This window comes from Sciurus vulgaris (assembly GCF_902686455.1).
Source record: "Sciurus vulgaris genome assembly, chromosome: 12".
In the NCBI taxonomy this organism is placed as follows: Eukaryota; Metazoa; Chordata; class Mammalia; order Rodentia; family Sciuridae; genus Sciurus; species Sciurus vulgaris.
Genome location: NC_136473.1, coordinates 37,498,015 through 37,642,193, shown reverse-complemented (window position 1 = coordinate 37,642,193; position 144,179 = coordinate 37,498,015). Strand labels below are relative to the sequence as shown.

The 144,179-nt window shown below is 34.8% G+C and overlaps 1 long non-coding RNA gene across 1 annotated transcript; it reads left to right on the top strand.

Annotated features, from left to right (window-relative positions):
• Positions 1-35,726: 35,726 nt before the first annotated feature.
• On the top strand, positions 35,727-114,117 carry LOC306642164. The gene is made up of 3 exons (XR_013758412.1): positions 35,727-35,836; positions 36,042-36,142; positions 111,992-114,117. It is a non-coding gene; the product is annotated as an uncharacterized lncRNA (long non-coding RNA).
• The last annotated feature ends 30,062 nt before the right edge of the window (positions 114,118-144,179 follow it).

Genomic DNA, 144,179 nt, shown 5'->3' with positions numbered 1-144,179 from the left:
GTGTGTGTTCAGTTCCTTTGTCTGTTTATTGGATTATTTGCTTTTTTGGTGTTAAGTTTTTTTCTAGTTAGTTATGTGTTCTTGCTCTATCTGGAGTGCAGGTGGCAAATTCTGTAGGCTCTCTCTTCACATTACTGATTGTTTCCTTTGCTGTGAAGAAGCTTTTTAGTTTGATACCATCACATTTATTGATTCTTGATTTTACTTCTTGTGCTTTAGGAGTCTTGTTGAAGAATTCAGTTCCTAAATCGATGTGATGGAGAGTTGGGCTAACTTCTTCTTCTTGTTGGTGCAGAATCTCTGGTGTAATGCCTATGTCTTAGATCCATTTTGAGTTGAGTTTTTTGCAGGGTCTAATTTCATTCTGGATTTCCAGTTTTCTCAGCACCATTTGTTGAAGAGGTTATCTTTTCTCCAGTGTATGTTTATGGTACATTTTCTAGTATGAGATAACTATATTTATGTAGGTTTGGCCTTCTATTCTGTATCATTGATCCTCATGTCTGTTTTGGTGCCAATAACATGCTGTTTTTGTTACTATAATTCTATAGTATAATTTAAGATCTGGTGTTGTGATGTCTCTTGCTTCACTTTTCTCACTGAGAATTGCTTTGGCTACTCTGGGCCTCTTATTTTTCCAAAAGAATTTCATGACTGCTTTTTCTATTTCTACAAATAATAGAAATTGCATTAAATCTGGATAGTTCTTTTGGTAGTATGACCATATTAACAACACTAATTCTGCCTATGCAAGAATTTGGTAGATATTTTTATCTTCTAATGTTTTCTTCAATTTCTTTCTTCAGAATGCAGAGGTCTTTCACTTCTTCTGTTAGATTGATCCCCAAATATTTTATTTTATTTTGAGGTTATTGTGAATGGTTTAGTTTTCTAATTTCTCTTTCAGTTTATTCATCACTAAGGTATAGGAATGCACTTGACTTATGGGTATTAATTTTACATCCTGCTACTTTGCTGAATTCATTTATGAGTTATAGCCATTTTCTAGTGGATATTTTTGGGTCTTCTAAATATAGAATCATGTCATTGGCAAATAGGGATAGTTTGAGTTTCTTTTTTTCTATTCTTATCCCTTTAATTTCTTACTTCTGTCTAATTGCTGTGACTAGAGTTTCCAGGACTATAATGAATAGAAGTGGTAAAGGAGGGCATCCCTGTCTTGTTCCAGTTTGCAGAGGGAATGCTTTCAACTTTTTCTCCATTTAAAATGATGAGGTATGTTCCTACTATCCCTAGTTTCCCTAGTGTTTTGAACATGAATACAGTCTGTATTTTGTCAAAAGCTTTTTTTGTATCTATTGAGATAATCATGTGATTCTTGTCTTTAAGTCTATTGATGTGGTGAATTACATGTTTTGATTTCTGTATATTGAACCAACCTTGCAGCCTCACTTTATCATGGTGCACTATCTTTTTATTATGTTTTTATATGTGATTTACCAGTATTTTATTATGAATTTTTGCATCTATGTTCGTTAGAGTTATTGGTCTGAAATTTTCTTTCCTTTTTGTGTCTTTGTCTGGTTTTAGTATCAGGTTGATATAAGCTTTACAGGATGAGTTTGGAAGAGTACCCTCCATTTGTATTTCATGGAATAATTTGAGGAGCATTGGTGTTAATTCTTCTTGGAAGGTCTGGTAGAAGATGGCTGAGAATACATTTGGTCCTGACTTTTCTTTCTTTTTAGGCTTTTGATGGTCTCTTCAATTTCATTGCTTGAAATTAATCTGTTTAAATTTTCTGTGTCCTCTTGATACAGTTTGGGTAGATCATATGTCTCCAGAAATTTGATGATGTCCTCAAGATTTTCTATTTTATTAGAGTATAAAATTTCAAAATAGTTTCTGACTATTATCTATATTTTGGTAGTGTTCATTTTGAGATTTCTTTTTTCAGTGCAAATTGTATTCAGTTTTCTCTCTCTTTTTTTAGTTGGCTAAGGGTTTATTAATTTTATTTATTTTTTTCAATGAACCAACTTTTTGTTTTGTTGATTTTTTTGGATTGTTTCTTTTGTTTAAATTTCATTGATTTCAGTTCTGATATTAGTTATTTCCTGTGTTCTGCTTTTGTTGTTGATTTGTACTTCTTTTTCTAGGGATTTGAGATGTAACCTTATTTATTTGTTGACAGTCTATTCTTTTTTTTTTTTTTTTTGAGCTTCTTTTTTATTTATTTATTTTTTTTTGATTTTTAATTTTAATTAAAAATCATAAATTTACATAGGGCAATGTTGTTTGATTCATTTTGTTATTTTTTTACCCTTCCCCCCTCCCCTCCCACCCCTCTTTTCTCTCTATACATTCCTTTCTTCCTCATTCTTACCACCCTCCTTATCCCTAACCCTAAACCTAACCCTAACCCTAACACTAACCCCTCCTACCCCCCCACCCCCGTATGTCCTCATCCACTTATCAGCGAGATCATTCGTCCTTTAGTTTTTTGAGATTGGCTTATCTCACTTAGCATGATACCCTCCAATTTCATCCATTTGCCTGCAAATGCCATAATTTTGTCATTCCTCATGGCGGAGTAATATTCCATTGTATATACATGCCACAGTTTCTTTATCCATTCATCAACTGAAGGGCATCTAGGTTGGTTCCACAATCTGGCTATAGTGAATTGAGCAGCTATGAACATTGATGTGGCTGTATCTCTGTAGTATGCTGATGTTAAGTCCTTTGGGTATAGGCCAAGGAGTGGGATAGCTGGGTCAAATGGTGGGTCCATTCCAAGTTTTCTGAGGAATCTTCATACTGCTTTCCAGAGTGGCTGCACTAATTTGCAAACCCACCAGCATGTATGAGTGTACCTTTTTCCCCACATCCTCGCCAACACCTATTGTTGCTTATGTTCTTGATAATCGCCATTCAAATTGGGGTGAGATGAAATCTTAGTGTAGTTTTGATTTGCATTTCTCTTATTACTAGAGATGTTGAACATTTTTTCATATATCTGTTGATTGCTTGTCCATCGTCTTCTGTGAAGTGTCTGTTCATTTCCTTAGCCCATTTGTTGATTGGATTATTTGTATTCTTGGTGTAGAGTTTTTTGAGTTCTTTATAGATTCGGGATATTAGCGCTCTATCTGAAGTATGAGTGGAAAAGATATTCTCCCACTCTGTAGGCTCTCTCTTTACATTACTGATTGTTTCCTTTGCTGAGAGAAAGCTTTTTAGTTTGAATCTATCCCAGTTGTTAATTCTTGCTTTTATTTCTTGTGCTATGGGAGTCCTGTTAAGGAAGTCTGCTCCTAAGCCATCAAATTGAAGGTTTGGGCCTACTTTTTCTTCTATAAGATGCAGGGTCTCTGGTCTGATTCCGAGTTCCTTGATCCATTTTGAGTTGAGTTTTGTGCAGGGTGAGAGATAAGGGTTTAATTTCATTCTGTTGCATATGGTTTTCCAGTTTTCCCAGCACCATTTGTTGAAGAGGCTATCTCTTCTCCATTGCATATTTTTAGCCCCTTTGTCTAGTATGAGAAAATTGTATTTATTTGGGTTTGTGTCTGTGTCCTCTATTCTGTACCATTGATCTACCTGTCTATTTTGGTACCAATACCATGCCGTTTTTGTTACTATTGCTTTGTAATAGAGTTGAAGATCTGGTATTGCAATACCACCAGCTTCGCTCTTTCTACTAAGGATTGCTTTAGCTATTCTGGGTTTCTTATTCTTCCAGATGAATTTCATAATTGCTTGCTCTATTTCTGTAAGGTACATCATTGGGATTTTAATTGGAATTGCATTGAATCTATTTAGCACTTTTGGTAGTATGGCCATTTTGACAATATTAATTCTTCCTATCCATGAACATGGGAGAGCTTTCCATCTTCTAAGGTTTTCTTTAATTTCTTTCTTTAGTGTTCTGTAGTTCTCATTGTAGAGGTCTTTCACCTCTTTTGTGAGATTGATTCCCAAGTATTTTATTTTTTTCAATGCTATTGTGAATGGGGTAGTTTTCCTAATTTTTCTTTCTGAAGATTCATCACTTATGAATAAAAATGCATTGGATTTATGAACATTGATCTTGTAGCCTGCTACTTTACTGAATTCACTTATGAGTTCTAAGAGTTTTCTGGTGGAATTTCCAGGCTCCTCTAAATATATAATCATGTCATCAGCAAACAGGGAAAGTTTGAGTTCCTCTTTTCCAATTCGTATCCCTTTAATTTCTTTGGTTTGTCTAATTGCTCTGGCTAGAGTCTCAAGAAGAATGTTGAATAGAAGTGGTGAAAGAGGGCATCCCTGCCTTGTTCCAGTTTTTAGGGGGAATGCTTTCAGTTTTTCACCATTTAGAATGATATTGGCCATGGGCTTAGCATAGATGGCCTTCACAATGTTAAGGAATGATCCCACTACCCCAATTTTTCTAGTGTTTTGAGCATGAAGGGATGCTGTATTTTATCAAATGCTTTTTCTGCATCTATTGAAATAATCAAGTGATTCTTAACTTTTAGTCTGTTGATTTGGTGAATGACATTTATTGATTTCCGGATGTTGAACCAACCTTGCATCCCTGGGATAAAACGCACTTGATCGTGATGCACTATCTTTTTAATATATTTTTGTATGTGATTTGCTAAAATTTTGTTGAGAATTTTTGCGTCAATGTTCATTAAGGATATTGGTCTGAAATTTTCTTTCCTCGATGTATCTCTGTCTGGTTTAGGTATCAGGGTGATATTGGCTTCATAGAATGAGTTTGGGAGGGTTCCCTCCTCTTCTATTTTATGGAATACTTTGAGAAGTATTGTAATGAGCTCTTCTTTAAAGGTTTTGTAGAACTCGTCTGAGAACCCATCTGGTCCCGGACTTTTCTACGTTGGTAGGCTTTTGATGACCTCTTCTATTTCATTGCTTGAAATTGATTTATTTAAGTTGTGTATATCTTCCTCGTTCAGTTTAGGCAATTCATATGTCTCTAGAAACTTGTTGATGTCTTCGAGGTTTTCTATTTTGTTGGAGTATAGATTTTCAAAATAGCTTCTAATTATGTTTTGTATTTCACTCGTGTCTGTTGTGATATTTCCTTGTTCATTCCGAATTTTAGTAATTTGAGTTTTCTCCCTCTTTCTCTTTGTTAGCGTGACTAAGGGTTTATCAATTTTGTTTATTTTTTCAAAGAACCAACTATTTTGTTAATTTTTCCGATTGTTTCTTTTGTTTCAATTTCGTTGATTTCAGGTCTGATTTTAACTATTTCCTGTCTTCTACTACTTTTGGTGTTGGTCTGCTCTTCTTTTTCTAGGTCTTTGAGCTGTAGTGTTAAGTCGTTTATTTGTTGATTTCTACTTCTTTTGTTGAATGCGCCCCATGAAATAAATCTTCCTCTCAGTACTGCTTTCATAGTGTCCCAGAGATTTTGATATGATGTGTCTTTGTTCTCATTTACTTCTAAGAATTTTTAAATTTCCCTCCTGATGTCTTCTGTTATCCATTCATCGTATAATAGTGTATTATTTAATCTCCAAGTTTTGGAGAAGTTTCTGTTTTTTATTCTGTCATTTATTTCTAGTTTCAGTCCATTATGATCTGATAGAGTACAAGGTAGAATCTCTATCTTCTTGTATTTGCTAACAGTAGCTTTGTGGCATAAAACATGGTCTATTTTAGAGAAGGATCCATGTGCTGCTGAGAAGAAAGTGTATTCGTTCTTTGTTGGATGGTATATTCTATATAAGCCGGTTAAGTCTAAATTGTTGATTGTGTTATTGAGATCTATGGTTTCTTTATTCAATTTTTGTTTGGACGATCTATCCAGTGGTGAGAGAGGTGTTAAAATCACCTAGTATTATTGTGTTGTGTTCTATTTGATTTCTGGATTTGAGAAGGATTTGTTTGACGTACATGGATGAGCCAATGTTCGGGGCATAGATATTTATGATTGTTATGTCTTGCTGATTTATACTTCCCTTAAGCAGTATGTAATGTCCTTCTTTATCCCTTCTGACTAGTTTTGGCTTAAAGTCCACATTATCTGAAATGAGGATGGATACTCCAGCTTTTTTGCTGTGTCCGTGTGCATGGTATGTTTTTTCCCATCCTTTCACCTTCAGTCTATGGGTATCTCTTTCTATGAGATGGGTCTCTTGCAGGCAGCATATTGTTGGATTTTTCTTTTTAATCCAATCTGCCAGTCTATGTCTTTTGATTGATGAGTTCAGGCCATTAACATTCACAGTTATTATTGTGATATGATTTGTATTCCTGTTCATTGGACTCATTTTTGTTTTTTGACATGATTTGGTTTCTTCTTTATTTGGCTATTCCTTTAGGCTCGTTCCTCCCGTTGCTGATTTACATCGTTGTTTCTCATCTCTTCCTCATGGAATATTTTGCTGAGAATGTTCTGTAATGCTGGCTTTCTTTTAGTAAATTCCTTCAGCTTTTGTTTATCGTGGAAGGATTTTATCTGATCGTCAAATCTGAAAGTAAGTTTTGCTGGGTATAAAATTCTTGGTTGGCATCCATTTTCTTTCAGGGCTTGGTAAATGTTTTTCCAGGCCCTTCTAGCTTTTAGGGTCTGGACTGAAAAATCTGCTGATATTCTTATTGGTTTCCCCCTGAATGTAATCTTATTCTTTTCTCTCGCGGCCTTTAAAATTCTGTCTATATTTTGAATGTTAGGTATTTTCATAATAATGTGCCTTGGTGTAGGTCAGTTGTAATTTTGCATATTTGGAGTCCTATAAGCCTCTTGTACTTGGTTTTCCATTTCATTCTTGAGATGTGGGAAATTTTCTGATATTATTTCATTGAATAGATTATTCATTCCTTTGGTTTGTTTCTGTAAGGCTTCCTCAATCCCAATTATTCTTAATAATTCATGATATCCCATAATTCTTGTAGATTCTGTTCATGATTTCTTACCATCTTCTCTGTTTGGTCAACCTTGTTTTCAAGATTAAATATTTTGTCTTCAATATCTGAAGTTCTGTCTTCCAGGTGATCTATCCTATTGTTTATGCTTTCTATGGCGTTTTTAACTTGGTTTATTGTTTCCTTCATTTCAAGGATTTCCATTTTGGTTTTTTTTCAGTATCTCTAACTCTTTATTGAAATGCTCTTTTGCTTCTGTTATTTGCTCTTTTAACTGTTGATTAGTGCGTTCATTTAATGCCTGCATTTGTTCTTTCATCTCCTCGTTTGCTTCCCTGATTGTTTTAATTATGTACATTCTGAACTCCCTTTCGGACATTTCTTCTGCTGTGCTGTCATTGGGTTTTATTGATATAGTATCTAGGTTTGTTTCGGACATTTTCTTCCCTTGTTTTCTCATATTGGTCAGATGTCAATGGGACTCTGTGATATTGTAGATTTCTTCTATTGGCTTATAGTGACCCTGTAGATTTCCAGTGTATCACCTACCAGCCTTCAGTAACCAGAAGTCTTGGATTAATTTGATAATGCAGTGCTTCCGAAGAATGCTGCCCCTAGCCCGCTACCGGTTCCAGGGAGAGAGACCTGGAGAGGTCTCTTGTTGCACAGCCCTGGTTCCAGAGGCTGGTTGTAGGTTGGAGGTCTCCACTGGCTTGGGGACTTGTGGCTGGCTCTGTGTAGACAGGCTCTCACTGGGTGATTTGCCCCGAGAAGCTAGCCTAGAGAGGCGCTTCCTGCTGGAGGGGGGCTGGGCTGTTTGGGGAAGTCCCTGGCGCCCTGTGCTGTTCACTGAAGCAACCTGTGGGTGTGCTGTAGCTGGCTGTGGGGCGGGCTGGAGCTGGCTGGGGCGGGCCGGAGCTGGTCGTGCTTCTTCTGTGCAGAAGGGCTCTCACTGGGAGGCCTGTTCCTAGAGGCTGGAGGATCTGTCCCTGTGGGCGGAGCCCACCGCCAGACTGCACCGAGCTGCCTAGGGGAGACGCTATCTGCCCTGCCCCACTCTACTAAGCCACTCGAATCCGGGCCTGCCACCCAGCTGAGCTTCCCTGGGTGGGGGAGACTCACCCCATGGTTCTATCTTAGTCCGAGTCTCTCAATGCCTCCCCTTCTTGAATCCTGAGTTCTGGGGCAACTGGAGATGCAGTCACCCTCTAGTCCGCCATCTTGGACGCTCCGTGGAAAAAAGCCTGCAGCTGGAGGGGGACAATGCTGCCTGGAGAGGTCTCTGGCTGCCCAGCCCTGGTCCCAGAAGCCACTTGTGTGTCGAATATCTCCACTGGCTTGGGGACTTGTGGCTGGCTCTGCGTCGAGAGGCTCTCACTGGGCGGTCTGCCCCGGGAAGCTAGCCTAGATAGGCGCTTCCCGCCGAAGGGGGCTGGGCTGCTTGGGGGAGTCCCTGCGCCCTGTTCTGGTCACTGAAGCAACCTGCGGGTAATGAATGAGCTCAATGCAATGAACTTCTTTTTAGCACTGCTTTCACAGTCATAAAGATTTGCTATGTTGTTATACCTATTTTCATTTACCTCTAAGTATTTTTTTTTTGTTTTATCCTGATTTCTTCTGCTATCCATTTGTCATTCAATAGTGTATTATTTAGTCTCCAGAGGTGTGAGCAGCTTCTATTTTTTATTTTATCATTGATTTCTAATTTCTTTCCATTATGAGCTGATAACATGCAAGATTTTTCTCTATTTTTTATATTTGCCAAGTGTTGCATTGTGGCCAATGATATGGTCTATTTTAGAGATGGATCTATGTGCTGCTGAGAAGAAACTGTGTCCAGTCATTGATAGGTGAAATATTCTATATATGTTTGCTGAGTCTTAATTATTAATAGTATTTTGGAGTTCTATATCTTCTTCATTTAGTTTTTGTTTGGAGGATCTATCCAGCAGTGAGAGAGTTGTGTTAAAGTCACCCAGTATTATTGTGTTGTTGTCTATTTGATTCTTGACATTGAGAAGGTTTGTTTGATGTTCATAGATGACCATTGCTTAGGGCATAAACATTTATGATTATTATATCTTCTTGATGTATAATTCCCTTAAGGAGTACAAAATGTCTTTTTTTGTTTCCTCTGATTAACTTTGGCTTGAAGTCCACTTTATCTGATATGAGGATCGTAACACTGGCTTGTTTATTAGATCCTTGTGAATGATATTTTTTTTCCCATTCTTTTACCTTCAGTCTGTGGATATCTTCATCTATGAGGTGAGTCTCTTGGAGACAGCATATTGTTGGGTCTTGCTTTTTAATCTAATCTGCCAATCTATGTCTTCTGATTAATGAATTTAGGCTATTTACATTCAATGTTGTTATTGAGACATGATTTTTATTTGCTGTCATTTTGGTTTATTTCTGGTTTTTAATTTAAATTAGCTTTTCCACTGATTCACTGTTCTTTTAGTGTAGTTCCTACCTTTGCTGTTTTTTAGTTTTATTCTTTATTTGTTCTTCATGAATTATCATATTGAGTATGTTTTGTAGTACAAGCTATCAAGTTGTGAATTCTTTTAACTTTTGTTTATCATGAAATGTTTTTATTTCATCATCAATTCTGAAGCTTAATTTTGCTGGCTATAGTATTCTTGGCTGGTGTCTATTTTCTTTCAGAGCTTGATGTGTTTTGTTACAAGACTTCCTACCTTTGAGTGTCTGGGTTGAGAAATCAGCTGCAATCTGGATTGGTTTTCTGCTAAACATGACCTGTTGTATTTCTTTGACAACCTTTAAAACTCTCCTTACTCCAGATGTTAGGCATTTTCATAATAATGTACCTTGGTGTGGCTGTGTTGTAATTATGTATATTTGGGGTCCTGTAAGCCTCTGTATTTGATTTTCCATTTCATTTTTTAGGCTTAGAAAATTTCCTGATATTATTTCAATGAAAAGATAATGCATTCCTTTGGTTTGTATCTCTGAGTCTTCCTCTATCCCAATAAATGTTAAATTTAGTCTTTTCTGGTTATCCCATATTTCTTGGAACTTCTGTTCATGGTCTCTTAGCATCTTTTCTCCATGGTCAACTTTGTTTTCGAGATTATATAGTTTGTCTTCATTGCCTGAAATTTTGTCTTCCAAGAGTCTGTTGGTGATACTTTCCACTGAATTTTAAATTTGATTTATTGATTCCTTCATTTTGAGGATTTCTACCTTTTTTTTTTTTCAGAATCTCTGTCTCTTTATTGGGATGATCTTTCACTTCCTGTATTTTCTCTCCAATTTCACTCCTTACACCATCCTTTGTCTTGCAGATCAGTTTAACTATGTACATTCTAAACTCCTTCTTGGATAATTCTTTCACTGTGCTGTCCATGAATTCTGTTATTGGAGTATTTTGGTTTGTATGGAGTACTTTTTTCACTTGCTTTCTCATGTTGTTTGTGTGTCTACCCATCTAACTGTATGTATGTGAAGCAGTAGACATTCTGCCGGTAGACTTAGAGTGTCCCTGAAGGTTCCTAGTACCTCACTATTCAGGGGGAGACAAATAATAACAACAACCAATGCAAACAATATACAACTTTAACCAAATAGTTCCTACTATGATATCAATAATGTTAATTATCACAACAGAAATGATATGATCAGTTAGTGCCTACAATAAATACTGTAAGTTTGCAAAATGGTTTACGAAATTGGATGGAGGACAGGAAGAAAGCAGAAGTGATATAGGATGTGATGGTTATGAGAGAAGAAGAGAGAGAGTTGAAGTAAAGAAAGTTAAAGGACTAGAGACCTGCTCTATTCTACCATCTTGGAACCTCCCTCTCACCATTTTATTTAAAAAATCAGTGTTCCTATTTAATAAATTTAAAAGTTTTATAACCTCTTTAAGTGTTAAAGTTACAAGATTAATCAAATTATTTTTTAAACTGATAAAATTTACATAAATAAAATTTTTATTATAGGCACTATCCACTTTGACATGACAAGCAATGGTTTGTGGCAGGACACAAGTTGAAAAACCTCAGCTACATATCTGAATAGTACAGTCAATTAAATTAATAAACATGAAGAGAAACTACTCCACTGAGAAAACACATATTATTGTCAAATATTTATGAGACTTTTATAAAAAATGCTAATAACGGAAAAAAAGACATTTTCCAATGTATAATTTGAAACATACAAACTGCAGCTTACACAGACAACCAGCAACTGAATATTGGCAACTCTGCACTGCCCAACTCAATGTGGCATATGTATAAACTGGATGCATAACAGAGCTGCAATCCACAACTTGAATCAGCCAGAACATCTTCATATGGAATATAATTTTTAAAACCTCTTCAATTATTTAGGGGTCCAATAATCAAATAAAACTAACATTTCAAATCATTTAGAAGTTTTGAGAAACAGGAGCTGAGTGTACCATAAATGGGGCATTTGTTATCAGTCTGTGTCCTCTGTGTGGTTATAGATCACTCCATTCTGTTTTTACTAGTACATCTTTGGCAGGCATTTTTGTATATTGAAGTTCTTGTAACAATTCATTGAAATAAAGAGCCTGCCTGGTAAGAATCATGTCCAGAATCCAGAAGTGAAAATTTATTAATTTTTTAAAAAACTCAGTCAGTTGAGGTTAAATAATTAAAAAGAACAAATGTGGAATGATAACTAAAGTCTACAGCTAGAAATTTTAGCTAAGAAACACTAAAAATTCATTTCAAACAAGAAATTACACAGACATTATTAATAAACGGCAGCCATTAGTTTAAATTTTGGGCTAATGTATTTGTGGGTATTGTATATATATGAGATTTTATTATAAATGTTAAGTAATAGAGTTTAAAAGAAAAGAAAACTCCCAGATAAAGCAAAATATAATAAAAATAAAGCACTCCTGTATAGTATAAAAACTAAAAAGAATTACCCCAAAGCCTTGGTTTTAAAAATGTGTTCTATCAAACCTTCAAGGAACACATAAGTCCTGTGATATTAAGATACTATTGAAAGATTTTCAATTTCCTCAGGCCTGATACTTCTAAACATGGCAAAAAAAAAAAAACAACCAACATTAAAAACTACAAACTATTCTCACATAGGAATGACATAAACATTTTTAAAACACATTAGCATGTTCAATAAGACGGGTTGCTTAAGACATAATATATAATGAAATTTTATTTAAAAAGACTCCTAAAGCACAATAAGTAAAATCAAGAATCAATAAGTGTGATGGTATCAAACTAAAAAGCTTCTTCACAGCAAAGGAAACAATCAGTAATGTGAAGAGAGAGCCTACAGAATTGGAGAAAATCTTTGCCACCTGCACTCCAGATAGAGCAAGAATACATAACTAACTAGAAAAAAATTTAACACCAAAAAAGCAAATAACCCAATAAATGGACAAAGGAACTGAACACACACTTTACAGATGAAGAAATAGGATAGGCCAACAAATACATGAAAAAATGTTCATCATTTCTAGCAATTAGAGAAATGCAAATGAAACTACACTGAGATTTCATCTCACTCCAATCAGAATGTCAATAATCAAGAATAAAAGTAACAATAAATGTGGACAAGGATGTGGGGAAAAGGGTACACTTGTACTTTGCTGGTGGGACTGCATATTGGTGCAACTACTCTGGAGAGCAGTATTCCTTAGAAAACTTGGAATGGAACGGTGGTTTGATCCCGTTATCCCACTCCTCAGGTGTATATCCAAAGGACTTAAAATCAGGAAACTACAGTGACTCAGCCACATCAATGTTTATAGCAGCTCAAGTCACAATAGATAAGCTAAGGAACCAACCTAGGTGACCTTTCAACAGATGAATGGCAAAAGAAAATGTGGCACATATTCACATTGGAGTGTTACTCATCCATAAAGAGGAGTGAAATTATTCCACTTACCCATAAATGGATGTATCTGAAGACTATCATGCTAAGTGAACTAAACCAATCCCAAAAAAAACACAGTTGAATGTTCTCTCTGATATGTGGATGTTAACACACAACAAGAGGGTGGGGAGGGAAGAATAGCAGTTCCTTGGATAAGACAAAGGGGATGAAGGGTAGGGAGGGGATATGAGAATAGAATGAATTGAACATAACTTCCTATATTTATATATGAATACATGACCCATGTTAGTGCTACATCAAGTACAACCACAAGAAGAGATCCTAATTAAAATATCACATACTCAATGTATTTATAATATGTCAAAACACACTCTACTGTCATGTATGTTTAAGAGTCTACTCTCATGTATGTTTAAGAGAACAAATTAAAAAGAAGAAAAAGAAAAAAAGAATTCCCTCTCCTGCCAGCCTGCCCATGCCAACAATATATAATGAAATTCAGGACAGAGGTTAATTTGGTGGGGGATAAGCAGAAGATTGATATTAGAAAGAGACACATAAATAGATGCCAGTTAATCAAAATGCTCTTGTTCTTAGACTGGGTAGAGATTTCTTTTTGATAATATGTTTTTATAACATCATATAATATTTACGTTCTTTTATATGTATCGAATATATGTTTATTGAAAATAAGAGTAAAAACAAAAGAAGATTCACCCAGCAGAGTTTACTTAGTCTAAGAATATAAAATTGATTAAAAACTGGAAAATATAGTATTGTGTTGCCTCATATTAGTGAGAGAAAAAATGCAGTGCCATTGCGAAGAATTAAAAACAAAGCAAGTGTACTGACATTTATAAAAGAATCAAATCCATGGTAAACCAGGAGCAGTTAGAGGATAAGATGTTTTATCAGAGCCAGGAGCAGATTTCATACCCAAGGACATCCAATTAATGACAAAAACAAAACACTTATGTCAGGATGTCTTTGGTGGAGCAATAGTGTTTTGAAAGTACTAATAACAGAATGAAAAGAATTGAAGGTATTCCCTTGGGGATGGGATTGCCATTAGTTATTAGCTTTGTAATATTCCAGTACACATAATAAATTGCAAAATCCTTTGAACTAGTAAAAATATAAAGAAGTGTCCATTTATTTAGTAAACATCACAAAATCAGTAGCATTCTTGTATCCCAGTTAGAAAAAACTATAGAAAAACAACATTATTTTCATATTAGAAATCTGTAAATTTTTCAGGAATAACCTTAATTAAAGATATATAAGAGCTATGTAATTATATAATTATACTGAATATAGAATGAGAACTCAATACCTTCCACCCTTAGGCAAAAGGTGAGGGGCTGCTCTACATGATTTTTTTCTTCCTTTTAAAGAAGAAAAATAAAGTTGAATTGATTTTGTATATAAATGTAAATAAAATTGAGAGAGAGAAAGATGAGAAGGAAAAGAGACTAGAAGGCCCAATAATGTATTTTCCTAAATGATAAAATAAATAAAAGTAAAAGTAAACCTCCAAAATTAATCTTTAAATGTAAAGTAACACTAATAAACAATCTGAAAGAAAATTTTTGAGAAAATTATTCTTACATCATCTTGAAGAATAAATATGGGTGAATGGTGGTGAAAATTTCGAAAATGAAATAAGAATTTGTCCTATTGTCTATTAAAACATATTATGAAGTTCCAATAATTAAACAACATGGTCCTACAACCAGATTAGACTAATTGAAGAAACAGATTACAATATTAAGATAGATTAGAAAGTGAATAGATAACATTATACTATGGTCTTTTAAGCCATTAAATAAAAGCTGGGGTTTTCAATTTAATATGATTAGGAAAGCAAGTCAATCATATTTTATGAACAATATTAGATTATGTTATACTATATACTTAAAATAACCATAGTTAGGTTAAAAAAAGAAAATAATATTAAAAACTGAGGAAAATAATCCCTAAAACACTAGATGCAAATTGGTGAATATTTAATGTTTTTCTGTGTGGCAGACTTTTCTATACACAGTCAACTGTAAAACCACAGGGAAATGTTCATAGGTTGGTAACAGCCAAAACAACCCAAAGCCTCAAATAAAATCTGGAGGAGGCAAAGTAAAGATTTCAGAATGGCAGATAGCAATTACAAACAATATTGGAAAGTGAACCACAAATCTGAAAAATCTCCAGTGTGATAGACAAATGGCTCAATCTGATATGTATAAAATATACTTTTAAATCAAGAAGTAAAAGATAAATATCTCAATAGAAAATTAAGCAAAAATCATAGCATGGAATTTAAAAAATGAATAAAAATGAACAACAAACTAATAAACTGATATAAAAAGCTGTGCAGACTCACTAGTGAGCAAAGAAAAACAAATAAAAAAATTGAGATGCCATTTTTCATCTATGAGATTTTCAAAGACTAAAATAAATACTAATAGAGTAATAGGATTTTAGGAAGCAGACAAACTTCCTTTGTAAATTAAGCAAATATTTTTTCAAGAGTAATTTAAGGTATCATGGCCAAATCCTTTAATCCAGGAATTTCACTTGTAGGAATTTATTCTTAGGAAAAATAACTCAAAAGTCCCCTAATATGATTGTGGTTAGTGGGATGTTTATTACCGAGTTTATATGCATGAATGGATAGGTAGGTCGATAGATAGATGTTGAGTAATTATAAAATATCTAAAGGTCCATCATTGTATTTTGGTAAGTTTATTATTTTACATTTATGCAATGATAGAGTACATAGTCAATAGGTAAATTTTAATAAGATTATAAAGCAGAATTTCAATATGATTCTATGGTTTACATGAAATAGAAATGCCTCATACATAGAATATATATGTAATAATGTATAATGCTACCTGTACATTATGAACTGTGTCCCTATTCATATCTCTAAATCTCAGTATTTCAGAATGTGACTATTAAGTGATAGAGCTTTTAAAGAGGTAACTAAGTTAAAATGAGGTCATTAGGGTACATGCTGACTAGTGTTCTTATAAATTTGGACAAAGTCACATCCAAAGTGCTTGCACACAGGGAAAGACCATTTGAGGACACAGTAAAAGTCAGCCAACTATAAATCAAGAAGAAAGTTCTCAGAGGAAACCCAATGTGCTAGATCTTGACACTACAGATACCTTGATCTTGGATTTCAAGTCTTTGAGTATCCAAAACTGCTGCTTATTAAGTCACCAGTTATGGTATTTTGTTTTAGCAGCCCTAGCAAACTGATATTGTGTGTGTGTGTATGTGTGTGTGTATGTGTAAATATATGAGAGAGAGAGAGAGAGTTTCATACATATTTGACAGTTGAAATAATATATTCTACAATTTCAACACTGGTTATTTTTAGATACTAGTTTTTATTGTATTTTTAATACATATTTATAATTACCATGCTTTTATAATAATGAATATAAAGCTGTTTTAATTTGCAGAAGAATAAGCTCAGTAATCACTGGAATCCTGTTTCTCTACTGTAACATTTAGGATAGTACCTTAAACACAGAAAAGGCACAATAAAAATTTAATTAGAAAAACTAAAAACCACATTGTATTAATTGACAGACTTTTGTGAAATGACTCTTAAAACAACACAGACTTTCACATAGCTTCACATAGCAGAATCTCCAGGTTTTTTTGAATAATTTTCAGGCCTATAATTTTAGGGTGCAGTCTCCTTTATTCTATGCAGTAGATACACATACAGGAAACACTTCTGATTCTTAGGTATGTTTCCTTCTGGTCTTTTCAGCAGTTTCCGTTCTCTACTGTTTATAGATTGTGGTTTTGTTCTTGTTGTCATGATTTGTGTTTTTCTGATTCTGCATTTTAGTCATGCCAGGCATAGGCTTGACTAAATGTTCTCCAACCTTTGGTTTTCCTTTGGGTGGCCCCTCATATTCTCATTTTTAGCTCTTGAGCTCCCCTGGCATATCGACAAGTAAGGATGGTGAGAGCCCCAGTGTCTGACACAGATAAAGCTATCAAAAACACCCTGCAGGGTTAAGCCCCAAGTCCAAATAGGTCTTGTTAGATCTGTAGAGACACTTTAGAGTTCCTCTCTCTGAACATACATTTAATCATTGTACAGATGCAAGCCATTTTCCCTTCGCCCCTAAACTCTGGATCCTGAGATCTCAAAACTGTACCTCCTGCAGACATATATCTTTTATTAATGGAAACATCAAAATTCTGGTGCAGCTTTGGCAACTCAGTTTGCAGAAAATTATTAGACTTTTTGAGTGCTCCAGAAAAGTAAGATGCATTTGGTTGTGCAAATATGGAAACAATCAATGCACTTTATATGTAGGAATAAATGACCTTTGCATCGTATGTTATTGAAATAGTTAATAGAGGCAGTCTAGGTCTATGTGGGATAGTCAGAGACATGATCAACTAATAGCTCCTGAGTTTTCAGTAACTTCAATCTATAAAATAATAAAATAAAATTCCTTGTCTGTGTTCCTAGAATTCAAGAGTCACCAGGCAGTATTTTGCCCCTTCATTTTAGAACTTAATCATTTAAGTTCTCTCAGAAATACATAAGATGAGGTAATGAAAGCAAGACTGTTCAAGGAAAGAGGAAAAATCTTTAGTTCAGTTTCAGTGGAAATTATAAAGTAACCAATGCCACTCATCTCATAATGTCAATCATTAAAATGTGTGGATTCAGGATTGTTTGATACAACTGGAAAAGTGAAATGTGAAGGACTCATATTGGAGATATGCTTTGCTTTTCATGACCAGTACTCTTGGGATTTGAGCTCTGTACTTGTATCAAAAGTTCATATCTTTGCAGGTAAATATATGTGATTGTGGGCACTAGTATTCTGGAAAAGATATAGTCCCCAAAACCTTAAATTGTCTAATTTTCTGCAGCCTGTTTGGAGGATGGTTTTGCTGAGAACATAGAGTAGTTTTCTCTGTACGTTCATGGTACCCATTCGTGGGACTTGGCTCAATTGCTTCACTTCCTTATGTGGGTTGCGTTGCAATGGTTTTGTCTACCACATTAGCCATGATTATGGAAAAATAGATATTTCCAATTTTCTGTAATAAGAGGGAGAAAGATGATGAAGATTAAAAATTAAACTATTTTTATTGAGGAGCTGGAAAATATGAAATAGAATATTTTAGTTTGAAGTAAAGAGGAGTTTTCTAAATGGGAACCACATTAACGAATAGATTTCCATTAGAAATAGCCTAGGAATGACATGGTTAGGAAATTTAAAATGGATCCTTTGTTCAATCTGGTTAATACTAAGGGTTAATGGTGAAACCCTTGAAGTAGCTCACCGTAAGTGCTCATTATGTGACTAAGACTGGTCCCAGTAGTACTTAGAGATAGACTGGTCTTTGTTAGTTACCAAATGGTTTGACTCCTTTTTACAATAAACTGGTGGAGACAGAAAGTTACTCAGGGCAGTGAGATACCTCCTCTGTCCAATGGACTATCTTTTAAATTTCACAGATTGTTTTAATCAGCTTTTCCACTGCTGTGATCAAAAGACCTGACAAAAGCAATATAGAGGAGAAAACGATTATTTTGGGACTCAAGGTTTCAAAAATCTTAGTATATAGATATCTGATTCTATTCTTTGAGCTGCAGGGTGAGGCAGAACATCATGGCAGAAGTGTGTGGCAGAAGAAGGCAGCTGGGAATGTGGTACCCAAAATGGAGGGGGTGGGGAGAGATCAGAGAGATTGATTCACCTGGGACAAAATATATACCCCAAAGGCATTACCCCAGGGACCCACCTCCTCCAGTCACACCCCAACTGCCTACAGTTGCCACCCAGTTAATTCTTATCAGGGAATTTATGTACTGATTAGGTTAAAACTTTCACAACCCAATCATTTCACCTCTAAACTCTCTTGCATTGTTTCACACACGAGCTTTTGGGGGAAACTTAATATCTAAACCATAACAGAGGCCTTCACCATATAATTTGTGTCATAAACACTAGTAATTTTAAATACATATAGAGATATCATGGTGAAATTAGTGTAAGGGAACAATTTTTAGAAATTAAAAGGTAACCACATCTCTTCCTTTCTTTATTTCATTACTGTCTTATATTTGGCATTAACTTACTTCCTGTGTAGAAATCACCTGTAGCTCTCATTTTCTTATTTTACATAATTAGACTTTATTATTTATGGCAGTCTTAGGTTTACAGCAAAAAAATTGGGCAAAAAGTACAGAGAATTCCCACATTTCCTCCCCTCTCATCTAATTTCCCCTGTTTTTAACTTCTTGCATTAGTGTGGAACATTTGATAAAATTGATAAACTAGTATTAATGCATTAACTACATTCAGTAGTTTGCATTAGTTTGCTCTTTGCATTATACTTTCTATGGAATTTGACAAATGCATGGCATGCACTCATCATGGCAGCAATATGGAATAGATTCACTGCCTTAAAAGTGTTCTATGATCCACCCACTATCCCTCTCTCTCACCCCAACCTACCAAATCCTTGTTTTTCTGTTTTACTGTCACTATAGTTTTGTCTTTTCCAGGATAATTTAATTATAATTAAACTGTATGTAGCCTTTACAGGTTGGCTTCTTTCATTTAGCAATATACTTCTAACATTCTTCTGTATTTTTGTGACTTGATGGCTCACTTTTTTATCATTGAAAAATATTTCATTATTTGGATGTACCAACGTTTATCTATTCATGCATCAAATGACATCTTTGTGGTTTCCCAGTTTGGGTGATTATAATAAAGCTGCTATGATAATTGGTGTGCAGTTTTTTTGAGACATGAGTTTTTTCAACTCATTTGCATAAGTACTAAGGCTCACAGTTGCTGAATCACATGATAGAATATGTTCAGTTTTGTAACAACTACCAAATGGTCCTCCAAAGTGGCTATATCGTTTTGCATTCCCACCAGCAATGATAAGAGTTACCATTCTCATCAGCATGTAGTTGTTGTCAGTGTTCCAGATGTGTATCCCACAGTTAATTATTTACAGTGTATATCTTCTTTGGTGAAGTATCTGTTCAACTCTTTTACACATTTTTCAGTTGGTTGTTTAGTTATTGTTAAGTGTTAAGAGATCTTTGTATGTTTTAGTTACCAATCCTTTATCAGATAATGCATTTCACCAAGGTTTTTTCCCAGTACATGGCTTTTCATTTTCTTAATTTTTTAAATTCTATTAAGTTGATTCATGTATTTTACAGAAAAATAGAAAATTCAGATTAAAGGAAATAATTAATATTAAACTAAATACTACCACTCAGAAGAAGCCATTGGTAATATCATGATATGATGTATTCTCTTAATATGTATACATATGTATACATATGTATATTTATGTACACATACATACACACATATATACATTGTAGGCATTCTAATCTCCATGTTTGTGTATATATAGTATTACATGGCAAGGAGGAATTAAGGTTTCAGAAGAAATTAAGATTGTTAATCAACTGACAAAGAGATAGGGAGATTTTCCAGGATTATATGATGGGTTGAAAGTAGTCACAACTGATCTTAGCAGTGGGAAAATGAGATGGAAAAGTCTGTCTCAGAAAGAGAAGGAGTAGAAGAGATGGTGTTGGTGAGATGAAAGAAGGGACCACAAATCAAAGAATATGGACAACTTCTAGATTGGAAAAGACAAGGAAAATAATTCTTCCCTAGAGGCTCCAAAAGGAATGGAGTCCCACCAATGCCTTGTATTTAGCAGTGAGACCCATTTTGGAATTATGACCTCCGGAAATGTAAGATAATAAACTTGTGTTGCTGTAAGTCACTGATTTGTGTTCATTTGTTAGAGCAACCATAGGATATTAGCAAACATGTGTCCAAATGTACATAGATACATAAACATGTATTTGTGAAAATAAAATCACACTAAACACAGTATTTTATGATCTGCCTTTTTAAGTTAATATAACATGAATCTCTTTCCATGTCAATACTACAATATTGTTTTTAGAATTGATATACACTATATTCATACATAACTTTTATATTTAACCACTCAATAGGGGTCATTTTCTAAATCATTTGTCCTTTTCCTCCAACACAAAAACAAAGGAAAGAAAAACAGCATGATACTAGTTGAATAACTAAATCAAGACAGGTCAAATACTTCATGTAATGGTTAATTCGAATTGTCAACTTGATTGGATTAAGAGATGCCAATGATTAAGAGGCTTCTGGATGTGTCAGTTAGGGCATGTATAGGAATGATTGGAATGTGGGATAGTTAACTGAAGTGGAGACCTTCCCTAAGCTTGGGCAGCACCACCCAATAGGATGATGGCTTGAATGGAATAAAAGTTGGGAGAATAAGGTAGCAGATGCAGATGCAAGCTCCACCATTTTTGAAAGAGTTCTTGATTGCTGCTTCAATTGTCTGAGGTTATTGGACTCTTGTTTCTTCACTTTTCCAAATCAGACTCTGCCAGTTATTCTCCAGGGTTTCCAGAAGCCTTGGTCTCAGATGAGGGTAGCACTGTTGATCCCTCTTGTTCTGGGGCTTCTGAATCTTGGACTGCACAGCTACTGGTTCTTCCAGCTCTTCAGGTACAGACAGACATTGCGGACTATCCAGCTTCTGGTCATATAAGCCAATCTAATAAATCCCCTTTTTATAATCATACTTCCTGTTGATTCTGTTCCTCTATAGAACCCTGACTAATACACTTTACATGTACTATCTCATTTAATTTTTATAATAATCATTCCAAAATAGTTTTTCCAACATTTTGAACATACAAGTCACAAAGCTGATAAGTATGAGGGCTGGTAATTAACCCATTCATTCTGTTTCCCAAACCTGTGACAGTTTTAGGATGCCCTATTGTATAAATGGGTAACAGCATATTATAAAATATTTCAACTTTGTGTTGTGCTCATGACATGTAAAGAAAACTTTCACTGCAATGATACTCATTTAATTATTACTCTAATTACAAAGAATTGCTTTTAATGAATGAGTTCATAGAATTAAAATACTTATTTTCAAGTTGTGGTAGTTTTTAAAAAGTCCACAGGTTTTTGATAATTCCCCTTCCCCTTGTGTGTTGACTGGATATGGTGAGTCATTTCTAAGGCACAGAATGTGATGGAAATGATACTGTACAACTTTCAAAACTGGGATGTAAAAGGCATTGTAGCTTTTTCCACCATGCTCACTCTTTTGGATCACTTGCTTTGCAGAAAAAACCAAGTCCCGAGAACACCATGTTGAGCATCAATATGGAAAGACTCACATGGCAAGAAATCTAGGCCTCCTGCCAACAGCCATGTGAGTGAGTCATCTTAGAAGTGGATCCTGCAACCCTAGGTAAGCCTTCAGATGATGGCAGCCCTGGCTAACATGTTGACGGCAGCCTCATGAGAGAACCTGAATCCCAACCACTTAGCAAAGATGCTACCAAACTTATGAATCACAGAAACTACTTGAGATAATAAGTGTTCATTGTTTGGTGAATTTCTAGTTTCAGGATAATTTGTTTTAGCAGAGATGTTTTATCAGAACAGTTCCTTACAATCCCAATATTACATGGGTTCTATGAAATATATTTTAATAAAAGGGAAAAGAGTGGAAGAAAAAGAAGCAAAGTGTACAACATATTGAAACATGGAAAGAGAGTGAGTGATGGAAATAGGAGCCTGGATTCCAATTTGAATGATGTGAAAGCTCTTGAGAAGTTGTTTCATTGAAGTCTACTATCTTTAGTACATAATATTTAAAAACTTTAAGAATATATTTCCTTGCAAATTCTATTGATATCTATGTTATGTAGGGTGTTCATTCATCTATTCAATTTCCCAAGTCAGGAAACTGGGAGGCAGATAGGCTCTGTCATTTAACTTGTCCTCCTTAGATAACTGGCCACCAAATGCTGTTGATTTCACAGAATAATTATTTCAAATGTGTTTCTTTTTCTTCATATATCTTCCAGTAGTTACAGCTTCATCACTTGCAGCATAGAATTTACACCACCTTAGTGATATCCGAGTAGTCTTCTTAGAATGCAAACCTAATCTGGTTACTCATTTTTTCAGGATGAAGTTCACACTCATTAAGAGATAAAGAGTCTTCATGATGAGATTTCAGATTACTCTTGAATTTTATTTCCTGATCTCTCACATTCTCTCTTGTGCCACCAGACTAAAAATCTAGCAGTTCTTTTAACGCAATGTCATTTCATACCTCTCTCCCTCCCCACAGGTGCAAACCCCTCATCTGCTGTTTACCTGTGTGTGTCTGTGAGTTTGTTCTCTACCTTCTCTAAGTCTTGGTAGTCTCATCTATAACATAAGGACAGAGGACACAGCTTACAGGTTGTTCTGACAATGAGATGATACACGTAAAGCACATGAATGGTTACCTGAAATGCTTAATAAATTCTCATTTTCTGCATATGCTCTTCAGTCTGCCTCACTTCCCCCTTCTTTGCCTGGCTAATTCTTGGTCTCTCTCAAGATCATTAAGATGTTCACTCTTTGGGAAGCCTCCATTTAAACACTTGATTGATTTTGATGCATCCTTTTTTGTGTTTCTATCCAGAGCCATTGTACTGATTCAATGTTTTTTTCTTTTCTGCTATTGCTTTACCTGTCAAACTCTCTCTCTCTCTCTTTCTCTCTCTCTCTCTCTCTCTCTCTCTCTCTCTCTCTCTCTCTCTCTCTCTCTCTCTCTCTCTCCCCCTTTCTCTCAGCTTAATTTTTATTGCATATTCAGCCTACAGAATTAAGATGGCTAATAAATATACTTAGAGAAAATGCTATTAAATAAATGAATGCACTAAGGGTAACCAAATAAAACTGAACACTGAAAACTGTCTTCCCCTGTACTAATTAATCCAATTATACATTTGTTTTCCAAAAGTACATGAAAATCAGAGAGTACTCAATAAAATTACATAAAACTTAGTTTTGAAAACAAATTTAACATAGATTATAAGACTTCATAGTAATAGCTATTAATCTACCTTTTATGAAATATGTAATTTAATAAATCAAACAATCAAAAAGACAAACAGGATACCACCAGTAAAAAGCCTGAAGAAAATTAACTAATAGCCAAACAAGTGTGTTTTTCTGTTAACTATATACCATAATATTAGATAATGTGGTATATTAATGGATCCATAATATAAATTACATTATTAATATATTGTCATGCATATAAACTGTTGCATATAACCTTGTTTGATTTTATGTAGTATGGTTTCATCTCTTATATTTACTGATATGAACATTTAAAATTAACAAAATCAAGTAATTACTATAGTCTTATGAGTAAGTTCATATTCAAATGCTTGTATATTAGTATTCTCATTTGTTATAATGGATGTGATAATGTGTCCCCCAGATCCCCTTCAGAACTGAGACACCACTTTCCCTGTCTCATTTCTTGAGAAATTGCATTTGGTGGAAGAAAACCACTTCTCCCAAGGTCAGATCTAGTAGGAGGTCTGTATTCAATAACTGGTCAAGTCTAAAATCTGTTTCCTCCTTCCAATTCAAGACAACCTGAAGCCCTCAGAGTGCTTAGAGGGTTCCATGGAGCCTTTCCTTGAGTCTGCAAGGCAGTCGGGTTCTGCTCAATCCCATGTGGTGTCCTTCCCTTTCTCACAAGTGTTAATCCCAAACACTCTTCCTAATACATGCTAATCCCTTGGTGTTTTCATGAGTAGACTTTTGTATAGTGTGTATTGTCTACAAATCATTATTATGATTGAATTTCCATATTAACAGCATATTTGCTTTTTATAATATGCTTGTATTCCTTTGAACACATTCTGTCACTGATGCAGTTATTTATTCGCTAATTCATCTGATTTGTTAATTCGCTAATTCGCCTCTTTGTTGTGAATATATCTGGTATTTTCCAAAACTGTGTACTATAGTATTTTCAAAAACTTGGCTATAGTCAAAATTTTCCATTTCATTTTTATTCACATTATGTCATCTCTGCATTAAAGATGCATCTTATAGTTGATGACATCTTCTCATTCATATAGCCAAACAAATTTATATGCTGTTTGTTATTACCTGTGAAAGTATAAATTTGGTTTTTGTTCTTGGTGGTCAACTGGAAAATTGAAAAGCACCAACAATTTGGTTGGGTTACTATTTAGAGGCTATTCTTAGGAAAGTGATTCTTGACTCTTCATTAAATATCTTGAGGGTATTTTTGATAAGATCAAGAAAGCAACTGCATCAGCACTTTCAGAATAGTTTGTATCTTCTAACTGAATAATTTGTTAATATTTATTTACAGAAGTCATTAGTCAATTTGAAACCATTGAGTAATAGTTTGTTGGGGGAATAGGACATTGACAAGGTTTTGGAGTATTTCTTAATTGATTTATTAATTTTAAGTAAACTATTGTATCTACAGAGGAAATGTAGTGGTCATATGATTAACTAGGTAATTAAGCTTGCAATACCAATAGAGGAACAAACACTATTAGCCATCAGATGTGATGCAATTAGACATATACAATATCACTTATGCAGCATTTTACCAAGTGTTTAACTTGAATATAATACAAGAAAACTTCAAACAAATCCACAATGTGAAACATTCCATAAGAAAAAAGAGTTGGGCTTCCCAAAAAGTCGATGTCTCTCACACACACGAACATAAGAACAAACATGAACACAAACACAATGTGGAAAATTGTCCTAAATATGAGATTCAGAGATATAATAACCAACTTGATTAGAACTTGGATCACAGAATTGGAAAACTACAAAAACCATTTTAGGACAGTTGGGAAAGCTTAATATGGACTGCATATATTATTGATTTAAAGTAAATATTCTTCAGTAGGATAATGGCATTGTGTTTATGTTGCATATCATAGGAGATGCATATTAAAATATTTAGGAGTTATGTGTTATTATGTCTATAATATATTTTCAAATGGCTCATTAAAATCCAAATGGAGGGAGAACAATGAAGCAATTGTGCAATATATTCATCAATCAGAGTTTATGGCTATTCATTGTATAATTTTTTTTAACTTTTCTGTATGCTTCATAATTTACAATGTAAAAAACTAGAAAAGTGATAATATATATGTACAACATACACAGGTATATAAACACAGACTTGAAAAATGTGTGTCAACAGCTTGGGAAAAAAAATTCCTGTAGACAATCATGGAGCACTCTAGTGTTATTGATGTTTTTAATAGATGGAGATTGATACAGTGTGGAGAACAGTCATTCTGTTCTTCAGAGGCAGGGGTCTCACAGTATTGCCCAGGCTGGCATCAAACTCTTGGGCTAAGAGACCCTTCTACCCTAGCCTTCTGAATAGCTGAGATGAGAGGTGCACCAACTTATTAACAAATCTTAATCAGACTGGGAGGCAAAAAATTTGTAGGAATAGTTTAACAAATTAATTTTGCTTATGCTTCATGTTTATGCATGCTTTAGAGTGTTATGTGGAAACAAAATATTTCAACAATTCTAAAAGAGCTTATAATAAAATAAAAGTTAAAATAAAATATAAAAGGCTGAGTGCATTTTCAGTAGCTTAATTGGCAGAGTTAATTTTTCTTAGGGATGTACAAAATAATGGTCTATCTTATAGACATCCAAGATTGGATATGATTTGGTCAAATAATTGCAATAGCAGTTCTTTTTTAATAATTGTATGGTATCATGTATGGTGTAGAATGCATAGTAGTTGTAAAATAGCAAAGAATAATTTACTTTAAAGAATGAAATGATGATATTAGCATAAATATATCATCAATAGCCAATGTCCACCAACCTTTTTTGAAATTGCTTAAGAAAGTGACCTATTTATAGGCATGGAATAGGATCAGAAGACTTTTTAATATTTTTTCTGGATCTGACATTTTACTATTTGTTGCTTTGATGTGTGATGTATTTACACACAGGTACAGATGTTTATGGATGTATTTAAACAAATACACACTTATGTGTATATATATATGTTTATGTTTATATTCTGTGAATCTTATTTTATTGTGGGAAACTGAAGAATAGAGATTATTTTCTCCAGGGGACAGCAGGAGCTAACCCAGATTTAAAATTATGATCATTCTAAGCTTTTGTCATTGAAGCTCCTGAAATCAAAGGCAAAGAAAGTAGTTCTATTTTTAAATTTTTTGATGAACTTCTGTATTATTTTCCATCATGGCTATGCATTCCCACCAATAATGTACAGGTGTTCTCTTTCTCCACATCCTTGCCAAAAAAAGGTATTTTGTATTTTGATAATAGCCATTATAACAGGTATGACAGTGTGGGTTTTGATTTACATTTTCCTAATAATTAGTGAAGTTGAGTACCTTTTAATATACCCATTGGCAAAGTAAAACATTTTCAAAATTGTTTTTGCTTTGTTTTGTTCTGTTTGGTATTGAGTTGTTTGAGTTTCTTATGTATGATGGATATTAACCTCTTTTCAGATTTATATTTTCCAGTTTATCCCATTCCATATATGACCTGGCAATCTCAATTCTAGATGTATAGCCAAAGGATATGAAACCAGTATAAAGAGGTGTCTATACCCCTCACCCTGTTCATGGCAGTATTATTCACAATAGCCAATATACACAAATATCTTAAGTGTCAATAAAGAGATGATTGGATAAAAAAAGTTTGGAATACATATTGTTAGTCAACCTTAAAAAAAGAAAAAAAATCCTGCCTTTTGGAATATTGTGCATGAACCTGGAGGACATTAAGCTAATTAAAATAAGTCAGCCATAGAAAGATAAATACTACACAATCTTACATAAACATGAAATTTTAAAAAGTCAGTCATAAAAGCAGAGTATAGGATGATGGTTGCCAAGGACTGAAGAGATTTTGATTAGAGGTTCCAAAGGTTCAGTTATGCAGGATCAATAAATTATGGAATTCTAATATGGAGTACAATGACCATTGTTAACAATACTGAATGGGATGAATAAATTCTGGAGTTCTAATGTATATCATTAACAATATTGTATGCTACCAGATATACACATGAAATTGCAATCATTGTGATGTAATGGATATTTTAATTAGCTTGATTGTGGTATTTTTTTCACAATGTATAAAGATATCAAAATATCATTTTGTATACCTTAAATTTTTACTTACCAATTTTACCTCAATAAAACAGACAACAAAACAATGAAGATAATTCAAAGAAAATCTCACAGTGAATAAGAAAATTTAAAGTAAATATATGTGAAAAATGGAAATTTTTGTTCATATGCATTATGATAATATGAAATAAGCACAAGCCATGATTTTTTGCTCAAAAATATAAAACTGCTAAATAAACTCATGATATGGTTATAGACATTTTACTCTGAATTGATTTATTAGGTTTCAGATATTACCCCATTCCTAACTTATTACTGTATTTTTATTACTCCAATTGTAAAGATTTTATAAATTCAGTTCTGGGTATTTGAACATATCAATCTCTATATATCTATGTATAATTATAAATACACATACTGCCCCAACTCTCTCTGTATACTATTTTTTATTTGGTCTCTAAGGAATTATTGATTTGGATGTAGCTGGACTTCTCCAATGTGAGTCAGTTTGAAAATGCTATTTTTATTCAGATTAAAGTATCTAGGATTCAACAAGTCAATAGCATATGGAGGATGTCAGACTGATTCACTCCTGGCATAGTTTTTCAGATACCCTGGGGTGTGGGATAAACTACGTATAGATTATTCAGGTCTGACTGCACAGCACTCTATTTTAATACCATTTTACGTTAATAGCTATGCAGAATGTCTAAGAGCAGAAAGTCAATTGAACTACAAGGGATGCATTGAATCATTGATTTTGAACACAGCCTTCATAGTGCTTAGCTAGAAATAAAATATTGATTAAAACAAACTAAACCGATTTTCTCTTACTTTTTTCATTTAGGGTTATTTTATTTAACATTTTTATTTTACTAGTTAGATGGAGGTATGCAAAAATTAAGAGAATATTTGAGGTTATTTAGTGACTCATTCAATGGCCATCAGTAAGAACCCGAGACTTTTATTATTGTTTCAGAAATGACTTTTTCTAAGTGTTCAGATTTTTATTGATGGGCTATACAGAAATAATTTCTCTATTGATACTAATTTGGCTCTGAGTCTTGGCATAGAGGGTGTTCTGTTAAGGATACATTAATAACAATTTTAAAAAACTCACATAGAAGCATGTATAAATGACAATATTCTTGACAGCTTCACAATGTAATGAAAGAGACTGATCATTAACAATGTTCACACAATAACAGAGATGCACATCTATAAAATGCACAGCTTTAAAATTAAACTGAAATGTTGAAAATAAGCAGACACTACAAAAATATTTCCAAATATTTCAGAGAAGTTGAACAAAGGTTAAGGCCTCCAAATCATTTCAGAAATGATAGTTTCCTCTTGGCCCAATTAGGGAACCTGAATGTGGTTATGTTGTGGTTCTCAGGACCCTAATTGCACATAAAATCTCCTTCCAAATCATAACATATGTGCTATTTCTAAGTTTCTTTCCACTCTAAACAAAAGGCGAATTATTAAAATGTGGTGAGATTTCATGCAGAATTGGCAGTCAGCTTAGAGGGCAATAATTTAACACTTGCACCATGAAATTAAAATTTACCTCCGCTCATTGTAATTCCACTGACCAGCAGCAGGCAGTTGTATTTTTATTTTATTTTATTTTTATGAGAGCAGAGAGATTTAATTACTTCAGTTTAAATGGAATGGACTACCATTGCCTGTTGACAAGGCTCTGGTGCAGGCAAATTATGGCAGATAATGTTACGGTTGCAATGAGCTTCCTGGAGGGCACTGTGGTCTCTGCTCTGAATTGCTGAGCTGAGCTGAACTGCCTGAAGGCAGTAGTTCTGGGTCTTTTGGAAAATATCCATCCTTTTTTATAAAAAGAAGGCACTTGAAGGATTGTACTTGCTGCTTAATTCTGCTTCCTCTCTAATCTCTTATTCTTCATTCTAAATTCTTACTTTTTATTGAAGACAAGTTTTTTGTGTCTTTTGTTTTTACAGAATACAAACAAAGTATAATTTTCTCTTAAATGAGAAATATGGATTACTAAACTATTTTTTGTTGTTATTGTAAATAAATCAAGGCTTATCTTTCCTTAGGGTAGGAAAGGAAACAAAAACAAGAAAAAAGAAAAAAAAAACAATGGAACAAATTTACAGTGCTATAATTTAGGTATTCCTTTCTCCCCAGTGACTGATTTTGGAGAAGCTAATGCTGTCAAGGTTCTTGCTAAACAATGAGTACAGATTTTATTGATGTTGGGTTGCTGCATAATTCAGATTACTGTGTCTGAGCAGAAAAGTGTGGAAAAAATCATACTGACCATACCTTTGTTATATAATCACATATTAAAAGCAACCCTAAAATGTAAAAATGAATATCTTTATGTATTCAAGATTAAATGCACAATGTTGTTAAAAAATAATACAGACGAAGGATGTTATTTCTAGGTGAGGCAATGACATTTCACTTCTTCCTCACTCCTGAGTTGTTTAAAAGGTACCTTCAGGGCCAGCTTCATGGGTGTGCAACCTGGGCAGTCACAAGGGCCTCACACTTAGAAGGTCCCTACCTTGGCTTAATGCCCTGTGTCACTGTCTTGAAATTCTTAATGATCTTTGAATAAGAGTTCCTTCATTTTCTTTTTGCACTGTGACTTATAGTCTTGGGTATCCCTAATTATACATAAGCTAGCCCTTTAGTTTGCAGGCTTAAATTTTCCCTTTTCTTTCCTCCAAGCGTGTTGTATGGTTTTTGTCTGGGTTATGGGGTTTAGCCTATTTTTACCTTTCTGCACTGCTTCTTATGTTCCATTTTCACGGTGTTTAGATTATAGCAGACATGAACTTCCTGTGTCTCAGCGCCGGCCATGAATCAGACTGGGAGCTGGGACCACAGGGCTGTCAAGGGAGCTGCCTTGGTTCCAGCTTTAAAATAACAAATGCTTGACAGCTTAGTTTACATAACTGCAAAATTGTGGCTATATGTTACAACGCAGCTACATGTGACATAATAACTAGGGACTTAATTTATTTAGACTTTTTCCTTGCAATATAATTTCCAATAAATAAATCTCCCATGGTCAAAAAGACGTGGCATTTCACAATGCTCACATTTTCCTCTCTGAATTTGGATCTGCTTTCTTTTTTTGATAGTTAACAAAATGAATACTTCACCTCGTAATTTTACTTTTACTCCATTTGCCACAGTCTATGTGCAGGGCTTATGAGAATGAATGGGGTGCTCATGGAATGTGTAAGAAGTTGCATTTCATTTTTCATCTTTTCTTCCCTAACAATTTTTTCTAAGTATGCCAAGCACCATGGACAATGGTATGCCAGGATGCAATAGACATCAGAATTTTTTTTCAAGGTACTTTAACGATGTGTAGAAAATTCATTCAATTCAAATATGCATGTCTTTGAATTATTTTTTTTTAATTTCAGGTTTCAATTGAAATGTGTAAATGAAAAGAGAGGAAGGTGAAAGTAAACAGTGGAAAACATCCCCTTCCCTCTGAAGGAAAGAACAGTCATTGTCTTGTTATTATTTGATATTTATGTAAGGGAAGAGACATCTAGGGCCAAGCACAATGGATGAAATTGTGCCAAAGACAAACACAATCCCTGCCTTGAGGTGCTTTCTGCCCAGGCCTGGGTCAAGAGTGCATTCCAGGGAAGGAAGTGAGCTGAAGAGTCTAGAATTCCACTGAGTGGTGAGTGCCAAGCCACCTGTGGGCTTTGAACAATGGGTTTGGATGGGAAATGTTGGAGAAATGTTTTTTTCTAAAATATTGGAAAGCATATGGTAGGACTTGAAGATTAGTAAGAATTATAAGTATGTGTGCCTAGAACAAGTAGACTAGGATGAAGTTATTGTTAATATTTGATGAGTGCTGATTATATATAGATAAGAAATTCTTAGAAAACTGAGAGAAGGATCCTATGAATAATGATGAAGCTCTTAAGCACAAACCTAACCAGGAGTTGGCTTCAATTAATCAAACTGCAGTTCCCAATCTAGGTGATTGGTGATACAGGACATCAGTGAATACTCTAATGCTAAGAATTTCTCTACAACTAAAATTCTGAGAAATTCAGTTCTTTTCTCAAATTGTAGCCTTAGGATGTGAAATAAGCTGCCTTAGACTGAACAAAATCTGTCCTTTGTCATAATCTTATCACAACTGCTTAAGATATTTAAAGGATAAAAAATTTGATAGTTACAAGAATAAAGAAAGACATCAACAGATAGTTTATCTTTGGTGTCACTCCATCCATGTATCTTATTTTCATTGGAATTACTCAAAAACAGTTGGTATGAGATTTCTTATGATACATAAAAATATACTATGCAAACAGCAGAAAAAGAGTAGAAGAACAATTTGTGGTCAGATAATTGTCCATGACAGAATATGAAATATTAGCATAGGAAGAGTAGTTCAGATCCAAGGACTGGATACTTGGCAACTATCAGTAGTTTCTTACAGAGTTATTTCTGAAGTGTTTTAGTCAGCTTTTTCACTGCTGTGACTAAAAGACCTGACAAGAATAATTTCAGGAGGGAAAGATTATTTTGGGGCTCATGGTTTCAGAGGTCTCAGTCTATAGATAGCTGGCTCCATTCCTCAGAGCTTGAGGTAACATGACCACCAAGAAGCAGAGTGAGAAAGCTAGAGTGAGAGAGAGTGAATGAGAGAAGAGAGAAAGACTCCACTCACCAGAAACAAAATATATACCCCAAAGGGATGCCCCTAATGATCCACCTCTTCCAGTCACACCTTACCTGCCTTCAGTTAGCACTCGGTTAATGCCTGTCAGGGGATTAATTCACTCATTGGGTTAAGGCTTTCATAACCCAATCAATTCACCTCTGAATATTCTTGCATTGTCTCACACATAAGCTTTTGGGGGACACCTAATATCTACACCATAACATTAAGTGAGAGTTACTTCTCTATTGCTTTTAGTCCAAAAGTAGTTGCTGATCTTATTCTGGGTATCTTACCTAGATTGAAGTAATAGCCACCCACTTCTCACTATTTTACTAAGTCTACATCTTTCAAAGGTTCTAATTTTCCTCTGATTTTCTCTTTTGCATCATGCATGTTACCAGCACATGCAGTTTCTGGTGCATGAAAAGTAGTCAAAAAAGATACAAGTAAAACAGCTCAGAAATAAACCTTCACATATAGAGTCAAATAGTTTTTGATGATGTGTCAAAACCCTTCGATGAGGGAAATACAGTCTCTTCAACAAATGATACTGAGAAAACCAGATAACTGCATTCAAAGGAATGAATTTGGACCTTTACCTTACATTAATCCACATTATGGATCAAAAATCTAAATATAAAAACTAAAATTACAAAACTCAGAAGAAAATATAGGAGAGAATCTTTATGACATTGGATTTGGTAATAAGTAAAGGTGCTGATGAGGATGAGGAAAAGTTGAAACTCTCTTATATCAATGTTAAGAATGTAAAATGGTTCAATAATTACAAAAACATATCAAGTTACTTCCTCAAAATGTTAAACATATTATTATTATAGGGACCAATGAGTCCATGCTTAGGGACTCAAGCAGATACTTGTACACCAATGATTATAGAAGCATTATTTACAATAACTCAGAGTTACAAACAACCCAAGTGTCCATCCAGGGAAGAAACAAAATGTATATATATTCAATCTCAAAAAAGTCCAGAATGTTGGCAATGAACCTTTAAGACATTATGTTAAGTGAAATCAGCTAGATATAAAAGCACAAACATTGTATGGTTCCAGGTATACAAAATACCTACAATAGGCAAATTCTCGGAGACAAAATAGAATGGTGCTTGTCAGGACCCAGAAGAGAAGGGAATCAGAATTTTTTTTTTTTTTTAATGGTACTGAAGATTGAACCCAGGGGTTCTCTACTACTGAGTTACATCCCCAACCATTATTTATTTATTTATATTTATTTATTTATTTTGAGTTAGAGACAGGGTCTCTCTAAGTTGCTCAGGCTGACCTTGATCTTGTGATTCTCCTATTTCAGCCTTCCCAGTAGCTAGGATTACAGGCATAAACCCTGACGCCTGGCAGGAATTTTTCCTCCCTTTTTTTGGTACCAGGGATTGAATTTAGGGGGCTTAACCACTGAATCACATCCCCAGCCCTTTTTATTTCTTATTTTGAGACAGGGTTTTGAACCTGCAATCCTGCTTCAGCCTCCCAAGCTGCTGGGATTATAGGCATGCACCACTGTGCCCAGCTTCTTATATTTTTCATTGGTGCATTATAGTTATACATAAGAGTGAAATTTGCTGTTACATATTTGTACATGCACACAATGTAACAATATAATCTGACTGAAATCAGTCCCTGGCACTTTCCCCTCTTTCTCCTCCTGCCACCCCTTGGTTCCTCTCTTCTATTCTACTCATCTCCCTTTGATTTTCGTGAGACCCCTCCCCGACCTCTCTTTTCCTTTTTTCTCTCTGGCTTCCACATATTAGAGAAAACATATGACTTTGTGAGTTTGGCTTATTTTGCTTAACATAATGATCTCATGTTCTATCAATTTTCCTTCAATGGACATAATTTTAATTTTTTTTATGACTGAATGAAACTCCATCAGGTGTATCTACCATTCGTCTATTCATCCATTGGTTCCATAGTTGGGCTATTATGAATTGTGCTTCTATAAACATGGGTATGCAGGTATCACTGTAGTATGCTCTTTTAATTCTTTAGGACAAATGCTAAAGAGTGGTGTACCTGGGTCACATGGTGGTACCATGCCTAGTCTTTTGAGGAAACTCCACAATGATTTCTACAGTGGTTGTACTAATTTACAATCCTACCAACAATGTAGAAGAGTTCCTTTTTATCCACATCCTTTCCAACATTTATTGTCTATTTGTATTCTTGTTGACCTGGCAGGAATTTTTAAATATATGAACAATTTCAGTTTAATATGATGGAAAAGTTCCAGAGATATTTAATGACGATGACTGTACAACATTGTGAATGTACTTAGTGACAAGATTGTATAGTTAAAATCTTATCAACATTAATATATATATACTATATGTGTGTATATGTATATATGTGTATATAGTATATATATATATTTTACATATAAAATAAACAAAGGAAAATTTTGGAGACATAGTACTTTTTCTCTTTTACTTTGGCAGATAATGCTTATCTATCCACTTTTTACTGTTGTATGTTGAAAATTAGAGTTGCATATTGACCAGGAGACTATGTCACCTGCTATAATAATATTGATTTTATTGATTAACTTGCTAGTCAATAACCTACATTAAAAATAAAGTGAGTGCAGTTAAATAATTAATCTGTACATTTGAACAAAGACTGCAGATCTTGACTACAGTTTTAGGGCCAATTAAGTCAAAATATCTTCTAAAACTGTGTAGGATGCAACTATTATCATTTATCACAATTGGTTTAAAACAATAATATCCTAGGCAATACAGCAAGTAAACATCAAGAGAGGGAAGAGAGAGGCATGAATGAAGTAATATGATATTCTGGATGTGCTTCTCATTTCTTCCCAAGTGGACTGTAACATTCCCCAGGGGGCAGATAGGAACAGCTTTAGGTCCCTCATACTGCTTATTATAATGCCTCAATTTAGGAAATATTCCTCACTCACTCATTTCCCCAGCATTTACTGAATTATTTTTCTGCTTGGGATGTGAGATGAAGGATACAGAAACAAAAATGGCAAAAATGAACAAACCCCCAACTCTCTTGCTTGGGAAAGCAAGACAAAGACAATTACAGCTCTATTGAAACTTTAGTAGGGGCAAGTAAAGGGTGCTCCAGGGCAGGCTTGTTCAATCCAGAATAGTTGGGTAATAGTTTTCTTGGCGGATATAAAACCCAGACAGATCCCGAAGGATAAGTAAGAGTAGCTAGACTAGTGAATGTAATGAAATGAAACCACAGAAAAGTTATGGTTACCCAGGCCCTTGGGAGAAGAGACCCTGAGATGAGAGGTGGAACTATACTCCTTGCCTCCAGGTTTCTTACTTTCTATCTTACTCATGTTTCACTAAAAATGTATTTTGAATAATAGTGATGAAATGTAATTATTGAGTACATATTACATATAGAAGTTGCTGTAAAATTTACCTTCAAAAGTCACTGATCAAAACTGACAATAGAAAATGCCCTCCTCTCCTCCTTATTTAATTCCTGCTTTAAATGTGTTTTCTTTGTTCCACAGTGCCCCCAGTTGCATGTGACAATGGTAGAATGGAGGAAGAAGGGAAGTGAAGGCACAGAATCATGGATGGAATGACAAGTCAGAAGATTCATGAGCTGTATGTGATATGTAATTATAATATTTTCTCCCAGGGCCTTAATGTCCTAGGGCATATTTCTTTTTCACTAATTTTTATCTCTAAATATTTGCCAAATGAACAAGTCATCTCTTTTCCAGAGAGCAGAGGGTCAGATATAACTGTAAATATACCAGTATTTTCCTTGGCATGAGTGGTCAATTTCATTTAACAAAACACAAACATGTTGTTAGCACTGCCCCATGAATGCCTTCAACTTTGAATGTTGGGTATTCTGGCATTAATCTGATAGAAAAGTAACTTAAAGCAATTTAAGGTCTGAATAGACTCTAACGAAGAGTTTAGATAAGCTGTGATGTTTGTATAAAATCAGAATTCTAAGAATAGATGTGAAATTTACATGGTGTGATTTTGAAGAAATAAATAGAAATGAGCCAAGTACAGTGATATCTGATATGAACAGAACAAGTACACCAAAACAAATGTGGTCTTTGAGCTCCTGGCACAAAATGTAATAGGTCTTTAATTTTTATCCATTCAGTCAATAAATATTAACTAAGTACCATGCTACTGCTGAAGTCACAAAGGCTAATGAGAAACATTCTGGATTCTTAAGGTGTAGTGCTGGAAAGAACACTACTACAAATATGTATATCATAGTATGTTATGAGCAAAATGAACAAAGTACTTAGGGCAGTGTTACGCTGGTGGGTAATCCAAAGGTTTCTCCAAGATATGACATTTGAACTGAAACATGAAATATTCTAAGGGAGGAAAAAACAATGAGTAAACAATACCTTCAGGGAGGAAGTTGATCTTAGAGTCACCATTTAGAAGCGACAGCAGTTTATACCTTCATGATAATAATGATTGACATGATGAGGACTGGGAAAGTTTATGCTTACAAGTTCTTATGTGGCACAAGAACAGTTCAAGGCATTTTATAGGTATTATAAAATTCTCACAGCACTGCTGTGAAGTAGATACTTGTATCAGTTTTTTATAGATATGTACCCCAAGACTTGCTGACTTCAGACAACCACTATTTATTTAGCTCATGATTCTGTGCGTTGGTAAGCTGAGCAGGATTCAACTGTGTGCTTTGTCTGGGCTCCCTGGTGAGGTGTGACCAGTGGCTGGTTGTGCTGGGTGCTGGCCAGGCTGAAATGGCCTTGGCTGTGTTGGTTCTCTTGGCTGTGTGTGGTATCTTATCTGCAGCATTCCAGCCTGTTTCTTCACTGGGTAGTTTTTAAAAGAAGAAGTGGAAACACTCAAGACTCTCGCAGTTTGGGTTTGGAACTGGCACATGATTGTGTCTGTTTTCTATTGCTTTTCAAATCATAAGTTACAGGGCAATTCAAATTCATGGGAGTGGAAATAGATTCCACCCTGTAATGGGAAGAACTCTAAAGTCTCATGATAACAGAGTGCAGATCCAGAAAGAGTGTTGTGCTCTTACTTGCACATAATCTTCCATTATACAATATTTCTACTTTGTAGATGAGGAAACTGAGGCTAAGACTAAGAGAGTATAAAGTTAGTGGGTCCTGGTTTATGCTTTGAGCTGCCTTGCACTGGAATGTGAGTCCTTAATATGTATATATAATCTTCTCCTTAATAACACTAACAATACTTTCTCACTCATTGTTATTTAATTTCTGCTACACTCAGGTGAACTCTTCTAACTTAAGATAAACAATTTCTACACTGAGTTTTTAGGTTTATATGAAATATAGTTTCAAGGTTTCTGTTTGTGATAACATATTAATTATCCCCTGTGTCAACTAGAATGTTAAATTATTACCTAGTATTTTAGAGAGTCACAGGGTTTAAGAGAATCGGCACAAGAAGATGTTAAATGCTCAGTATCTCAACAGGGGAATGTGTTCCACAGAGCATGTGTTTGTTGGTAGTCTTCAGTTTTTTTTCATTTCATTGTTTGCAAATTTTACCTAGAATGAAGAAAAAATTGTAAACAACTACTGAACTCTAATGTTATACAGATTAATAAGTTTGAGAATATGCTTATAACTCACTTTGAAATAAATTTTAAAATATTAAAAAAATTATGAGGTTAGTGAAGGATAGAGGGATTGGTAAATGGATAGATAAGCAATAAACAAACTGTAATAATTGTAGAATATAGGTGGTTACAATCTTTCAACCTCTATATATATTAGAAATGCTATGTGTTCTCCAACATTCTTTCAATGTTTATATATGTTAGGAAATTTTCATAGTAATCTAGGAGAACAAAAAGTTTAAGCTTAGGTTGTAAAATGGGGGTTAGAAATTAGGTTCTTCTACTTGCTGGTTATATAATCAGGAGAAACATACAGAATGCTCTTAAACCTTAGTCCCTCATCTATAAACTGACAGAGATAGTGACTTCTAATCTACAAATTGTGAATTAGATAAACATGAAGGTTTACATAAACATGAGTATGTAAAGAGCTTTCAATTGTCTGGCAGACACATTGCTAAGTGTTACAGTAAGTGTTCATTAAACACTAATTAACATATAAGGACATAAAACATTCTCGGAATCCTTTTGGTTTTGTTTTCTCCCAGAATATATATAATAAATCTTTCCTGATAAATTATTCTTGACAAATAGTCCTATATACTTTAAGCACTCAAATTTTTGTTAATTGATTTTAGAATGACAAGATATCTTATTTGACTACAGTATCATTTTTTAAAGAAAAATTAGCAAGATACAGAATAATTTAAAATTTTAAGAATTTAAAATCCATGTATTTTTAGGAGAGTTTACTGGTATACCAAGATGAAAAGATTCTTTCAGAATTTCATTTTCAGTCATTTAAAACGTATTTAAATCCAGATAACCAAGTCTTTTATTCAGCCATAAAAAGGAATGAAATACATGTTGCAACACTGAAGGAATTTGAAAACATTATGATGTGTGAAAAAGTCAGTTATAAAAGACCACATATTGCTGAAATACATTTATACAAAATATAAATATAAAAAATATATACCAAAATCTATAGAGACAATGATAGACTAGTGGTTACCTAGGGCTGCCAATGAGGGGAGGGGAGATAGCAAAAAGATATTGGGTTTCTCTTTGAGGTGTTAGAAATGTCTTCAATTTGGCTTTGGTGAGAGCTGATCATGCCTGGACGTATGTGCAGATAAAGTAAAAGCCATAGAATTACACACTTCAAATGATTGAATAATGCGATATGTGACTATCTTAGTAAGGGTGTTACAAATAAGTCTTCGATTAAAAATAGCAAACGCTGTAATGTGCACATCTTGTGATTCTCTTTTTATAGTTTGCAAATTTTTCTTAAAATATATTTTTATAAATAGAGCATTTCTCTGTGAGAATCACATTTAAAATAATATTTTTGTCAGGTCCTAGTGAATGCCTATAATCCTAGCATTTTGGAAGGCTGAGGCAGAAAGATGGCAAGTTCCAAGCCAGCTTCAGTAACTTAGGGAGACCCTAAGAAACTTAGCAGAGACTCTATCTCAAAAAAAAAAAAAAAATGTAAAATGGACTGGGGATGTGGCTCAGTACTTAAGTGCCCCTGTGGTTCAATACCTCCTACCAAAAATAATAATAATAATAATAATAATAGTAGTAGTAGTAGTAAAATTTAAAGGGGATAATTCTTTTCCTCTATATTTTCTCTTTTCTCTCAAAAGTGTATTTTCTTAATTTTTTCTCTACTATTTTAATATTTTATCATTTTGGATTAATCTATCTGATTATTATAAAATTTGAAAGTGCACCTGTGAAATATAGCATTAATCTATAGTGGTTAAAATGGAAATGTAGGAGGGGAAAAAACATCCAATTAAAAAGACAATTTGAAATAATTTTGTTTTTCAAGTAAAATAGACCATACCTCTAAATCACATTTATTTTAAATAAGAAAAATGATCCACAGTATTTTGTGTTGATTAATAACACATTTTTTTAAAAGTCAAATGAACCCCAAATTTAGTTTATTTTTCTATATCCTAACTATTGTTTATTTTAGCAAAGATTTATTTTACTAAAAATAAACAAAGAAACTCTGAGAAGGGAAAAACCCAGAGCAAATGTAAAATGAAATACATGTAGGCTGTTAAAATATTCCTCAGTTGAATGACTCTAAATGCAAAGGGTAAAGATAGATTTCTGCAAAATTCATCAGCATTAAGTGAGCCTACAAATATCCCAAGACTAGTACCCCAGACAGTCAGCTCAGGCTCCAGTCTTTCCCCTGGTAAAGCTTTTCCAAGGTTTTCTGAGTGATGTCAATGCAAAGTTTTCCCAAACTTCCTGGAAATTTTACAAAGCAATTCACAAGAGATATGAAAAATATCTGGGGCCTCAGCCAACAACATTCCTCTATGAAAACTGATTCTTGATTTGCTTTTTATTTTTCTTAATTAGAATTGTGCAATTTTAATGATTTACAGTTAAGGAGACAAGCAAAATATAAACGTTTAAAGGACAAGTATTGAATAGGAAAATGATTACCATTTTTAACCCCATGGTGGACATGATTTTTTTTTCTTATAAAGAAACAGGCTGGATTTTCCACATAAGCATCTTTTTAATTAGTGCTGGTATAGAATGTATTCCTCAGTTAAATCTCATTTGCAGCTTATTAATGAATATTTTAATCAAATGAGTTAGTGAGCAACGTGGGTACACTGGTGTCATGTAGGAAAACCTGGGAGGGAAAAAGGCAAAAGAATATCTCATGTCTTCTTTTTCTCCAAAATTCAGTTCTTTTTTTATGATCAGCATTTTATTCATTGATTTTTCTTTTTGTGTCCTTTAATTCTGTTATCTAGACATAGCTCAGTGTGAGAACTAAATATGAGATCAGCTAGGCATTTGCTGCACCTCAGACAAAATCTTATTCTGGGTTATTTGAGTGTCTGATGCTGCCGACTTCTTCTCACTGGCTCAGGAAGCACAGCCTCCAGGAGAGGCTTTTTTTGGGGAAAGATCGCTTAGGAAAAATACGTGTCCTTCTTGACGAGACATTCTAGGTTGGGTGTCCCTGAAAGTATATGGGGGTGGTGTCCCTTTAAGCACAAGGAAAGGGCAGGTCCTGCTGTTATCCTTGACCCTCTGACAAAATAGTCAGACGCTGTTTGTAAAAGAGCCAAGTAATTAAAAGTATCCCAGGGTTATGGTGAAATAGGGCAAGTAAAATACGCTCCTGGATACCAGCTCTCTTTCAGGACCAGCTCTTTTGTATTTTCTCTCTATTTTGTTTTCTTCTTTATTTCAATTTTTCATGGCACAGTTTCCCCTCTCCTACATTGTTCTTCTCTGCCTGTCAGTTGGTGAAATGATAAGTACCCTTATTACTGCTTATCAAGCTTGAGGTCTCTTAGAGCTATTTGCTTCCAACCCCCCAAATTCCCCCCAAACTCCTGAGCTCTCTTTGTTCCTCTTAATTTCAGAACAAATGTAACGTGGCAGGGTGCAGAAATAGATTCTGTTACAAAGGGAAAAGATGCAATAATTTTCAGCATTCATATGTATTTTCCTTTTGCTTCAGGACAGCAGAGGAGAGAGACCTGGGGTGTGCTCCTTGGCAGCCTCCAAGTTGGCCATGTTTCCCATTTAACCTATAACAGTAGGGGTTTATGCCTCTTGTCCAGGCTTACTTATTAGTGGCATGTATTTTCACTCTCAAAAGTGTTCTGAATTAATGGCTGATTTTGAAGTCATCCTAGCTCTCTCTCTCTCATTGGACTATTGGGTAACTGCTCTATAAGTAGAAAAATGAGTTCCTATTTTGTTTTGAGAGTTCACAAAGACCTCTGTATAGTCACCCTTGCTTCTGCAATTATATTACTGTTTGTACTGTCAGAATGAGGATGATTCATGACTGGAATAGAAACAATTCATTACTGTTCAGACATCCCCCACATCTCTAAGTGGTATTAGGAAGCAAAAGAATATATGGACTTTGTGCTAGGTAAGATGGGTTTGATTCTGTTATAACATTCGACAGCTATGTAACCTTGAATAAATCTTTTAATTTCTCTGAGCCTAAGTTTCCTCATCTGTAATTTGCATATAATAATTTTTGCTCTGGATAGTCATAAGGAATAAATAATAGATGATTATTGTTATAAACGTACACTAATCTACATATCTACCTATTCATCCATACACCCAACTCTCTAGATATTTTATCCACTATTGTTTTTTAAGCATAATGACTGGCACTGCAATTGAATGTGTTTTGAAATAATAAGACTGTATTATTTTGCTTAGACAAACCACAAAGTTTAAATGCTGTGAGGCTAATTAATTCATTTTCTCCAAACTGTGTTTATTGTAAGGTAGGTGTCTTAGGGTTACGATATGGCGACAGCAGTGCAAACATCACATTCATATCCAACAACATTTGGAGGCAGAAGAAAGTGCTTCTTTTATCTTCTATCTTTCATCATTGTAAGGAAATATCATCTAGAAGTCCTTTACCACATCTCCCTTATCCTTGGCCTCATTTATATCACATACCAATGTAATTGTTCCTTATTAATAAGGGAATGGGATCCTGCAGAGGAGGTGACCAACCAACCCTCCCTGTTAGAGAAAATTGAGTGTCTGTTTAAATTAGGATTCATTTCCTACCAGAAGGGTGCATAAGTACCATGGGTAGATATAACGTGGGCATCTGGATAGCTAAGTTCCAGTCAAAGATATATCAGACTGCTTCATACATCTGAGATCAGATTTCCTTCCATTTACCTGTGTATAAAATACGATACTGGTTTCTTAGTACTGTAAGGTTCTTTCAACTTTTATCATTGAGTTTGATTAGGTTTTCTTCAAAATAGCATAGTCTTAAACTCACATGGACAACCTTCTTATTTTCATAGTCTATTTGATATTCACCACACAATTTTTAGATAATGATGAACTGATAGAGGTCACTGGAATAAGGGTTCCAAGACCTATGTTCAAACCCAAACTGAATGCTTAACGATTCTATGTCTGCCATTCATTCTGGAAAAGCACCTTATAAACTATGAAGTACTGTACAAGCCCAAATGATGATTAGAATGCACTTGACAAACCAATGGAATTTAAAAAAAATATATTTAAAAAACACCTTGGGTCCCTTTTATAGGTCAGTTTGCTCAGGATGCATGACATTGAGGACTATAACTTGAACTTATTTCCACGTTTATACCTTGGTCTTTTGGGGAAGGGACTGTATATGAAAAGAATAGAGGAACCTTTGTCTAATGCCCTGTTCCCAACTACTTACAACATGGTCACTGTTTGCAAATTATTTTCACATACCAAGTTTAACCATAGAACATGAGGGTGTTTATGACTTGCATAAAATTATAAGATTGATAAGTAGAAATGACATAACTTGCTCTTGCCAAATACTATGATCTTTCTACTCCTGCTTTGTCATTGTATTTTTGGGCCCAAGTTCAGACATGGCCCTGGCAAAGTGACCCAATAGTAACTTTTCTCTGGAAGACTTATTATGACAAGTCAAAGGTGTTTTTTCTCTCCAGTGGGATAAGAGTGAAGGGGAGAGTGAGGTGTGGCACCCTGTATACGTGTCTTTTCTACTGCAGCTCCTTTAATTAACATCCTCGGGAGACACATATGAGGGAAAGAACACAGGGGCCATGTTCTCGTTCATCAATAAGCTCTGAGTGAAGGTATTTCATATCTTCCTCTGGTGTGTGTGTGTGTGTGTGTGTGTGTGTGTGTGTGTCTGTGTGTGTCTGTGTGTGTCTGTATGAGTGTGAGGCACGTTGGGGCTGGTAATGGAGAAGGCAGGATAAGAGGAGCAAGTAGATCTCTAGATCTCTAGCTTCTTTCTGGAGCTAGTGTTCTGAAATCCTTGGTTAATTGAAAGAGCTGCCCTGTAGAAGTGGTGCTGATATAGAGGGTGACCATGCAGTGCAGAAACACAGCTTCAGTGTGGGTTGTAGTGACAGTGTGAAGGACATGTGCTGGGAGAGCCGGTAACCACTGTGGTCACCTTGGAGGTGAGTGGCAGCTACTGAGAGCTGTTGCATCAGGGAGGTTCCATCTAGGACCATGGCTAAGAGGGTATGTTAGACAGCATTCTGTTATTACAATAAAATACCCGAGATGATCAACTTACAAAGAGAAAAGGTTTATTTGGTTCACAGCTATGGAGGATTCAGTCCATGGTTGGTTGGACCACTGCACTTGGGCTTGTGGTGGGGCAACATGTTATTGCAAGAGTGCATGAAGGAACAGAGAGCATGTGGGCAGAGAGCAAAAGTGAGAAAGAGAAAGGGACTGGGGCCATTTATTCAGACTCTAACACCTCCTGCTAGGCCCTACCTCTTAAAAGTAAATTGTGCCACAGGCTGAGGACAAAGCCTTTAGCACTTGGTATTTTTGGGGAACACTTACCCACACCATAGAGGAGTGGCTGCTGGGTGCGACCAACAGGAGCCATCGTAGGGGCTGTAACTGGGGCTGTCCCAGGGCGGTGGTTTGTGCTCTGCCTAGGGAGGCCTTATAACTTTGGGATTTTCAATCCCTCACTATTCATTGTCTGCATAGAAAGTGTCCGAATTTTTCTTTATGTTTCACCCTTCTTTCTTCTGATTTTGAATCCTTGACATTATTTTCATAAAATAATGATTTACCCCCACCCTGTCTCCTGGTGGGGAAGGGTCTTGGAAAATAACCCTTGTTAAAAAATTAAGCCACATCTATTTATTCAGGAAGCTCTTTGGGAAGTCAACAAGTCACAGTCGGTTCTCAGCTGTCACATTCTTTGTTATCATCCAAGTAGTTTCCTTTTTATCCTCTTTCTCGTCTCTGGTCATTTTTCTGCTCATTAGCTACTTGAGCTTGGGGTGGGCAGGAAATGAGATGGAATTTTAAACCTGTCAAGTTGAAGTCTGGTTAACAGCTATGTGGAGGTAAAATGGGCAGAGAGGAGAAAATGAATTCTATATTTGGTAGGGATAGTAGCTGCAGTAGAAAAATTAGCCTTCTTTTACGTTTCTTTCCTTCATATCTGTGATGGACCATGACATAGTCTCCAATTTTTGCTATGACTGAATCTTACTTTTCAAAATACAGGTTCAAAGAATTACAGATACCAAAGCTACAAGAGTCCCTTCCTCTTGACCTAACTTCTCAACTTATAGATGAAAGAACTATGATCAAGACACAGGAAATAACTTACTTTTTGTCATTAGGATGATCACTACTTCATGCACACTAGTGAAGTTTGAAGTCAGGGTCTAAACTCCGTCCCCTGGCTCAACAGCCTTTCCACCTTGCTACCTTAATTTGCCCAGGGTAATAGAACTTGTGACAACTAAGACCAGACATTTATTAATGACAATTTAAACCATTTTCTTGTGAGGTCTTTTGTAAGTTATAATTTCCTTAGGAGTGGGAAGGATATCTTCAATCTCTGTATTTTCAGATATATGCACTATAGTTCATATCAGATAGTTCCTGATATGAAGCAGATGATCATGACATATTTTAAATGAATATTTTACGTCATTTTCAATTAAAGACTTAAAAATCATCGATCAAGATTTTGTTATTGGGTGCATCTAGATTTATGGATATATATTTATATTTATGAATGTATATTCATCTTTTTAGTATCCAAAAAATTCAAACTGTTGATTTGATTAGTGTGTGTGTGTGTGTGTGTGTGTGTGTGTGTGTGTTGCTGAGGACTGAACCCAGGGTCTCTTGCAGGCAATTTGAGTGCTCTGCCATTGAACTACATCCCCAGACCTTTTTAAAATTTTTATTTTGATAATAGGTGTTATGAGTGACATACCTTGCTTTACCTTGCTTCACTATACTTTATGGAATATTAAATGAACAATGCAGTGTTATGTGTGACTGTGCAAAAATCCAATGATGTAACCCTAAAAAGGGTGTAACCAATGAGAGACCCCCCAAAAGAGTTGTAACCAATTAGAGACACCTGACACCCCCCAGTGCCATCCACCTTATTAAGCCACGACAGATACAAGAAAAACTATAAGAAGACCCGCCAGAGAGCAGGAGATGGGACGATGGGGAGCTGAGACAAAGGCCTGACCGAACATCAGAGAGCTGAGGATATCAGAGAGCTGAGATCCCGAACGAACGGAGCAGAGAGACCGAGGAGATGCAGGAGAAGATCACCGCCAGCCTCCACTTCCCGCTGCGGAGGAATCCTCCACACATCCTCCAGGTCAGACTCCCAGCAAAGCCGGCCTTAAGATATGTCACATGGTGAGCACTGGGAGGTCGGTGTGAGACTAGAGTTAGGCTAAAGCTAAAGTTAGATAAGGAAGTGTCTGATTGTGTGCAGTGAATAAACCAACATTGAGAAATTAACTCTCATGTTTCAAACTTTAACCACTCGTGGCAATAGGGTCTTGTTAAGATGCCCAGGCTGGTCTCCAGTTTGCCATTCTCTTGTCTCAGTCTCCTAAGTGCTGGGATTATAGGAGTGTACCATTGCATTGATTGTAATTTTTAATGAATTGATTTTGTTTTTATGTGTGAGGCTCTGTGTCCTTCCTAGTTCATTGTTTCGGTAAGGGCATACTGCTCAAAGCAGCGCTCTTACTGCACAGAGCAGATTCACAGTAAATATTATTGATGCCATTTTCTTTTCTTTCTTACTTGTATAGCAATACCAAAAAGCCATTGTTGAAGACATAACTGACTGTATTTCTAACACTGAGCTTTTCTTTGGATTATTTTACCATCATGATCTTAGTATTTAATTGACATTTCAATGCAGTGAAATAATAAACAATTATTCTACATCATTTCTTATGGTATTAAAAGAGGATCAGAGTGAGTTAGAAATTGCGCAGAACTTGCTGAAGTCATAACACATCCGACTTCAGATTCTCTGGCACAAATTGGCTAGGTGGCCTAGAAGAGCTTCAGTTTCCTTATCTATGGAAATGGAGACTACCATTGACTCATGAGAAGAAGATAGGGCAATTTTGAACATTAAATGAAATAATCATATTGAGTCTTTGAAACCTACCAGAAGCAAACATACCTCTTAGTATATGGTACATACCTAACAAGTGTTTAACTAATAAATATTTGGTGCTCAACAAATGCTATTTCTCTAATCTTACCTTCCTTACTTTCCTGACATTCCTAAAGTAGGTCATTAATTGGGCTGCAGTGGAACCTATCAGATAAAATACCACCTTTTCTTTCTTTTTTATTCTGCCTTTGTGCAGGTGGAGGAGTGATCTCTCCCCTGACAGAGATATTAGGGGAGAATACCAATGGGAAAGACATTCTCCATTTAGCCCTCAATCCACATGAACACATTCATTTATTTGAGCGGGGCTGGGTGAAAATGTAGCCAGGCTGCTGAGATTTTCACTGTTTTGTCAGACCCGTGAGGAAAGAGATGAGTTTTACATCTGTGACTGAATGTGGTTGCCTTTGACAGAAGCGTTTCTCCACTGGAAGACACTGAGGTCTTTTGGCTCTCAAACACAAGTGCTCTTCCTGGATGTTCAGTTTTACTCCGGAGACTCCTTGATGCAATGCTGGTTATCACAGATGTGAGAGTGAAAGGAGTTGATAGAAGAAACAGAATGCAGAACTCAAGAATTTAAATCCCAAACATGCTCTAATTGCATGACTTACAAAAGTGCTGAGGGTAATAGAAAGTAACGTAGTAACTTCTCAGGGCTTGGCAGGGGCTCCCTCACCAGCTGGGCAATACCAAGCCCAGAAGAGAACAGAAATCCAGTTCTTCAAGAAGACACAACGGCAGTCCTTCTGGTGTCTTCCCCAAAGCCTGCTCGGTTTTTAATTGGAATTGCCTGGAATTTTCCTTGAATGTAGTTAAGAGTGGTTAAACGTTGAAGTCTGCCTTTCAGAAACAGTATCTCACATGTAATGGAAGGAAAGAAAGTAAAAATAAGGACTCCAGATTCCAAATAAAAAAAAAATTTAAAAAAGTTTCCATTGTAGGAGAGTGTTCAGTGGCCTGCCAGCTTTGGGGTGCTGCCTGGGTCGGGAGAGAGGTGATTTGAAGAGCAGGGCTGAGCTGTTGCTGACAGTACCTTTAGTTGTATAAATCCCAGCCCCTGCTGACGGAAAGTCCCTTAACAGAGGAAAAATGATGAGAACTGTTCACGAAGACCCTGGACAGTTGGGAGTTTGGCCGTCTGTGGAATTGCTCCACTGTTACTGACGGCTCCAAATTTTCCAGCGAGCTGTGGTTGGATTCGACATTCTGATCCAAGCCAAGATTGCTTCCAACAGCTGGAGTAGGATCCCCTCCCCTTCTCCCCTCCTCCCCTCCAGCTCTCACTGGAGACCATCTGAAAGGGGAGTTTAAAATTACTAAATGCCTTTTGGGTAAAAAGCTTTTACTTTTCCAGACTGATCTGCCAAAGACCTTATGGAAATTAAAGAAAGAGTGAGTTGCTATGTCTGCTAAATAGCATTTCTCTAATTTGGTGGCTGTGCGGTTATTAAGCTGGAGCTTTTGGATATTCTGAAGTATTATTTATTTACCTTGGCACTCAGAGTTAGAATGCTGAGCAACCCAGTGAAAATATGGTGACAGGATAAGGGTAATGAGAGGAAGCAAATCCATTGTAAGATAGCTGGGCTCTGAAAATCTTACAGAATTTGTTTCCCCAGAGGAGGGAAACAGGAATATTACCTCATTGCAAAACAGTCATTAAAACATAATTGAGCACTGCACAGATGACAAAAGTGCAGAGTTAACAACGTCTAAGTTCACTCTCAGTGAAAGTTAAAGTCAATATCCTGATGCAAAGCAATGACACACAGTAGAAAGCGATGTAAGAAAAGTTTTCTAGGAGAACTCAGAATATCTTTTAGTGAAAGAAGAAATGAAGGAAGGAAGGAAGAAAAGAAGGAAGGGGAAAGGAGGGAGGAAGAAAATTATCTTTGATTCACAGAAGAGTCTTGGGAAAAAAGAGCTGGAAGGTGGAAGGGGGACTTTAACAGAAGGTTCTCTTAAAGATGTATGTTTGGAATATTTGTGAGTCAAGAACTTTGGGCCTTTGCCCCCTCCTTCCTGTAATTCCTCATGTGGTCCCAATTCACCTGTACTACAGTAACATGGAAGCTGCAGGGTTGTGTCCCACTGAGGCACAGGTCATCAGTTTTCCTTTCAAAATGTGTATTAAAGGAATAAATATTCAAAATAGTATTTTAGTTGGAAAGCACCACATTGTACACAAAGTTATCTTTCTTGAATATAGTTATGGGAGGGGAATGAATTGACAAAGCAATTATTACACTACCAGTCATATAGGAAAAGTTAACTTTCCATACTATTATATTTTTTGACTAGGTCATCTTTTCAGTTATTCATTTAAGCATTTAGCACATATGTATCAAATTCCTTCAGCATGTCAGTTTCTGTCCTGGAGGAAAGTCCATGTCATACAGGAGTCTGTAGCCAACTGGGGAGGGAGAGAACTATAACACTGTGTGCCACAGGAGATGAAACAAGCTATACAGGACACTGTGGGAGAAGAGGGGAGGCACCTAACACAACGACAGGGAGGTCCACTTGAGAGAGCATCCCTGGGACTGTATCTTAAAGGCTGAGACCTGGGGAGAGGCCAGAGAGCACAGCTTCATCAGAGGGAGCAAAGTTTACAGATAGAGCATGTTACAAATCCAAACTTTTTATTGCAAGTGATGGGCAGATATTGCTATGTTTTGAGAAACATGCAGTCATAACCAGATTTAGCCCTTAAAGAAGAGTATTCTGTCTCTTTGGCAATGTGCTTTGTTGAACTTCAGATGACCTGTGAGTCTCATTCAAATGTAGATTCTGATTAAGCAGGTGTGTGGTGGGGCCCCAGGTCCTGCAGGTTGAGCAAGCATCTCAGAGATGTTGCTCATCTGAAGATAGCTCTTCAAGGACTGAATTACACAAACACCTCCTGCTAAAAAACTTAGAAACTCTGGATAAGGTGTGTTTTTAAAAAGTCAATTGAAATACACAGCTGAATTCCTAAGGAAATAAACAGAATGTTCATAAGGCATAAGGAGACAGGGAAAGAATGAAATACCAGAACAAAAGCAACCACTGCTGTTAGTTTGTTAATCACTGGGATTTAGGAGACACACAGACCAGAGAGGAAACCTTGGGACCACCTGGGTTGAAAGAGTTAGAAAGAATCAGTACTGTCACATAAGGCCAGGACTTATGAACAGTACACACACACTCACACACACACACACACACACATACACACACACACACTCACAGTGTGTGTGTGTGTATGTACTGGGAAAAAATCTGTACTTATTTATTTATTTATTAATTTATTTATATTTACTATATTTTACATTCATTAATATTGGCAACATCATTATTATCCAAAGTCCGTAGTTTGCATTAGGATTCATTCTTGGTATCTTACATTCTATGGGCTTGCCTAACTCTATAATGACCTGTCTATACCATTGTAGTATCTCATGGAGTATTCTCACTGCCCTAAAATATCCTCCGTGTTTCCCCTGATCATCCCTTCCTCCCCACAAACCCCGAACAGCCCTGATCTTTATGCTGTCTCCATAGTTTAACCTCTTTCAGAATGTCAAATATTTGAATTCAATAGCATGTAGCATTTTCTTATTGGCTTCTTTCATTAATAATATATATTTAAGATTGTTCCATGTCCTTTTATGGCTTAGTGGCTCATTTTTTAATGTTCTGGGTAATATTCCATTGTCTGGATATGAAGCCAGAATTGAGGGCAGCTGTTAGGGTGGAAATAGGGGACGGGTCAAATCAAGGAAGTGGAGGACATGAGAGCCACCTGCATCTGGAAGTTGGAGACTGCCCCTGGGAAAATGAAATGTCAAAAACCTTGGAGCCCATTGATTACCAAATCTACCTGTCCTTATCCAGGACTACAGGCAGAGAGTTGCTAATTAATGCACCCTGGGCCCCTACCAGCCTGTATCCTCCCTGTGGCCTTTCCCCTGCCATCTGCTGCTCACCTTTTTTTTGCTATGTCAATGGCAACTCCTGAGCCTAGTCACTTAGGTAGGAAGGAGAAATAAGCCGGGGTGTGTGTGGGGGGGGGCGGGCGGTGGCAAAAGGACCCTAAACTATAAAAGATATAGAATGTGCTCACTTCTTGGGACTCTAAGACATCATCCGTGGCCCCCTTCTCCCTCCCAGGAGAAGTCTGTGTTACGACTTTTAAATAAAATCTGCTTAATATATGCTTGCCTTGGCGTGCTTCTCTAAGCAGAACTCATCACCAGTCAACAGCGTATCAGTTATACTAGTTTGTCTACTTACCTACTGAAGGATATCTTGTTTGCTTCCAAGTTTTGACCCTTTTGAATAAAACTGCTTATGAATATCCATGTGCAGGTTTTTGTATGGACTTGAGTTTTCAACTCATGTGTGTAAATACAGAACCATAGAGTGTGATTGCTGGATTGCATGGTAAGAGTATGTTTAGTTCAAACTGCCTTACAAAGTGGCTGTGCCATTTTGTATTTCCAGCATGAATGAGAGCTATTGGTAATCCACATCCTCACTGGCCTTTGTTTGTTGCCAGAGTTCTATATTTTTGCTATTCCAATAGGTATGTAATGGTATTCCATTGTTGCAGTTTGCATTTTCTGATAGCACATGATATGGAACATCTTTACCTGTGCTTATTTGCCAAGTGACATGTCTCTTTTTAATTGGGTTTTTGGAGTGAACTTTTTAGAACACAAACTAGATCATGACATTCTCTTGCTTAAAGCTCTCCAGTAAATTCGTATTACATGTAAAATAAAATACAAACTCTTTTTCTCTGATTTACAAGCCTATATTCAATCTAGCTCTTGCCTAGCCTTCAGCAACAACTTATTTTTCTCAAGGCACATTCGCTTTTGTTCTGTTCCTAAAACTCACAATCTGATTCTTACCCATGGCTGGGACTGGAGAAAGGAAGCCAAGGCCTCAGACCACAAAATTTAAGGAGGCAAGGTGTTCAAGTTTTGGGACTGTCCCTGCACTGTCAAGCCTGGGAATAGGTGCTCCTTCACAGTGAGGTGTGTGGGGTGCAGAATATCACAGAGGCGCTTACTCTCAGTCACATGCAAACACAGGGTCAGGTCTTGGGAGTGGATACTTCCTTACTTTTCAAATCCTTGGCACCTTGTCTCCTTTACTCTAGACCCGGCTCAGATCCTACCCAGTATCCTTGTACCCTGTGTATTTGCTACTGTGGATCCATCTCTCCTTCCTTGTGGCCCCTTCTCTGCCCATTTTCTTATGATTGGATCTGTAAGTTTCACATCTCAGTTCAGGTGCTAAGTCTCTTATCCCCCATAGGTCTCCCCAGACACACTCATATTGTGTGCCATCGTGGTATCCTCCTTACTTTTAATTTTTTCTCGGCTTCAAATGCCTATCACCACTAGAAATGAGCCTTTTTAAAATTATCACTTGTTTAGTTGTTCTTCTAGTTTATTGTTCTTTTGTTTGTTGGTCTCCTGAATAAAGGTTAGAAAGGTGAGATGGGTAAGCTTAGGACACCAAATTGGAATACTGATTTCCCTGAAGTGATGGTTTCACATTCTGCCCTTGTGAAGAGTGTGATATTCTATAAGCTAATTTGGGGCCTGGGGACATTCTGTTCCATATCTGACTCAGCTGCATTTAGATATAATGAATATCACCTGGATCTGGACTGGAGCCACTAAAGAAGCAGAAATGGGACCTGCTTTGAAAAGGGCAGGGTAAGAGCAATGGAGGGAATCTTTGCCTTGTTCTAGAGAAATCTAATGGGTGAGGAGCAGGAAGAAGAAACTAAATTAAGGGAACAGACAGAAATAAAGAAATCAAAATAAGAACAGCATATAGCCAAGTTATGAAACCAGCCTAGATGTCATTCAACAGATGAGTGGATAAAGAAAATGTGGCATATATACACAATGGAGTTTTATTCAACCATAAAGAAGAATTAAATTATGTTATTTGCAAGAAAATGGATGGAACAGGAGACCATAATTTTGAGTAAAATAATTCATACTTGGAGAGTATCATGTTTTCTCATATATGGAAGCTAGAAGGAAAAAAATGAAATAACATAAAGAATTCCATGAAATTAGAAGGGAGTCCAGTAAGGTAGAGAAAGAGGATCTGGGGAGGAGGATGGACAATGGGGGAGGTATTAAGGAGTGAAATTGATCAAATTGTTTTTACTTATGAACACATACGCCACAATGAAACCCACCATTCTGTATAATTAATATGCACAAATGAAAAAATGTTGATGGAAAGAATTATGGGTAAAAGTATCTTGAATAAAAGCATCTCAGATAAAAATTTGATAAATGCAGAAAAAAAAACAAAAAACAAAAAAACAGAAAATAGTGGTTGGATATTTGAGTCTCCTCAAAGCAAAGAAGTGAAAACTGTAACCTGTGCCCAAGAGAGGCACCTGAGGCTTAAGAGGCAGAAGTGCATCTATTTCACTGTCTATGCTGCAGTTCAGGGAGGATATACGTATTCCTCCCAGAATTAAGTGTCTAGATAAACTACCTCTCTATTTGAACCTTCAGAGAGCCCTAAGTCTTAAAAGAATTGTAGTGCTGCCAAAATAGGTACCTATAATTAAAATAAGAATAGACTTTAAGAAGTACTCCAAAAATTTCCTCATGATGATTTTTAAGGTGAAAGTCTTCTTTTGCTACAACTAGAAATTTGTGTGCACTTATGAGAAATGATGTGGGGAAATCCTGTGTCTTTATGTAATTTCCTCCAATGACAATATCTTGTAAAACTTTGGTTCAATATCACAACCAAGAAATCTGATTCAGCTTTCTCCAGTTTTACTTGAATTCATTTTGTGTGTAAACTCAGGGTTAAGATCACATGTTGTTTTGCACTTTCCCCACTACAATCAAGAACAAGAACAGTTTTATTATTACAATGATTCCTCATGTTGCCTTTTTATCCTGACCACATTGTAGCGGGTTTGAGCAATCTGGGGACTGATTAAGGATAAGGATATGACCACAAGGCAATTGACAACACAAAGTTTATTAAACATTGCTTTGACAGGTTTGGATGGTGGGCAAGTCCTTCACTGAAAAAGACCATCTAGCGACTAGGGTATGGGGGTAGCTACCAGAGGGGAGGACAGCAAGAGAACTCTCAGGAAAACGTGAAATTGTAAAGGGCTTAATGTGTCTAGGTCATGTCCCTTAGCAGCAGAGAGAGGAGTCTCTGGTTCCCTGAGCTCTGAAAGACAGAGGTGGCTTGTAATCATTATAGCACAAGGGCTTATCTTATCTATGACCAACAGATGTTGGATACAGTATGACAAGCAGGCAGGCTCTAAATGGCTGAAAATCTGCTTATTCAAGTTACATTTAAAACCATGGGATGTGTAAAATTTTGAATTTGGTGCTGGTGAGCTTTTGAGCCAGTGAGTCTCATTCTATTTTGAAGATGTAAATAACTTATCAATATACAGAGGCCATTTTGTTTGGTTCATTTATAGCACACATGTGCTCTTTCTTCTTATCACCACATCCCCCACCTCTGACCTTGGCAACCACTAATCTACCAATCTAATCTTGTCTCTATTTCTATTTTGTCATTTCACAAAATTTCTCTAAGTAGAATTTTCTTATACCTAAAACTTTGAAATGGACCCAGCAGTGAAATCAGTGGTGATTCATTCAAGTTCTGTGTTGTGTGTGTAGTTTTTATTCCTTTTTATTTAATATTTTTTGATAAGATTTATTATCAAAAAATAATATTTTTTGATAAGAATGGATCACATTTTATTAAACCATTCATCAATTGAAGGATGGATTATTTCCAGATTTTGCTTATTATGACTAAAGCTAATGAGAACATTAATGTATTGGATTCTGTGTAAATATAAACTATTCATCTGGGATAGCAAAGAATGTAATTAGTGGGTCATAGAGCAACTGAATGTTTGGTTTTTCTCCTAAAGAAACTGCAATGCCATTTTCCCAGAGTGGCTATACCAGTTTATATTTCCAGTGCAATGTATGAATGACTGTTTTCTGCATCTTTTCTGGTATTTGATGGTGCCACTCATTTTAGCCATTTTAACAGTCATGTAATGATGTTCTTCGTATTGCTAATAAACTTTATTTTTAGAGCTGTTTTAAATTCACAGCAAAATGGAGCAGAAATGACAGAGAGTTTCCACATACCTCTGCCACCACACACGCACAATGTCTTGCACCATCAACATCTTGTACCAAAGTGGTAGATTTGTTACAATTGACAAGCCTACATTAACATCTCATCATCATCCCAAGTCCAGAGTTTACATTAGATTTCACTGTCGGTGGTATATATTATATGGGTTTCAACAAATGTGTCATGACACGCATCCACCAATGTAATATACAGAATCATTTACCTGTCATAAAGATTCTCTGTGATCTTCCTCTTCATTTCTTCTTCTCTCCTAACCTCTGGTAACACTGATCTTTTTTAATGTCTCCTTAGCTGTGTCTTTTTCAGAATATCATAAAGTTGTATATCACATAGTTTTATATCATATAGATGATGGAATCATCCAGTATGTAATCTTTTAACATTGGCTTCAGTCATTGAGTAATATGGTTCTGCAAGTAATTAAGGTTCTTCCATGTCTTTTCATGGCTTGATAGCTAATTTCTTTCATCAATGAATAATCCATTGTTTGTATATACCGTAGTTTATTTATCCATTTACCGACCAAAACACCTCTAGGTTGTTTCCAAGCATGGCAATTAAGAATAGAGCTACTATAAGCATCCACTTGCAGGTTTTGTATAGACTTGTTTTCAATTCATTTGTGTAAATGCCAAGTAGTGTGATTGTAGAATCCTATGATAATAGTATTTTTAGTTTTGTAAGAAACTGCCAAACTGTCTTCCAATGTGGCTGTACCACTTTGCATTTCCACCAGCAGTGAATGAGAATTCCTGTTATCCCAGTCCTCATCAGATTTTGCTGTTATCAGTATCCTCAATTTTGGCCATTCTAATAGGAACATGCTGGTATCTCATTGTAGTTTTCTTGTAGTTTTAATTTTCATTTCCCTGATAATATGTAATGTAGAGCATATTTCAGATGCATACTTGTGATCTGAATATCTTTTTTGATGGTACGTCTGTTCAGATCTTTTGTCCACTTTTCCAAATAGTACTGTTCATTTTATTTTTTTTTCTGTATTTTATTAGTGCATTATAATTATACATATAGTGGAGTTCACTGTGACATATTCACATATGCACATAACATTATTTGCTTTATTTCATTTCCCAGTACTTTCCTCTCCCTCATCTTCTCCCTCTCCTCAATCCCCTTCCTCTATTTTACAGGTCTTTCTTCAATTTATTTATTTTTTAAATTGGTGCATTACACTTATATATATATATGTGGGATACATTGTGACATATTCTCACATGAACTTAGCATAATTTGGTTGATTTCAATGTATAGTTCTTTCCCTTCCTTTCTCCTCCTCCCTTTCTCTTCATCCTCCTCCTACCCTACTGTTCTCTCTTCTATTTTCATGAGATCCTTTTAAAAAGAATTCCTTCTATCTTTATAGCTTTCATATATGAGAGAAAATGTTCTACAGGTTTGTTCATTTTTTTATCATTGAGATTTAATTGTTCTTTGCATATTTTAAGTGTAGTCCTTTATCAAATATGTCTTTTGAGAATTTTTTTTCCATTAAATGTTTTGTATCCTCATTCTCTGGACAGTGTCTTTTGCTGTGCAGAAGATTTTAATTTTAATGAGGTCCAGTTCATCAATTTTTTTCTTTCATGAATGTTCCTTTGTTTTGTACCTATGAAGTGTCATCATACTTAATGCCACCTAGATTTCCCCCTGTATTATTATCTTTCAAGAGTTTAATACTTCTGCATTTTATGTTTAACTCCACAATCCAATGTGAACTGAACTTTTGAAAGGTGTAAGGTCTGTGTCACTATTCATGCTTTTCATTTGGATGTCCACTTCTACTGAAAATGCTATCATTTCTCTATGTAGTGCCTTTCTCTTTTGTCAAAGATCAGTTGATTATAGTTATGTGAGTTTACTTCTAAACTCTATATTCTGTTAGGTTGATGTATTTGTCTCCTTTCAACAATATTACACTGTCTTAACTACTGTAGTGTTATAGTGTGTCTTAAAGCTGGGAGGTATCAATTCTCTTACTTGTTCTTCAATATTGAGTTGTCTGCTTCTATATAAACTTAAGAATCAGGTTGTCAATATCCATGAAATCACTTGCTGGGATTTTGATTAGGATTGTTTTACATCTAAAGATCAAGTGAGGAAACACTGATACTTAACATAGAGTCTTTCTGTTCATGAACACAGATTCTTCGTTTTTTAGACCCTGAATTTTTTCATCAGTTTTTTCCTTATGTAGATCCTTTACATATTTAATTAGATTTTAAACCTAAGGATTTCATTTTTGTGGGTACTAATATAAATAGCAATATTTTGAATTCAAATTTTATTTATTCATTGGTGGTATGTAAGAAAATTATGTTTACATATTAACCTTATATCCTGAAACTTCGCTATAATCACTTTCTAGATTAGGAGTTTTTTTTTTTTTTTTTTTTACTGTTATTTTGAATTTTGTACAGGAGAATTAAAGCCATCTGCAAACAAAGATACTTTTATTACTTCCTTCTCAATTAGTATACTTTTAATTTCCATTTTCTTAACTTATTGCATTAAGTAAGCCTCTAGTACAATATAGAAAATGAGTGGTGAGGGAGACATCCTGGTCTTAGTGAGAAAGCTGCTAGTTTCTCCAGTTATTATGATATTAACATTTTTTAAAAGATATTCTTTGTCATGAAGTTCTCCTCTCTTCCTAGTTTGATCAGAGTTTTTCTTTTTTAATAGTCATGTATAAGTGTTGGATTTTGTCCGTTCTTTTTGATATCTATTGATATGATCATATGATTTTTTTTTTCTTTTTTAGCCTATTGGTGAGATGGATTATGTTGTTTTTTCAAATGTTGACTCAACCTAGCATACCTGAGATAAGTACCACTTGATCATATATAATTCCTTATATGTCATGTTAGATTCAATTTGCTAATATTTTTGGAGGATTTTTGCATACATGTTAATGAGAGATATTAGGGGTCTGTGATTTTCTTTTCCTGTAATGTTTTTGTCTAAATTTGGTAACACTGGCCTTAAAAATCTAGTTGGCACATTTTTACTCCTGTAAGAGATTGTGCAAATTAGTGTTGACATTTCTTTAAATGTGTGATAGAATTTCTCAGTGTTTAGAAATTTCTTTTTTTTTCCAGAGGAAATTTTATTTATGAAAAAATAAACATGTAATATTTTAATATAGGGCTATTTATTATGTGGCCCACCAGGTAATTTTTGAAGACTTGAAATTAATATTTTCTCTAGTCATTCTGAGTATACATAAGCAAATTTGACTCGTTGAGTCAATTTGAAGCTTATTTTACTATATCAGTGTAACTTTATGTTCATTTTTTTTTTTTTTTTTTAGTTATGTATAACACCAGGATATCCCCTGACATTATTACAAAGGTGTGGAACTCAGTGGGCTCCAGTTCAATCTCCAGCTCCCTTTCTTCCACTCCTCTTATCCTTCTTCAATCCATTTACAGTTTACTTTTTTGTTATTTTAATTAGTGTCCTGTGGGTACACCCGACGTTGGGACCCACATGCCTCATTTATGCATGTATGTACGAAAGTTCAGTCAGATACATTCTACTGTTCTTCCCTTTCCCCTGTCTTTCTTTGTCTTCCACAATCCCCTCTGTGGACTCTACTAATCTTTCCTCTGTTTTGATGAAATTCCCTCTCCTTTTTTTCCCTTTTTCTCTCTCTCCCTTTTTTAAATCCCTACTTCCCTTATTTTGGATTAACTTCCAAATATCAGAGAAAACATTCCATTTTTTTGACTCTTTGAGACAGGCTTATTTCATTTAACTTGATCATCTCCATTTCCATCCATTTACCAGCCAATGTTGTAATGTTAGACTTCTTTATGGCTGAGTAATACTCCATTGTGTATAGATATCATATTTGGTTATAGGGCTATTCAGGTTGTTTATTTCATTTGATTGAGTTGGTTGCATTATAATTTTCAAAGAAATGATCATTTCTTCTAAGTTGCCTAATTTATGACTGTAAAGTTTTACAGTATTTTTTATTATTTATTCAATAAATGGAGAACCTATATTGATATTCCCTATTTCATTCATGATATCGGTGATTGGTGTCTCCTGATTCTTTTTCTTTTATTTTTGTATGACTTACCAGATTATCTATCAATTTTATTGATATTTTTCAATGAACCAAATTTTTTCCTCATTTTTCTTTATTGCTTAAAAATTAGCATGTGTAAACCAAAATTAAAAACACAGTGTCATTTATAATTAAATTTCAGCCTCATTGATTTATGCTCTTTGTTGTTTCTTTCCTTCTGCTTGCTTGATTCTTCTTTTTATTGTTTCTTGCAAAAGAAACATAATATTTATTTAAATTGAAATTTTACCCATTTCTAATGTAAATTTTTAAATGCTTTAAATTTCCCTCCTGGTGCTATTTTAGCAGTGTCCCACAAATTTTAATATATTGTATTTTCATTTTTGTTATATTTATTTTTATATTTCCTTTGAAATTTATTTTTTGATCCATGAATTGTTTAAAACTACATTGTTCAATGTCCAAGTATTTTGAGATTTTCCTCTTTTCTCTCTCTCTCTCTCTCTCTCTCTCTCTTTTTATTTTTTTTTTATTTTATTTTTTGTGCTGAAGATTGAGCTCAGGGCACTCTACATCCCCAACCCTTTAAAATATTTTATTTTGAGATAAGGTCTCACTAAGTTCCCAAGGTTGGCTTCAAACTTGTGATCATCTTACCTCAGCCTCTTGATTCACTGGGTTTACAGGCATAAACCTCTATGCCCAGCAAAATTTCCCCGTTTTATTTTGTTATTGATTTCTAGTTGATTTCATTATGGTTATGGAACATATTCCATAAGATTTCAATTCTTTTATGTTTGTTGAGTTTGTTTTATTGATGGTGGTTTCTCTTTTCTTGGGAACTTCAAAAAAATGTAGTCAGTTATTATTGAGTGAAGTGTCCTATAAATGCTAATTATCTTAATTATCTTTTATTGGTAGATAAGATTGCTCAGTTCTATAGCTGCTAATTTTTTGTCTGGTAGTTCTATAAATTGCTTAGACTACAGTGTTGATGTTCACAATAATGATGACTGAAAAATAGGTATTTCGTATAAATACTAAATTTGTTTTGTTTATCACTGTTTTAGGGTACATTATGCCCATCCATAATTAGTCTATTGGATTATCAGTCACTGATTGTGCTCACAAAAACATACTTCAGATTTCTAATTTAGATTATAGGCTAATGACCATAGTAGAATTCTGTTTTTTAACATAATTTATTTTTTAAAAATTCTTGGTTTGATTAGTAAGAAATATTATTTCTTGATTATTTCTAGTTATTTGTAGGATTTTTAAAATTTTAAGGGTTTTCAACTAAAAATATTTTGTCATACTGAACATTGCCTCAAGAAATAAAGTAAAATTTGAAAGTTTTTACTGAAATTGCACAGCTCATAATCATTTAGAAATAATCTGGCATCTTGTATGCCATGTAAGACTTCATACATACCTATATGTCTAAACTTCTCCATCAGTATTCACATCCACAGTCAAATTTTGTTTGTATCCAATTGGTATTCACAATTCTTTGCCATTTGGTAAAATGTTTGACTTTCATTCAAATAATACATAACTAAATTTGACATGGTTTTATATTTTACAGAGAATTATGTTTTAAATATCAATATAGTAAACTTTTATTTGACCAAGGAAAATATATGGTTATTAATTTTGAAAACGGGGGCTTATTAGATATAATGCTTCAAAATGGTATTCTTGAGACAGCAGATGTAACTCAGTGATGAAGTACTTGCCTAGTATGTACCAGGCCCTGGTTTTAATACCTTGCACTGTAATAAATAAATAAGTAAATAAATAAGCAAAATAAAGTGGCATTCTTCATCATAATGATTTATCGCTAAGCTTAGCACACCTTAATTAATGATTATTCTGTTGAGTCTAATATTTATCACCCAATGAATAGTACATCACTAGCGCATGCCATTGTGTAATAAATGTCTTTTGATAGTACTCAACTACAATAAAATTCAGTATGTACTAGTATATGGTTCATTACTATTTTACTTTGACATAGTTACATAATTAATGTTTCAAATTTGGGCTTCCTGATGATTATTGGCATAATATTTGAAAATTCACACACTACAGTTAGGATTATTATTTTGGCCAAAGAAAATTGCAATGACAACTTTCATTTATCTTATACTCTGCATGTCACCTTCATTCTCCAAACTTAATTTAAGTAGAATTGTTCCCTCATGGGGATCATTTCCATTGTCATTAGTAGAATGTCCTGTAACCAACAAAACCAGAGAGTCATGTACTCTTACCACCAAACTACCGAGGTTATATTAAAACTGTCCTAAACTAGACCAAACATATAGAACCCATTCATTTTGCTGTATTTTTATGTATCCTTCTTTTACTCTTTATAGTTGTCATAAATCAGGTTGGAAAAAAATTATTACGATTATATCATGCTCTAATTACTTGGTTAGTTTGGTAAAAAGAGAGATATTGTTCCTGACTTAGTAATTTATTGCTTTGATGGAAGATCATATAAGATATTTTATCAAAAACTAGCTAATCACAGAATTACAGAATTACACATACAAAGAGGCTCCAGAAGAATGAAAAGATGGTGCACCATAAGATTATTGAGGAAATCCTCCCTGACCCAAATGACAGTGAAATTGATGAAAAATGAGGAGGGATGAACAAAGAAAGGAAAATGAAATAGAAAATCTAGGACCTAAGCAAGAAAACATGGCATGTTCAAGGAATTTAATTCATTAAAACTGGCAGTGACAAAAATGAAGGAAATACATGTTTGAAAGAGAAATAGGGAGAAGTTAGTGCTTTGTGTTAAAAGGTTTTTCTCTTAATTTCCAACCAAAGCAAAATCCCTGAAAGTTTCAATTTGGGACTTTCATTATAAGATTTCCATTAACAACCAACAAAATCACTTTGGCAGGAGATGAGGACTGAGGAGGAAGAACATTGCACAGAATTGCATTTGAGGTTATGCTGATACGTGGGTCAGAGGAAACACTGTTCCATATTGCATCATGGTGAATGCTGGTTGGGTGGGGAGAAGATGGCATATTCAAGAAGGTGCAACTGATATTAAGTGTCAGGTGGGAGGAGGAGATGTACCAGGTCTGAGTAAATTAGTGAATGATAGTGCCATTGCTATGACCAAGAACATTGAGGAAGAAACAGTTTTGGGGAGGTGAGAGGGGAGGAGTTCTGCTATGAAAGGTCATTGAGAACTCTCATGATTTGGAAATGGATGATAAAGATAAAAGTATTTCGAGTTTATTTCCATTAAATGAATGATAAATAATTGTTCCTAAATTGTACAAAATCAAGAAATATGGATTCCCAGGGTGTTGAAAGGATGTATGAATTTTGGCAGCAGGAGTTGGTCTTATTCGTAGTAATCTATTCTCTGGAATTCCAGAAACAAGGTGGTTACATTCAAAGCTGCTTTTTGTGTAGTGGTAGAACCCATTCTTTTCTTACCTGTCCCCCTCCAACTGTGTATATAGACTCCTACCCCCACATTTTCCTGTGTCTTTACTTATTTATCTTAATTTCTTTCTCTCTCCTTTTCTCTGTCCTCCTTTATTTTAGAAATTGAACATTTTCTCAGCTTAAATGATCCTAAAATCATAAATAATCTTTTGTTTCTGATTAATTATTACCCAAACCCAGATGTACAAATAACTGACCTAGTCCTTTCTTCATCTACTTTTCGGCCTAATTGATTTTAGCAAACATCTGTTTTGTAATATGTGTTTAAAAATTAACTTTATAAAAAATAATAGACTAGTCAAAGGAAAGTAACTTCTGTTGCATAAAAACCTTTATATTGGTGATTAGCCAGACATTGTAAAATTGCCATGTTACAGGGTCAGTCTTTCTTAACTCTGTTCTAAGAGTTGTCCAGCACACACATGAATGGAATCATCAGGAGATTTCCTCCCCTAGTGTTCCTCTTTACTTTGTAGTGCAACCTGTTGACCTTCATGCCCTTTAGTACCAAGAGAAAGAGTCCGGATAATATGCAGCACTTCTTTTCAGGGCTGACACAATCAGAGTAAACAGTTGCATGTATAAGGCATAATAAGAGGGAGACAACTCTCTCACTGCTTTAAAGTAGTTCTTCTGGAGAGGCCTGAAAGTGCCTCATAAATGAATCATTTGATTATATTTCTTTTTAGAAGATCCTTTTTTATACTGGGTATAAGGGCCATGGTGTCACACTGCCTATGTTCAAACCCTGGCTTCATCCTTCACTAATTGTACAAACCTGGGTAAGTACCAAACTTTCTAAGCATTAGCTACTTTATAATCTACAAATGTGGATGATAATTGTTTCAAAATTTGCAGAAATATTGTGGGATTCAAGTAAGTTAAAAGAACACTGAATTATTCCTTAGTATCTGGCACATAGTCTTTATTTGACGAATTTCAGCTCTCATTTATGGAGAACATTTTTATTTCCCAAATATATTAAATTTTAATATTTTAACTCTCACTGTACTCTCTTAGATAGGTTTGTTATTATTTTAACAGGTCAGAAAACTGAGTTGAAGTGATTTAAGTAACTTATCCATAGTCAGACAATAAAAAGTAGGTCCAACAATTGAACCCAGTTCAGCCCTATTCCTTTAGGAATATTAATATTTTCCTTTATCCTCCCAAATATCCCAGGGACATAGAATGTTAAGTCCTAAATATTTTGTAAATAATTGCATTTGATGACTTGGAAAATAAGTACACATAATAAATTTTGTCTTCTTCAAATGATCTATTATATTACTCATAATTAATAGTAACTAAATCTACCTGGTGGTCAACGACAAGTAGCTTCTTCCCATTTTCATGTTATTTTTTTAAATCAAGTATTTTGGATGCCTCAAATATGGAAAGAAAAGATACTTTTTGTTTCCCTCTATCATAGATAGCCAAATCATGTCACGTTCAATGTTGCATTTAATATTGTTGGAATATATTTGTGCAGTGAACAACTGCTCAATTTATTTTGTTGATGTAGTCATACACCAGCCATCTTTTCTTTAGAGTCTACTCATCTACTTCATTCAAAGTTTAATCCATTTCTGCTAATAACTATGTGTGTAAACATTCAGACAAAGAACAAAATTAGAAGTTTCCATGTTCCACCTAGCTGAAGCTGAAAATTGGGATATTTAAATGCATCTGGGAAGTTTGAATATCTATAAAGTGCTTTTATTTCTTTTTAGTGATGCAGAGAGAACTTAAGAAGCATTTCTGAGAACTTATTAAATAGATTTGCACATTGTAACTATAGGTCCTTTCTCAAAAAGTGCATTGGATAACCTCAAAAAAAAAAAAAAATACTTGGGAATCAATCTTACAAAAGAGTTGAAAAACCTCTATAATGAAAGCTGCAGAATACTAAAGAAAGAAACTGAAGATGACCTTAGAAGATGGAAAGATCGCCCATGTTCTTGGACAGGCAGACTTAATATTGTCAAAATGGTCAAAAATGCTATACAGATTTAATACAATTCCTATTAAAATTCCAATGTCACTCTTCATAGAAATAGAAAAATCAATCATGAAATTCATTTGTAAAAAGAGACCTAGAATAGTCAAAGCAATCTTCAGCAAGAAAAGTGAAGCAGGAGGCATCATAATACCAGATCTTAAACTATAGTACAGAGCCATAGTAACAAAAGCAGCATAATATTGGCACCAAAATAGACACGTAGACCAATGGTACAGGATAGAAGACACAGAGACAAATCCACATAAATACAGTTATCTCATACTAGACAAAGGTGCCAAAAATATACAATGGAGAAAATATAGGCTCTTCAACAAATGGGGCTGGGATAACTGAAAATCCATATGTAGCAAAATGAAATTAAACCTCTAACTCTCACTCTGCTCAAAACCCAACTCAAAGTGGTTCCAGGAACTAGGAATTAGACCAGAGACCCTGTGCCTAATAGAATAAAAGGTAACCTCAAATCTTCATCATGTCAGCTTAGGAACTGACTTCCTTAAGACTCCTAAAACATAAGAAAATCAAGAATCAATAAATGGAATGACTTCAAACTAAAAAGTCTCTTCTCAGCAAAGGAAACAATCAATAACATGAAGAGAGAGTTTGAAGAATGGGAGAAAATCTTTATCTCATTCACATCAGACAGAGCACTAATCTGCAGGATATATAAAGAACTCAAAAGACTTAACACCAAAAAACAAATTATCCAATCAATAAATGGACTACGGAACTGAACAGACACTTCATAGAAGATATACAATTGACCAACAAATATATGAAAAAAATGTTCAATATCTCTAGTAATTAGAGAAATGCAAATCAAAACTATTCTAAGATTTTATTTCATTCTACTCAGAATGGTAATTATCAAAATTATAAGCAATAATAACTGTTGGCAAGGATGTGGGGGAAAAGGTGCACTCATACTTTGCTGGTGGGACTACAGACAGTTGAAATCACTCTGGAAAGCAGCATGGAGATGCCTCAGAAAACTTGGAATGGAACCCATTTGACCCAGCTATCCTGCTCCTCAGTTATACCCAAAGGACTTAAAATCAGCCACATCAAAGTTTACAGCAGCTCAATTCACAATAGCTAAACTACGGAACCAACCTAGATGCCCTTCAACAGATAAATGGGTAAAGAAACTGTGGTTTATATACCCAATGGAATATTACTCAGTCTTAAAGAAGAATAAAGTTATGGCATTTGCAGGTAAATGGATGGAACTGGAGAATAGCATGCTAAGTGAAATAAGCAACCTCCCCTCCCCCAAATCTAAAGGCTGGATGTTTTCTCTGTAAGTGGATGCTGATCCATAATGGGGGTGGGTAAGGAAAAATGAAGGAACTTTGGATTGGGCACAGGGGTGTGAGCGGGTGGGAAGGATGGTGGAACCAGATGGACACTACTACCCTCTATGCGTGTATGCTTACACAACTGGTGTGACTGTGCATCGTGTGCAGTCAGAGAAGTTGTGCTCCATTTGTGCACAATGTGTCAAGATGCATTCTACTTGTCATGTATAACTAATTAGAACAATTTTAAAAAAATAAATTTTAAAAAAGCAAGGCAAAAAAAGGGCATTGGAAAGGAAGATTTGTATGGATGACTTGATGATAATGAAGACAATGACAGCTGGTTATGGTGTGTTCCTAAGGTCACTGTGAAGTGGAATGCAGAGGGTAACCCCGAGTGTGACCCAGTATCACTCAGAGCAAACCTGAAAGGTCTACATGCATAACTCCTCAGGTTTGCCCAAAACCCATCCTCAGGGAACACATGAGGAGTGTACTCTACTCTGTCCAGCCCTTTCCTGTCCCCCACTGGGAATCTAAAATTATACCACTCATTCCACTCATAACTTTATAACCTTTGCCAAGTCATTTAGTCTCTGCATGTGCTAACTTTTTCATTTTTACCTGTAAGTATTCCTATGCGAATTTGCAGATAAGGGTTCAGGTAAATAATCATTAAGAACAGTTTTTTGGTTGTTATTTTTTTAAATTAATTTTTAAAATTTGTTCTAATTAATTATACATGACAGTAGAATGCATTTATGCATTTTGATAAATCATGCATAAATGGAGTATAATTTCTCACTTTTCTGATTGTACATATTGTAGGATCACATCAGTCATGCAGTCATATATGCACATGAGGTAACAATGTCTCTTTCACTCTATTATACACAAGAACAGTTTAAATCTATAGTTTATGTAGTTCTACAGCATATGTCATAAATCAATTATTTCTACGCATAATTACTTCTGGGAATGACTGTAAATTCTAGAGACTCTTATGTGAGAGTCTTATCTGCTATTTCTATAAGGGAAGGTCCAAAAAAACAGACCAGAAAAATATTCATGCCCACCACTGGAGAGCCCCAGCTTCTCCTCGTGGGACAGAAGTGTCCACTTCTCAATTTTTCCAAAATTGAAGATGAAAGTCATGGTTGCAGAGGATAGGATAATTAAAGCAACTTTGCATTCTTTGCATTTTAATTTTACTGAAAGAAATTATATTATTTGGCAGTTGGTTTTTCTTTTAAATACTAAGAATATTTAAAAAATTGTGCTTACTGATGTTTCTGAGTGATCAAAATAGTTGATAAGATTACAATTGCTGGTTAAAAATGTTTATCATTTTAATACAAAAAAGATATGTGAATAAAGTTCACTCACATATATTTAATAAAATTCAACAGTTCTGATACGCACATTTATATGCCTGACTTTTTTTTTTTTTTTAGCACTTTAGTGATCTTTATTATCCTTGTTTCTAATGTGGTAGAATTTTATATATTTGAAGACGTTGATGTCTGTGGTAAACAATGGCCCACAGGCCAAATCCAGCCCATCTCCTGTTTTGATCAGTTTATAAACTAAGAGAATTTTTTTTTTTACCTCCTAACACTTTTAATGCCTAAAAAAATCAAGGCATGATATTTCTTTGCATATAAAATTTATGAAATTCCAATTTCAGTGACCATAGATAAAATTTTATTGGAACACACTTCAGTCATTTCCAGAAGAGCTGGTTCATTGCAATAGAGACTCATTGTTTGCAATAATTCTAACTGGCTCTTTACAAAGTAAATATTCTTGATCTCCTGATCTATGACATCGTTTTCACATCTGAAATTTCCTATCTCTGCTTTTTGTCTTACATCTTATTTTCTCTTCTACAAATTGTTAACTTAAAAATGCTAATGTTCCTTTATATAATAATTTGCTTTAATTTACTACCTTTAAGACTAGTGGAAAATGTCAAGGTGATAGTGCTGTTTAATATTTAGCATATGAGAGAAGCCTATGGAAACTGTGGTGTGGAACCCATTCTGTCATGCTATTTCCATAAAACATTCTATGTCCCTTTAAAATATCAGGTAGACACTACTTTGTTACTCAATTTAAAATATAGCATGCAATTGAAAGAACTAGTACTATATATTTTTAAAAGTATTTCAGAATTCATATTCTTTAGTCATTAAAACTGGGCATTCTTCCTTATAGTGTGACTATTTAGGCTTCATTGTATTGGTTTTCTCTTGTTTTCTGCTGCCTTTTTAAAAAAATAAATGCAGACTAATCATTTTTTATTTGTTTTGGCTCTGAAGAAAAAAATAAAAAATCATGATACTAAAAATTTTTATGAGATTACAATTAATAGAGAAAAAAATACTGAGAAGGTAGATAACATAGTTTAGTGCTTGAAAATTAAAACCTACTTTGAGGACAGAGGAAAAACTAAAGATGGATCAAAGAAAGCAACCCAGAAATAATACAAGGGTACTTGTTTTGCAAGTTGACCAGAGTAATACAACATTCCTAAGATTTTATACTCTTTGCTTATTATCTTATGGTCATAGTGAAAAATATCGTACCATTTGGTTGATCTAAATAGAGATCAAATTTGTGTAGGGTTTAGGAATATTGAGTAGATGGTGCATAGAAAGGGAACTTAATTTTTGTGGGCTTGGGGGTTTGAGAATATGATGGTTCATTTCCAAATATTTTCTGATAAGAGATGCAGATGCATTAACTTTAGTTCCTTTAGGTGTGTACCCCAAAATGGGACAGCCACATCAAATGGTAGTTCTATTTTTAGTTATTTTTGAGGATCTTCCATAGAGTTTTTTATGCCTGTACTAATTTACACTCCCACCAACAGTGTGAAAGTGTTCCCTTTTCTTCACACTCTCCCCAGTTTTGATAATAGTTATTTTAAAAATTAATGGATTTGTTAGCCTGATTTAATTATTTTATATTTTAAACATATATCGAAACATTATATCATACCCCACTAATTTATGCAATTATGTTTGTCAAAAAATGGAATACAGAGAGAGAGAGAGAGAGAGAGAGAGAGAGAGAGAGAGAGAAAGACATTACTTACCTCATTTGTTTCAAGATTAAAAACTCCATAGATCAGAGTTCTTAGTTTCCACATTCACGATTTGGTTGCAATAAACAGGGATTATCAACATTTTTGAATAATCTTCAGTTTAATGGCAGCTTTCTAAGTTCTTATGGTTGTCAGGGAACTATTTGATTATTAACAAACACTCATTTCAAGGTTTACATGAAGCAAAGTCATAACCACGCTTTTCCAAAACATAATTTTAAATAAGTGTTAGGACAACACAATCTGTCTTCCTATTTTTAAAAAGTTACTACTGCTTTCAGTTGATTTAAGCTAGAAAACCTGGAGGTATAAACCTTTTATCTCAAATTCCCTGAGATACTCAACTCCAATAAAATAATAACTTTGGACTTCTACTTCCTAAGGCTCCTGATAGATTTGCACTTGTAGCTGATGCTATATAGCTCATTCCTTGGGTGCTATTTTATTTTACTGAGTACAATCACAGCCCTGTTTGTTCTGTAGCAGAGATTTGACAAGTCTGTGGACTGTGTGTGCTATTTATTTGTAGCACAGTAAGATATATTGTCAGCCTCTGGGTGAAAGTTATTAGATTAGCACCAGAGCTTATGTGTTTGACTGCACTGGGAACAAGATATGAAAAATTAGGACTTTACCCTCTTTCGCTTAGTATTTCTGTTTTGTCCATTAATGAATCAGATTTGTATTACCTAATGTTTTAAGTGGAGAACTCTTATTTTTCCAGAGTTTAGAGTACTAACCTGCTCTCTTAGTCTGAAGTAATGTCCTTGAGGGAGAATCTATTGGATTAGGCTGAGCCCACAAGTCATGAAGGGTAAGAGATGTTGACTGACTGTGAATGTTCGCCCACAGTGGCATGATTTACATCTTGTGATTATTGGCTGTGCAGCAGGTAGACAAAACTGTGTGAAAAGGCCAAGGCATAAATTCTGGTGAGTGATAAGCTGTTTAGATTGAAGGTGCCTATTCAACATAATGCAATTATGAACTCTAGAAGGAGCTCTGTAAGACATGTAAAACTGCTCAGTATTCTTCCTTGAATTACCATTTGATGCAGTCTGGATTTCATTTTTCCTCCCCATCCCCCTTCAAGTGAAAATTTATTTTCCTAATAAAGACATTGACTATCTGTGGTTTTAAAAAAGGTCCTTTTTCCACTGGTTACTTGGTTTTATGATTGATAAACAGTGCAAATTCATCTCTAAATTTTGTCAATTTTAGCCAGGCACAATGGTGACACCTGTAATTCCACTCCACAGGAGGAAGAGGCAACAGGATTGGAAGTTCAAGGCCAGGCTGAGCAAAATATGCTAATTCACAATAATGGTGGGGACAGTGCTAGGGAAGAATAGTGTTACTTTAGATTAGGTAGAGGGAAGGGAAGGGGTATGGGGATAGGAAGGATAGTAGAATGAATCAGATATTATTACCTCATGTACATATATGGCTGCATGACCAATGTGATCCTACAACATGTACAATCAGAAAAATGAAAAATTATACTCCATTTATATATGATTTATCAAAATGCATAAATGCATTTTACTGTCAGGTATAAATAATTAGAACAAATAAAAAATTAATAAAAAAGAATAAATTCCTGTCCATTTGCGACAGAAGAATTCGAATATAAAAACTGCTGGAAGTGTAGCGCAGTGGTAAAGCGCCAAGGTTCAATCCCCAGTACTGCAAAAATAAATAAACTCCATGAATTTTATCTGTGAGTATCTTCACATCAGTTCTTCTTTCCACTCTATTATACTTCCTGGCCCCACCACCTTGGTGTTTATCTGAACTTGGGCAGAGCCTCTGGGAGACTCAAGATTAATGCATTCAAGCCCCTTTCCATATTGTTCTTCAGACTATACCAGCATAAATGTTGAAGAAAGCAAATCTGGTCACACACCTCCCAGACTAAAATCCCCTCCAATTGCTATTAGAATGAAGGGTAAATCCTGTATTAATCAAGTGTGCAGAGTTTAATGTGGCTCTTCCCTTATAGGATGAAGATTTATGGGAGCCTGTTTGTGCCAGACACTCTTCTGGGCAAGGTCTCAGTATTCTTGAATGACGCAGCATTCACTGTCCATGTCTCCAGCATGATTGTGCCCTCTTTTTGCTTAGCACACAGCACTCTCTTTCAGTCCCTTGCCCTTGTCCTGATCCCTCTTTGTCACATGCAGCCACTTCATCTTTCTGTTCTTTCATTAGACTTCAGTTCCAGGGTCCCTACTAAAGGAAAGTCTACCTGCACTTTTGTAAGTACCTTGCAATGCTATGAGGTCTTAACTGATTGTACCTCTGTAACATTTTTACATGTGAATATGATTGTTTAACTAATGTCTTACTCCTCTACTTGAAGGGGACCTTCTCAAGGCCAGACACTGCCATTTTCTGTTCATTTTATCTCCAGTGTTTATCACAGGGACTGATGTATGGAAAGCATCAATAAACATTAGTAAAATGGCAGATTCTTACCCCTTTGTCCAAAAATCCATAAAAATCCAAAAATCTGTCTGACTTAGATATGCTACATTTTGATTTATGACACATTTTTTTTTTCTAATGATGTAATATTCTCTCAAGTAAGTGTACTGAAAAACTGCAAGGAAAGATGACCATGTAAAGTGGATACAAATAAATACACACAAATTAATGCCTTCATCTTCACATTTCTAATTCATTTTCTCCCCTCTTATTGATTCTGTTTTCAAAGTTATTAGTTATTTACTTAGTTGCCTTTAAAATGTATGATTACATATCATCAGTAGAGACTCTGTCTCCCCCTCCCCTCTCTCTCTCTCTTTCTTTCTCTCTCCCTTTCTTTCTCCCTCTCTCTCTCTCTCTCTCTCTCTCTCTCTCTCTCTCTCTCTCTCTCTCTCTCTCTCTCTCTCTCTCTTTCTCTCTCTTTCTTTCTGAATCTTGTTAAATTTCCCATACTGGCATGAAATTTGTAATCCTCCTGTCTCACCTTCCTGAGTGGCTGGGATTACGGGTGAGCACCACTGTGTATGTTTTCCTTACTCCATTTTTTTTCCATACCACTGACCACCATCTGACATCTTACTTATTGTTTTGTGTCTCACCCACCCCAGAATGTTGAATCCCTACTATATTTAGGACATAGTACATGTGTAATAAATATGTAGGAAATCAATGAACTTGTGATCATTACCTTAATTTTTATGCAATTAGCTTTAAAATTACACCTAATATGGGAAGTTTTTATATTTTTCTTATTTAGTATGTAATATAGGATACATATAAAATAACATGAAATACAGTAAGGAAAGTAGAATCTATAAGTACATCACCCAATTTCAGTAATGGATTACTAAAACTGGGAATCCTTTTGTATCCTGATCCAAATTCTTGACCCCCATTTTTATGTATACTCCTGAATTCATATTTGAAAAATATTGTCTGGGCCTGGCATAGTGGTGCATGCCTGTAATCCCAGTGACTTGGAAGGCTGAGCAGGGGGATCATGAGTTGAAAGCTAGCCTCAGCAAAAGCGAGTCACTAAGCAACTCAGTGAGACCCTGTCTCTAAGTAAAATACAAACTAGGGTTGGGGATGTGGCTCAGTGGTCAATACCTCTGAGTTCAATCTCCAGTGCCAAAAAACAAAACAAACAAACAAAAATTGGCTGAATTTTATCTCTTATGTACCTAAACAATGTTATTTAGATTTTTGTTTTTTAAATTTGTGAAAATATTACCATACTCTAAGTATTCTTTGCCCAATTCGTTTTTAAGTGTCATTCATGTTGAAATATTTTATCAGTTGGTGTTCTGGAAAAAAATGAAATTTTTCGTTTAAATTTCGTTTAAGTGAATAGATTTGAATGAAGACGTGTGCTGTTATGTGATCAAGGAGAAGGGAACAGACAAGGTATTAGGGCAGCATACCAAATTGAGTAAGAGCAAGGAGAGGCAGACAGCTGGTGTTTAGACTGGTTCCACCCTTGCCCTCTGAAGTTAGGCACCTCACGCACTCCTGAGTGTTTCTGTATTCTCATTGGTAAAGTCAAGAGATAATAGTCTTGACCTCATAGGACTTCTTGATTACATGAACTAATCTATGCAAATTACACAGTATAGTTGCCAGCCTAGGGTGAGTGTACCTAAATCTTAGCCAATTTTCTTGTGATCACTTTTGTCATTATCATTATGTAATGTATTAATCTCTTCTTATGTATAAAGTGTTTTAGATTCATACCTATTTCATATTATGATGCAGTTGTTCATGGTACTTTAAAAATTGTTGATTCTAATTGTTTTTTTGCTATTATTATTCAATATTTTTACCTTGTATCCTGTGACTTTGCTAAACTCAATTATTGTTTTAGGAGTTTTCTTATAGATTCTTTGAGGCTTTCCCCTTTGACAATCATATCCATTGTGAATGGTTAAAGTTTTATTTCTTCTTTTCAAATCTGTATATCTTTTATTTACTTTAGTTGCCCTTTACACTTGTTAGGATGTCTAGGGTGATGCTGAATAAGCGTGTGACCGTTGATATCTTTGCCTTGTTTTTGATCTTATGATGTTAGGTGTATGCGGGGGCACCTGGCTCTCCTTGCAGTGCTTGACAGAGTTCCACTCAAGGATGATTGCAAAGACTGATCCTAAAAGGATTGTAGCCAGATGTATGCCTCCCTAGCTTGGATGTTATTCTGTGGAGTTTTCCTAATAATATATTACTCACTTCAGTCTGAGGTTGTTGCTAGAGGTGATGGGAATAATTCTACAAATTTCCAGAAAAACATCACGGAGACAAAACACATGTTGAAACCCTGTGATGTTAACCTCACTACAGAAGAATGTTTTTATTATGTTAAAAATCAAACACTGCATTTACTGGCACAGCCAGAACCTGTTGGGGCACAGAAATTTATATATAACAATGTTTCCCCAAGTTCTAAGCACAAAGCACCTCCCACAGTAGCTACTAGATATGGACTAGCTTATTTTATCTATGGCAAGCCCTGGTACCCCCCTAAAGGCAAGCCCTTAGAGAAGGTAGATATAGATCTTCCCCTGTCTCCCACAGGGTGGTTTAATCCAGATGATGGTTGTGTTTATGTGTGGTGGTAAGGTAAAAGAATAAGGTTTCACAACATTCCTTCCTTCCTACAAAGAATATGTCACCCCTATAATAAACGTTGGTACATAATAACCATTGGGACCGCTGCTCTCCTGTAACCCTTAATTCAGCAATTTAGATATTAACCAGATGGACCTAGTAGAGATGGTCACATGACATTATTTGTCTATCGCTTTACCTCAAAAAATAATAAAAATAGTCTTAGGTCATATAGAGTTTAGATATTAAGGAAATAAACATTGTATTAGCTCATTGACGTAGTTAGATATGCTTAAAATAATTGTGATTAAGTAAGGATAATCTGTAAGGTTACTATTTTCTCATAATCTTTCGATAAAAACAATTTCTGCCTATGCTTTGGAAACTTCTTTGATTTTATTAATCGTAAGCCTGTCATCAAAGCCTGAAGAAAAATGTATATAAACCCAGCCTTCCCCAGAATAAAGTGGGATTGATTGCACCAGAACTAGAGTCTGTCTTTCATTCTCCATCCATCGCCGACACTGTCTCCCGCATCCCGTTTACCAGTGTGGAACCCATGAACTCCTGCTAGGGCTGGACCCCGGCAGGTGTAGGTTCTATAGAGAAACCTTTTAGTGATGTTAAGAATGGTCTCTAATTCTTACTCTGCTGAAAATATCATATATTGATGTTGAGTTTGGCAAATTTTTAAAAATCCATGGTCATTTAGTTTTTCTACTAGTGTGCTAATATCTCAAATCACAGAGATTTTCAAATGTTCTACCAGCCATGGATTCTGAACATAAATCCAATTTAATCATGATGTGTAGTGCTAGTTATATGTTGTTGAATTTCAATTCCTAAGGTTTCATTGAAGAGTTTTATATTTGTATAGATCAGCAAAATTTGTCTGAGGTTTTCTTGTGCCATCATTGATGGATTTTGTTTTTATTGGCCTTATAAAATCAGTTGGGGAGTTTTGCCTTTTTGTCTAAATTCTGAAATTGATTGTGTAGAATTTCTATTTCTTCCTTAAATGGTTTTTTGTTTTTGTTTTGTTTTGTTTTTGTTTTTGTTCTTTTTGGTACTGTGGATTGAACCCAGAGGCACTTAACTACTGAGCCACATCCTCAGCTCTTTTTAAAAATATTTTATTTAGAGACGGGGGTCTCTCTGAGTTGCTTAGGGCCTTGCTAAGTTGCTTAGGGCCTGCTAAGTTACTGAGGCTGGCTTTGAACTCCTGATCCTCCTGCCTCAACCTCCCCAGCCACTGGTACAGGAGTGCACCACCATACCTGGCTCTTCCTTAAATGTTTTTAACAATTCACCAATGACACCACCTAACCATGGAAGGACTTTTTTAAATTGGGAAGAATTTTAACTACAGTTTCAATTTATGTAACAGGGATAGGTGTATTCAGATTACCCGTTTATTTTTAAGTGAGGTTTTTCTGTTTTGTTTTGTTTTGTTTGATTTGGTTTGGTTAGTTTTTACATAATTTATGTCTTTGATAGAACTGGCTCATTGCATCTAAGTTATCTAATTTCTGAGCATGGAATTATCCTAAGTATTCTCTTAATATTCTATTAATGTCCTTAGTTCCTGTAGTGGTATCCTTGCTTTTCTTGACATTGATAATTTTTATCTCCTCTATTTTTTTGGACTCTTTTTGAGTAGCCAGATTTTTGTTTGATGATGATGATGATGATGATAATTTTATATTTCATTGTTTTATGATCTTTTATTATTTTCTTACCTCTGCTTCATTTGGTCTTTCTTTCTTTCTTTCTTTCTTTCTTTCTTTCTTTCTTTCTTTCTTTCTTTCTTTCTTTCTTTCTTTCCTTTCTAATTTCCTAAAATAGAAACATATATTGTTTTTTGATACATTTTTTCTCATATAATAATTTAATGCTGTAGTTCTTCCTCTATGAGCTCCCTTAAATTAATCTTTCAGACTTTATTTTTTGAGATATTCATTCTTTATCTTGAAAAGTAGGCAGGGTGTAGCCCCAATTTGGGAGGGTTACAACTTTTCAGTTTTCTAAGAATAATTTTTAAAGGAAATGTCACATAAGATCTTTTATTTACATCATATCATTCTTTGTAGTTAGAGCCCTTAATCTAGCTTAGAATCTTAAGTTTTCCAGTAGAGATACACATTTGCCTAATTTTAATGCATTTAGAACAAACCTGCACAACTTTACTACAAAGGTATCTTGCCGTTTTCTCTTTCATGATGACACTGTAGTATGATCCAGCAGAATCTTGCCTTGTGCTAAGATACTTGATGATTTCTGACAGTTTCCTGACACATAACTCAGAAAGACAAGGAAGAGTGGCTATTACATGTCAATACCATTTACAGCAATTTTTTCAAAGATAAATCCAATGGATTATTTTAATAGTAGAAACAAACTCATCCTCACATGACAACTCTTTTGCCATATTTAAAGATGTTTCTAGAAACACTTTCTTTATGCAACTCTCTCAGTCTCTTTTAAACTCTGGGACCATTTCCAATGCTCTTCTGACACCCTCCCTAGTTGCTACAGTTGTTTATAGCTATAAAATGTTTTCCTGATTATATTCAGGCTGGCTCTATAGAGCTGAGGAAATGAGAAGTCTGAAATCAAGGACTTGGTAGGATCGATATTTTCTACAGACTCTGAGGGAGAAACAATCCATATGTCTGTCTTAAATTCCTAGTTGGTGGAAATTACTGGGATTCCTGATATATAAGAGCGTAACTCCAATCTCTGCCTTCATTTTTATATCACCTTCTCTCTGTGAATCTCTTCTGTGTTTCTATGGCCATCCTATAAATTTTACTATTTTGTATTTTCATTTTCATTTGATTTAAAATATTTTCTAAATTTCACATACTAAGGAGATTTATCTGACACTGTTTTGCCATTGATATCTAGTTTAATTCTGTTGATAATTTTATATTTACTATATTCAATATTTATTCTACCTATTTATTTTTTGCTTATGAATTTTAGGCTTATTTTCTTTTACTCTTGCTTAGAGTTATCATTTTTCTCTTATTCTATTTTTACAATTCCATGAAGATGTTTACTTTTCAAATTCTTTTATTCTTTGTTAAGAGAAGACCTGAAAATTTTTTGATTAAGGTCACTATTCCCTGTCTAATCTTGGACATTAATGTCATCTAGATTTAACCTCTATGGAGATTTCCAAAAATTTCAACCAATTAAGCATTATTGTAACTGTGCTAGGCAGTCAATTTTTGTTTATTCTTACTTATATTTTTGATCACTTAATTTATTCCCAATTCATTCCAAAATCCAAGAGTTTGCTTCAGGGGTCATTTTTCTTCCTTTTTATCCTTTACTATTCTAGTGAGGATGGATATTTCATTATGGGAGTTTTCAAAGGTACCTCTGTAAGTTGCCCACATTCTGAAAATTGAGAAAGAATTGCTGGATAAATATAAGGGTAACAACATTTCCATTGCTAGTGAGACAGGCTATGTAATGGTGGGTAGTGGTGCTGTCTTTAGAATGGTTAAATAGAACATACACTTTCTGTGAGCCGCTTACCCCCAAGGATAGATGAAGAGGGATCGCCTGTAAAGTTGTTTTTCACAGTTTGTCTGAATTTTCTTGAATTAAGAGGAAACGGGAGGACTAGAGTTACACTAATTCATTTCCCTTAAGATGAAGCTGTCATGTCTGATATATGGCAAGTGAGGAAGTAGTATCTCTCTTTAATAGTAATAAGCCCTTTCTGTTTTTATTTAGTTAAATTGCCTTTTCTTCCTTATGGTTTTAGGACATTTATCTTGAGAATGGAATTTCGATTGATGGCTCTTTTCTCTCAGTATGTGGAAGATAATTTTGTCACTGTCTCATCTACAACCCAGTTTTGCCAGGACAGTGGGATAGGTTGTAGACAGGCCAAAGCAAGTGCCAGGAGACAGCATGGGAGCCATAGGATTTATTGCAAAACTTTATAAGAGATCAGTGACTGCTCTAAGAGTTCGGTGGTGACGGGCTGACATATAGTCCTCTGTCCCTCAAGGTGCTTTGCCCAGCAGAGCCTCCTTTCCCTCCTGGTGCTTTGTTCACTGGAGGCCTGCTAGATGAGTGACACATATTCTTTCCTCAGGACCCTCATTTCCACACCCACCCTGTCGTGGGACTTGAGACTTGCCTGGAAGCTGAGGCAGAAAGGTAGTCCTTTTTCACTGGTTCTTGTAAACATGCCCCCAAAATTTCAGACATGTCTTCAGAGTATCAGCCTTTTATTGGAAGGGATAGGAAAGAGGAAAAGGGGACACTTTAAGGGCGAGAGTGAGTCCTCTCAGAGAGAAGGATGGCATGCCCTTCCTGCCCTCCAGTTTTATTGGGGGTCCCAGGAAAGTTTTCAGAGTCCCACCCAGGGGGGTGGGCTTAGACTTTCGACTGACAACGTAGGAAGTACATGGACTGCCTTCAAGAGAGGATGGAGTGCTGCTCATAGAGTAGGGGTTTTTAAGGAAATTGAGTCCCTCTGTTTTTGTCTCAACGTCCTGCCCCCTTAAATGGTTTATCACTATTTGAATAACCCTCAGCAACTTTCTTTGTGAGGGTCTTGATGTTTTTGTTGCCAGGGTGATGTTTGGTTGAGGTTTGTGATAAGGGAGGGTCTAGGCCACCTGGTAGGGTGTGACATGATCTTGAAACAGTACCTTTTCTTATTGAGAGGTAATTGTGGCTGCTGGAGGCTTTAACATTTCAAGCCCCCATCTTCCAGGTTCTGGTAAGTTGGCAAATTATTGTTGTATATATTTATAGGGTACAAAGTAATGTTATGATTTGTGAATACCATGTAGGGTAATCCAATCAAGATAATTAACATATCCATCATCTCAAGTATGTATCATTTTTTTGTAGGGAGAACATTTAAAATACACAGCAATTTAGAAATGTATAATACCCTACCGTTTATTCACTACACTATGCAATAGGGCTACAAAAAGGAAAAAGAAAAGAAAAAAAATCCATTTGTGTGAGAATTTGTATCTTTTGACCATTATCTTGTATGGAGAGCAGGCTGTTCTCTGCTCTGAATTACTCCATAGTGCATAAAAAGCAGTTTTCAGGCTGTGCCAATACCTTAGTAACTCCATTTTGTAAAGCAGTAGTTTGCCATAAACTACTCCATTTTGAGCTGAAGTGCTGGGGTGGAATGTCTCTACACTTCATTTGTACAAGTAAATGATGACCATCTGCCTGGCATAACCATAAGACACAAACTAACAAGGAAGTTAATCCTGCTCAGAAAACTAACTACTTATCAAATTAATCAGAAGCACATGGATTTGTGGTGTATCAAACTCATATGGGAAAAATCGACCCATGAGCTTATCAAACATATCAGATCACCAAATGATGCATCTCCCTCACTTGAGACCCATAAAAACATGGGCACTCTAAGACTGGACATAGTGGCACCCTGACTCCATCACCTGAGTCTTGCCCAGGAATATCACCACAGGACAAACCTCCATATTGCTGTCCTTGGACTTTGTCAGACATAGTTTCTTCTGCCTGTCCCAGTCCAAGCTGACATCTCAGACTGACCCTCCAAGATGACACTGCCATCCCTTTAGATCTTGGCCCAGAATAAGCGCTGACACTTTGACAGCTCTGTGTCCTGAACAAGTTCTTTGGCTGTTTAGTAATCTCATCTGACCAGCTACAGTGACTCTTTGCATCTCACATCTGCTCTCTGCCCCTGCTCACAGTTCAGTCTCCTGAATCCCTGTGACTGCCTTGACCTTTCTTAGTCTTTCTGTAATGTGTATGTGTGTGTGCGTGTGTGTGTGTGTGTGTGTATAATTGTGAAGTTTGATAGGTGACTTGAATGTTATAAATATTCAAAATTAAAATTGAAATAAAAGAAACTGTGATTGCTGTGATTGCCTGGCTTATGCCAACCAGGTGACCCACAATATTCAGTGAATTGCCACTGATATAAGTGGTGTAGCCTGTGAATTTATTCAATAAATTCTGATACTGTGGAAAGACACAAGTGTGTTTGGTCTATGTTAATGACATAGCACGCTCACAACATCTCGTTTTCCTTGTGCCCCCAGCCTATGATTCCATCATACTACTTTCTACTTCTTTGAGTTCCACTGCCTTCGATTCCACGTGTGAGAATATGAAAAATTTGTCTTTCTGTGACTGGCCTATTTCATTCCCCATAATGTTCTCAAATTACACCCATGTACTTGCAAATGACAGAATTCCCTTCATTTTTAAAGTATAAATAGTATTCTATTGTATATACAAACCACATTTTCTTTATCCATTTCTTTATCCATTAGGCTGATTCCATGGCTTGGCTATTACAAATAGTACTGCAATGAAAATGGGAGTCTAGGCATCTTTTTGACAATATGTCATCAAATCTTTCAGACAAATACCCAGAAATGAGATTGTTGAGTCATATGGTAATTCTATTTTTAGTTTTTTGAGGAACATTAATGCAGATTTCTCTAGTGACTGAATTAATTTAAAATATCTTTTGTTACATCCTTGCTGACATTTGTCATCTTTCATCTTTTTAATAATAGCCATTCTAACAGGGGTGAAATAAGGTATTATTTTATTTTAATTTGCATTTCTTTGATTATTAGTGATGCTGGGCATTTCAAAAATATATATGTGGGCCCTTTGAGTGTCTTCTTTTGAGAAGTATCTATTCATGTCCCTAACCCTTTTTTAAGTTTTCTTATTTTTCTTGCTGTCGTTGTATTAATTCCTCATGCATTTTAGATATTGACACCTTATCAGATGTATAGCTTGTGAATACTCTACCAATCCATAGATTGTCCTTTCATACTGTTAATTATTTTCTTTGATTTGAAGAAACTGTTTAGTTGGATGCAATCCCATATGTCTACCTTTGCTTTTGTTTCCTGTGCTTTTGGGTTCATAACCAAAAACTCACCACCAAGACAATGTCAGATTTTCTTCTTATACTTTTACATTTTCTGGTGTTACATTTAAATATTTAATAGTTAATCCTTCTTTTTTTTTTTTTTTTGGTATATGAGATGAGACGAAGGTTTAATTTCAGACTATCCTTTTTCTGTGGTGTATTCTTGCCATTTTTGTTGAACTCCAATTCACCAGTGAGTATTTTTCTAACCTCTCTTTTATTTCATTGACTGATATGTTTATTATTATTATATATGTTTGCTAGTAACAGGCTGTTTTAATTTGCATAGCTTTGTGGTGTAATTTGAAATCAGGTAGAAAAATTTTTTTGTTTTTGTTTTTGTTTTGTTTGTCCTCAAGATTACCTTGCCAATTTGTTGTTGTTGTTGTATGTTGGGGTGGGGTGGTCCAAGTAAATATTAAGATTTTTTTTCTTTTTATATGAAAAATAACATTGGAAGTTTGAAAAGAATTGTGTAAAGTTTATAGATCACTTTGGTATAGGTTATTAAATTTTCCATTCCAAGAAAATGGGATATCTTTTGATTTATTTGCATCTTATTAAATTTTTTTTGTTGATGTTTTATAGTTGGTAATTTTTATCATGGAAGGATTTTGAATTTTTTAAATATCCTTTCTGCATCTAATGAGGTGAATATGTTTTTTTCTTCATTCTGTTAATGTGATGTGTCACATTTATTGATTTGTGTATATTGAACCATCTTGCATCTCCAAGGTAAATCCCACTTGACTTGATGGTGGGATTTGATACTTTTAATTTGCTGTTAAATTTAGTTTTCTAATATTTTCTTAAGAATTTTTGCATTTATGATATTAAAGAATATTGCCTGTAATTTTATTTTCTTGTATTGTCCTGGTATGGCTTTGGTATTAGGATAGTGCTAGATTTGTAAAAAAGAGTTTGGAAGTATTTCCTCATCTTCAATTTGTTGAAGGAGTTTGAAAAGGATTGATATCAGTTCTTCTTAAAATGTTTTATAAAATTCAGTCAGAATGCCATAAAGATGCTCTTTGATGTTGGACGTCTTCTTATTGATTTGATCTTCTTACTCATTATTAGTCTGTTCAGAATTTTTGTTTCTTCCTGATTCGGTTTTGGTAGATCATATTTATTTAAGAATTTCTCCATTTCTTCTATATCATCCAATGTGATGGACATAAGTATTCATAGTAATCTTTTATGATCCTTCATATTACTGTTATAAGTTGTCATCTCTTTTATTTTTTATTACATTATGAGTCTTCTCTCTTATTTTCTTAGTCTAGCTAGAGTTTTTTTTTTCAAGTTTTAAAATCTTTTAAAAACCAAAGTCTTACTTTTGTCAATCTTTGCATTATTTTTCCAGTTACTATTTTATTTATTTCTATTTTGATCTTATTATTTCCTTCCTTCTGCTAACATAGGTTGAATTTCTTCTTCATGTTTTAGTTCCTTGAATAGCAATATCAAGTTAAGATACTTCTTTATTGATGTGGATGTTTATTGCTACAAATTTTCCTCTAGAACTGCTTTTACTTTATCCCATAAGTTTTGGTATGCTATGCTTCCATTTTAATTTTCTTAAGATATTAGTTAATATCTATTTTCATTTCTTCTTTGATCCATTGGTTAGTTGTTCTGAGTTTGTTTTAATTTTTATGGATTTGTGAGCTTGTAGAAATTCCTCTTATTATTGATTTCAAGCTGAATAATATTGTACTTGATGTGCTTTCAATCTCTTATTTTTCTAGACTTTTTTCTGTGCCTCAACACATGATCTATCCCAGAGAATACTCCATGTGTGCTTAAGAAGAATGTGCATTCTGTTGCTGTTAGATGGAATGTTCTGTAGGTATCTGCTAGGTTCATTTGGTCTGTAGGATTGTTCAAGTCCAATGTTTCTTTATTAATTTACTGTTTTTAATATCTATCCATAGTTGAAAGTGGAGTAGTGAGGTTTCCTACTATTATTGCTGCAATCTGTCCTCTTCAGATCCTTAAATATTTGTTTTATATATCTGTGTGTTTATTGGAGAAATTTTTCCATTTACATTCATGGAAGTTATTTAGAGGTAAGTACTAATTAGTGTCATTATGTTAACTTTTCTGGTTGTTTTGTTGTTACTTTCTCTTTTACCATCTTTCTTTGTGGCCTGATGTTTTTCTATAGTGGTATGCTTTGGCTTTTTTCTATTTTTTTTTTTTTTTTTGTGGTTACCTTTAGGGTTACTTAGAATGTTTTATATTTATAACAGTTTATTTCAAGCTGGTAGCAACTTAAGTTGGATTGCATAAAACAATGCTACAGTCTTTCCCTCCGGATTTCATAATTTTAAATGTCAGAATTTATAACATTTTATAATGTGTATCCCTTGACAATTCATTTCTAGATATAGTTATTAATAGTTTGTCTTTTAATTTTTATGTTAGGAATGAAATTTCTTTACACACATCATTACAGTCCTAAAATATTCTGAATATAGCTCTGTTTTACTAACACCATTAGATTTTTTGTGTTTGCATGTGTCATGTTTAGTAATTAGTGTCCCTTTGTTTCTATAACTCCCTTTAGCAATTCCTAGGACAAGTCTACTGGTAATGAACTCCCTTACCTGTTATTTATTAGGAAAAGTTTTTATTTCTCCCTCATTTCTACAAGGCAGTTTTGCTGGATAAATAATTTTTGGTTCGCAGTTTTTCTTCAGCACTCAGAATATATCACCCCATTGTCTCCTGGACTGTATGGTTTCTGCTAAAAAATCCTCTGATAAACATATTGGAGATTTTCACTATTTAGTATATGCTAGTGGTGACCCTGGACAGAAAGAATTTATTGTGCATTCTCTAATTATCTGGGATATTGCCTTTGCTCTGATGAAAGGTGTAGCTGTTGGTGGGCTATGTTGTCTGGAAAGACCACTGTCTGTGTTCTGCTGTCAAGGGAGCTGTTGGTTAGGTTTAGATGATGGCTTCTGGTCAGGCTGTGATGGCTTCTCTGTCTGGGATCACTATTTGGGATCTGCAGTTAGTCAAGGTTATATCCTGAGTTCTTATGTTAATCAGTGGCTTAAAAGGGTTGAACTTCCTAGTGCATTTCTGAAGACAACCAGTTCAGCTTTACAGGTGAGCTATGAAGTTGGCCTGTATCTCTGCTCAGATGCAACAGCTGGCAGGAACACAGAGGTTTCACCAAGATTTGTTCACTGGTTAATATGACCTTTCACAACTTTCTTGTTTCCATTTGATCCTGGGCTGTCTACAATGCCATTTCCCAAAACATTCCCCATAAAGTGATACCAGACTGTACTTCCTGAGAAGCATCTTAGAATGCTAAGGAGTCTGTATAGCCATCTGTTCCCCTGAAGAAACAACTATGCTCCCAGGGAAATCCTTTGTGTCTGGCATTGTGTTGACTCAAGAAAGGATTGCATAGTGAAGGTAAGACAATTTTTCTTATGCTTCTAATTTGGTTTATATTTAGTTCTTTGGTCTTCCCATGTGTCCCAGTCTTATCTTTCAAGGACTGAGGTTTTCAAAGAGATGCTTCTGTCCCTTGTGGGGTGTGAGGTCTTAGAGTACCTATTCCTCCATTTTGCTGATTTGGAAAAGTTTACTCCTCATTTCTCATAGCAAATCTTCATTTCTCTTTACCTTTCTTTCATAGTTCCTATACCTTTTTGCTTCTGTGTTGAATTTGATGCAATTTTCACATTTAATTTCCTAGTTATTAAACTTACCTTCATTTGTATCTAATCACCTATAAACTTCTTCAAGTGTGTTTAAATTTCACTGTATATGATGCATACTTATGGGATGCTTCACATATATAACAATTTATAATACATAACACAAAATATAAGATATATATATAAATTCTAGATATTTTATTTGTTTTGATGATTATGTTCATTTTGGCATTTTGATTGCCTTTTTTTGTGAATCTTTGGTTTGAGAAGAACTCATTGGAAATGACTCATCTTTATTCCACTTGACATTGGCTGGCTGTAGCTTTTTGCTCTACATATCCATCTCCTAGGAGCAACTTTACTTATTCATAGCATATGACTCTGAGAGAATATGTGAAGAGAATGTGGAAGTTTCCAGTTTTATAAGGCCTAGATTCTGAAACTGGTAAAGCATTTCCTCTACTGAGACTGCATTGGTCAGGCAATCAGAGCTTGAATTCTAAGACAGGACTTTTTACCTATCTCTCAAAGAGAGCAGTGATAAAAAAAATTTGGGGACATGTTTCAAGCCTCACAGATGCACTGACATGATACACATTCTAGACTTTGAAAATCAGAGAAATATAGAATAAAAGAAGTTATTTTTAGAAACTTTAAATGGATAATTAGAATTGTTAAAAAAAATACTAGTTATTGGTCATATTGATCTTTGGGGAATCACTTTGGGTCAGGTATATAAGTAGTGATATTCATAATTCATCTTTGCCAGAATGCCCCCACCTTTGTCTTTGACACATTCTCTAAATTCTTTTTTTCTAATATTTTGTTTTAGTTGTAGGTGGACACAATACCTTTATTTTATTATCATTTTTATGTGGTGCTGATGATTGAACCCAGGGCCTCACACATGCTAAATGAACGCTGTACCACTGAGCCACAACCCCAACCCCTCTATAAATTCTTGAAACACAAATGTTTAGATATGTTATAAAAATATTTTACTTTCATTTTATCAAGAACATTTCAGCATCTCTACAAACTCAGTGAATGCTGATTACTTGGAGAAACATCAATATGAATGGTACAATATGAATTTTCAAAAAAAGGTCTATCATTGATTTAGTGGGAAATGGTAATAAATATACTTTGACAATAAAGTCCAGTTTTGTAATGAAATACATGTAATATTTTACATAAACTTTCCACTGGCACTGTTTGATATTTAAGAGATATCCCCTATTGAAACTTTTAGGGGCATAATTTCTCATAGGCAAACATTTTAAGGTCTAAGAATGAATTACTTTTATATCCAGATGAATTTTTCAAATTTAATTCTTGTCTGCCTTCTACATCCAAGTCTTTTTCAGTTAAGAGTTAAGTACTAAATTTCATCTTGGGCTTCATATTTTCAGTAGATTTAAAGATGGTTTTAGAGTTGTCCTGCTGACAGGGGCTTCAGAGACACAATTACAGAAAGTCAGTCAATCTGTTATATGATCCGGGAAAGCAAAACAGGGCTTTGGTGCAATTCAAAGCTGAGCATCCTGAAAAGAGCTTTCTAGAAATGACTCATAAATAGTTTCCAACAGGGCTCCAGTCAAATGATGACAAAAATCTTTTAAGTCCCAAATATGTGCAAATGAATCCGAATTTGGCTTTGCATTATGATTTTTCCTTCTATTTGATTCATTTTCAAAGTCAGTATAGTGTCATCATTGTTTCTTTCAGAAGTAGTAAATACATCCAAACTTGGACATATGGAATTATTGTGCTTCTGGTGGACGAATTAATCCCCCCAAAGCCTCAAAACTTAAAAGGCAAACTTTTGGCATCTTTTCAGCTAGACTCTGAGGCATCAGACTAAGTGGATCTTAATTTAAATGCATGGATATAAATCTAATCGAGAAGGCTGCTTGTGCATATTATAAATTATTGGTGACTGGTACATGGAAAGCAGTCTGAATTGTCCATTGAAATCCCCATTCAGGTATTCAGAATGAAGTACTATGACTTGTTATGTGTTCAATGTCTAAGCGCTTGTTTTCCGTGGGAAAGAAATATGCTAACCTAACAGGTAGAACATTATTTCCCAGACACACTGATAGATGACTATTTCCTTGTACAATGACACCACTCTTCCAGTATTGTCCTGTTTGAAGTTTAATCTAGCCTCTTTCACTCTAATCCCCTTGCATAATTTTTTGCTAATCTAATACCTAAAATTGATCATGTTCAAAATGAAACTTGTCTCTCTCATTTTTCAATCCCTTACTTAAGCTGGAACACTAGGAGACTGGTTTTGGCACTTTTTTCCTCTCTTTCCACGTATACATCCCAAATTCTTTCTATTTTGCATTGGAAGTTTTCTAAATTCTGTCATCCAGTCTTTTTTCTGCTTCTGAGCTAGTTTAGCTTGATCCTATCTTTTGCTTGGAGCAAATAAATAGTTTTTTTGCATATCTTCTAGCTTCTGGATTTTTTTGTATCGTTTCTCTTTTTTTTTTTTTTGAATATTTTTTTTAGTTGTCAATGGACCTTTATTTTATTTATTTATGTGTGATGCTGAGGATCGAACCCAGGGCCTCACACTTGCCAGGCAAGCCCTTTATCGTTGAGCCACAACCCCAGCCCCATTTTGTACCTTTTTAATATACCCTTGCCATTGTGGTTAGTTGTTAGATTTTAAAAAATTAAGTTCTGATGATGTCATTCCTTTATTTACAAAAGCATAATAATCTTAAATTGCATACTTCAGAGTAAAATCCAAGTTTTGCATTGGCAAGTCCAGTCTATCCATCCCTACCTCCTGTTACTTTTGTCTAGAGACCATCCCAAGCAGATTATTTGCAGTTTTTTATGTATTTATGAGTTGGTTCACTCTAATATTTCATCTGTTTCCTGCTTGACATTGTCTTAATCATCTTCCAAGTTCAAACTTCATTACCACCTCTTTTCAAAGTCTTAGGTAAAACAAAGCTTTTCTACTTTTATCTTTTTTCTTTCAATATTCTTAGTATTGTATTTCCGTATAGAGTGAACAATATTATCTAACACTATTAGGTACTTCCTATTTAACTACCAGGGCAATCTAATTCTACAGATGAAGAAAATGAGGTGAAAGGAGTTTAAAGTCACACAGATAATACATGTCAAGGCTGATTTCAGAATTAAGAGATTAGATATTTGGGAGGCAGGACTTGACAGAGCAAGAAATTGAACTGTGATACATTTGAAGCAAAAACTGTAGCTCATCCCATGGGGAGCTCTGGAACTAACATGGCTCTGAAGATCCATATCATCTTGCCACAGTGGAACTGGGCACTTGCAAGTGCACTGACGAGTCAGTTAATGAATGCTGTCAACAGAGAAAAGGAGTAAACCAGAACAAGCTATCTCCCATCAACGATGGGCCACCAGTAGCTAACACTCCTGGTCCCTGGGGAAATGAAGATCTCAGACACGGAAAGAACATGCCCAGGGGTCATCATGACCTTCATTACACTTATTCTTTCTATCTGTGTCTTCTCCTTTTATGCCATCTGGTGGATTGATCAAGTTCCAATTACTTTCCTACTACTTGTCTAGAAATTATACATTCAATATTTTTGTGGTCGCCATTACATTTTTGATATGCATACTTGATTTATTGTGTTTGAAGTTAGTCACTACTCCTTTCATCCTCCCAGTTGACATAGGAATCTTAGTATACTTTAAATCAGATCACCTCTATCAACTCTTGTAATATTATTTTTCAGCACTTTTACTATGTTTCTCTATACTTAGGTCATTACAATTACTGTTGTGTTGTACAGATTTTCTAACATGCTTATCATTCTTTAGTTCCTGCATTTCACTCCCTTCTTTGGGTTCAAATTCCTTAAATGTTTCCTTTTATAGTTCTTTCAGCAATTAAGTGCAAATTCTCTGTATCTTCTCTTATCTCAGATTCTTTTGTTTGTCCCACCCTTAAATGTTCACTTAGTAGGTTGTTGAATTCTAGGTTGTCTGTTATTTATTTTCAGCACTTCGACCACATCCTTCAATTTTTCTGGACTTCTACTGTCACCTTGAAGGAGTTTTTAGCTGAGATCAGTTCCTGATGAGGGACCCAGCAGATAGCCTTCAGTTCCAACATTCAAACAAGCTGGGAAAATGAATGCCTCAGTTCAGAAGGAGGAATCTGAGGTGCTAACTCCACTAGAATTAACTAATCTGTTTTAAAAAGGAGAAAAGTAGGGAAGGAAACAGAGATAAAGAAAATTTGTTAATTATTTCATATTAAAGGTAGACCTTTAGTGATTTGGAAAAAGCTTTCTGCCAGGATTCTTTAGCTTAGTGGCCAAATATACCAATTTTTTAATATTCTTTTTGTGTTTTAGAATGTAAAATATCATTTTCTGCCTTGTTTCTAGTCCCTCAACCAGCTACCACAGCAGCAATGTAATTACTTATTTATTTACTTTGTGGTTTAGCAGAGGATATATTTTATTTTCATATGAACTCAAGATGGGAAGTCTAATGATAACATTTGTAACCTCATTAAACTGAGACAGGTTTAGATTTAAAAAAAAAAAAAAGCAGACACACTAGTAATCTGTGAAAACTGGATAACTTTAGCAAACTCAGTTAATGAAATTTCTTTGGAAATACTGGAATCTCATTTCTACTGTGAAGCAGAGGGAGGAAGTTCTTCCTATATAGAGTCAAATTTATACTCCTTGTTTTAAAAATAAGATTTGAGCTCACTTGCATGAACATGGGAATGTTTTTCTGAAAATAGGAATTAACTTGAGTGACTGAAAATGATCAATTAATGTAAAATTAATTTACACAAATGTCTACTTCACAGCTTGACACAGTTAATGAGTTAAAGGTGGACTGCATAACTGCTCTAAACTTTCTGATTGCTGACGACAAGAGAAGATTTAACAAATGCAAAACTTTCATTCTTCATATAATGACATTTAGTTATAGTCTCAGTTAAGAGGTTTTGAAGAAAGACCTTGATTAGTTTTCCATGCCTGCTCCCTCCAAAAAATAAAGACTTAAATATTTTACATTAGCTAGGATGCTATGCTAGAAACATAGTTTTTTAATATTGTTCTAGCTAGTTATACATGATAGTAGAATGTATTTTGACATATTATACATACATGGAACATAAGTTCTTATTCTTCTGGTTGTACATGATGTAGAATCACATTGTTAGTGTAATCATATATGCATATAGGTTAGTAATGTCCAATTCATTCTACTATCTTTTCTACTCCCATTCACCCTCCCTTCCCTCATTCCCCTTTGTCTAATCCAAAGTATTTCTATTTTTCCCTAAGCTCCATCTTATTGTGAATTAGCATCCGCATATCAGATAATAGATTTGGTCTTTTTTTTTTTTTTTTGGATTGGCTTCACTTAGCATGATAGTCTCCAGCTCCATTCATTTACCCACAAATGCCATAATTTCATTCTTCTTTATGACTGAGTAATATTCCATTATGTATATGTACTGCATTTTCTTTATTCATTCATCTGCTGATGGAACCAAATTGGTTCCATAGTTTATTATGAATTGAGTTGCTATTAACATTGATGTGTCTGCATCACTGCAGTATGTGAAAATAAAAATTTACTTTATATTTGTGTCTATAGAATAAGAATTTAAAATCAGTTTTAGTAAGTATGTGAAAAGTTAAGAAATTGTGGAAGAGAATAAACAATGATGTTCACATCAAAATGGCAGTGGAACACAACAAAAACTTCATATTCCATGACTTTTCTTTAAACACTTTACAAAGGTATTAAAATGCAAAGTTTCAAAAGTGCTGCGAACTTTGAAATATCATAAGGTCTTAGATGTGACTGGACTGAGATAATTATAATGACTGAACAAATCCTCTGGTTCTAGAACTCAAAGTAGAACATGAAGGATAAACAGAAAGTTTTTTTTCATTCACTGTCCCTGTGTTTGTTCCACTTTAGAAATGTATTGCCTGTAAGAAGAAAATCTGAATGACAATCAGATTTTTCTTTGTCCTATACCTTTCTCCAATCTCTTCATTTCTTCTAACCAAGCTTTCCTGGCAGCTTTGGGTCTATATTAATAATGTCTCACTTTACATTGTTGGTTTTTGAAAAGCTGTCTTTGTACTTGTTTTACTTTGCCTTTCACATGACCACGGAATGACTGCTTTAAAAGTCCATCGTCAACATTCAAATCAAGTTGAAATTCAGCATGGTATTCAAAGCTCTCTATATTATGTGTCTGCTTCAATCATAGGCTGGATTTGCAGTTTTTCAACTTTGAGATGGTGTGAAACTCATGCCCCTTTAATAGTAATTTTTTTTTTTTTAATTTTGAATTTGAATCTTTTCCTGGGCTAACAGTATGTATTAGAGTACTCATAATGCTGGGCAGAAGCAGTGAGCTGCAACTACTGATCAACCCTGTAATCACAAGGGGAAATAGGGAAACTGCAGTGTTTGGTGAGGCAAAACCATCATGTTTGGTAGTTTAGTGTATCAATTTTATTTTAAACTCCATCAGGTCTGGATATTCTTCTCTCCGATCTACATGGCTATCTCCTACTTTTTCCTTCAAATGCATTCAAGTGTCCCATAATGGGTCTTTCTTCACTGCCTTGAAAGATCACTCCACTTCGACCTCTAAAAGTTCCCATTCCTCTGCCCACTGTACCCAAGTGCTTTTGGTGTTTTGAAACTGTTATATATTCTGAGTGTTTGCTAGGTCCATTTAGGAAAGAAAGAGAGTGAATTTAGGTAAGCATTTTGGCTCTGATAAATGGTTGGTAGGAAAGGGAATCAAGTGACCCAGGCAAGATTTAGAATTGGTTCTATATTATTTCAAGATTTCCATGATCACTTTTATTTTAAGTAGTTCAAGATGAATATATTCTCTAGTGCATATCCTTTTATTCACTTCATTGCAGCTTCCATGGGAGAGATAGGACCCAGGTCCTTTTCTTGAATATCATATTAACTTCTTGCATCAATTTAGGGAAGTCAGCAAAACTTAATGCTTTCTCTTCAATAAACGAAATGGCTATTAGAGATTTCCTCTGTAGGTTTTTTATTTTCTCCCCAGCTCTAACATCATGCAGGTCGGATTCTATACTCTTACCATTCAGGTTGTATCCATTTGTACAAGTATTTTAATATGTTCCCCTCAGCCTGAACATGTCTTAAGCATAAGTGTAGTTGGAACTTTTAGTTTTAGGGGGTCCCAAAGGAGCTTTCAAGTTTGATTAAAAGCTTTGTGTATTTACTGGGGTTTGTCTACCTACATTCCAGGAAAGCATTCTATGGACTTGCTCCTGAGGAATTCATGCTGCCTTTAACAATGACTCCCTTGTTGCCATGAGGTACAGTGGACAGCAGACACATGGCAGCATGGTCAGTGTCTATAAAGTCTAAATCTTTTCTTTGAACACTTTAGAATAACTTGATGCTAGACCACATTTGGTTTTCAATGGTTGCCATACAAATACACTGAAATTAGGCAATTTATACTGTGATTTTTGACAGGTGAACAAAACCAGACTAAATAATTTAAAATACCAAGGAAAATACCTTCTAGAGTAGAAAGGCAATAATTCAGGTATAGCAAGAGTTCATGCAGACAAGATGGATCATACTTTCTAACACACTTCTGATTTCTGTTCTGTCCTATGTCAAGCTGGCCTCCCAAGAAGAAAGGGTTTTTCCATTCTCCTTCTCTTCTCTTCTTCTATTTTCTTCTCTTTTGTGTGATTTTGGTGAAGATATCCTTATTTTTTATTAACTGGGATGTTAGAAAGTAAGCTTTGTCAGATAGTATTAGAATCATTGGTAGCAATTTTGTTTCTACCTAAAGAAATTATAATCAGTGAGACTATTTTTTTAAATTCCTGCTTTATATATATATATGCTCAAATTTAAACTGGAAGATACTTTAAGAGAAAAACCTTTAAATACTTTTTTTTTTTAACTTCGAATCAATCTAGAAAATAAAACAATACATTGTATACTGAAGAGGTATAAACTCTATACATACAAATTAAAAACAGAATAACAATATAGATTGTCATGCATCAAATTTCACACATTTTCTAAATAGGAAGAAAAAATTTTAAAAAAAGATGTAGAGGAGTTTTGTATTAATTATGTGACAAGACAAAGTAAAAAGAATGGGCACTTGTTGAATGTCTGCTAATTCCCAAACCCTGCTGTAAATTCAGACCTAAAATTCACAGATGTGTATATTGGGTATATATATTAGGCACATAGTATGATAGAAGCAGTAAATGAAAAGATGAAGTGATCTCATCTCACAATCATTTTCAAACAATATTATCATAAGTAATGATTTTATATGCATCCTTAGGCAAAATGAAAATAATGTTTGTATCAATCTGTATGTATGTGCAATGTCCTTTTATATTAAATGCACTTGAACTATTTACCTCACACAGCACATGGAATTTGGACTATTAATTAATAAATCAGAAAATTTTCAATATCAGCCTATATAATCCTATCTTGTGACAACATAGTGCTTTATGACAACAATATATTTAGTTTAACAATTTCCCTACTGATGTACATATTCATTGTTCCATATTTTTCCTACTATAAGTCATATGGTAATATATGTTACTCTTCATGTACCTTAAGTATTTTGATTAGTATTGTTTTAGTCTGCTTTTTCACCACTGTGGCAAAAAGACCCAACCAGCACAATCTTAGAGGAGGAAAAGTTTATTTGGAAGCTCATGGTTTCAGAGGTCTCAGTCCACAGGCAACCAGGACCATTCCTCAGGACTCAAGGTGAGGCTGAACATCATTGAGGAAGAGTATGGCAGAGGGAAGCAGCTCACATGGTGATCAGAGAGCAGAGAGACTTCACTCACCAGATACAAATATATACCCCAAAACCACACCCCCAATGCCCTACCTCCTCCAGCCACACCCTGCCTTCCTTCAGTTACCACTCAATTAATCTCATCAGGTGATTAATCCACTGATTGGCTTAAGGCTCTTGTAACCCACTCATTTCTTCTTTGAACCTTCTTGCATTGTCTCACACATGAGCTTTTAGGGGACACCTCACATCCAAACCATAACAAATGTGTACATGGAAACAAATAATACAAGTACAACTGATAAATCAAAATATGTCTGCATTTAAAAATTATAATGGAATATCAGGAAGATTGCAGAATATGAAACCCTGAACCTTCCTTCCCCCTTGAGCACACCAGTCAATAGAAATAGAAAAATTTCTTTCACAAGAAATCTGAAAAGTAGTTCCTGCACTCTTTGTATGTATGAAACTATATACTTCCAAGCTGGTAAGGAAATTTGAAACACTTTCTTGCATAATCCCCATCCACCCCTAGTATTGTTCCACATAATTGGCAGATAAACACTAGCTACCAGCATCTATTTAGAGAGGGAAAGCCATAGACTATGTTTCTAAGGCCTCAGACTTTCTGAGGGCTACCACAAAGACTAGCTTGTTTTTCAGCCATTTCAGAGTGCTTATGTAACCTGGCACAGTCTAGTTGCCTGGGGCCAGAGATAATAGTATAAGTTAGTAGGTGCAATAGCCTCGCATCCTGTCCCACAGATCAATGCAGAGATGGTGAATGTTCGATTTCCAAGTTTCTTCTGGGAGGTGGGGAAGAGTTATACCACATGTCCAATGATCCAGCTTTCCCTGGGACTAGCAAGGAAATCTGCCTCTAGCACTATCAGGATCACCAGCTGGAGGTCAGCGAGAAAAAAAGATGGTTATTTGAATTAACATGCATCTAGTGTCCATGACTCTTTCCCCTGACTCAGCAAAGCATGAAGAGGCAAAACACAAAACAAACAAACAAAGAAAACTCCCAGATCTCAACTTCTCCCTGGGGAGAGAAAGATGTGGACAGACTGTCCAAAGACCCAAGTTTTCTGAGGGCTTCCTGAGAAAACACTGGGCTTCAGTATCATTTGATACTAAAGAATCCAGTAACTCTAAATAGGATCCAGTGTACCCTAGATATCTTGGGACCACAGAGAACAAAAAAATATGGGTTGGACTTCAGAAAGTTTGGGTAGGCACCTAGAATCTCTGGCCAAACTGACTGATGAGTGTTCTCTCCTATATGAGGCTAATCCATGAAGACTGATAGAGATGGCTGTTTTGTCTAATGTGTAGGACATCATCAAGGAATCAAGGTAAATGACGAAATAAGGAATATATTCCCCAAAAGGGAACAAGTAAATTTCTAGAGACTGACCCAAAAGAAATAGGATTTGCATGATAGAGAATTCAAAATAACTGTTAAAAATAAGCACATGAAAGTAAGCAGAAAAATTCATGAGCAAAATGAGAATCGCAACAAAGATGAAGAAAATATTTAAAAGTACCAAGATTCTTGAACTTAAGAATATAGTAACTGAACTAAAAACATTCACTAGAGATCTTCATTAGCAGACTATGTTAAGCAAAATAAAAGTTCAATGAACCTCAGGACTAGTTAAGAGAAATTATTCAGTCAGAGGAGTGAAGAGTAATTTATAAAATAACAAAAATAAGAATGAAGAAAGCTGCAGGCATTTATTAGATACCATCAACTTCATATACATTGTGAAAGGATCAGAAGAAGGGAAAGGACCAGAAAGTGTACACTGAAAATTTCCCAAATCTGTGGAACAAAAGGGGCATCCCATTCCATGAATGAATTCTATTAAAATGTATACAAATAAATCAACAGTGAGACATATTATACTAAAATTTTCAAAATTAAAGACAAAAGAGAATTTTGAAAGCAGAAAGAAAAGCAACTTGTTTTGTAAATGGGAACTTCCATGAACATAGAAGATTTTTCTTTGTACATAAGAGAGTGGAAAGATATATCTCAAATTCTGAAAGGAAAAAAATCTTCTAATTAAGAATACTATTACTGATAAAATTTTCCTTCAAAAATGGAGATGAGATAAAGACATTGTCAGACAAATAAAAACTGAAGTTTTTTTTATCATCAGTAGACCTGCATTATAAGAAATTCTAAAAGGGAGTTACTTAACTTAAGAATAAAGGATGCTGAATAAAGACAAGATAGTATAAGAAAATATAAAACTTTTTAGTAAACTCTGTGTTTATATAGATAACACAGAAGACTGAATTATTTTATTATACAAATTCAAAAGATACAAGAAATAAAAATAATTATAATCGACATGTTAGTGGGGTGGCAGTTATAAAAATGTAGCATTTTCATATGATTGAAGCTAATATCAATCTCAAAGTGGAGTGTTATAACAAGATCTTGTATACAAGTCTGATGGTAGTAACAAAGGAAATACCTATAGAATGTACGCACACACACGTACATACACAAAGGAATCAAAGCACATCAATATAAAACATCAATGAAACATAACCATTAATAAAATGGCAATAGTCCTTCAAAGTAAGTAGATTAAACTCCCTAATCATAAAAAGAGTAGCTGAATGGATACAATTAAAACTGTATGTTGTTCATAAGAAACTCACTTTAGATATAATGACACATATAGACTGATAGTGAAGGAATGGAAAAAGATATTCCATACAAATGGCAACTAAAAGAGAGAGGTGAGTTGGCTATAGTTACATCCAACAAAATAGGTTCAAATCAAAACTCTTAAAAGAGTTTTGCAATGAAAAAAGTGTTGATTTACCAGGAAGACATACAAACAACAAATACATATGTACCCAACATCAGAGCACCTAATTATATGAAACAAATTATCAGAACTGATAGAAGTAGATAGCAATACAATAATATTATGAGACTTTAAAAATCCCATTTTCAATAATAGAACAACTATATTGAAATAATTATCAGCAGAAATGATAACAGCAAAGCAGGCTTGAACTGCACTGTAGGACAAAAGGATCTCACAGCCATAAACAGAAGGTTCCACCCAATAGCAGCAGAATACACATTTTTCTAAAGAATATAAATGGAACACTCTAAAGAGCAGATCATGTATTAGGACACAAAACAAGTCAACTAATTTGAGAAGATTGAAATCACAACAGGTACCTTTTCTTTTATTTATTTATTTATTTATTTGTTTTTTTAATTGTAAACAAATGGGATACACGTTGTTTCTCTGTACATGGCGTAAAGGCATACCATTTGTGTAATCATAAATTTACATAGAGTAATGTTGTTTGATTCATTCTGTTATTTTTTCCCTTCCCCCCACCCCTCCCACCCCTCTTTACCCTCTATACAGTAGTTCCTTCCTCCATACTTGCCCCCCTCCCTAACCCTAACTCTAACCCTAACACTAACCCTTCCCTCCCCCCCATTAGGTACCTTTTCTGAACATAATGTAATGAAACTAGATATCAATATTTGAAGGAAAACTGGAAAATTTACAATATGTGGAAATTGACACGTTTGAACAAAGGATCAAAAATGAAATCAATAGGAAAATTAGAAAATATTTGAGACTAAAAAAAACAAGAATTCAGCATACTATAACTAATGTAGCAAGCACGGTATGGAAGAATTTTATAGTGAAAATTGCTATTTAAAAGAGAAATAAGATCTAAATAAACTCATCTTATATGACAAGGAAATAGAAAGAGAAGAAACTAAGGTTAGAGTTGCAGAAGGAAAGAAAGATTAGCCCAGAAATAAAATAGAGAATAAAATAAAAAACCCAGAAACAGTCAATGAAACTTAAGAATTGGTTTTTGAAAAGATAAGTAAAATTAACAGATCTTTAGCTCGGCTAAGGAACAAATGAGAGAGAGAAAAATCTCAAAATCAGAATGATAGAGGAGATAATTTAACTGATGTTGCTTCAGTAAAAAGGATCATAAGTGAATGTGAATACTATGGACAATTGCACACCCAAGAGCTGGATAATCTAGAACAAATGGATACATTCCTAGAAACTCAGCCTACCAAGATTGAATCATGAAGAAACAGAAAATCTGAACAGATCCGTAAATAATGAGGTTGAACCAGTTATCAAAAATATTTCAATGAAGAAAAACTCAGGACCAGGTGACTTCGCTGATAAACTCTATCAAATATTTTAAAAAGAATTAAATCTAATCCTGCTCAAAGTGCTTTTCTAAGAAACTGAAGAGGAGGAACCACTTCCAAAGTTATATGATGTGACCAGCATTACCCTAATACCAAAGTCAAAGTCACTACAAACAGAGAACTCAGGCCAATAAACCTGATGAAATACATTTAAAAATTCACAAGAAGCCCTAATAAACTAAATTCAATAGCATATTTAAGGATCATACACATGGCCAAGTGAGATTTATTTCTGGAATACAAGGAAGGTTAAAATATATCATCAATTAATAAGATACACTCCTTGAACAAAATAAAGGATAAAAATTACATGATTGTCTCAACAGATACAGAAAAAGCAGTTAACAAAATCTGACAAACTTTCATGAGTGAAACTCTAAACAAACTAGGAATAGAGGACATGGAAACAAACCCAAATAAATACAATTTTCTCATACTAGACAAAGGTGCCAAAAATATGCAATGGAGAAAAGATAGCCTCTTCAACAAATGGTGCTAGGAAAACTGGAAATCCATATGCAACAGAATGAAATTAAATCCCTATCTCTCGCCCTGCACAAAACTCAACTCAAAATGGATCAAGGACCTTGGAATCAGACCAGAGACCCTGCATCTTAGAGAAGAAAAAGAAGGTCCAAACCTTCAACTTGTTAGCTTAGGATCAGACTTCCTCAACAGTACTCCCATAGCACAAGAAATAAAAGCAAGAATCAACCACTGGGATAGATTCAAACTAAAAAGCTTTCTCTCAGCAAAGGAAACTATCAGTAATGTGAAGAGAGAGCCTACAGAGTGGGAGAATATCTTTGCCACTCATACTTGAGATAGAGCACTAATTTCTAGAATATATAAAGAACTCAAAAAACTCTACACCAAGAATACAAATAGTCCAATCAACAAATGGGCTAAGGAAATGAACAGACACTTCACAGAAGAAGTTGTACAAGCAATCAACAGATATATGAAAAAATGTTCAACATCTCTAGAAATAAGAGAAATGCAAATCAAAACTACCCTAAGATTTCATCTCACCCCAATTAGAATGGCGATTATCAAGAACACAAGTAACAATAGGTGTTGGTGAGGATGTGGGGAAAAAGGTACACTCATCCATTGCTGATGGGGTTGCAAATTAGTGCAGCCACTCTGGAAAGCAGTGTGGAGATTCCTCAGAAAGCTTGGAATGGAACCACCATCTGACCCAGCTATCCCACTCCTTGGCCTATACCCAAAGGACTTAAAATCAGCATACTACAGAGATACAGCCACATCAATGTTCATAGCTGCTCAATTCACTATAGCCAGATTGTGGAACCAACCTAGATGCCCTTCAGTTGATGAATGGATAAAGAAACTGTGGCATATATATACAATGGAATATTACTCCGCCATGAAGAATGATAAAATTATGGCACTTGCAGGCAAATGGATGAAATTGGAGGATATCATGCTAAGTGAGATAAGCCAATCTCAAAAAACTAAAGGACGAATGATCTCACTGATAAGCAGATGAGGACATATAAGGGGGGGTATGAGGGGTTAGCGTTAGGGTTAGGGTTAGGTTTAGGGTTAGGGATAAGGAGGGTGGTAAGAATGGAGGAAGGAAGGACTGTATAGTGGGAAAAGAGGGGTGGGAAGGGAAAAAATAACAGAAAGAATCAAACAATATTGCCCTATGTAAATTTATGATTTTTAATTAAAATAAATAAAAAAAGTGATCTATAGGTTTAATGCTATCCCTATGATATTCTTTACAAAAATAGAAAAACAACACTAAAATTCCTGTAGATACTCTAAGGATCCTAAAAGGATAAAATAGTCTCAAACAAGAAGAATAAAGCTGGAGACACCACATTTCCTAACTTCAGCATTTATTACAAGGGTATAATAATTAAACAGCATGATAGTGGCATTAAAATAGACATATCAACCAATAGTCTGGAATAGAAAGCCCAGAAATCAATCTCCATCTTTATATTCAACTTATTTTTGATAAGGGTTCCAAAAACAGTCAATGGATAAAGGATAGTGTCTTCAACGAATGATACTGGAAAAACTAGATAATTATGTACAAAAGTGTTCTACTGTCTTATGCCATATACAAAATCAATTGAAGACCTAAAAGACCAGAAATCTCAAGCATCTAGAAGAACGCATGTGAAAGAGCTTTGTGATATTATTCTCACAATAATTTCATAGGTGCGACCCTAGAAATACAGATAACAAAAACAAAATAAGTAAGTGGGACTATATTAAACCAAAAATCTTTCTTACAACAAAGGAAAGAATACACAAAGTAGAAAAGCAATGGAGGTTTTGGAAGAAAATACTTGCAAACCATTTATCAAGCAAGGAGTTAAAATTTCCAAAATATATAAGGAATTCTCACACTTCACTGGTATGAAAACAAAACAAAATAAACAAAAATTGATTCTTAAAAAATAAGAACCTGAATAGATATTTCTCCAAAGAAGACATACACATGGACAATAGCTATAGAAAAGATGATGAACACCAGTAATAATCAGGAAAATGCAAATTAAAGGCAAAATGAGAAATTACTTCACACTGTTAGAATGACCATTATCAAAAAACAAAAGACTAACATGTTGGTAAGGATCTGGAAAAATTGAAACCTCTTGTGCATTGCAGGTTGGAGTGCTAAATGGTGTAGTAGTCACTGTGGAAAGCAGTATGGAGGTTCTTCTAAACATTAAAAACAGAGCGACCATATGATTCAGAATTCCCACTTTTGGTTATAAATTCAAAGAATGAAATCAGGATCTCAAGTGATATTAGTATTCTAGGGTTCCCTGTAAGCACTATTAATAATAGCCAAGACCTGGAAAACATCTGATGTCCATTGTAAGATGAATGAATAAAGAAAATATGCTGTGTAAATGCTGCAGAATATTAGCCTTGAAAAAGGAAGGTATACTAAAATATGTGATGATGTGTATGAACCTTGAGGACAAGTGAAATTACCCAGTCCCAGGACCAAGATTACTTGAGTCCATTTACCTGAAGTATCTGATGTAGTCAAACACACAGAATCAGAAAGTGGAGTGGTACTTGCTAGTGACTGGGGCAGGAGGAGATGGGGTTTGCTGATCATTAGCCATAAGATCTCAATTATGCAAGATGAATTTGTTCTAGAGATCTGCTATACAATATTATCTCTGCAGTTAATACTGTATTATACACTTAAAGATTTAAGTGTATATCTCATGTCTCTTCCAACTCAGATTGAACAAGAATCCATGTATTTAGCCAACTTAGACATGGAAAGAAGATACTTTTTTTTTTTTAACCTAACTAGTAAAATTCTTCTAACTAAAGAAATGACTACATTGGAAGGAGATGGAATTGAATGACCTGACACTGTGAAATAATACACTTAAGAAGTAAAGTCTTCCAAATCCAGCTTTTCAACTCCACTTCTACATCACATGATCATTTATCAAAACCCAGCAGTGAAATGAATTTTATCTGCTTAATATCCATAAGAAAATAAGTAAGATAAACTTGTGATGGATATTGTTGATTTGCTTATTCCAACTCTATACCCATTTTACAGATGCATCTTCAGAAGTCTTTTGAAGTTCAGGGCTCTAATTAACCTGATCCATGGTAAGAATCCAACTCAGAATGATGGAAAATATCAGTATACATCATTACAATACCACAGCATAGTTTAGAATAATAGAATTTGCAAAAAGAATGGAAAGCAATTGTAACTAAATAAACAAAATAGTTGCATTTGTAAAGAACATGAAAGAAAATTGGGGTGCTACCATGATTATTTGTTTGACTTTAGTAATGCTATTTAACTCTGGTTTTATTCTTTGAGTGTTAAGCTAATGAGCCATTTTTTTCCTATTACATCATATGAAGATCTAATCAGAAAATAGAGAAGTTTAAAACATGAATACTACTTGGTGTGTGTGTGTGCGTGCGTGTGTGCTTGCATGCGTGCGTGCGTGCGTGCGTGTGTGTGTGTGTGTGTGTGTGAGAGAGAGAGAGAGAGAGAGAGAGAGAGAAATGGAATGGAATTTTTACAGGGAAACACATTGTTAAAAGTTTTTCCTGGATTTGATTCTTAGATCACCATGTTAATTTCAGCAGAATGCTGGATCGTTCATACTTTCAGTCAAAGGTTATCAATGGTCATGTAGAAAAGTTAAGTAGTTCTTAAATTCCAAGTCAGAAAAAAAATTCTTAAGTATATTTCAAAAATCTAAATCAAGATGAATGCTGATGGTGAAATTTTCCTTCTAGGACACTGGAGAAATTGAATAGAGAAGTCATGAAGAAAAATAGGCCAAAAAATGTATCTTTCACTTGCATTTGCTTTTAACCAGGGACTTAGAGTCACTCTTACTATGAATGAGATAATATGAAAAGGGACCTAGAAAACACAAGAAACTACAAGGGGATTGTGGTTCTCAAGGAATTCATAGTTACATATTCAAGAGGAAAAAACAGTCTAAGAAAACATCAGAAAAAAACCTATAAAATAGCATATAATTGTCGAATAAATTTTACTGTAAGTGAATGCCCAGGTTCCAAATATGAGAGAATATTTAGACAAGGGAGGGTTTATAAAGAATATAAAATTTAAAATGGAGCTAAACTCTGAAGAGGTAGTGGAAGGAAATTCCTGTGGTAAAGCAAATCCTGTTAATTAATATGAGGTTTAATAACAGCATTGTCTTTTAGGTTGGGTCCTTCAGAACTGAGTTGTTTAGAGAAACTGAAATTTCTCCTTTCCTTTCTTCTTTAAAAATTTTGCCTAGGTACAAATGCAGAGGGGAGTTTGTTTTGTTGAATTTCATTTTTGGTACAAATACCATTTTGTGGAAAAACTATAGATGAGAACTGACAGAATTTAAAACAATTTCGCCTGTCTTGTTATCATACTATATTATGGGGTATGTGCTAGCTGTGTTGTATATGCTGTTTCATGATCTTTCTTTTGTCACAAGACCTTTGACCTTTATTAACAGTGTTATACAATGTGACACAGAAGGTACCGGGCTGCCTGAATCAGCATGAAGGCAACTAGAAATAACGGTATAAATGGAAGAGTCTTAAAAGATCTTATTTATCCATTCATCAATTGAAGGACATCTAGGTTGGTTCCACAATCTGGCTATGGTGAATTGAGCAGCTATGAACATTGATGTGGCTGTATCTCTGTAGTATGCTGATTTTAAGTCCTTTGGGTATAGGCCAAGGAGTGGGATAGCTGGATCAAATGGTGGTTCCATTCCAAGCTTTCTGAGGAATCTCCACACTGCTTTCCAGAGTGGCTGCACTAATTTGCAACCCCACCAGCAATGGATAAGTGTACCTTTTTCCCCACATCCTCACCAACACCTATTGTTACTTGTGTTCTTGATAATCGCCATTCTAATTGGGGTGAGATGGAATCTTAGGGTAGTTTTGATTTGCATTTCTCTTATTTCTAGAGATGTTGAACATTTTTTCATATATCTGTTGATTGCTTGTAGATCTTCTTCTGTGAAGTGTCTGTTCATTTCCTTACCCATTTGTTGATTGGACTATTTGTATTCTTGGTGTAGAGTTTTTTGAGTTCTTTATATATTCTGGAAATTAGCGCTCTATCTGAAGTATGAGTGGCAAAGATTTTCTCCCTCTCTGTAGGCTCTCTCTTCACATTACTGATAGTTTCCTTTGCTGAGAGAAAGCTTTTTAGTTTGAATCTATCCCAGTGGTTGATTCTAGCTTTTATTTCTTGTGCTATGGGAGTCCTGTTGAGGAAGTCTGATCCTAAGCTGACATGTTGAAGATTTGGACCTACGTTTTCTTCTATAAGATGAAAGGTCTCCTTTAATTGATGAATGAAACTGTGGTATATATATATATACAATGGAATATTACTCAGCCATAAAGAATGATAAAATTACGGCATTTGCAGGCAAATGGATGAAATTGGAGAATATCATGCTAAGTGAGATAAGCCAATCTCAAAAAACCAAAGGATGAATGATCTCATTGGTAAGTGGATGATGACACATAATGGGGGGTGGGAGGGGTTAGCATTAGGGTTAGGGTTAAGGAGGGGGGCAAGAATGGAGGAAGGAAGGACTGTATAGAGGGAAAAGAGGGGTGGGAGGGGTGGGGGGGAAGGGAAAATATAACAGAATGAATCGAACAACATTACCCTGTGTAAATGTATGATTATACAAATGGTATGCCTTTATGCCATGTACAAACAGAGAAACAACATGTATCCCATTTATTTACAATTAAAAAAAAGAAAGAAAGAAATTGAATGGAAACAGATATAGATGGTGTGGAGGTGGGGGCAAGAATAAATTTTTCAATAACAACAACAAGAACAAGAACAAAAGGGTCTTATTTATCCAAGTTATGGTGCCCTCAAATTTTGCCATTAGATTCTCTCCTCTCAGTTAGAGCAGAGGTCTGCTAGTTATAACCCATGGTATAAATCCAGCCCATTCCACTTTCATACAGCCTGTAAATTCAAGAGTACTTTAAGTATTTTTTAAAATCTCTGATTAAAATAGAAGACTATTTTTGTGACAAATGAATATTTTATAAAATCCAAATATTATGACCCATACAACACCGGGCAGGGGGAGCTTGGATGTCACAACGATAGACTTGAGTAGGTGCAAAAGAAACTGTAACATCCACAAAATATAAAATACTGACTATTGTATTTCTATTTTACTGAAAATTTTGTCAACCTCCAGGTAAGAGGATTTTTTTGAAGGACAATATTTTAATGTGTGATCAAGATAGGTACCAAGATAAGGAAGTTATTAACATATTAACACCCACACTAAGTTATTCCTGAATTTGTATAAGAAAGAAGAAGACTCTGATAGGCTCCATAGCTTTCTCCCTCTTTTCCTTCAGTCTCAGTGTCGTCACAATAGTGTAAATGTGGGTTAAAAGTTAAGAGTATTAGAACCAATTTCTAATACACTAATACAATTTCTAGCATTCTATTACTATAAAAAAAAAATGAGACAATCAACTTAAAAAAAGAAAAGGTATATTTTGACTCCCGATTTGGATGTTTCCATTCATGTTTGATTGGCTCCATTACTTTTGGACCTGTGGTGGGTAGCACTTCATGGTGGGAATGTTGGGTGGAATGAGCTACTTTCTTTATGGTGGCTGTGATGCAAAGAGTAAAGGAAGAGGAAGAGTTCCACAGTCCCTTTGAGGGCATGTCCCCACTTTCTCCCACTATCTGCCACCTGTTAAGTGTTTGAGGCTGGAAGATAGGTCTCCCACAGGCAGCCAGGGAAAGGGCCCTGGAGAAGGAAAGGAGGGGAGGGGGACATCAAAACAACCTGAAAGGAGGCATCATCCTGGGAGAACATCCGGTGGCTTTCTACTCACTGACAGATGTAACCACAGTGACTCCACCTTATTTAGAACACCTATTTCTTCAGACATAGCCACCCTTCCTTAGTTACCCTTGCCCCTACCCTAGCAACAGCCAACCACAGAGTAGACCCTTACCTGAAGTGCCTCCTCTCCCCAACAGAGGAGTCAGACCACAAGGATGGACCTGTCCTTTTAGTTATGTAAATAAGGGACTTAAATTATGCACTTCTGATTGGTTTATTAAACTCAGAGCTTGAAGAACTCAGTTGGTCCTTGATGGTATCCCTCACACCACCAACCAACTGTGCTGGGCCATTAGCTCTGCCTTTAAAAATCCCTAGACAATGGACACCCTTTGGCATCCCTTTCTTGGAGCCCCTCCCCTTTGGAAGCTCTGCTTTCTTTTGTTTTTCTAATAAATCCTGTTACTTTGCTCTCACTCTTGTGCCTGTGGATTTCATTCCTTGAGTTTGTAAGACAAAGAACCCAACTGCCTACATTAGAGTCTCCCAATAGTACCATGGGCTGACATCCTACATTAAAAACATGGACCTTTTTGAGGAGACTTACCCAAACCATAGCATGGCTTAAACTTTCTCATCTCTCCTGCCACAGGACTGGAATCCCAGGAGTCATTTGATCAAAGATTTTCAACTTCCCAGATTTCTTCTGGGACCTTCCTTACCTGTTTTGCTTTCCCAGAAAGGTCTCTCTTTTCCATTTCTTCGTCCTAAGAAAAGTTGAGGCATGAAAACCCTTGATCAATGCTTCTCAAATCCTGGTCTGTGGACCTCTGGAATCGCTGAGATCCTTTGAAGGGATCCAGTATGTCAAACTATTTTTGCATAGTAATACTAAAATGCTACTTGCTTTTTTCCATGTGCATGTTTGCACTGATGATACAGAGTAGATGTGGGCAAAAAATACAGGTGCTTGAATCAAGAACCAAAGTGTAATAGTCATCTTCGCTTTTTACTATCATGCATTCTCAATAAGGAAAATAAAAATAAAAATATTTTTTCTGGGTAAAGAATAACCTGCATGAGTTGTTAATTTTACCAAACACCAACTCTTGAGTTTCTATATTTTTAATATCCAGTGTGATGAAATGGGCTGTACACATAAAGTACTTGTGCTGTGTCGTAGTGTAGGGTGGATGTGCCCAGAAAAACAAACTTGTGTGGTTTTTGAATTGTGAATTGACTAACTGCTTTGGGCATGCAGTACCTTTTTTTCTTGAAAGTATGTTTGACAGACTAAAAACACATGTTAGTCATACATGGATATTTGGCAGACATTTTCTTGAAAGTAAATAAATAAGCCTGTCACTTCAAGGAAAACAGCTGATGGCATTTGTTGCTGTGATAGAGTTTTGAGCTTTTCAAGTTAAAACTGGAAGTTTGAAAAACTTGTATCTACCCCCATGGTCTTAACAGCTTTCTAAGACACTTCAAGACTATTCTGATGAGATAAATGGTGATATTAATGAATGAAGTTTTAAAATATTACATAGTAAATGTGTTAGCATTTGGAAGAGTTGCATAATTTAATAAACTGATAATTCCATAATGTACCAATGCTGCAAATTTTACATGGGTAAAATAAATGAATTAAATAGTGAATTAAAAATTCATTGTTATATTTCAGAATTCATATTTGCCACCAACCTCAAGATCTATTATTTGTCAATTTTTGCTTTATTATGAAAGAATAGTCACAACTAGCTGAATGACTGCTTGAATTTTCTAGTTATGTATCTGTAGGACAGGTTTTAGTATACTTCAACTCAAACTGCATATCAAAACAGAGTGCAAAAGCAGATATGAGATTTCAGTTGTTTCCTGATTAGCCCAACATTAAAGAGAGTTGCAGGTCTATAAAACTGTGTCACTTTTTCACTTATTTTGGTTTTAGAAAATGTAGTTATTAAAAAATGCTACTTATATTAATGTATTTATTATTGAGGATTTATTAGTGCTGTTTCTAAATAAATATATATTTAGAACACTTTCAGTATTAATTTCTAACTTGGTAAATAGGGACTGTTGTAATTCACATTAACAAAAAGTTTTTGGGGTCTTGCAGTCGTATTTAAGATTGTAAACAGATCCTGAAACTACAGGATCTCAGAGTTTGAGAACCACTGCCCTGGAAGTCAGACAGAGGGACTAGAGAAGGAGAAAGTGATATTCACCTTGCTTACATCTGAGGGAATGTTACTCAGGTAGGGTAGGAGAAATTGGGTTGAGACTAAGTTCAGCTTAAGACAAGAGGAGTCAGTGGAGCCAACTCCATAAGAACTTGGGTTTTAAAAGAAAGGGGAAGAGGAAAGCAGGGAGGGGAGGACTTAGGAAATTTGTGCATGGAAGCTGCTGGAGGGCTCTGGACCTGGTTTGGGCAATGTAGGCTTCAGGTCTTTCTCCTACTGCTAGAAAAAGCTGAGAAATGTTAAGCCTGAAACACACATGCATGCATGCACTTGCGCACACACACACACACACAAACACATTATCTCTACCCAGCCTGCTACAACCTCCCCACACCCCTCTTATTAGGGGAATCAAGTTTGCATAAAAGGTTGAGAGCCTCCTTTCTCCCCACCTCCTACCCACCATAATCTAAAAACTAGATTTGACTTCATGTAAATTTCAGGAGGATATTGCTCTGTCTCAAATTGAATTTTAAAACCGTGCTCATATGTATGACACATAACTTCATTTTGTAATTAGACATATTATATTTATACCACATATATGATTGGAACCCCTTGATTTTCATGCTATGTTCCCCTCTTTCCTATTTTATTTTAATCTGTTTCAAATACACAATTTTTTATGTTGCCTCAATTCCTTTTGGAGAATGAAGTGATATGGAAATATAGCAAACAATAAAGAATAAATTTGTAGGAAAAAAACTTGCAACAATGCAAGAGATAACATTCTTGTAAGTGAATTTCATCCAAACTACAATAATAATAATATTCAATGTTCTCTTATATCCCTGGAATATTTTTCATTTTCTTTCATTCATGTTGAAAATACTCCAGTCTGATATTTTTGCTCCAGGAGTAAAACAGTATGATGGTAAAAATATGAAAAGTGGAGAAACGGAAAACTTTTCATACAGAAGTAATGGATTTTGGTAATCCAAATAACTATTATTTAATGTATTTACAAATATGTGAATTTCTTCTAATAAATTAATTTGGCCATGCAGTTTAGAACTATATTAAGTATGGAAGTTGGTGAGGGGAAAATGATAAAAGTATTGGCCTGTCATAGGTCAGAGGAATAAGGAGGGATAATAGCCAACAAGAAATGTGGCATCAGGCTGGGGATATAGCTCAGTTGGTAGAGTGCCTGCCTTGCAACCATGAGGCCCTGGGTTCAATCCCCAGCACTGGGAAAAAAAAAAAAAAAAAAAAAAATGTGGCACCTACTTTCTAGATTTATTCAGATTTTTCTCTTTCCCATTGAGGAGATGATCAAGACAATGATGATATGACAAGACCTATGTATGAAGTTTTGGGGAAGAAGTATAGGACATGCGCCACTGACAATGATTTTGTATTCCTTTCAGAGAGAGGATCAGAAAATCATAATAAGATCTTCTAATAAGATCCTTTTATACATATGATACATATGATCCTTTTATACATATTGCTAATTGTTTTATATAACTGATTAAACCAGAATTTTAGGTTGCAAATGTATTATTTTTGAAAAAATTTCTCATATTTTAAGGCCTGTTTGCATTCCTTCCTATGTGAAGTTGGAGCATTGTGAAATGCATCACAGTTCACATGTTGTGTAGTATCTTGCACAAACCTGGAATTAATTGTGTGTTTGCCTTTCAGGAGACTTGGCACACTGTGGAACTAGATGATTTTTTTTTAACATTAAACAAATGTTTGTAGTCCTAAATAAGTATACCTGTTACAGTCACACACCTTGTGTCTACATAATGCCAATACAACCATTGTGAAAAACTGGACAAAACCAGTGCTTAAAAGTTGTTTTATTGTTGAATTCTATTTTTTCCTTATCATCTTAATTTTCTTTCACACTTCCCCTTACTCAGTGAAATAGATTTATATGTGTTAACACCCAGTTTCTGTTTTCTGTAATGGACTTTTTCTTCTAGAACACAGGTAGCATACTTTCCACTTTAAGTAAATAATTGGGTTGACATTAATTTTTTTTTTTGTATTTTTAAGGTTATAAATATTTTAAAATTGAAGTACATTTTGAGCTCAAAGACCAATTGATTTTTCTTTTTGTGGTTCTAAACCAACAGAATTTCTTCCTTAAATCTGAATGAATTTCAGATGACTTCTGATGTACAATCAAACTCATATGTCACAATATGTTTGTATAAGCCTCTCAAGTTTGTGAGTGGGGCACTGTTTCATGGTGATAGGAGGCAAAAAGTTTACACTTGCTCATTAATAAATGCTTGGCCATACTGGTGATGCAATACAAATCTAGACAGATTGAAAAAGCTGCTTTCAAAAAATAAAGTTTAAAATAGATTTAAATATTTTTCATATTAAAGGATTTTCTTTTTAATTCTTTGATATGTCCCTGTAATATAGTGTAATATTTAGCCCAAATTCGTTTTCCCCATAATAGAAAATCTAATTTTACTTTATAATTAAATATTTTTATAGATATAACTTTAGAAAAATAGGCAAAATTAAACCTTCTATCCCAATTAACTGTTTTGTTTTGTTCTAATACTATTTTAAGTAACATACACATGTAAAGTACTTTAAAATTTGCAAACTTTTATGAATAAGTACACATATCTGGTTTTTATCATTTGAATACCCCAAATTACACCTAGTACTGAAGTTCAATAACAAGGAATTTTAAAAAAATTTACTAGACTTATTATCTTAAAGGAATTTTATTATTTTCATTCTAAATATATTAGCTAATGCTTATTTTGTTATGTAAAATAATTTGACTGAGTATAGTGTAAATAAGACCTACAGTTTATTTGTAGGTGACCAAAGAACTTGCTATAACTGTTGGCTTCTACAGGGGCAATTTTGATTTTACCTAGAAGCCAACTAAGATACATTCAATCTCAGAATCTTTAATAGAAGAATTACTACATCTAAACATGAATGTAGTGTAATATATATTTGAGTTAGGCTGTTAACATAACGTGGAGCTAATTACACAAAATGACTTTTTAAAAATTATTTTTGAGACTCAAAATACACTGTCCAGGGAAAATAATGATTTTTATGGGTAGAATTTCACATAAACAAAGAAAACTTGAGTGGCCCTAACTCTGAATTTTGGGTTACTAGAGCTCAGGCATAACTAGATTGCTGATATTAGGACTTGTACTCACAGTGAACTGTCTAGTGGTCACATTGTTTACCTCAAGCACAAAAGGGCAAGGAGGTGCAAACCTGAGAACTTAGAACAATGAAACAAAATGAAGACAAAAATGTGTTTGACTCCTGTAGCTAGTCTGCATGCTCTACAATCGGTTAAAGAGGATGTTAACTCAAAGTCATCAGCTCAGTAAGATTATTTTATTATAATAAAGTCATTTAGGATGTTATCTAACTTTAATTCTTTGATATTTCCCTCCTATTCAACATAAGAGTTAACCAAAATTTACTTTTCCTTAAAATAGAAAATCTTCTAATCTGAGTTGCAGGTTAAGTAACAAAATGACAGCCAATTCTTAATAATTTTATAATTATCATGAAAAACTGAGTTCTGAGTTTTAGATAGGCCCTGACCTATAATTCACTCCTTAATTATTTATGAACTTGACTAAAATTAAAGAATTATATGAGGTTAACTCTAATATACCATTGCTAATATACCATTTTTGTTGTTGAATTACTTCTTTCACATTAAAAATAATTAGGATAATATATTCTAACTATGTATTATGACTTTAAAAAACCTAAAAATAAAATTAAAATTGATGGGGCCTTCAGTAGAAAATGTGAATAACAGAGCCTATAGCTAACTCTAGAAGGTCTTTAAATCTCTCTACTTCCTCCCTCCTTTCTTTCCTCCCCTTCTTTCCTTCCTTCTTTCTATCCTCCATTCCTTCCCTTCCCTTTCCTCTTTGAGCTCTAATAATATATAACTAGTTTAAAAATGTTTCTGTACCACTTGGGCTAATATCTCAAACTTAAAAAATGTTTTTGTTAACAGAATAAAATCTACTTAAAGTACTCTAAACAGAAAAATACTATTGTTATAATAATTTATCAAAAACGTTTTTAATTTAGAGGCTATTGTAGACTTTAAGAAAATATCTAGGCAATGTTATATTTTATAAACATATAACTAATGAAAAGAAAAATTACTTTTTGTCTAGTATTAAGATCAGCATTAATGTTATAATTTGTATGTTTTTTGATTTTCTGAAGTTAGTATAGACTGAACCTGACCATACTTTTTTTATACTTATTTTGTTTTGTTTCATCCAAATATTTATTCCACAGGTCAAAATGGACTTTGTAAGAATCATAGAAAACAGCAGCTACTGATCTGTTATTAAATTCATAATAATGAGAAACATGTGGATTGATTCCCATAAGTACTGAAGTTCCACAATTCAGGGCAAGGAGGTGAAGATGGACATCTGGGACCTTGTTGCTGACTTCGTCACTTTTTGGAAACTAGGACAGGTTGCCAAGAGAATCAAAACATGTCAATTTATCTCTCAATAGAATTTTATTACAAATACTGAATTGTGTTAATTATGTGTTATAAGTGTTGTCTTGCAGGGTAGCCAGAGATTTATATGTTAAGTTTAAATTTTCACTTTTCTGTTTGTCTCCTTTAGTTGGTGTGTAATTGTTTAATGAGCTGCTTCAGTGATGTCTGTCTTGGGTGTAGTTGTTCCCAACTAGTACTATTTCCAGATTTTAGAAGGCTTAAGAAATCAGAACCCCTTTTCCCTCCTTAGTTAAAAATGACAGAGTGATAGAATGAGTAAGAAGAAAAAGAGAGCAGGAGAGTGCAGCAAATTTAGGTGGATAGAACTTAAAGTTTTGACTGATAAAAACTGAGATTAAAAGAAAAAGCTTTGATGTAATGTTACAGTGACTTTCTCAAGTCTCTGAACATGCAGACTGAGCTCACCTTCTACAGCAGGTAGCACCAAGTGTCTAGAGCTTCTCCTTGTACCACTCAGGGCACTGGGAGTACACAGCCAACTGTGGGTATCCACTTGTCAAGACAGGAGCAGAAGACATCAAACTGTGCACATCCAGTTCCCGCTCCAAAGCTTATTGCTTTGGTCACCCATAAGATCTGAAGATGGGACAATGGATTAGGGATGTCCAGAGGAACCCCTCTTGGTCGTAGCCAGAGATGTAGAGAAGAGATAATCTGAAAGTCCAGTTCAATTATTTTTCTTATGTGTGCTCCATCTGATAAAAGAACTGTTCCTAACCAAAGGAACTACATTCATTAAGTAATAAATATCCAATTTTAATTAATTAAGGCACATAAAACTAACAGCCAATTAGACAAAATGAGAAAAAACTAACCCATGCTCTCACAAATGAGTTGATATTATTTCAAGCAAAAGTAATTTCACATTTTATTTAACTTCTGGTAAAATATTTTTGAGATTTTTCATCTGTGATAACTAATTAATACTTTGGTGACCACCCCCTCCAGGACCAGGGTGTTATGCACTGGGAATCACCATCCCCTTCTTAATCCTTGGAGACCTAAATCACTCTTTAGAAGTAATTTTCCTTTTTACTCAGGCAATTAATGACATTAAATGTTAATGTGAAATAGCAAACCTTCCAATTCTGCAATTTTCATGATGAAGTTACAGTCATGGTTAATCAGTAGTAACCAAATTTACCAAGAGCTGAGTTGTTTCAAAATGATTCAATAATTAATAGCAAGAATAAAAAATAAAGTCAACTATGCAGGAATAAAGCAGTGGGTTCCAGTGAGGGAGGAGAGAAAATGGGGAGGTGTAGTCAAAGACACAAAGTAGCAGATACAGAGGATGAACATGTCTAACAAACAGCATGAGGACCGAAGTTAACAAAAATAAATTGTATTTGGGATTTTTGTTAAATTGATATGTTTGGTTACATTTGTTACCGAAAAAGGGGTAACTGTTATGAGATGATGATATATTAATTTACTTCATTATAGTAAACATTTTACTCTCTGTATGTATTCCATTGTATTATGCTGTATGCCCCAAATATACACAATAGAATTTGTTTTTAAAATAGCAATGCTTTTAAAGAAGAATAAAATTATGGCATTTTTTGGTAAATGGATGGAGTTGGAGAATATCATGCTAAATGAAAAAAGTCAATCCCAAAAAACCAAAGTTCTAATATTTTCTCTGATAAGTGGATGATGATACCTAACAAGGGTGTGGTGGGGTGGGTAGGTAAGGGAAGAATGGAGGATCTGTGGACTGTGTAGAGGGAAATGGGGCAGAAAGGGGTGGGGGAAGGAAAGATAGTGAACTGAGACAGACATTATTATCCTAAGTACATGTATGATTACACAAATGGTGTGCATTTACATTGTGTACTACCATGGAAATGAAAAGTTGTACCCCATTTGAGTACAATGAATTAAAATGCAGTCTGTAAAAATAATAAAATAACAATGTTTTTTCATTGATATACTCCCATGTGTAAAAACACTATGCTGAGCTCTTTAACCTTGATTGCAATTTACTTCTCTAAGGTTCAGGCAGCTTAAGTAAATTGCCTATAGACACATAGTTTACAAGTAACACATTCAGTAATTAAACTCTAACCTATTATATTCCAAAATGTGTGCTATTTTCACTGCACTATTACAAGGAAAAGAAAGTTGAATTCATTTTGGCAAGAACTTTTATGCCTATTTATTGTATATATAGAAAACAAAAGGTAAACATCTTGCATTTCCTGCCTTGAAAGATTAAGAATTTTAATTTATTCTAAGTAAATTATTTTCATCTCCTCTTCCTTGCTTCTTCAGTTTTTGTTAACATTGTATTTTAGTACTTCCATTAGTAATAACTTTTGTAATTTAAAATATAACTTTAGAACACTTTATCAAATTTTGATGGTATTTCTTGATACTATTTGATGGCATTTTAAAAATTGTGGCATGATTTCTTAGATTTATGTTTTTCCTGATGTTTGCAATTGTCTTTCATTTTCTTTTTGATAAAAGACATGTATGACTTCACTGTACCACTAAAATCATTTACATTTTTAACTAAAATCTATACCAAAGTAATTCTTACTGATGACATTCTACTTGGATTTAGATTAACTGAGCAGTGCTAACTTGAAATTACTTTTCCTCAAAAATACCTTTATTTTTCTTACATACTTGATAATTTCATGGGATACAGAAATTTAAGTTCAGAATTTCTGCCATCAGGACTTTGAAGGCATTTCTCCAATTTTATTGTGGTGGTATTAATGAGAAATTTTAAAACAATCCACTTTATTTGTAACTTTGCTCTTTCTACCACCATAATCTTCCTTATTTCTTTGTGTTCTAGTCATTGATAAAGAATCTTTCAACTAGTTCCCTTGTTTAATGTCCTGATTCTATTTGTATTTTCCTATTCAGCAAATGTGATTTTCTTGCACTCCCTACACTCCCTACTCTTTCTCTTTCAGACTCTTATTTATTCTACCCTGTGTCTTTTTAAATTAGTTTATCCTATAGTTAATCAGGAATTAATTAACATCTTATGTTTATTTATGGTCTCCATTCTCATTCTTAGCCCTGCAGGAAACATTTTTTTTAAAAAGTTTGCTCTTTTTCTCAGTGGCATATTAGGAGAAAAAGTAAATAAATGGGTGTGGTTGGGGGATAGAATTTTGGTTAGTCATAAAGAGAGAAGAAATACTGCAGAAAAGTCTCAGCTGGCTTGTGGACATCATTTAGCAATTCTAGATTTCCTTTATCAGTTAGGTTTTCTATTTTTCCTTTTTATAATTTTTTAACCCTTTCAATTATCCCTTCCACAGTATCTGATATATTCCCCAGAAAGAATATAGAATTAACCAAAGTAATTTTGTAACAGACATGTAGACCCATGGAACATATTAGAGAATGCAGAAATGAACCCACATATTTAGAGCAAATTTATTCTGGACAATGATGCTAGAAACATACATTGGGAAAAGGATAACTTCTTCATCAAATGATGCTGAGAAAACTGGCAATCTACATGCAGAAGATTAAAACTTGACCCCTACCTCTTATCCTGTACAAAAATCAATGCGAAATGTATCAAAAATTTTAATGTAAGACCTGAAACTCTGAAACTACTGAAGGAAAACATTGGGGAAACATTTTGAGATATTGGTAGATGTGATGATTCCTGGATAGGACTCTGAATGTACAGGACACAAAATCAAACATTGACAAATGGGGATTGTATCAAACTAAAAGACTCCTCCACAGCAAAGGAAACCGCCAACAGAACAAAGGGACAAGCCACACAATGAGAGAAAGTATGTTCCAGCTGTTCATCTGACAGAGGGTTAATATCCAGAATATTAAAGAAGGAATACTTAGCAACAAAAATAAATCTATTAAGAAATAAAGGACCAGCACAGGGCACCAGGGACTTCCCCAAGCAGCCCAGCCCCCTCCAGCGGGAAGAGCCTCTCTAGGCTAGCTTCTCGGGGCAGATCGCCCAGTGAGAGCCTCTTGATGCAGAGCCAGCCACAAGTCCCCAAGCCAGCGGAGACCTCCGACCCGCAAGCAGCTTCTGGGACCAGGGCTGGGCAGCCAGAGACCTCTCCAGGCAGCCTTGCCCCCTCCAGCTGCAGGCTTTTTCCGTGGGGCAATCCAAGATGGCGGACTAGAGGGTTACTGCATCTCCAGTCGCTCCAGAACCCAGGACTCAAGAAGGGGAGGCATTGAGAGACTTGGACTAAAATAGAACCACAGGGTGAGTCTCCCCCACCCAGTGAAGCTCAGCTGGGCGGCAGGCCCGGATTCAAGCGGCTTATTAGAGTAGGACAGGGCAGATAGAGTCTCCCCCAGGCAGCTCTGTGCACTCTGGCGGTGAGCTACTCCCACAGGGACAGAATCTCCAGCCTTGCTGAGCAGGCCCCCCAGTGAGAGCCCTTCTGCACAGAAGCAGTGCAGCCAGCTCCGGCCCGCCCCGGCCAGCTCCGGCCCGTCCCACTGCCAGCTCCAGCCCGCCTGCAGGTTGCTTCAGTGACCAGCACAGGGCACCAGGGACTTCCCCAAGCAGACCAGCCCCCTCCAGCAGGAAGCGCCTCTCTAGGCTAGCTTCTTGGGGCAAACTGCCCAGTGAGAGCCTGTCTACACAGAGCCAGCCACAAGTCCCCAAGCCAGTGGAGACCTCCGACCTGCAACCAGCCTCTGGCACCAGGGCTGGGCAGCAAGAGACCTCTCCAGGTCTCTCTACCTGGAAACAGTAGCGGGCTAGGGGCAGCGTTCTTCGGAAGCACTACATTAGCATGTTAATCCAAGACTTCAGGCTACTGAAGGCTGGTAGGTGATACACTGGAAATCTACAGGGACACTATAAGCCAATACAGGAAATCTACAATATCACAGAGTCCCACTGACATCTGGCCAATATGAGAAAACAAGAGAAGAAAATGTCTGAAACAAACCTAGATGCTATATCAATAAAACCCAATGACAGCACAGCAGAAGAAAGGTCCGAAAGGGAGTTCAGAATGTACATAATTAAAGCAATCAGGGAAGCCAACGAGGAGATGAAAGAACAAATGCAGGCATTAAATGAACGCACCAATCAACAGTTAAAAGAGCAAATAAGGGAAGCAAAAGAACATTTCAATAAAGAGTTAGAGATACTGAAAAAAAACCAAACAGAAATCCTTGAAATGAAGGAAACAATAAACCAAGTTAAAAACTCCATAGAAAGCATAACCAATAGAATAGATCACCTGGAAGACAGAACCTCAGATATTGAAGACAAAATATTTAATCTTGAAAACAAGGTTGACCAAACAGAAAAGATGGTAAGAAATCATGAACAGAATCTACAAGAATTATGGGATATCATGAAGAAGCCAAATTTAAGAATTATTGGGATTGAGGAAGGCTTAGAGAAACAAACCAATGGAATGAACAATCTATTCAATGAAATAATATCAGAAAATTTTCCAAATCTGAAGAATGAAATGGAAAACCAAGTACAAGAGGGCTTATAGGACTCCAAATACACAAAATTACAACAGACCCACACCAAGGCACATTATTATGAAAATACCTAACATAAAAAATAAAGACCGAATTTTAAAGGCCGCGAGAGAAAAGAATCAAATTACATTCAGGGAGAAACCAATAAGAATATCAGCAGATTTTTCAATCCAGACCCTAAAAGCTAGAAGGGCCTGGAACAACACTTTTCAAGCTCTGAAAGAAAATGGATGCCAACCAAGAATCTTATACCCAGCAAAACTTACCTTCAAATTTCACAATGAAATAAAATCCTTCCATGATAAACAAAAGCTAAAAGAATTTTCAAAAAGAAAGCCAGCATTACAGAACATTCTCAGCAAAATATTCCATGAGGAAGAGATGAAAAACAACGATGTAAATGAGCAACGGGAGGAACTAGCCAAAGGAAGAGCCAAATAAAAGAGAAACCAAATCATGTCAAAAAACAAAAATGAGTCCAATGACTAGGAATACAAATCATATCACAATAATAACCGTTAATGTTAATGGCCTGAACTCATCAATCAAAGACATAGACTGGCAGATTGGATTAAAAAGAAAAATCCAACAATATGCTGCCTGTAAGAGACCCATCTCATAGAAAGAGATACCCATAGACCAAAGGTGAAAGGATGGGAAAAAAACATACCATGCACATGGACACAGCAAAAAAGCTGGAGTATCCATCCTCATTTCAGATAATGTGGACTTCAAGCCAAAACTAGTCAGAAAGGATAAAGAAGGACATTACATACTGCTTAAGGGAAGCATAAATCAGCAAGACATAACAATCATAAACATCTATGCCCCGAACATTGGCTCACCCATGTACGTCAAACAAATCCTTCTCAATTCCAGAAATCAAATAGACCACAACACAATAATACTAGGTGATTTTAACACACCTCTCTCACCGCTGGATAGATCGTCCAAACAAAAATTGAATAATGAAACCATAGATCTCAATAACACAATCAACAATTTAGACTTAACCGACTTATATAGAATATACCATCCAACAAAGAACGAATACACTTTCTTCTCAGCAGCACATGGATCCTTCTCTAAAATAGACCATGTTTTATGCCACAAAGCTACTGTTAGCAAATACAAGAAGATAGAGATACTACCTTGTACTCTATCAGATCATAATGGACTGAAATTAGAAATAAATGACAGAATAAAAAACAGAAACTTCTCCAATACTTGGAGATTAAATAATACACTATTATAAGATAAATGGATTACAGAAGATATCAGGAGGGAAATTAAAAAATTCTTAGAAGTAAACGAGAACAAAGACACATCATATCAAAATCTCTGGGACACTATGAAAGCAGTACTTAGAGGAAGATTTATTTCATGGGGTGCATTCAACAAAAGAAGTAGAAATCAACAAATAAACAACTTAACATTAGAGCTCAAAGCCCTAGAAAAAGAAGAGCAGACCAAGACCCAAAGTAGTAGAAGACAGGAAATAGTTAAAATCGGAGCCGAAATCTACAAAATTGAAACAAAAGAAACAATCGGAATAATTAACAAAATAAGTAGTTGGTTCTTTGAAAAAATAAACAAAATTGATAAACCCTTAGCTACACTAACAAAGAGAAAGAGGGAGAAAACTCAAATTAATAAAATTCAGACTGAACAAGGAAATATCACAACAGACATGAGTGAAATACAAAACATAATCAGAAGCTATTTTGAAAATCTATACTCCAACAAAACAGAAAACCTCGAAGACATCAACAGGTTTCTAGAGACATATGAATTACCTAAACTGAATGAGGAGGACATACACAATGTAAATAAATCAATGTCAAGCAATGAAATAGAATAGGTCATCAAAAGCCTACCAACAAAGAAAAGTCCGGGACCAGATGGGTTCTCATCGAGTTCTACAAAATCTTTAAAGAAGAGCTCATTCCAATACTTCTCAAAGTATTCCATAAAATAGAAGAGGAGGGAACCCTCCTTCATTCTATGAAGACAATATCACCCTGATACCTGAGCCAGACAGAGACACATGGAGGAAACAAAATTTCAGACCAATATCCTTAATGAACATCAACGCAAAAATTCTCAAAAAAATTTTAGCAAATCACATACAAAAATATATTAAAAAGATAGTGCACCATGATCAAGTGGGTTTAATCCCAGGGATGCAAGGTTGATTCAACATCCGGAAATCAATAAATGTCATTCACCATATCAAGAGACTAAAAGTTAAGAATCACATGATTATTTCAATAGATGCAGAAAAAGCATTCAATAAAATACAGCATCCCTTCATGCTCAAAACACTAGAAAAAATTGGGGTAGTGGGATCATTCCTTAACATTGTGAAGGCCATCTATGCTAAGCCCATGGCCAATATCATTCTAAATGGTGAAAAACTGAAAGCATTCCCCCTAAAAACTGGAACAAGGCAGGGATGCCCTCTTTCACCACTTCTATTCAACATTGTTCTTGAGACTCTAGCCAGAGCAATTAGACAAACCAAAGAAATTAAAGGGATACGAATTGGAAAAGAGGAACTCAAACTATCACTGTTCGCTGATGACATGATTATATATTTAGAGGAACCTGGAAATTCCACCAGAAAACTCTTAGAACTCATAAGTGAATTCAGTAAAGTAGCAGGTTACAAGATCAATGCTCATAAATCCAATGAATTTTTATATGTAAGGATGAATCTTCAGAAAGAGAAATTAGGAAAACTACCCCATTCACAATAGCATCAAAAAAAAAAAATCGGGAATCAATCTCACAAAAGAGGTGAAAGACCTCTACAATGAGAACTACAGAACACTAAAGAAAGAAATTAAAGAACACCTTAGAAGATGGAAAGCTCTCCCATGTTCATGGATAGGAAGAATTAATATTGTCAAAATGGCCATACTACCAAAAGTGCTATATAGATTCAATGCAATTCCAATTTAAATCCCAATGATATACCTTACAGAAATAGAGCAAGCAATTATGAAATTCATCTGGATTAATAAGAAACCCAGAATAGCTAAAGCAATCCTCAGTAGAAAGAGCGAAGCAGGGGGTATCGCAATACCAGATCTTCAACTCTATTACAAAGCAATAGTAACAAAAACGGCATGGTATTAGTACCAAAATAGACAGGTAGATCAATGGTACAGAATAGAGGACATGGACACAAACCCAAATAAATACAATTTTCTCATACTAGACAAAGGTGCCAAAAATATGCAATGGAGAAAAGATAGCCTCTTCAACAAATGGTGCTGGGAAAACTGGAAAACCATATGCAACAGGATGAAATTAAACCCCTATCTCTCACCCTGCACAAAACTCAACTCAAATTGGATCAAGGACCTCGGAATCAGACCAGAGACCCTGCATCTTATAGAAGAAAAAGTAGGTCCAAACCTTCAACTTGTTGGCTTAGGATCAGACTTCCTTAACAGGACTCCCATAGCACAAGAAATAAAAGCAAGAATTAACAACTGGGATAGATTCAAACTAAAAAGCTTTCTCTCAGCAAAGGAAACTATCAGTAATGTGAAGAGAGAGCCTACAGAGTGGGAGAATATCTTTGCCAATCATACTTGAGATAGAGCGCTAATTTCCAGAATCTATAAAGAACTCAAAAAACTCTACACCAAGAATACAAATAATCCAATCAACAAATGGGTAAGGAAATGAACAGACACTTCACAGAAGAAGATGTACAAACAATCAACAGATAAATAAAAAAAAATGTTCAACATCTCTAGTAATAAGAGAAATGCAAATCAAAACTACCCTAAGATTTCATCTCACCCCAATTAGAATGGCGATTATCAAGATCATAAGCAAGAACAGGTGTTGGCGAGGATGTGGGAAAAAAGGTACACTCATACATTGCTGGTGGGGTTGCAAATTAGTGCAGCCACTCTGGAAAGCAGTGTGGAGATTCCTCAGAAAGCTTGGAATGGAACCACCATTTGATCCAGCTATCCCACTCCTTGGCCTATACCCAAAGGACTTAAAATCAGCATACTACAGAGATACAGCCACATCAATGTTCATAGCTGCTCAATTCACTATAACCAGATTGTTAGAACCAACCTAGATGCCCTTCAGTTGATGAATGGATAAAGAAACTGTGGCATATATATATATATATGTATACAATGGAATATATATATATGTATACAATGGAATATTACTCCACCATGAAGAATGATAAAATTATGGCATTTGCAGGCAAATGGATGAAATTGGAGGATATCATTCTAAGTGAGATAAGCCAATCTCAAAAAAACTAAAGGACGAATGGTCTCGCTGATAAGCGGATGAGGACATATAAGGGGCGGGTGTAGGAGGGGTTAGTGTTAGGGTTAGGGTTAGGTTTAGGGTTAGGGATAAGGAGGGTTAGGGTTAGGTTTAGGGTTAGGGATAAGAAGGTTGGTAAGAATGGAGGAAGAAAGGACTGTATAGAGGGCAAAGAGGGGTGGGAGGGGAGGGGGGAAGGGAAAAAAATAACAATGAATCAAACAACATTGCCCTATGTAAATTTATGATTTTTAATTAAAATAAAAAAAATGTAAAGGAAACATCTAAAAAAAATAAAAAGACTTATTAGTAAATTAAAAAAAAAGAAATACTCTCAAAAGATGAAATATAAGTGACTAATAAATAACTTGAAATGTTAATTAGTAACATATTTAATTAAGACATTTGAATTATTGGGAAAATTCAAATATGTGTTAATAAAAACAGATATGAATAAAATATGATTTCTTCTCATAGCTGAACATCTCTTCACCAAATCTATACCTCGATTGCATGCAGACCCATCGTTTTCTTTCTTCCATCCATTACATTTGGAGAAAGATGTCCATTCTCTTCTGGTAGGTCATGACTTCCCTGTGATCTGATCTCATTCCTTTCTACATTATCATCTGTATGTTTTGCTCTATCTGCAACTTTCCCTCCATGTTATCTTTTTCATGGCAACACTTGTATTATCCATCATCTCAATCAAGCCATCCTTGATTCCATGTTATCCAACAGTTTGTCTTCATATCTCTCATTTTCCTTTCTTAGTTACAGAGTTCTGTCTATAGTCTTTGTCCCCTTTTCTTATTTCATACATACTGTACACATCTATGAAACATTTATTTCACAGATGTTAGGTAATATACTATTATTTATTATGTGGTAACCTATTATATATGAAGTATGGTTGCTTTGTTTATTAATCTGAGACCATACAAAAAGGACAGTTTCTAACAGTTGCAATACATTCCTTTCTTGGATTGTACAGTAATTTACGTAGTCAGTTTTCTTTTATAAGACTTTTAGGTTGTTTTCAGTCTTATTATTAATATTAATGCAAATGTCCATATATCACCTTGCCAATGTATACCTATATAGAAAGTAAATTTCTGAAAAGTTAAATTATAGGTTGAAAAAGACCAATAAAGCGCCTGCTTAAAATTATCCCAAAGCATTTTCCCATCAGCAGGGTATGAGAAAACCTGTTTTACATATGCTCATACTTTTGAGGGCAACTCTCCTGGCTTTCCTTATCTTCCCCTTTCTCCTCTTCTTCAACCTCCTTTGTAGTCCTCTCTTCCTCTTTAATTATCTACTGACGCTTCTTAATCTCTTTCCAGAACTTCATGTTCATTTCACTGTACACTCTCATTGTGCAATGTCATCTACTCTTTTCGTTCAATTTCCAATCCATATGTTGAAGACTCCTAAGTCTCTACCTCCATTCTGAAGACTCTTGTGGACTGGTGTTACATTTCCTCTGAAATATCTTTGGCAAGATGCCTTCCAGGCATTGCAAACTTAATGAGTCTGAATCTAAACACATCTTTCTTTCGAAACTATTATTTTACTTTTAGTGTTACATTGCTCAGTTCATGTTTTCACTAAACCCTATTTAGACTCTAGACTTGAGAGTATTTATTGCATCCTGCTTTCCCTTCTCAGCCCCTTCCCTTAGCCCCACATCCAAAATACCCACCAAGGTTCTATGTTCAGTGGCTTCCATTTTCCAAACATTTATCAAATGAATCTGTTCTTCTATGTTGTCTCTGTTACTACCCTTATCCCATCAACCACTGACTCCGGTGAAATGATTATACTATCTCCCAGCTTGGACATCTACCACTAGTTCTTTGCTCCTATCCAGTCTCCACCTTCCAATTACAATAATTATATTTAAAAAACAAAACGAAACTCAAAAACATGAATCTAGTCATTTCACCTCCTGGCATAAAATCTTTCAATAACTTCTCCATTTCCTTAGGATAAAGGAATAAATATCTCTGGGATAAAGGATAAATTCTCCATCCTTCCATTACTTCACTATAAGATCTAGCCAAATTGGATATTATGCCTTGTCTCATTTTATGCAAACTCTTTTTTTCTGCCTGGACCACACTCTCCTCCATCATCAAATCAAAGCTGAAATGTTACCTCCTTAGAGAGACAGTTACTGGTTTCTATAAATTGTTAGGTTCTTCTGAACTTTCCCCATTATGATGATTTAATATTTGATTATAAATACTTGCTTACTGTCTACACTCCATTTTAGAGTATGTTTCATGATTCCAAGGTCTATTTTTGTCTTGTTCTGCTCATCAACATATTCCAAGTACAGACTTAGGACAATCAATGCCTCACACATAGTAAACACTCAATAAATGTTTATTGAAGTATATGAATGAACAAATAATTGCATGTGTTGGTAAACATAGTGAGACAAAAAAAATAAGACAGAAACATTAAGTTGTTTTCTCAGAAATACAGATAGAGTTATACTGACTTATTGATTTTTTTTTTTTTTTGTCTCCCTGTCATCCACAACTTGCATTTCTAAGATGTCTGGTTGATAGTGTAGATGTTCTGTCAGTAGCCTTGGAACATACTGGGATAGAAGAATCACTGTTGGTAAAACTCATGACCTTATCCTTGTTAGTATAGCTCTATCAAGGAACTAGTATAGATGGCTATAAATTTTTGTCAAGGGAAATTTATGTACAATTTGGCAAACTACATGCAGAAAACCATTCCTGTCTGATTTTTGATGATTACTGTAGCCATTGCTCGATTTCAATAAGCTCCAAAGAAAAACTGAAGAATCTCTGATATGACCAACTATTTTAGTAATTTAATGTTTTTTCTTCTCCACTCTATGGTGCCTGCCAAAAGTGGGAGTAAAATATCTGGATTACTTGGCATTTATTGGATAAACAGCATTTCATTTTTACACAAACGTTGACATTAATTAAGTCTTCCAACATCTGGGATGTAGGTAAGAGTTCTGCTAATTTTGCAGAAGAGGAAATGAAATCACAGTGGTCTGGCAGTTTGCCAAGGTCACTGAACAAGTCAGTGTCAGGACTGGGAGTACTACTCAGGAATTTTTGGCTGTGAATCTTCTGTTCAACTAAACTACCTTCATAAGGGAAAATCACACTGGGAATATATTCCTGGTTTTATGTTTTCTATCAAACCTGGAAGGCCAAGTAATCTCATGAGAATTCCTGTTTCCAATTTCAATTTTATGAGTGAGGGCACCCTAATAAGCATCACATAAAAATTAAAAATGTCATACATTCATGTTAAACAAAATTTTGAAAAATGTTTTAATTTTCCTTCCTTTTCCACTTTGCATTCTTTCTAATGCTCTGTTTTCCTTAAAATATTATTTTAATCCATGGAGTCTTTGAAGGGTATCCTTTAAAGAAAATCCTTGTGATTATAAAGTGAAAAATATGCTAGGCAAACAAATGTCACACTTTGTATTTCTAAATACCATTTTGTAGTATGCATTACTTTGGTCACATTGTGTAAATCAAAACTATAAGAAAATACCCATCTTTGAAAGAATAATTGCACTGTAATTGCTTAGATATTTATAATGTAATACCTAGATAATATGAAATAGGACAATAATAAACCCATTACCCTCCTATTTCACAATAGTTTTTTGATTCACAACTTTCTTGTGAAAAGAAAGGAGTTGCCCTGGACAGTCCATGGAAAGTTATGAGGTGGAAGAGGGCCTAGACTTTGTTGCTAGATGGCTGGCCTGGGTTCTAGCTCTGCTTCTGCCACTGACATGCCCAGTGTCCCTGGGCAAATCTTTTAACTTGTTCATGCTTCAATGTTCTCATATGTAAAATAGTGACAATAGTGACAATGACAGAATGTATCCATTCTGATGATTATGTGAGTTATGATGATTAAGTGAGTTAGTCTATATAAAACATATTATAGAAGGATACTTGGGATACAGTTATATGACATGTATGTCAGAGTTATCAAGTATTTATATCTTTTGAGATATAATTGCCATATTTTGTATTTCTAAATTTAGTCTTAGATAAATGTGGTGTATGATATAGAATACATTAAGTGCTGAAGGAGGAAAAATGTTGTTAGAACAGGAGAGAGAGAGAGAGAGAGAGAGAGATGCAGTTTGGCAGGAAGCCAGGTTCCCATTTGTAGCTTATTTCTGTAACATTTCCATAAACTTCCCTGGAGTACAATGAAAAACTGTGTAAAGTGATCCTGCTGGCTTTGAATGAACCCACAGCACAAGGGAATTCTCACAGTAAAATTGAAGAGGCTGGCTAAGAATGTTCAGCTACTTTTCCCTCACAAGAATGCATGCAGGAAAATGTGGGCATATCATTTTTTGCATATTTTAACTTAGCCCTCAGATATTAACCAATTTTTCTAAACATTTTTCAGGGTAATAGCAAACATGGTTATGCTTTACATTGTATTTAGCTGCATGAAAACCTGATATTTAAGAAGAAGCATCCTCTTATTAAAGAGAGCAAGCTGACATAGAAAGTGCTCTTTGATGAATATAAAAATGTTTGTAGGGTGTATGATTTAAAGGCATTACTAGGTGCCCCCAAAGCAGGATTTTAGGGAGAGACTGTATGCTTTTTTACTTAGTTGTCATTAATAGCCTTAATAAGTAAACATACAATTCCAAATTTGGAGTTGCTTTTCTGTTTTAGGTAGCATTTGAGGCAAAGGTGTAGAAAATATACTAGAAAACTGAATCCATTTAGTATATAGAATCATGTAAAAGTGTCCTGAGAAAAATTCCATTATATATACTTATATTTGTATTATACAACTTAAAAAATATTATAGACCTAGAGGTATCATTCATATTTTAATCCCAGAGACAGATCTGTTATCATCCCCTTGAATATTTACATCTTGGCAGAAATTTTATGAAAACCACGTATTTCAGTAACATAGAACACAAAGTGTTTGTATTAAAAAATAAAAAATAGTTATCATTCATCAAGCTGAAATGCAGTTGCTGTCTATGACAGACAGTAAGACTGTGTCTGGATAATGTGGGGCTTCCTAGTTTTGTGGTGCCAAATAAGACTGGAAACCTATGCCCCTTACTCAGGGGACATTTTAAGGTTGTAAAATTTCCATCCAGATTTTTTCTAGAAGTGTAAAATTAAATGGATTCTCACATATCATTCCCTATTATCTTCTCTGGGAATTTGCATGATAAACTTCAACTTCAAGATGGAGAACTCTCTCAGACTTCTAGATAAGTGGATTTGTACTTTCAAAGAACAGTTTAGGAAACAGTTGTTTAAAGAATGTCAATAGAGAAAAACAGTACAGTATAAGCAATTTTTAGGAAGAAAATATAGCTTTAGTGTTTTTAGCATCGTTCAAACCTTGTAGTTCATTTGCAATACAAGTTGAGCAACACACAATTGAATACAAGGGTGTAAATAAGGTAGACCTTTTATTTTCATGTAGTCAAGTAAAGAAGTCTCTTACTGGGTATCGCTTTGCTAGTCATAAGAATGATTCTATACAGCTTAAAAAATAAAACTTTTAGTTTTTTTTTTTTTTTTTTTTGCTAGGTTAATACAGTTCTTTCAATGGTTATGTCCAACTAGTTATAAAATAAGAAATCCAAGCTTTAGTTGAACACTGACCTTTCCTTATGAATACTGAATGAAAAATGAGTCTCTTTTGAGCTTCTTATTTAAATTCATAAAACAGTTCGGGTCTTCCATGAACCAGTGAAGGAGCTTGTTGGAAATGCCCACCCTAATTTTCGAAATCAGAATTTGTGTTTCATCAAAATCCCAACTGAAATTTAAAGATGGCTGGCACCTAGAAGAGTGTATGGCACATAATAGATGCTTAATAAAGGTATTGATTTATTTGATGATTACATAAATACATGATTCTCTAGGAAGTTTTCCATTAAGAAAAGTTGGGGTAAAAAATTAACAGAACATGCTTTCATAAAAACGTCTATTCAGTGCATAAAACCTGTTACTTCAACCTAAGATGACCTATGTAGGTACAATGTTAATTTCCATAGAAAAAGGTCAAGTACTGAAAGTAGTCTCATGAATGAAGCCCGATTTCTTTCTTGGTTCTGAGACGAAACAATTTTCTAATGATCTTGAGAGGAGAGAAAGAAAGAGAAAGAAAGGAAGAAGAAAGAAAGAAAGAAAGAAAGAAAGAGAAAGAAAAGAATGAAAATGAAAGAAAGAAAGAAAAGAATGCATCAATGAAAGAAAGGAAAGAAAAAATGAATGAATGAAAGAAAGAAAGAAAGGAAGGAAGAATCTTAGACTGCCTTTAAGAGCTATCTCTGAGTGATATTTACAATTTTAATTTTCTGTCTGTAATTAGTGAATCTGGCATCTTTTTAGCAATAACTTTTTCTGGCATAAATGGTGGTAAATTCTTAAAATAGGATGTTTGATAATGATCAATGCAGTAAATGAATATTAACATACCATAATGACCTGTAATTTGAAATAACCCTACCAAATCTCCTCTGGCAAGGCACATGCTCTGAGCAGCTTTTCCTATGAACCAGAACAGTGTGCACCAATGCAGACTTCCTCTTTCAACTCTTTGACGCATAGCCAATCTAGGGGTGCAATCTCATTGTGAATCAGAGCACAAGCCAACTGGTCCCTGTTGGAGTCAGACTCTAGCCCAGGCCTCATTGGCAGACGGTTCCACAGCCTTGCTCTCTGGCTACAGTGTATGCCAAGAAATGATTTATTCTACTGAGCAGAGGTGAGGAACATGGGAAGTGTGTGAAATGGAGAATGTAAAACAGTATGCTCAACTCAATATTCTGCTTATGTGAGCATTATTATCCTTGTAGACCATAGAAACAGTCAATATTTCTCAAGAAGACATAATAAATTCACCAAACTGCATCAATGGCATGATAAAATGCTTGTGGTTAAGAATAGTTATTAATTCTGTAATAACTAAAATGATTCTGAAAAAGTCTGTTTTTATGGGTTGATAATTTAGGCATTTTGGTTTTTTTCATAATCATTATTTAGTCCTATAGTAATTGTCTTGTTTAAAAAAATAGATTTTCTTTTTAGTGGTCATCAGAGACTGGTGGGCTGGGGAGGCTGAAGAGAAGTAGGTCAATGGGTACAAAGTCAGATGGGGGGAAATTCTAGTGTTCTATTGCACAGTAGAATGACTACAGTTAACAATAATGTATAGCATTTCAAAATAGCTAGAAGGGACTACTTTGAATGTTCCATCACAAATAAATGATAAATGTTTGAAGTGATAGACATACTAATTATCCTGATTTGATCATTACACATACAAATTGTTAAATAATTATGTTCATTAATTTTTTTAAAATTACAAACATGGATTGTCATGAGAATCAAGTGAAATTGCTATATAATTGTGTTATGAATTTTTCTTAGGCTGATTATTCAAACCTGTTAAAATATTTATAGAGAGGAGAGTAAAAATTTCTCTCTGGACATTAAAAAAAATAAAAATAAAACAAAACACAGCATATGGCTTAGATGCTTATCAATGTATAGCTGCTGAGTAAAATGAAATATTTAATTGTGAACCTGATTCCCAAAATAAGATGATTGGCTATATATCATATCACTAACACTATTGCTTTTATTTTGTGCCTTTTTTGTCACATTTAAAAACTGTTCATCTCTATAACATCCCTCGATAGGACAGGCATTACTATTCCAACTTTTCTGATGTAGAAAAATAAGTCAGTACTTTTACAACAACAAGGTGAATATGCAATTTAATATCGTTATCTGTAATTCTATGTAGATATTTTAAAACTTTTTTTATGACTGTAGGGTTTTTATTTGAATATGCCAAAATCTACTTTTATTTCCTGAGTATTATAAGAAATGAATATGACAAGAAATGGTATAAGTAAATTTTCTATCACAACAAAATTTAGTTTATCAATGGGTAATCTATGTTGTAATATTCATATTCATGACTATTAATAAATAGGTACACTTTGAAAATCTTTCATTTGAGGAAAAAAGTTGAGGGTTGATGGTGTTGCTTTTTCATAATTAATGTCCATGTGCAGCCCTGTGTTGCAAATTCTGTTAATGGTACACTATTTCCATTTCTACCCCTCCTTCGCACCATGTGTTCCCCTACCTCACAGCCAAGGTCCTGGAGGAGGAGGCAGAGGAGGAGTCTTTGCAGCTGCAGTGGTTTGAATATATGCTCTCCAAAATTCAGATGTTGAAACTTAATGGCCAATGTGTTAAGATTAAGAGGTAGGGCCTAAAAGAGGTGATTAATTCATGAGGGTTCCTTGCTTCTGAGTGGGATTAAGTTAAGGTCCTAATAAAAGAGGTTTCACACAGTGTTCAGTCTTCTTGCACTTCTTTCTTCCATCATGTGAGGACACAGCCTTCCTCCTTTCTAGAGGATGGTAAAACATTGTGCCATCTTGGAAGTGTAGAGCGACCCCACCAGAATCTGCCAGTGTTTTGATCTTGGACTTCGTACCTCCTATTTCAAAACCTCTGTCCTGTCCTCTGTATGTTTCTGCTTTTCCACAGTATATCCCCAAAGAACTGAGACCAAGGACACACCCTTATTCCAGAGGTGAAGTGGTTTTAGGTTCATTTTTATCCATTCTGCAATAATAAATAAAGAATATGTTGCTTGGTGAATATTTTGTCAGATCCAAAATCAATTAATTGATTTTAGAAGAGACTAATCATTAGTATTCATACACATAGCACTTCCTGGGGATCCGGTTTTCATTAGGCCTGGGGTAGGTACATGAAAAGTTATAAGGAAGAAGACCTTTTGTCTAATGGGGGAGATATGTATGTTAATCAATCAGTTAACAAATACTGTGATTTTGAATATAAATCACAGGGCTATGAAAACAGTAGATGAAGTAGACTATCCTGGGGCATTCTGGAATACTGTAGAAGAAAGATAAAACTCAAACTGTCTTGAGGGATACTGAGGAAATTTCAGGTCAGGTAAATAAATGGAGGCTATGTTGAGAAATTGGCATGCACAAGATGTGAAGGTCTAAACAGATGGCGAATTGGGAGAACTATAAACAGCTTAATCCCAAAAGGATTAAGCCTCATTCCAACTTTACAGACAATTCACAGATAATTTATTTAATAATGTAGACATGCTTAATTTTTAAAAGGTACATTTTTATTTGGGGGTTAAGTCTGGTTGGGAAAAAGTCTCCAGATTTGCATAGGGGATAGGGAGGATGGGGGTTACTGAAAGAAGATGGGGTAACTGGCAAAATCTCTTGACTTATTTTGGAAATTACCCAAGAATGTGCTAGTAGCTTGTGCCAATTCCTGAGCTGCAAGTATTAATCTGATCCTTACAGATTTTGTCTCTTTCTTTTTATTATCTTCTGAGGAGTTCCTCTGGGTAAACTTCAAAATCCAGTCTCACAGTTTTGACCATAAAGGATCCCTAAAGAGGGAGAGGCAGAATTTAAAGGACCTGAGAAAAGTAGGTTCTTGATCAATGCCTTGCTTCCATATGACTTTGAAAATACTCAATTTATTTATGTAAAACTAGTACTAATTACAGTCATAATAGTAATAACTCTGATATCTGTAGGATGGTTGTGATTGGGCTAAGCACTGTACTACATTATTTGCTTTGTTTCCCTGAGAAGCCCCTAATGTGGCTCTGGATTTGCCTCCCATTTCCTGGAAAACTGAGGTGTTGCACAGGTAAGGAACATTCCCCGACTGGGTCATTCGTCAGGAGAAGAGCTGAGATTTCTTTGACGTGGTTCATCTCCCTCATTTATCTTCAGTTATCCTGTAGCATGGTAACAATTATTCAATATCATTAAATAAAACATCAGGTTTCTCTATTAATTTTTTTATGACACTGACCTGGTTTCACAAAGTCATCTCTTTTCCAGGTTTTTGTCACTTAGCATCATTAAGTAAATAGCATTTAAGTAAATAGAAAGGAATGTTGACTGTAAGTGGATGAGTTATGGTTTTCTACAGGTTTTTGTAGTTTATAATCTGGAAACAGCCCTACACTCACTAAGGAACCTGTCAGTGTTTGAAAAGGAGCTCATATATATAAAGTGCTATGACTTTTATCACTTTGGAATTGTTTGATCATGAGTGAAGTAGCCAGGGTGAGTCTTGAAGGAATGACTCTTTCAGAGTTAAGGTAGGATACTTTGGAGTGAACCCTGTGGACATTTTGTTCTCTCACAAAAGTCTAATTCATTTGCCAGCTTGAATATAGAATAATATGTAAGTTTCTTAAAAATCCATCATAGGGTTCCTGGAAACTAATTTGGATAAAATAAGATCTTTTCATATACTTCATTTATTTCCCAGAAGGTAAAATTTAGACATTAACTGTTTTAATGATTTATACATTTATATCATTTAAAATTATCTTTTTCATTTGAAAATTTTACTTATGTATCCCTGATATTTTCCTACAGGAATCTGATTAATGTTTAATGGAATTTATGATGAAAACTATTTTGGAGCAGAAGGTATGAGCACTGGGTCAGAGTTTTCATATTTTTGTGTGCTTTTATTTGCATATATTATTTTGATTTTCAAGAAAAACCTACAAGAGCAAAACAAAAAATATCATCCAAGCCCAAATTTTATGATCACCTGAGGATTTTTTTTTTAAAGACAAGGAAAGTTTCTTTTTTAACCACAAAGTCATAACTCTTGGATTATAAGACTTTAGATCAGTTTGTCCAACTTGCTTAGAGAAAAATTTCCATTCTTTCTTCATTTGGCCATTTGACCATAAGGTCTATCAGAGAACTTATTTGGAAATTAGGCTTGTAAAGTGTCAACTGATCTGATGTGAGAAAAATCAGTGCTTCAGGACTGCCTTTTGATAACAAGCTTCAATATGAAAGCCAAACTCAAGTAGTCTATTTACATGAGTTAAAAATAAACATTAACAGCAACAAAGATGATTTCCAAAATAAATTTCAAGTTTTATTTTTCTGCAAGATCTAAGACAATTCTAGATCTAGTCTTAGAGTGTAATTTCATTTTTTCTGTTTTCCATGGTTTGTAGATAACTTTGAGTTTTCTGTGCTGATGGTTACATTGTCCTAAGATGAAGGCCTAGCTATTATAGAAATGTATCTCAGAAGTTTATTTACCTCTGAATCTGTTTTATACTATGTATTTATTAGATTCTTTTTAAAATTAACTTTAAATATTACTAGCATCAAAATATCTGATCTTTGGATGAACATGCTTTTGTAAAAAGAGCACCAGTGGGTTTGATTCCTAATTGTGCATCCTCACTGAAGGATGTGAGAATGCTATAATACAAATAATTTTTCTAATATCTGTTTTGGTGGGTAGAATAGAACTCTTCATTTCCGAACAAAAGGATGTTCAACAGCTCAGATAATGTAGGGTTTATTTTATAGTTGTTTCTTCTATTGTTTTAAATCTAAAAACTCTGCCAATTCTGAACATCATAAGTAAATAAAAGGCTAAAGGCATTCTAATTCTTAAACCATCTTAAGCTGTGAAAAATAACATGAGTTGAAAGGAGCCAAAGGCATGTATAATTATACGTCCAGTGTTCTCTGTGTCTTGGGTTTGGAATGAAACTGCTGCACAATCTGCTATGGGAACTTACAGTTCTAAGTTCATCTACTACCAGGTAGTATTTTTATTTTGTGACCACCAACCCTATTCAGTTCAACTGATAGAGAATAGCGAGTTTTCTAACAATTTAATTTTTAGGCTATATTTATCTTTACCAATAAGAAACTGACAGCATTGACAAGAATTTCTTGACCTATTCATATTTTTATTCATATTCTTTTATGAATATGAATATTCTCTGCCACATTTAAAGACTGTCAGCAAGAGTGGGTATATCTCTCTTTCTATCTATCTATCTATCTATCTATCTATCTATCTATCTATCTATCTATCTATAGCTATTCAACATTTAGATAGCTGACATAATAACATTTGGCATCTAAAATAACTGAAAAGAGAACACACATTCTACTACTCTGAATAATTTATGTAAAGAAAATATGTTATGCTTAACATTCATGAACATAGGACTCAGTTTATACATATTTCTTCTGTCCTTTAGGGTTCACCTTCATTAACTACAATACCAATCTACCCAGACTAAGTTCTCCATTTAGTTCTTGAGAGGTAGCTAATTAACATATTCAGTGTTGAAGGTGTAGCTCAGTGGTAGAGTGCTTGCTTAGCATGAAAGAGTCCCTGGGTTCAAATCCCAGCACCACAAAATAAATAAATAGATAAAATGAAATGAATAAAATTTAAAAAAAATGGACACTATCATATTGCTAGATCTTAAGTCACTTCAAACAAAGAGTTCTGGTTAAAACACTGGATATTGAGAATATATGTATATCTCTTCCTATTAAAACGCCAATATAATGACAGTAAAGGAATTTTTCACAAAAAGTTTTTAATACACTTCACAGAGAATAGTTAGATCTTAGCAGGCAAAAACATGTATGCTAGTTTCAAAAAGATACAGGAGTAATGTATGATTTAGCAAAATAGAAGAAATTATAAAAATTATAGTTCAAGACTTGTAGAGGTCATAGTACTGATAAGGTTGGGTCAATTTGCTCTGGATAATCTCTGAGGGGGTCAACATTTAGCTGCACAGACCCCTGAGGAGGCAACTGTAAAGTAGATATGGACAGAAATCTAGTTTTGAATAGATTCTTTCTTCTATGCTGCCCTGGCAGAGGTAGACCTTCGCCCTTACTCCTATTGGAGACCACAGCCTTGTTTTCCACAGAAACAAGCTAAAGAGGCTCCAGATTTAGTGGAACTAGATAACAACAGACAGTAGAAGTACCATATGGAAATAAAAATAGGGAGCATAAGAAAAAGAAACTTCCTTTCCAACCCAGACATCTGTCTCTTCACAAATAGAAACCTAGGAAGTTCTAATTTGGAGAAGCTGAATGATTAAACAAACAGTGAATAATTAAAATGTCAACATAGATATCTGGAGTCCTCTTCAGTTAAAAGAAGGCCAGAGACCTGCTTGTTTACCCTGTATTACATATACCATGTAATAATTTCCACTCTCATAATTAGGTCTTCTAACCAGTTCTTAGTGTCTCAAATAAAATGACAATCCAATCAATCACCATATATTCAAGGTAAGTCTCAAACTAGAAGGAGTAAAACCCAAACAAATTAAGAAAAATATGAAAGAAAGGAAGAAATGAGGAAGAAAATAGAATATAGATGAAGCTCTAAAACAAACTAAATAAAACAAAAAACTACTGTTGAATCATATAAGATTTCTATTTCATTTTAACCACTTTTTCATGTGGTTCTGGGAATTGAACCCAGGTCCTCATGCATGCCTGGCAGGAACTCTGCCCCTGAATTTTTTGAAGCTTGTCATATTGTTTTTCATAGTAGCTATTCCATTTTACATTTCTACCAACAGTGTATAATGGTTCCAGTATTTTCATCTCCTTACCAATAAATATTTTCATTTTATTTTTAATAATAGCATCCTAACAGGTGTGAGGTGATATTTCATTGTCATTTTGATTTATATTTCCCTTGATCATTAGTGATATTATTGTTTTCATCTATGGTACCTGTAGTCCATTTGTACATCTCAAACATTACCACCACAACAAAAAGACTGAAAATATTATAAAATGAATGTTCCTAGAAGAAGAAAAATATATGAATTAGCAGTATTTCAAAAATAAGAGTTTTAAAGAGTAAGATTCAAAGACAACATTGAAAATATAGAGAAGAAAAATAACAGAAAGATGGCAAACAGTTTGGAATAGGTTACACAATTAGAATCTAGACTAAGGAGACCCAGAATTAAATGGATAGACATTTCTGAAAGAAAAAAATTAGCAAAAATTCATTCAAGAATGAATTGAACAATTCCCAAAAGTGAATAACACGAAATGCTTCCAAACTGAAGGATACTGCAAATGTAAAACGTCTGTGTCACAGAATCTTACTGTAAGAGACAGATCCTAGACAAATTTAGGGGTGGAAATAATTCATGCACAGAAGAATTAGAATCAGAATGACATTCATTAGACATTTTCAACTCCAACATGGAGACCTAAAAAGCAGAATCAATTACTTTAAAATTCTGAGGAAAAAGTCTTTCCAATTCACAGCTCTTTCTAGGAAAAAAAAAAAAAGCCAGTGATGAGGATTGATTAGAGATATACATTCAAAATGCAAACACTAAAAACAAAACAAAACAACCCCCCCCCCCCAAAAAAAAAAAAAAAAAAAAAACACTAGATTTCTTGTTCTTTGGTGGAAAGTTCCTGAAGGATATATTTAAAGAAAATGAAGGATCCAAGAAATAGGGAGCTTAACATAGGAGAAAAGCAAAAAACCATTGTAGCCTAGGTTGGTCACCAAATGAAGAAATTGAAGAGCTTCAAGAAAAATGTGATGACCTTTTGCTGTATGTAGGCTTAACAGATGTATTGGATCATTTGAGAGGAAAATAATAATTTTGTGTAAATAAAGGCAAGAAAATGGAAAAAAGAAAATAGTTATTAATTATTACAGGGAGAATGCTAGAATGGAAATAAGAGAAAAATGACTGAAAATATCAGTCACTTGAAACTATTCCAAGTGTTAACGTTTCTCCAGAGGGAGGGACTAAAGAATGGAAGGTGGATTAAGATGCAGTACCTTATGATATTTTCATACATGCATATGTTGTGTGATGTTTAAATAAGGGTAAATATTAATCTCATATATTCAAATATTTATCATTTTTATGGGAAAAAACATTCAAAATCCTTTCTTCCAGTTTTGTGAAGCATTCTGTACATTGTCATTATTTGCAGTCACTTATTGTGCAATAGAACAACAAAATGTACTTCTCCCCTCTATCTGATCAACCTTCCTTCGTTATGCCAATTTCAATGGGATATTTGTAAGAGAAGCAAGTATTTACTCTAAAATATTTCTTAGTAAATTTTGTAATGTTAACTATGAAATTTACTTTTTAAAATGATTTTGAACTTTGAGATAAGACAATTCAAAACCCTATCAGAGATTTTTATAAAGAATAAGAGTAGAAAAATGAGCATTTATTTTGATCAGTTGAGTTAGTGTTGATGGATCACACACACACACACACACACACACACACACAATCTTTGATGAGAAATTCAATGTGGAGATGTGTCATAGGCATAAAGCTAGAATTAGAGATGAAAATCATTTCATAATATGTACATGACTTTATCATATTGGAATTGTGGATAAGATATTTGAAATCAAAAGAATGGGAAAGTTAATAAAAGAGTTTTAGCAATAAAATTAAAAGTGAAAATTTCAGGAATTGATGGATTTTAAAGTCCTTCTAGGAAAAGAATTGTAGTTAGGGCATTTATCATGATGATATTAGTATATCCTGCTATTAAAAAATAGGGTAAATGGTCTATCATATTGAGTATTAAAGCCAAAAACAAGTTCTGACTGATGTTCTGTTAGGCCAACAGATATTTAAATAAGATGTATAAAATATATATAAAATTTTAAATATTGTTATAGTTTAGACATGAGGTGTCCCCTAAGCACATGTGTGAGACAATGCAAGGAAGCAGAATGGTGGAATGATTGGGTTATGAGAGACTTGACATAATCAATGCATTAATCCTCTAATAGGGATTAACTGAGTGGGTGGTATCTGTGGGCAGGTAGGGTGTGACTGGAGGAGGCTGGTCATTGGGGGCATGCCTTTGGGGCTTATATTCTGTCCTTGTTGAGCAGAGGTCTCTCTCTCTGCTTCCTGGTGCCATGCTCCCAGCTGCTTTCTTCTACCGTACTCTTATGCCATGATATCCTGCTTATGTTGGCCCATGTAATAGTTAATTTGAATTGTCAACTTGAATGGATTAAGAAATGCTGATGATTAAGAGGCTTCTGGGTGTGTCAATGAGGGCAGGTCTAGGAATGATTGGAATGTGGGATAGTGAACTGAAGTGGAGACCCTCTATAAACATGGGCAGTACTGCCCAGTAGGATGGTGGAATGGATGGTCTATAAGTTGAAAGGACAAAGAAGCAGATGCAGATGCAAGCTCAACACTTCTGAAATGGGTTCTTGATTGCTACTATGGTCTGAGAATATCAGACTTTCGATTCTTCACTCTTCCAAAGCAGACTCTGCTAGTGATTATAGAGGGAGTTTCCAGAAACCTTGATTCACATGAGGGTAGCACTGTTGATCCCTCTTGTTCTGGAGCTTCCACCTCTTGGACTGCTCAGCTACTGGTTCTTCCAGCTTTCCAGCTGCAGACGGCCATTGTGGACTATCCAGCTCCTGGTTGTGTAAGCCAATCTAATAAATCCCCTTTCTATAATCATACCTCTTGTTGAGGCTGTTCCTCTAGAGAACCTTGACTAATACAGCCCCTGAGGAATGGAATTGGCCATGTATGGACTGAGACCTCCGAAACAGTGAGCTCCAAGTAAACTTTTACTTCTCTAATGTTATTCTTCTCACAGCAGCAAAAACTACACACACAGACTAAAACATACACACACCAACATATATATATATATATATATATATATATATATATATAAAACTTAATATCCATTAATCAATCTTCTTATTTATGTCAACCTCAGTGGGATTATTTGTAAGAGAAACAAGTATATATTCTAAACTACATTCATTCTAAAATTATAAATTTTGTAATTTTTTTAAATATATACACACAAGCACATATATATAAAGAAATACATGTATATATATGTGTATCTTACCAAAACATTTTTCCTAATATCTAAAATCCATCTACATGAATTAATTTACCATTTACGTAATCTAATAATTCATCAGTTAAGATTAGTCCTTGATCACGAGAAAAATATTTCCTTTTAAGTTTCTGGTACAATTGTTATTGCAAAAAGTCAAGAAATAGGTTTACTGAAATAATTGGAAAATATTTTTAGTATTTTCATTATAAAATAGTAATTAGTTATTTAAATAATTTAGCAAATGGTGGTGGTACTTACACAATGTAAATGTATTTAATTCCACTGAGATGTATACATAAAAATGGTTCAAATGATGTATTATAGAGCCTGGGAATTCTCACAATCCGCTGTCCTCAAGCTTATGTAAGCCTTAGTTTGAAGGCTTGTCAGGGAACCAGTGATGTAAATCCCAATCTGAGAGCAAGAATGATGGGATATTACTAATATAAACAAAATGCACTTGACACAAATTATAGGCCAAAATATGAAAGCTGAAATACTGTAAAGTTTATAGGAGAAAATATAAGATAATATTTTCATGATTTAATGTTGGCAAATGGTGGGTCGGGTACAAAAAGTAATCAATAAAAGAAGAAAATTCTATAAGCTAGACTATGTCGAATTGAAAACTGCTACAATCAAAAGCATTCCTTAGGATAAATAAAAGACAAGTCATTAAATAGAAGAAGCTATTCTCAAAACATGCATCTGACCAAATAACAAACAAACAAACCTTTATTAACAGAACAAAGAACTGTGATAGCGAAAAGGCAAACAAATATGGGCATAAATTGGAAGAGGCATTTTACAAAAGAAGAAATATGAATGTTCAATAAGCACAAGAAAATGCCTACCATCATTAGTAATTAATAGAATCCAAATTAAAACCACAAGAAGTTATCACTACATATATACTAGAATGACTGAAAGTAAAATAATAATATAGAAGTGGACAACACCAAATGTGAGTGAGGATACATTGCTAATGGCTATATAAAATTACACAACTATTGTGGAAAATGGTTTTACAGTTTCTCATAAAATTAGGAATATACCAACCTTATGACCCTGCAAATTCTTCCAGATCTTCATTCTGAAGAAATAAAAATGCATATTCATCAAAGGATGAATAAAGAATATTCTTAGTGTCATTACTCATAACATTCCCCAAAGAGGAATATCACACATGTCCATGAGCAGGGGAATGGAAATAGAATAAAATTGCTACATCCAATGGAATACTACTCTGCATTAAGAAGAGAAAAAACATTATACTGATACATGCAATAATCCACAAGAAGCTGAAAGATATGTTGAGAGAACAAAGTTGATGTAAAAGACTAAAAACTATATTATTATATTTATATGAAAGTTTTGAGAAGACAAAATTATCATGGTTCAGTAAACCAAAAGAGTCATTTACTCCAGGGGAGATGGGAACGTTTTGTACCTTAATGAGGGTGTTTGCTTCTTGGTGGACTTTCCAAGAATGGTCACGGAAATATTTCCAGTCCCATAAGCTCTTTCAGAATTTTGCTACCACCATCAAGAACCAGAACTGAGAAATTGATTTCCATTCATCCTGTGTGAGCTTGGGACATTCAGGACTAAATCATAAAAATGATAAAGGTGTTGGTTTGACTCTTTCTTGAGATGATTTTCTTTGGAAGTGATCCTTCATACAGTGAGAAACTCATATGGACAGACTGCAACAAGCAGCATCAACTGCCAGACATGTAAGCAAGCAAGCCTAGAAATGATTCTGGCCCCTTTCCTTTGAGTCAGATATCAAAGATCAGAGATAAGCTGTATATGCAATGTCTTGTCTGAATTCCTTACCCTCAGAAGCTATGGTCATACAAATGATTATTTCATGCCATTGTGTTTTATAGTAATTTGTTGACAACCATAGTGACTTTAAGAATCATCTTTCATAATTAATTGTATATATTTTATCTGCATTTAAAAAAATATCTCTTGAGCCAGGTGTGGTGGTGCATGCCTGGTAATCCCAGTGGCTCAGAGGTTAAGGCAGGAGGATTCTAAATTCAAGTCCAGCCTCAGCAACTTAGTGAGGCCCTAAGCAACTTAGAGAGACCCTGTCTCAAAAAATAAAAAGGGCTGGTGGTGTGGGTCAGTGATACAGTGCTCCTGGGTTCAATCCCTATTACCCACTCACCCCCCAAATTATCTCTTGACCACATCAAGACAATTTATAGACAAACAGCACTGTCTATAAATTGTTCCATTCTGTTCTATGTAAAACCACAGAATCAAAACAATTTAATTTTTTAAAGCAGCAGAATAGTTTGCCAATTTTCTGACATTTTAGTTTTTTGCTTAGGTGGTAAATCACTATAAATATATCCTTCATTAACTTGGATCATTCTATAAGCATGCCTTTTAGAGATGATATTATAAGGCAAATATAGGGCATTAAATATAGCTAAAGTTAATATGAAATGATTTATGCGTATTATTTGTTTCAGAAACAATGGGACCGTGGTAGGTAGTAATTTAGACTTTAACTCTGATAGTATAATTATATCAAGCAAAAGGAATGGTTCTGAGTAAACATACTGTGGAAGAATGGCACTTTGCTAAATTTAAAGCTGTTTAAATTTGCAAAATTGTGCAACATGATAAAGAAGGACCAAATTTAGAGATTTGTGCATCTGGTTTTCCATGTGAGAAAGAGTAATATAGTTATTTTACAAATGTTAATTTTCATTTACAAATGTTAATTTTAATTTATTTTTAATTTTTCAGAATGCCTCACACATACTAAGAAGTTGCTCTACTACTGAGCTACTTCTAATCCTTAAAGTGTAGCTTTTAAATGAAATCATTTGTGGGTATTTTTGCCTTTTGACTTTTTCAAGTCTAAAATTTCTCTATAAAACTGTGAAAATGAAGCAAAACATTTTACTATAATACAACTTTTAATTCTAAATTTATTTTAAGACTTGTAAAGGCAGTGGTAGATTTTGGAACTTTTAACAACAGAATGAGATTTTGAGGTTTTCCCATTTGTTAATATTGAATCACCAAAACATGAAATAGAAATTCTACTGAATTTATATATTTTTCATGTAATTTCAGCAGCAGAGAGTTTACTTTTGGACTTGATATTTTAAAGTAATTTTAATTCTAGTTTGGACAAACAGAGAGCAAGTTGTTGCTATATTCTATATATGATAGATTAGATTGAGTTTGGAGGTCCTAAATTAAGTAAAGTTTGACTTCAGATGTGAATCTGGTCTTGTCAGTCTTGCTGACACAGCAAACAGAAAGAATAGAGGGAAATTCAGGGTTCCTTAAGGCCACACACACACACACACACACACACACACACACATTTCAGCAGAAATCAGAATTGCAGGCTCACACTGGGATCTGTGGAGAATACAGCTTGCTCTCAGGTCACAGGAAGGAAATTCTATTTCACGAGGAATGCAAGTTTGTTGAAATAAGCAGCTTGCTCTTTTCTCCACACAAAACAGCAACAGTAATCAACAGTTTCCAACTTGGGAGCTGATGTGGCTGTGTTGGCTTTCAGTTTTGTTATTCCCTAGCCCCTGCCACGCACTATGGCTACTTTTACAAAGATTTGCTGATCCAGAGATATTCTCTACAGCATTTTCCACAATTCAGAATCTCCACCAAAGTGAAAAAGAAAAAAAAAAAAAAAGTTTACTTTAGAACACAGCATTCCTGGGGGTCCTTTCTTTTAACACAAAATGTGTACACTGACCTTGATTTAGCATCTGTGGTAATTCAGTCAGGTGATTCTGTAGTATTTCTGTATTTGCATGTACAATTCAATCTATACAAAAACATTTACAGTTGAAGAAACCATGCCAGAAAAACTGAGGCAAAACAGCAAGCGGAAAATTGATACTCAAATCCTGATTGCCTATCTTTCAGCCTTGCACTTGTTGATATAATGCTCAACAATTGCAAGCATTAAGTCACTAGTTTCTTATAAGAGTAAGGGGATGAACAATGGATGAATTAAGGAATGAATTATTGTTTAGATAAACTATGGAATGCAATGGTCTAAAATTGAGGGAGTATTTCCCAGACTCAAGGAGTTTATAATGGGTTAGGGCATGTGAAAAATATATGTACATAACTAATTATATAGTGAAGCAGGTTATTATAAAGTGACTTAAGACTGAAGACCTATGAATACCAATGAAGTGAGAAATTATGTCCAGCAAAGGCTACAGATGTGAAATGGGTGAATCCGAGCTGGAGGTTGATAAATAGGAGGATTTTAAGAGGTGGCACAAAGTGAACTTTTCTGGGCAGTAGAAATATAGACACACAGGTTCTTGATAGACCATTCATCAGATTTCTAGCAAGATAAAAACAAAAATACTAATTTTTGAAAGATGTACTTAAATATTAACAAAAGACATTAGAAAAGAACAGTATCTGTGATTTTCTGTGAAGGAAATGGTCACTTATTTTTTGTTACTAGAGGAAATGATATAATAGTAGCAGATATTTATAGGCCTTTACCATTTAGCATATCATGCTAAACAATTTATTTAATTATCTCATTTAATATTTAAAACAACTTCTGGGGTAAGTGTTATCTCTGTTTGACCATATGATTTATTTAGCTAATTATTATTTATTATCATGACTGGAGTTTGTCTCTTTCCAAATGTACGTGAAATAATTGAAATTAAATATAAAGGAAAAACAGGCCAATTGGGAATAAAAATAGATTAAAGTTGCTAAAGGAAGCAAAGAGAAAAGATAATCTTAGATGCTTAAAATGGCAGAATTAATATAATTCTTTACTGCATTTGACTTTCCATCTTCTCACAGCTAAGAGAGAAAACATGTCATATTACCTAGGTTCATCTTCCTGAAAGATGAATGCATGTGCATTTGTTTACAGTGAGAACATTTTTTTCCTAAACACAAACAAAAATTTTCTTTTTTTAAAAAAAAATTTTTTCTTTTTTGATTAATTTGTATTGATTGTACATATTAATAGGTTCTGTGGTGATATTTCTACACATTTATACAGTGTGTACTGATCAAATCCAACCTCCCTTTATCTCCCTCTTCTTTCCTACCTCACCCAAACTCTAGAAATCACCATTCTACATTAAGGCAAATTTTAATTTTTATTATTTTTTATTTTTTAGCTTCTGTGTCTGTGTTATTTTGCTTAACATAATGTCCTCTAGGTTATCCATTTGCTGCAAATGACAGGATTTTTTCTGCTTTATGGCTAAAAAATACTCCATTGTGCATGTCTACCACATTTTCTTTATCTCTTCATTTGTTGATGAGCACCTAGGCTGATTCCATATCCTAGC